Source organism: Enhydra lutris, unplaced genomic scaffold (genome assembly GCF_002288905.1).
Source record: "Enhydra lutris kenyoni isolate GAN:26980312 unplaced genomic scaffold, ASM228890v2 scaffoldscaffold32, whole genome shotgun sequence".
Lineage (NCBI taxonomy): Eukaryota > Metazoa > Chordata > Mammalia > Carnivora > Mustelidae > Enhydra > Enhydra lutris.
Window position 1 is genome coordinate 8086100 of NW_019154116.1, and position 143263 is coordinate 8229362.

The 143263-nt window shown below is 44.8% G+C and overlaps 2 protein-coding genes across 3 annotated transcripts; both read left to right on the top strand.

Annotated features, from left to right (window-relative positions):
* Positions 1-15966: 15966 nt before the first annotated feature.
* LOC111153457 (membrane associated ring-CH-type finger 6) lies at positions 15967-96687 on the top strand. Of its 2 annotated transcripts, XM_022512481.1 has the most exons (26): positions 15967-16197; positions 39819-39915; positions 40691-40764; positions 44484-44627; positions 49903-49975; positions 53971-54139; positions 56539-56728; positions 58356-58417; positions 58962-58994; positions 60114-60165; positions 63979-64037; positions 65213-65293; positions 65540-65608; positions 65689-65763; positions 67479-67613; positions 68822-68941; positions 69701-69801; positions 72944-73081; positions 74090-74294; positions 76073-76142; positions 79307-79488; positions 81094-81228; positions 87108-87197; positions 89416-89548; positions 90582-90717; positions 93476-96687. In XM_022512481.1, exons 1-26 carry the CDS (start codon positions 16179-16181, stop codon positions 93564-93566), a joined length of 2733 nt encoding a protein of 910 aa, XP_022368189.1. In that variant the 5' UTR covers positions 15967-16178; the 3' UTR covers positions 93567-96687. The 2 variants fall into 2 exon arrangements, with proteins under 2 accessions (XP_022368189.1, XP_022368191.1); XM_022512483.1 differs by lacking the exon at positions 44484-44627 and having other exon boundaries at positions 16149-16197.
* Positions 96688-102808: 6121 nt separating this feature from the next.
* Positions 102809-116115, top strand: LOC111153429 (rhophilin associated tail protein 1 like). Its single transcript, XM_022512441.1, has 6 exons — positions 102809-102845; positions 103055-103209; positions 106996-107119; positions 108618-108779; positions 114247-114422; positions 115936-116115. Exons 2-6 carry the CDS (start codon positions 103079-103081, stop codon positions 115997-115999), a joined length of 657 nt encoding a protein of 218 aa, XP_022368149.1. The 5' UTR covers positions 102809-102845; positions 103055-103078; the 3' UTR covers positions 116000-116115.
* The last annotated feature ends 27148 nt before the right edge of the window (positions 116116-143263 follow it).

A 143263-nucleotide genomic window follows, 5' to 3' on the forward strand; every position in this document is an offset into this window, starting at 1 on the left:
GAAGTAGTGGGTGAAAGTTTAGTGAGAAATGGGATCTGTGTACGGTCTTACTCTCTTCTCACAGGATACGAACCGTAAAAGGAAAAGTAACAACTTTCCAGTGGAGAAACCTGGCAGCCCCCTTGGCCAAGGGATCAAAATTAGTGTCACCGGTAATGGAACAAATGGACAACGTGAGCCTCTGATACAACCACTGAGGGTCCCTGTCATTTTGGTGCTGCTCCTGCCAAAAATTCATAACCTCAGTTTGTGAGGGGCTAGCAAACAAATCATATTGAAAAGTATTTCTACAAAATAACTGGCCTATATCCTATAAAAATGCCCATGTCATGAATAACAAAGAAAGATTAAGAAATCATTCCTTATTAGAAGGGACTAAAGAGGCATGACACCTAGCTGCCCTGTAGATTTGACGCTGGATCCTGGACTGGGAAAAATGGTATCTTCCCCCCTTTCTTTTCAAAGGACATTAGTCAGGCTACAACGTGGATGAATCTTGAGGATCTTAACCTTATGCCAAATGAAATAATCAGTCAAAAGGGACAAATATTGGGGGATTCCACTTTTGTGAAGTACTCAGAGTTGTCAAATTCAGAAATAGAAGAGATGGTGGTTTCCAGGGGCTGAGGAGGTGGGAGGGGGGTTACTGTTCAGTGAGTACAAGGTTGAGATGATGTGATAGATGGTGTGCAAGTCGATGGTGTTTCCTATAGACTGAATGTTTGCAGCTCCCCCAAATTCATAAAGTGAAACGTCATCCCCAATGTGATGGTGTTTGGAGGTAGAGCCTTTGAGAGGAGAGTAGGTCATGAGGGCAGAGCCTTTGCAAACGAGATTAGTATTCTTCTAAGAGAGACCCCAGAGAGCTCCCTTGCCCCTTCTGCCATGTGAGGACACGATGAGAGACCGCCATCTATGAACCAGGAAGCATCCTCGCCAGGCACCTGACTTGTCGGCACCTTGATCTTGGACTTGCAGCCTCTAGACCTGTGAGAAGTAAATATCTGTGTTTGTAGGCCACCTGGTCTACCGTATTTTTATCACGGCAGCTCACATGGATGAAGACAGTGGTAATGGCTGCACAACACTGTGAATGAGTTTAATGCCACGGATTGTATACTTAAAAATCGTGATAATGGACAACAGGTGTTGGCGAGGAGGTGGAGGAAAAGGAACACTTGTACGCTGTTGGTGGGAATGCAAACTGGTACAGGCATTGTGGAAACAGTATGGAGGTTAAAAATAGAACTACCTTACCATCCAGTAATCACACTACTGGGTATTTACCCAAAGAATACAAAAACACTGGGGCACCTGGGTGGCTCAGTGGGTTAAAGCCACTGCCTTCGGCTCAGGTCATGATCTCAGGGTCCTGGGATCGAGCCCCGCATCGGGCTCTCTGCTCAGCAGGGAGCCTGCTTCCTCCTCTCTCTCTGCCTGCCTCTCTGCCTACTTGTGTTCTGTCAAATAAATAAATAAAATTAAAAAAAAAAAGAATACAAAAACACTAATTCAAAGGGAATTCCTATGTTTACAGCATAGGAATTAAACATAATTCCTATTTTTACAGCAGCATTATTTACAATAGCCAAGATATGGAAGCAGCCCAGACATCCATCAGTTGACGAATGGCTAAAGATGTGGAGATTATATATATATAAAATTCAGCCATAAGAAAGAGTGAAATCCTGCCATTAGTAACCACATGGATGGAGCTAGTGAGTATAATGGTATAATGCTAGGCAAAATAAGTCAGTCAGAGAAAGACAAATATGGTATGATTTCACTCATATGTGGAATTTAAGAAACAAAACAAATGAGCAAAGGGGAAAAAAAGAGAAAGAAGAAAACCAAGAAACAGACTCTTAGCTAAGGAGAACAAACCGATGGTTACCAGAGGGGAAAGGTTGGGGAAGTGGGGGAAAAGGTGACGGGGATGAAGGAGGGCACTTGTCGTGATGAGCACTGGGTGACGTATGGAAGTGTCACTTTATCGCACACCTGAAACTAGTATAATGCTGCATGTTAACTAACTGGAATGAAAATAAAAACTTTAAAAATTATAGAGAATATTTTTAAGTTAAGGTTAAAATGCTAAATCTCATGCAATATGTATTTTACCATAATAAAGAATAATTTGAAAAATCCTGCGCCTTTCATGCACACACCCATCAGTAGCTGACTGGCAGAATTTTCATAAGGTTTGTAGTTATATAATACGGGTATGCCAATGTTAATTTCCTCATTTTTTAAAAAAGATTTTATTTATTTATTTGTTTGTAAAAAGTTTTTAAAAGTTTTTTTTAATTTATTTATTTGTCAGAGAGAGAGAGAGAGCACACAGACAGGGGGAGGAGTGGGCAGAGGGAGAAGCTGTTTCCCCATTGAGCAAGGAGTCCGATGTGGGACTTGATCCCCGGACCCTGGGATCATGACTTCAGCCGAAGGCAGACACTTAACCGACTGAGCCACCCTTGGTGTCCCAAGATTTTTTTATCTAGAAAGAGAGTGTGTGCGGGCATGCAAGGGGCAGAAGAAGAGAGAGAATCCCAAGGAGACCCCCCCTACAAAGCGTGGAGCCGGACATGGGGCTCAATCTCACGACCCTGAGTTCATGACCTGAGCTGAAATCAAGAGTCAAGGCTTAACTGACTGAACCATCCGGGGGCTGCTTTCCTCATTTTGATAAATGTACCATGGATATGTATGAAAATGTCCTTAAAAAAAATAGAAACATATAGTGAAGTATTTAGGGGCAAAGAGGCACAATGTCTACAATATCTTCTCCAGCAGTTTAGAAAAATTAATGTACACAAATTATTCGTATATGGATGATGTGGGAAACAAAGACAGGAGAAAAACGTAAATTTCCCTACTCCCTGCAGCCCACTGACAAGTCCTTGAAATAGGCAGAGTGACATTCCTCTAGGGACTCAACTGCCTCAATGTTGATACTCTGCTAAGGGCAAAAGGTAACCCCAGCCCGACCCCCAGGATCCTGTGAGTCTAATTTAACATATAAAAATTCCTTTAGAAATTTCTTTATATCTAAACCCCCCAAGATACATGTTGGCAATCATCTCCCAAGCATATGACCCACCGATATACATCTGAAGGGTCTCATGACTAAGGTTTTATTAGACGGCAATAAATGACCTTTTCCAGATAGCTAACTCCCTCAAGGGTCTGGAAACCTTGTTTCCAAAATTCCTGAGAGACTTACCCTAACCTCTTTCCTACTTGAAAGTCTATAAGGGGCCACTCCTCATGACCTCAGGGCAGCTCTTTCTGCCCACGGGTCCTGTACCTGTGCTTTAATAAAATCCTTTTTGCACCAAAGACGTCTCAAGGATTCTTTCTTGGCTGTTGGCTTTGAACCCTAACATCTTTCCTACATCATGGAGAGAAAGAATGGTAAAGCAAATGCGCAAAATATTAACATTTGGGAATTTTGGGTGAAATGTAGAGAAGAATCCGTACCATCATTGCAACTTTTCTGTAAATGTACTTCAAAATAAGCAGTGTAAAAAATTAGAATAACTTGAACTAACTGGAAAGGAATGAAATGGTCTGGAGGGAACAAGATTCTCATGCCTACGGCTGTCTTGGCCACCTGGGCTCTGTGACACCCTAATTCAGGTGGCACCAGAAAAAGGGATGTAAGGTCTTAGCCACACGGACCAATGGGGAAAAAACAGGCCAGGAGTCCTTGGAACAGAGGCTAGGGCAGCCCCAGCCACTTGCGGAGATGAGCCAATATGTAAAGACCCTTGGGGAGCTTCGGCTGGGCTCGAATGGATATCCATCAGGAGCTCCAGTGGCAAAGGTGAGGCAGAGAAACCAGGAGGCAGAAGTTTAAAGCCCTAACAGTTCTGTTGCTGGGAACAGAGGGAATCTGAGTCCTCCAGCTACATACAACGGGGAACTCTCACTGACACCATGATGAACGGAACAAGTCGGAGTCCAATGGTCCACCCTGTCTCATCCCATCCATCTGAAGTCCAAAAGCGTAGCAAACTGTCGGTGATGGAAGTCCCATTCCTGTCCCTGGGGGGCGAGTACTGAGCGGGAAGGGCAAGGGAATACTGCGCAGTCCTGGAAGTACTCTACAGCCTGTTCTGGGTGTTGGACACAAGTTATCAAGATGTACACTTAGGCTTTGCCCACTTTTTACTCTATGTGTTAATTCTATCTTTAAAAATGTCTAGCCCCACCCCCGCCTTGGCGCTGCAGCCCTGACGACGCGTCTCCTTGAACGAGGCTTTCACGCAGATTCAGTGGAGGTTCGATTTACCTTGTTTGTTATTTCGTTGCTAAGCAACACAGTCCGAGCTGCACAACCAAGTGACGCCAGGGACGGAGAGCCAATGTGGGGGATGTGCTAGACAGGGATCGGAGAGTGACCGACAGCGACAATCCCCACACCCGCTCCGCGTTTGCTCTGGGAGGTGGCGGAGGGGAGGAGGTGGGGGGAGAGGAGGAGGAGGGGGGTTGCCGAGCAGGGCCACCTAGCCGCCGCCCGCCCCCCCTGGGCTGCCCGGAGCGGCTCTCCCCGCCTGCGCGCGCCTCCTTCGCTATGACACCCGCTTCCCAGCAGGGGGCTGGAAGGAGGCCCTGCGGGTGTCGGGCAGGGACTGGAGGTCTCACCTGCCACGGATGGAGGAGCCTGACGAAGAAACTGATGAGTCGCCGCAAGGAAAGGCTGATGCTTAGGGTCACTGCTGTCAAAACGGGCAGATTGGAGGCTGGGGGTCAGGTCGGAGAGCGTGGGGGAGGGTTTCTCAAGGGCAGGGGTGGGCGGGGCACCGAGGGAAAGACTGAACCCGGGTAAAACCCAGATGATGTGGAAATGCACAACGGCCACCCGAACCGGAAAAGGCAAAGGCTCTTCATCCAGAGCTTACTACGCACACGGAGCCAGCCACCCTCCCGCGTTCGGCAGACACCCGCAGGCCGCAGAGGAGCGGGGAAGCTTTCTCACGGAGAAAGGAAGACCGCGGATACGCTCCGTGTGGACGCTGCTGGCCGGGAACCCAGCGGCCTCCTGCGCGATCAGTTACAGACGCGCGGGTGGCTTTCTCTGGCTGGTCCGAAAGTGGAGGTGGGACCTAAAGTTAGAGACGCTGACAGGGATCAAGCGCTGACCCTTCCAGGCCAATCGCTGCAGGGGTTGAACTTTGGCTTCCTGGGCTGGCTTTGCAGCTTGTGGGTTAGAGTTCTCTGGTCCTATATGGTCAGGCCATCGTCCGTGTGGGCGGTCTCTCAGGGAATACCCAGAAGTTAGAGGTTGAGAGTGGCCCCTGTGGTCTTATTCACAAGGAGGTGAGAGCCCCAGCTGGGTGGGGGGGCAGGAGACGTGGGATATGGAGCATCCCAGGGAGGACAGTAGTGGGCGACATTAAAGCCCCATGTGAAGTCTGCAGTACGGGGATCAGGGGGCACCTCTGATGGGAGTCGGAGTCCCCTGAGAGCCCGGGATGTGTTTCTGGCACAGGCCCTGGACCCAGACGCTGAGTGCGCCCCTTCCGACGTGTCAGACCTGGTAACTCGCTGAAGCTGAGCGCTCTCTTCCTCAACGCCTACCTCCTAGGAGTGCTGAGACTGGGACGGAAAATTTTGCCCAAGTTCGTTGGACAGGGCCTGGCGTTCAGCAAGGGCTCAGTCAAGTTAGATGTTATTTAGTGCTTCCAAATGATTGGTCAGAAATTTAAATTCAGAGTATTGTGGGGATGAAAACCCAAACTCTGGATTAATTGTAAACTAAAGTGTCAGAGACCTGGACTCAGAGTGGGGCCTGAGGGTGGCTGGTGAGTGGATAGAAGGGGCTGGAAGGAGAGACACAGTGGGGACAGTGGGCACCAGAGGAGGCATTTGTCCAGCCTAGACCAGGTGCCCTTCCCGGGGCGGAGGAGGAAGAGAGGGGGCTGTGCCAGTGGTGAGACTGCCAGGTCCCCTAGAACTCTGTTTGGAGTGAGGCAGGAATAGTTCTGTAGAAGGCAGGCGGGTCAGGGAATGCCCAGCTGGCTCCGGGAGTAGAGCATGCGACTCTCGATCTCCCAGTTGTCTGTTCAAGCCCCACACTGGGCGTAGAGCTTACTTAAAAGAGGGAGAGAGAGAGAGAGACAGAGAGCAAGGAAAATCTTGTTGCCAGGAGACAAGAAAGAAGGAGAATTTCACAAACAAAAATACCATGTATGTCACACGCTTTGACAGTTTGTGCTCAAAAAGATTTAGGGACACCTGGGTGGCTCAGTCAGTTAAGTGTCTGCCTTCAGCTCAGAACATGATTTCAGGGTCCTGGGATTGAGTCCCCACATTGGGCTCCCTGCTCAGTGGGGTGTCTGCTTGTCCCCCTCTCTCTGCCCTGTCCCTGCTCTTGCTCTCTCTCTCTCTCAAATAAATAAAATCTAAAAGAAGAAGAAGAAGATTTAAACGTAAAAAATCCTAGTTAGACTTCAGAATTATTTCTAAGCAGTCAGAAAGGAAATCATTACATGGGAGCCCCAAGTGTGGTTGTGATGCTTTCCCGGTAAACCTAGAAAGTTTTTGAATTCAATGGCAACTTCTTCAGGGACAGGAAGTAAGTCTTTGATCTGCCTGATCCTCCTGACCTGCTTATCTCCAGGATCTAACAAAGCAGATTCTACAGAAAAACCACTCCGTGAATGTTTGATGGTAACGGAGACACATGAGACGATAGAAGAAACTCAACGGGGGAGCTGAATGTTTTCCATAAATGAGGAGGGTGAGGTGCTAGTCGATCCCTAAGGATTCCTCTGGGTTCCGTAGGGCTAGGATAAAATCTCTAAGGGAGAGCCTTGGTTTTGGGCAATGACATAATTTCAGGGTAGAAGCCAATCAGACTGAAATGTATGTTTCAAGGGACACCCCAGAGAAAGACTCCCCTGGGGACCCGGGAGCTGCCCCAGAATGCTGGGCAGAGGGGGTGTGGCAGAGGGACTTGAAACTGGGCACAGGTTGCAACCAGCCGGTCAGTGCTGAAGCGGACCCTCGTGCTGGAGCTCGAATATTCCCTGACCACCGTGTCAGTTTTCTGCGGTTGCCGCAACCAATTACCACAAACACAATAGCTTAAGACAACAGTTACTATTTCACATCACAGTTCTGGGAGCCAAAAGGCTGAAATCGAGGTGTTGGGAGGGTCACGTTTCCTGCAGAAGCTCCAAGAACCCGTTCCTCGCCTCTTCCAGTTTCTGGTGACTCCAGTCGTTCCTGGCTGTGGCTGCACTGTTCCAACCTCTGTCTCATCTTCACGGGGCCTCCTCTCTGTGTCTCAAAGATCTCTCTACCTCACTCTTTTTTGCTCTCTCTTCTTTTTTAAGATTCCACTCATTTATTTGAGAGAATGAAAGAGAGAGAGAGAGCACGAGCAGGGGCAGGGGCAGAGGGAGAAGCAGGCTCCCCGCTGAGCAGGGAGCCCAATGCGATATGGGGCTTGATCCTGGGACTTGGACTTAACTTACTGAGACACCCAGGCGCCCCTCTTTGCCCCACTCTTTTTTTTATTATTATTTTTATTAATATATAATGTATTATGTGCTTCAGGGGTACAGGACTATGAATCATCAGGCTTACACATTTCACAGCACTCACCATAGCACATGCCCTCCCCAATGTCCGTCACCCAGCCACCCTATCCCTACCCCCCCACCTCCCAGCAACCGTCAGTTTGTTTTGTGAGATTAAGAGTCTTTCATGGTTTGTCCCCCCCATGATCCCACCTTGTTTCATTTTTTTCCCTCCCTACCCCCCAAATCCCCTGCCCTGCCTCTCAAATTCCTCATATCAGGGAGATCATATGATAATTGTATTTCTCTGATTGACTTATTTTGCTCAGCATAATACCCTCTAGTTCCATCCACGTTGTCGCAAATGGCAAGATTTCATTTCTTTTGATGGCTGCATAGTATTCCATTGTATATATGTACCACATCTTCTTTATCCATTCATCTGTTGATGGGCATCTAGGTTCTTTCCATAGTTTAGCTATTGTGGACATTGCTGCTATAAACATTAGGGGGCATGTGCCCCTTTGGATCACTGCATTTGTATCGTTAGGGTAAATACCCAGTAGTGTGATTGTGGGGTCGTAGGTAGCTCTATTTCCAACTTTTTGGGGGACCTCCACACTGTTTTCCAGAGTTCTCTGCCCCACTCTTATGAAGACATCTGTCATTGCATTTTTAGTCCACCTGGGTAATGCAAAATGATCTTCTCATTTTAAGAGCCTTGACTTAATCACCCTGCAAAGACTGTTTTTCCAAATAAGGTAACATCCACAGGGGCTGGGGATTAGGGCATGGACATATCTTGTAGCCTTCTATCCCACATCCCAAAGGTCAGAACATGACGTTCATAGTTCATTCCTGAAAATGCTTGTGGACTGCCACAGAGCTCCTGTGATACTCCGGAGCTGACTCTGCAGTTTACACCAGGCAACCCAGCATCCAGAGATGGGATGGGGTTTATTACCAGCCTGGGGTGTCTGTCTTAGTGTGGGAAATCCAACACAGTTTTGAGGAATTCCTGGGCTATGGGATCCTCTGGATGTGGAAGATCTTATGGCCAGTTGAGGAGCTTTTCTACTCTTAAGGGTGGGCCTCTTGGTTCATTTATCCTTTGGGTCCCATGGATGGGTCAACATTTTGCAGAGTGCATGCTTGGACATTTCAGTTGCATGAGATGGCCTTTTAGGGAAGGGTTCAATGGCCAGATACTTGTGGACACCGCTGGTGACATTCCCTTTTTGCAAATCCTCAACACATTTTGAGAGATTAAAGGCACCCAGAAATCTTACAGTAGAGAAGAGCTAGTATTTTCCAACTTGCTTGGAACAGTTGACAACTCATACCTTGCTCTGGAAGGGAGACCTAGTAAAGAGGAAATGTACGAGTATGGGTTTGGCCTGTGTGTCCTCTGGGTTGGCAGCATGAGTGAATGCCAGATTATTCCTCATTTCTGACCCTCTTTGCCATCCCAGGGCTGGTGCCAGCTGCTGACTCTAATGGGCTCAGGTCCCCATTAGGTACCTGCTCACCGGCTGACGTTTCACTTCGTCCCAGGATTCCGCCGTGCTTGCCCGGGACTTATTGATCCTGCTTTGATGTTGCAGCACAGAAGGCACAGTCCTTGGTTGTGCTGAGTCCTCCTGGCCCTTCCCACATTCTGCCCTTTCACCACAGCTGGGGACCTTGCCTTGTTTGTGGGTGAACTTTTGCATACATGGCATTAAAAGGCCTCTTTAATCAGGCTTCATTGAGTAGTAAGGTCGGAAACGTGGCAGTTCAATCTGAATTTGTATGTGGCTCAGAAGGGGTGAAGGGGTTCCTAACTTCTCCTTTCCCTTCTTTGGTCTCTCTAGGAGGAACTCTCAAGGCCTGGCCTACATCACATGGAGAAGCACTCAGGGCCCGTCACTCAGGAAGACCAGCGGGAGTCAACTTTAGATTGACTTCCTTCCTTCTTTCCTTCCTTTCAAGATTTTATTTATTTATTTGGGAGAGTGGGGAAGAGGTAGAGGGAGAAGCAGACTCCCTGCTGAGCAGAGAGCCCTGTGTGGGACTTGATCCCAGGACCCTAGGATCATGACCTGAGACAAAGGCAGATGTTAACCGACTGAGCCACCCAGGCGCCCTTTCCTTTTATTTCCTTCCTTCTTCCCTTCCTTCCTTTCTTCCACCCTCCCTCCCTCCTTCCTTCCCTTCCGCTTGCTTGCTTGCTTTCTACAATTAGGAGATTAATACAAATTAGAACAAGGCTGGGACGACTGGGTGGCTCAGTGGGTTAAGCCGCTGCCTTCGGCTCAGGTCATGATCCCAGCGTCCTGGGATCGAGTCCCACATCGGACTCCTTGCTCAGCAGGGAGCCTGCTTCTCCCTCTGCCTCTGCCTGCCACTCTATCTGCTTGTGCTCACTCTCGCGCTCTCTCTCTCTCTGACAAATAAATAAATAAAATCTTTAAAAAAAATTAGAACAAGGCTTTATTTCACTGGAAAAATTAAGGGAGAATTTCATTATAAAGAGTGCAGAAGATCTTGTCAATTATACTTGTTATTAGGAATATCAAGAATGTTTTTAATGATAACATGCAATTTCAAATATAAGAATAATTTTAAAACCTAGCTGTTCTCCTTAATGAGGGAGATATGAATAAAAGGATATGAAGGACTGTGGCTTTTTCAATCTGTTATTCAACAGATTGTTAATAAACGGTGAGACTTGTAACCGTCACTTTAACTGAGGGATAGAACTCAGTCGCATTAGAAGCAGCTCAACCTGACTTTTTGGCCTCCCCGTGTGCTGTTGTAAGAAAGATATGACACCACCTATGAGATATTCTTTCTAAAGAAATGTTTACTATGGTGAGCGCTGTGAAATGTGTAAGGCTGATGGTTCACCTGTACCCCTGGGACTAATAATACATTATATGTTAATAAAAATAATTAAAAGAATATTTAACCCTAATCAAATCAAGCCTCTAGGCCAACTTCCAGTTTACAGGAAACAGGGGTTAAAGTAACCAGTTCAATGACAACAGGAAGAAGCAATCAGACAAATCTAGAATGAGAGATATTGTATGAACAGCTGTCCTGTGATCTGCCAACAGACATGTCATCAGAAAACAAAAGGTACAGGGACTGTTTCATTTTCATTTTTTCTTATTTTATCTTATTTTTATTGTTTATTTTATTTTATTTTTTTAGAGAGATTGAAAGCATGAGCATGTTTTGGGGGGTGGCAAAGGGAGAGGGAGAACCTCAAGGAGACTCCATGTCCACCAGGGAGCCTGATGTTGGGCTCAGTCCCATGACCCGAGATCACGACCTGAGCTAAAATCAAGAGCTGGACGCCTAACCTCTTGAGTCACCCAGGCGCCCCCTTGGGACTGTTTTACAATAAGGGTTGAGACCATATAGACTTACACCAGTGGCGATGCACGAAGCTAGATTGGGAGGATCCTTGTGTTACAATGTTTTTTTCCAGGGACGCTTGGGTGGCTCAGTCCTTTAAGGGTCTGCTTTCGGCTCAGGTTCTGACCCCAGGGTCCTGGGGTCAAACTCAGCATGGGGCTCCCTGCTCAGCGGGAAGCCTGCTTCTCCTTCTCCTTCTGCCCCTCCCCCACCGCTCCTGCTCTAGCTCTCTCTCAAATAAATAAGTAAAATCTTAAAAAAAAATTTTTTTTTTTTTTTCAAAACAAAACCGTAAAAGGCCCTCTTGGGACAATTACAGAAACTTGAGATTCTAGATATTATTATGGGGTGCTAAGGATTTTAAAGGAGATTATTCTAACTCTGGGAGATACACCTTAACCTGTTCAGGGGCAGGATTGTTCAGCAGACACATACTACCAAATGCTATGGAAAAGAAAAACTATAGTTAAAATACATATGGCTACATGTTAATAATTGCTGAATCTAGGTTGAGGACGGATAGCTGCTCATTGTACCATTTCTTTACCTTTTCAGTATGTTTGAAAATGTTCAGAATAGACATCTGAGAAAAAAAGGAACTGTGATCTTGAAGGCCTTTGTCTCAGCAACATTGTGGCTTAAATTGTGAAGGATTTTTATGTGAATTTCATACCCAGATAATGTCAGCAATACGAAACTCCTGGGCCTCTTCTTGATGGTTTGATTTGGCTCACTGTACATCCTTGTTGAGAACATCTGCGTGAAATATTGAAATTGAACTTATTACAACCAAGAAGTGCAGCTGTAAAAGAACAGACCCACTAAGGTAATAATGTATGAGTGTTATTCAAGGTGAGCTATGATATGAATTCATCTCTTCCTAAAAAAGGCCTTTATATACCTATTGTCATTCCAGCTCAGAAAGCATCTCCTGAAAAAGTATACTTAATTTATTCAGCCAATGTTTATTGACATGCTACTACATGTTAAGGCTTATGTTGGCCTCGAGGATCCATTGGTGAATGAAAAGTGACCAGTGAAGGACCACAGGCTACAGACCTCCGTAGGCACTAGGACAAGAGCAGCCTCATTCATGCTAACGTGCAGAGTTCTCTCAAGATTTTGCTTGCATACTCCCTCAAAAATTATGTATACCTTTAATTCTTGATCAATGAAAAAATGTTCAGTTTTTGGTTAAATGGTGGCAAAAGATGTTATTATGTTATAAAATTACCATTTTAAAATAAAATTGTTTCATCACCTATTAAAAAATATCCTAAGTGTAGTTTCTTTATCATCTGTGTCTAGGAATTTCCGTATCTGTAGTTTTTGTAGGGTGGTTTTGCTGTTATGTGAGTTCTTGCTCAAGGCATCTTGTGACATATATACAACACATATATAAACATACACACACACATACATTTGTTTAAGTTTATTGTGTGTAGCCCATGGTCCTTGTAAACTTATTCAGGGAGGTTCTTTGAGGGCTGGTGTTATGGACTGAACTGTGTCCTCCTAAAATTAATTTTTGAAGCCCTCAGTCCTGATAGGACCATATTAGCAGATAGAGCCGTCAGGGAAGTAATTAAGATTAAATGAGGTCATGTGGGTAGGGCCCTAATCCAGGAGGACAGCAGTCCTTGCAGGAGGAAGAAGAGATACCGGGGACATGCACACACAGAAGAAAGACCATGTGAGGACATGCAGCAAGAAGGCAGCCATCTGGGGCGCCTGCGTGGCTCAGTGGGTTAAAGCCTCTGCCTTCAGCTCGGGTCATGATCTCGGGGTCCTGGGATCGAGCCCCGCATCGGGCTCTCTGCTCTGCGAGGAGCCTGCTTCCCTCTCTCTCTGCTTTCCTCTCTGCCTGCTTGTGATCTCTCTCTGTCAAATAAATAAATAAAATCTTTAAAAAAAAAAAAAAAAAGAAAAGAAGGCAGCCATCTGCAAGCCAAGGGGAGAGGCCTTGGGAGAAACAGCCTTGACGGCATCTTGACCTTGTACTCCCAGCCTCTAGGACCGTGACAAAATAAATTCCTGTAGTTTAAGCTACCCAGTCTGTGCATTCTTTTATGGCAGCCCCAGCAGAGCAAGACAGCTAGGAAACAGTGCATTCCTCTAGAGGAAATCCACATCTGCTTCTACCAGGTGCTTGGGTCTCCCAGTGATCCAAGATCATTTTGAACTGAATTCACTGTCAGAGATTATTTGGTCACTGGGGTGATAGAAGTTTGGGGTACAATCCGTGCCAGGCCTGGTTCATGGGCATCATCAGCAGACAACTTTTTCTAGATGTCTTGGAGGGGGTCAGATTTACTTCTGGCTCACCATTCCCCAGAGATAACAGGCCTATAGGCCTTGGGAAGAATCCTGGTGGAAGGTCCCTTAACACAGTCTCGTGCTGGGCAGGTTCTGGGCTTCCATGATTTTTCTTGCTTCTGGAAGCTGTCAAAACACAAGCTCAAGTTTGCCTTGCTCAGCAGAGCATAAGTAACTTCCACGTTCCATTTATCTCTTGTCCTTAGATTTTGGCCCAATAATTTCCTTACCGTTTTTCTAAACGTGTAACAATATATTTTTTATATTTCACCTTTTTAAAAAAAATTATTTATTTGACAGAGAGACACAACGAGAGAGGGAACACAAGCAGGGGGAGTAGGAGAGGGAGAAGCAGGCTTCCCGCTGAGCAGGGAGCCGGATGCGGGGCTCCATCCCAGAACCGTGGGATCATGACCTGAGGCAAAGGCAGAGGCTTTAACCCACTGAGACACCCAAGCGCCCCCCCCCCCAAAATATTTTTATATAATGTTGGTGTTCTCATTTAAAAAAGGTGATTCTAACATAATGAGCATCTATTATTTTGTCCTCTCCTTTCTCAGGGGAAATGTTCCTTTTCCTTTCTCCACCTCAGTAATGTAGTTCAATGACAGTGTTCATGTTCTCACAGATCTTAGCTCTTTAGCACAATCATTTGGTTCAGGGATGGGCACCTACCTGGACCAATTACCTGTCCTTCCCTGGGACAAGTTAAAACACTTGGCACTAGAGATCATTACCCCCTGCCCATCCGATGGTGAGGTTGAAGATATAACCTTGAAAGCTACCGGTGGCCTTTTCTCCAGCCATGTGGAGGAAGCTGGCCTGACAGCATGAAACTCACATGCAGAGAGAAGCAGAATTTAGGGGTGGAGGCCGAGAGAGGGACTCTGGTTCTAGTAGTCCTTCAGGCCCCCCGGACCACTACCCCATTACAATTTGCTCAGATCAACAGTACATTCCTCCAACATTGCCTGCAAGTTTAACTGGGTTCCTGTGAATGGCAACCAACAGAAGTGTGACTGATTTATGTATCCTAAAAGGCTGTTGTGAGGACCAGTGCTTGGCACAGAGCAGGACTCAACAAATGTTGGTTCCTTACTCTTATTTTTAACTTCCAAATGCTTAACGAAAAAACGCTGGGGCAATTCTCAATTCTACAAGTAATGTTTTTGAGCATCACTAAGTAGGACACTTAGAGATGAGAGGGAGCCCTCTACCCTACCACATACACACATTTCCCTCCAGTCCTACCTCAGCTCTGCTGTCCTGAGGTTCAGATACCTGCCCTGAAATATTACCAGTACTTCTCAGCCTGTCTCACACAATCCCTCCCCCCCTGTGCATACAACATGAGACTGGGTTTGGTGTTCCTGAACTGTGCCCCTGGTCTGAGCTCAGGGAGAAGTGTTCCACCATAGGGCCTTACAGGGGTGAGAGCTCATGTTGGGGTTGGGTGGGAGGGATGCGGGTTGGGGAAAGAGCCTCCTTCAAATTCAATTTCTCGGGAGAGAGCATCAACATTTTTAAGTAAAAGCTTAAATGTGATCAATTCTTAAGTTCAGCCCTTGGAATCAGTGGGTCTCCATTATCGTGTCAAGAAGAATTTACCTTCCTACGTTGGGTAACGAGTGAAATCAGTCAAATCAGTGGCATTAGTTTTCAAGGGCTGCTCTGTTTTTGGACTACGTTTCATTATTTGTATTCTAAATCTCATTCTGATTTAGGAGGCTTGGAGGAGGGATCTTTCCAACTCCTTTAGTCACACAGATGGAAATGGGATTGCTAGCATTCTGGAACCTATTTCTGCATATCATCTGCATATTGTTTAAAATATTTGGGGGCGGAGTTGAGATACATCTTTGCTTCTATTCAGGCGATTCTATGGTGGCCTTTCTAAACCGTGTTTTCTAAACAGATCTTCATTTAAAGAAAGAGTCAAGCTACGGTGAGGAAAGATGGACTATTGACGGAGGCAGAGGTCAGCCTCTCCTAAGGCCGAAGCAGGTCAGCTCCGGCCAGGCAGGCGTCCATAATTCAATACACCAAATCCTGTTCGCCTCCGAACCGACAAGTAGAGGTGGATGTTTCAATCTTCGGCCCAAGTGGTTTACTGAAGTCCTTCAACCAAATACGGAAGTCTCCCCGGGAGGCATTTTGGCAACGTTAACGCGCGTCGTCTTACATTTCAGGGCTGCTTCAGTACTTCTCGAAACGCGCACCGGAACTACCCGGGTGCCAAACAAAAACGCGTATTCCGGGGCCCACTCCAGGCACGCGGGACTTAAGCGTCTCGTGGCAGGAACAGGGGGCGCAGAGCCCGTATTTTCGCCCAGGAAATCCCTAAGCCTCCCAGGGACCGGCCTCTGTCGTGCACGGCGACCGGGACCCTCGCTGCGCTCGCGGCCAGGCGCCTGCTCACGCTGCTCTTCACCGCCCCCCACCCCGCCCCCGGTGTGCGCCTCCTTTGTCGCGGTCCTCGGTGCCACCAGAGCTCGGCTCCTGCTCAGGTTTCCGCCCCGCCTCCCACAACAGCGAGGTGGCCCAGAGCCCGGTGTCTCGAAACCCCACCCGCGCTCAGTGAGCTCAGCCCGCCCCGCCCGCGCGCCCGCCAGCGGCGGAAGTGACGGCACGCGTCGTTGGGGCGCTCCCGCCCCTTCCGCCCGGCGCCCCGCCCAGGCCTGTCGGCTCCGCTCTCCCCGCCCCTCCCCCTCCCCTCTCACGTCCGCTTTCTGTCAGCCGGTCTCCCTTTCCCTGTCCCCCTCTCTCCTTACTCTCGCTTCCTCTTTCGCACCTGAGCACAAGCACCTGCCCGGGCCCGGCTCCGCTCCCTCCTCCCTCCTTCCCCTCCCTCTTTCCCCGCCCCGGCCGGAAGGCTCCGGCCCCGGCCGCGGGAGCCTCGCGGCTGCGTCACCGCCGCCCCCCCCAGACAAGATGGACACCGCCGAGGAAGGTAAGCGGCGGCGCCCGCGCCCTTGCACCGGCGCCTGGGTTCGGGCCAGGCCCGCGCCCCGGTCGCGGAGCTCGAGGCAGGCGGCGGCCCCCCCTCCCCCGGGAGGCGCGGCGGGGGGGGGCCCCTCGCCTCGGGGCGGGGGCGCGCGGTGACAGCCGCGGGGCCGGCGCCTGAGGCCGTTTGCCCGCCGCGCTGGGCGCGAGGGGCGGCGGGCCGACGGGCCGCAGCGGGGAGCGAAAGGTGACCCCTCGGCGCCCCCCGCCGTTTCCCGCCGGTGCGCTCGGAGGGCGGGGATCCGCCGGGGTCGGGGGCTTCGGGCGGTGGGGATCGGGGCCGGCCTGGCCTCCCCGCCCCCTCTGTCCCCCCCAGTGCCCGGGGGACACGCTGTGGTCGCTGCTCCAAGTATGGGGGCGTATTCCACGCCCTTCCCCCACCCGGTTTTGTCTTTCTTACTGTCGTTTCGCCTATTGCTGCTGTACGGGCCCTACCCCCCGACAACAAAACTTCTTTGTTGACTCTGAAACTTCGCGGAAAATGCCCCGCCAGGTGACGGCTGAATGCAGTGGACTGCGCGCAGTTGAAGAACTTCGCTCTCGGCGTCCCTGCTCCCAAATAACTTGCTCACTGAACGAGGAAGAGTAAGGTCCAACGAGGGTATTAGGAGGAGGGAGGTTGTTGAGAATTCTTTTGTTTCGGTAGTTTATTTTGCGTTGAGTCCCTGACACCAGTAGGCAGGGTTTTCTGTGCTTTGTTTTGTGAGCGCATGTGTTTCGGAACTAGCTAAGCCTCGTAAACTGAGTAGGTAGGTACAGACCTCAGTTGAGTATTTACATGCAGTTGCTCGTCCACGGAAGGCGGGCTGTTTTAACCCGCTTTTATCTTTGTAGGATCTATCCAGTCATTTCGTGAGTCTGTAGAGGAAATTAGTAAATTGTCCTGTTTCTTGCCGGTTTGGTTATCAGTGAAGATACATTTATGCATCGGGTGTACTCATGTGGGGGTATGTCTTTCGATCTTAATGGATTTTGATTTGGGTGGTTTTAGATGAAAATCGTCGAATACTGCCATGGTGTGCAATAGGGAGTAATACAAGTCTGATACTGTCTGTGTACGGAATGGATTGGTAGATCTCAATTTCTTGTGTTTTAAAGAAGTCTGTCTTGAGTAGGAACTTCAGCTGTAATGACGTTTGTGTGCGACGGTTTACAGAGCACAGTCACACGCGTGTACGCTTGGTCTTTCAGAGCCGCCCCAGCCAGTGGGTAGGTGGTAATATCTTTTACAGATGTGGAAATTCAGGCTCAGTTATTTTAACAGCTTGTTCAGGTGTCACACACTAGTAAGAGATTTGAACCTAGTTATTCTGATTATAAACAGAGTTTTCCTCTCATTATGCTCCAGTTGTGTTTATTGTACACAGTGAGTGAAAGCTAGTCGCTGCCGGAGACTCCCTTGGTAGAAATAGCAAAGTGAAACTGCTGAGGGGTTAGGAATTACTTTGTTTTTGACAGTTGGTCCGTGTGTCGATTTCTATCTGCATAGATTTCAGGTCATTTTGGATTCACATTTTAATGACTCAGTCTGGTAAGGCAAGTACTTATTTATCACAGTGTGTGCAGGCGTATTCCATTAAATTCTGTTCTTTGAGCCTGGGTACTCATAGTACTTGCATACACACTTATGGTGCTGTAGTTAGTGGAAACTCAGGAATTGCAGGATCTCAGAGTTTATATGGACTCATGAAAAAAAGATTTTCAATGTACTTCTAATGCTTAAACATTTTTTTCCTTGTAACATTATAATCAGGGTAAGATACAAATGATTTTTCTTTAGTGGCTTGAACCCCGTTTCCTATTGAAGTAACTGTGAGCACGTGTGTATGGCATTTATTTTGCTAAAACACTTTATACACATCTTATTCAGTTCTCTCAACATTTTAAGGTAGGCAGTATCCACTCTTTATGGAGAGGAGATGGCGGGTTGGTATTATTAGTGACTTGCCTAACTTACAGGGAACAAGGTCAAAGGTAAGATTCAGACTTGGGTCTGTCAGACCCTGTTGTTAAAATAGATAAAATAACTTATTTTTGTTGCTCCCTTTATAAGATGAATCATTTACAAAATTCTGACAGAACCTTTTTTTTTGGCATTTGTTTTATGAAACAGTCATGAAATGAAAGTGAATTTTAATACTTCTCATGCCCACTTTTGCTAAATTCCAAATCAGAAGACTTCTGAAATTTTCAAAATTAAATTTAAACTTAACTTGAAAAACCATTACAGAGGATTTCATGATAAAGTGCAGAACAGCTTGGAAACAACTGCTCTGTTTGCTGAATTGGTTATTACAGATTATTTCTTTCTTTTTTTTTTTTTTTTTTTTTTTGCTTCTATTAGTAGAATTACTGGCTTTTATTAAACAGGAAATTTTTTTTTCCATTAGTTTTCACCAATTTTCTTTTCTCAGCAATGTATGAGAGCTATCCCACTGTATCTTTATTAACAATGATGTTTAGCATTTATTATTTTGGCATTTTGAAAGAATTGTTTTAATTTACATTTTTTGGTTACCACCAAGAATGTACATTTTTTTTTTTATTTTATTTTTTATAAACATATAATATATTTTTATCCCCAGGGGACAGATTATTTCTTAAATTGAAAAAATACAGTTGGGTTTTTTATGTGATTACAAAAGAAGCGTTTTTTGTTTTTGTTTTTGTAGGAGACTTAGTAAAAATGGAAGAAAATTATAAAAATATGTATAGAAAATTAAATTTAAAAATTGTTACCTATTAAAATAGCTGATAATGTTTATTTTTCTATTTTTAAATATGCTAATCTGAACCAACAGACTAAGAATGTTATTAAAATACCAACCATACAAGTAGAATGTAACTCTTCCCACTCTTAAAAATAGCATCTTGCTTTTCTCTAGAGGACTATATATGATATTATAATGCTGAGAATGTTTCGTGTTTGTAGTAAACAGTATAAAAATCAGTTAGAAAATTATTTGCCAGGTGGATTTTGGCCCTTCGTATTAAGTGTTTGCTAGATTTTAAAGGTCTCTAAAAGGTGCTTGGTGTGTTACATTTTATTTTTGTAAAATCAACAGGCTTATAATCCATTCTCATTACACAGGATATATGAATCATTCATATTGTTTGTATGTAGTTTGTATGGGTGTAGATAGTTTATATAAACAGTTGTCATCAAATCTTTAAACTTCAGAGGATACCTTAGATATGCAGCTTCTTCATTTTATGGATTAGGAGTCTGATCCTGCAATGCGCTGAGATTTTTCAGCTTCATGGAAAAAAATATGTCTTTTGCTCAAGGATATTCATTTTTTAGAAGGAAAGCACCACACTATTGGAATAGATGTTGGAAGCAAGTGTTGGTGTATGAAACCCTCATGAAGATATTAAATACATTTTGCATAGTAGAGTGTTCTCATTTCAGTCCAGTGATACAGACCTGACTTTTTAAAAAAAATTTGCTAAATCACTCCTTACTGTAGCAAAACGTAATACAAAATCTCATCAGTAATTTTTTTATGGGGTACCAGAAGACTTCTTTCTGCTTTATGAGATGTCCTGGGGAGGTACGGGGTTGAAGTGTCGTGCAGTTGATCATGTTCTGTGTTTACCGTGGTAGAACCTCAGGTGGCATAGATTCGGAAGAGATGAGTTAAAGGGATGGGAAGTTGTCAGAACCAGACAGCTAGTTATCATCTTTCTAGAACCACTTTCATCTCTGCTTTCAGACTTGTCTGCTTCATTCTTCTCACCACGGATCACCTTTCACTGCTTTGGCATGCTTATGACCACAGGCAGACATGCACTTATTTGACAAATGCTTATTGAGCACCTGTTACAGGCCAGGCACTATTTTATGCTTTTGGGCTAGGCAGGGAACAGAATAGACAAAATCCCTTATTTCGTTGAGTTTACATTCTTTTTTGTTTTGTTTTGTTTTTGTTTTTTGTCTTTTGTTTTTGCTTTTTTGAGTTTACATTATTTTGGCTTGGTAGGGGAGAAAGGGAAGACAAAAAATAAGTTCTATAGCATAACTGGAAGGTTATAAATGCTGTGGAGAACAGTAAATCTGTAGGGATTAGGAGTGCCAGGATAGGAGGATGGTGGTGCAGTTTAAATAAGACAGTAAATGAAGGCCTCACGGAGAAGGAGCAAAGTAAGACAGGGAGTTAGACATACTCTGTGGGCAGAGCATTCTAGGTAGAGGCAATAGCCAGTGTGAAATATTTAAGATGGGAGTATGCCGGGAATGTTTAAGTAATAACCAGGAGACCAGTGTGAATGGAGCGAGTTAGTTGGGTAAAGAATAAGTAAAATATGAGGTCTGAGAGATCATGGGGCCAGGGGGAGTGTAGAAGGGGAGCAAGTATGTAAGACTTATCTTCACTTTTACTTTTCTGAGGTAGGGTTTTGAGCAGAGGTGAGGCATTAATTGTCTTGCCATTCTGTTACTGGCTGTTTCCTTGAATATATCTCTTTCCTGACCAACTTAATCTTAAATCCAAATTTCTGGTAGCTAGAATCTGATTGGCCCATGTTGGGTCAGGTGCCTGCCCATGATCCAGGTAGCTAGGTGGTGGTGGGGAAGATAGTGGAAGAATAAAAATCATGTCAAAAGGCACAAACTGGGGCGTCTGGGTGGCTCAGTGGGTTAAAGCCTCTGCCTTCGGCTCGGGTCATGGTCCCAGGGTCCTGGGATCGAGCCCCGCATCGGGCTCTCTGCTCGGCAGGGAGCCTGCTCCCCCCACCCCTTCCTGCCTCTCTGCCTACTTGTGATCTCTTTCTGTCAAATAAATAAATAAAATCTTAAAAAAAAAAAAAAGGCACAAACTAACAGTTATAAGGCCTGGAGATAATAGTATACAGCATGGTAACTATAGTTAATACTATCTTATATATTTGAAAGTTACTAAGAGAATAGATCTTAAAAGTTCTTACCACAAGAAAAAATTGCATGTGTGATATATTTAACTAGACTCATTGTGGTGATCATTTCACAATATATACATATGTTGAATCTGTGTCATATACTTGAAACTAATGTCATATGTCAGTTACATCTCAATAAAAAGAAAATGAATAAAAGTCATGAATGGCTACCTCCGTTCTTGGTCAGGGCAGACATCCCAAAAGGTGTCTCTTCCATTGTTGAACTAAATACCTTCTAGGCTGGAATGCTATGAGTGATTAATATGGGGCTTCCTGGGTATTATCTTCCAGACCAGGCTTATTTTTGTTGGGCTTTACCTCTCTCCTGTACTGACATGAAGATCACTTATTTTTAGTGTAATACAGGTAAAATGGAAAGAGTTCTTAAAAAGAGAACAGGAAGTAAAACCGCAAGGGAAAACTTTACTAATTCAGATTATATTTTAGAATGCTTTCACACTGGGCAAGGCAAGATGTAAATATTACAGGAGTTTAAGTTCAGGCAATGGAAATGGAAAGAACGAGAAAGAAACATCAGGTTAGAATTAATAGAATATAGTGATCGATGAGATGATAAAGGGAGGAGGATTTGAAAATGATTTCTCCTGCAGTTTCATTAGCTCTGAATGGGAAGAGAAATTCAGTTTTGGATATTGTATTTGTAATGGGTGCCATAACAAAGTAGCATAGACTGGGTGGCTTCCACAATAGAAAGTTACTTTCTCACAGTTCTTGAGGCCAGAAGTTTGAGAACAAGATGTCTGCAGGGCTGGTTTCTTCTGAGGTTTCTCTCCTGGGATCACAGATCTTCCTGTGTCTCTATATGATTTTCTCTCTCTGCATATCTGTGTCCTAATCTCTTTATACAGAGGCACCTCATGTTGAATTAGGGCCCACCCTAATGACCTTATCTTTAACTTAATTATGTTTTTCAAGATCTTGTCTACAAATACAGTCATTCTGAGGTTCTTGGGATTAAGACATCAATGTATGAGTTTTGGTGGGGCGTTTGGGTGGCTTAGTTAAGGGTCTGCCTCTGGCTCAAGTCATGATCCCAGGGTCTCAGGGATCCTGGGATTGAGCCTGGGGTCATTGGGCTCCCTGCTTAGCTGCGTGTCTGCTTTTGCCTCTCCCTTTGCTCCTTCCCCCCACTTAAGCTTGAGTGCTTTCTTTCTGTAATAAGTTTTAAAAAAAATACATATACACACATATATATGGGTATATATGTGAATTTTGGTGGAGCTGGTGGAAACAACACAATTCAGTACATAAGAGACATGGTGAGTTCTTGAAGGCTTGGAAGACATTGAAACATTTTCTGTATGCTCATTTCTTGTAACAAGTTCATTATAATCTTTTCTCTCTCTCTTCCCTACCCCACTTGAGTATTCTTTGATGATAGGTTAGTGAGGTATAATTTACATGCAATCAGATTTAGCATTTTCACTGTAAAGTTCTATTATAGCACTTCTGAGATAAAAGATTTGTTGGAGATTCCTTTTTTTTTTTTCTTCTCCATTTATCAAATATTGAATACTTGCTCTGTACTTAGGCCCTGTGTCAACTGTGTTTCTTGCGTGAATTTCATTTCCCCCATTCCTAGCCATTTCAAAGTTCCTTAGAGGCACTTTTTTCTTTTAAGATTTTATTCATTTGACAGACAGAGATCACAAGTAGGCAGAGAGAGAGGAGGAAGCAGACTCCCCGCCGAGTAGAGAGCCCCATGCAGGGCTCGACCCCAGGACCCCGGGACCATGACCCGAGCTGAGGAGGCAGAGGCTTTAACCCACTGAGACACCCAGGCGCCCCCTTAGAGGCACTTCTATTAAAAGGACCAGTTTGAAGACCATTGCTCTTGGGATTCCTTTATACTTTTAAATACTCAAGACCCATAGGACTTTTGTTTATGTGGAGGATATCTTTTTAGTATATTAGAAATGAAAACAGGACTTTAAAAAATTTATTTTATTTTATTTATTTATTTTTAAAATATTTTGTTTATTTATTTGACAGAGAGAGAGATCACAAGCAGACAGAGAGAGGGGGGGAAGCAGGCTCCCTGCTGAGCAGAGAGCCCAATGCTGGGCTCGATCCCAGGACCCGGAGATCATGACCTGAGCTGAAGGTAGAGGCTTAACCCACTGAGCCACCCAGGTGCCCCAGAACTATTTTTTTTTTAAAGATTTTATTTATTCATAAGAGAAAGAGAGAGAGGGAGGCAGAGGGAGAAGCAGACTCCCTGCAGAGCAGGGAGCATGATGCAGGACTTGATGCCAGGACCGTGGGATCATGACCTGAGCTGAAAGCAGACACTTAACCGACAGCCACCCAGGCGCCCGAAAAGAACTTTAAATGCAATACATGTTAAGAAAAATTACTTTATGATAAACGTATTTTTCAAGATGAAAACTTTAGGGACAAAAGTAGCATTGTTTCAGTTTTTTGCAAATCTTTATGTCTGACTTGTTAGAAGACATTTGGATTCCCATCTCTGCCCCTGCAGTTACTCTTGTGATATGTTTTGGTTAAAATGTATGAAGAAGATTGGGCTTCACACAGATAATTTGAAAATGGGAGTTGTATTTTTAGGTAATTTTTGATGTCCTCTGATACTATGCCAAAATTTGACAAGTGGTCGTTTCTTTTTTTTCTTCTTCTTTTTCTTTTTCTTTCCTTTTTTTTTTTAAAGTGGTAGTTTCTTTAAGTGCTATTAATCTGAAAGCATACACCTTTTAAAAATTAAATCAACTGGGGCGCCTGGGTGGCTCAGTGGGTTAAAGCCTCTGCCTTCGGCTTGGGTCATGATCTCCGGGTCCTGGGATCAAGCCCAGCATCGGGCTTTCTGCTCAGCAGGGAGCCTGCTTCCCCCCCCCCCTCTCTGCCTGCCTCTCTGCCTACTTGTGATCTGTCTGTCAAATAAATAAATAAAATCTTTAAAAAAAATTAAATCAACTTAAAATTCATTGGTTTGATGGGTCAGAATAGTCCAGAAATAGACTCATATATATGTGGACAATTGATTTTTGATTAAGATACAAAAGCAGTTTGGTGGAGAAAGCATAGTTTTAGAGCAAATGGTGCTGGGATAATTAGCTGTTCATAGACAAAAAATTAACTTTGAGGCATACCTTTCACCACATACCAAAATTAACTCAGAGAGATGTTAGACCTAAATGAAAAACCTAACTGTGAAACTTTTAGAAGAAAATACAGGAGAAAACCTTTGTGATTTTGGGTTAGGCTAAGATTTCTTAGATAAAACACTAAAAGCATGATCTGTAAAGGAAGAAATTGATAAATTGGATGGCATCAAAATTCACAAGTTCTGCTCTTTGAAAGACACTGTTAGTAGAATAAAGACAGGCCACGGAATATGTTTGCAAAATGTCTGTCTGATAAAGGACTTACTGGACTATATAAAAAATTTTCAAAACTTAAAAAGAAAATGAATGACACAGTTTAAGAGAGGCTCAAAGATTTGGACACCTCACCAGAGGTGCATGTATATATATGTATGTATATATATATATATATATGTATATATGAACATACATATATAAATATGTATATATAAACCATATATACATATGGTTTATAAGCATAGGAAAAATTGCTGAGCACCACCGGGTCGTTAGGTACATGCACATTAAAACCACAGTGAAATGATTCACACCCACTAGGATGACTATAATCAAGAAGAACGTACAGAGGAGAGTGAGAGGGTGAAGCAGAGACCTTGCTGAGCAGGGAACCCTGTGTGGGGCTCGATCCCAGGATCCTGAAATCATGACCTGAGCCACCGAGGCGCTCCCCCAGTGAAGCTGTTTTTAAAAATACATTGGTTTGTTTTTCAGTCATGCGTGGTTTTGTAACATCATGTGTTGGTCTTTTGGTAGATAATCAGTCATTGAGTTATGCAGGTCTTCCAAATGTTGACAGGTTTCATGTGTATTATAAAAGCTTACATTCCTTAACATCACTACCTGTCTCGAAAAGCCTTTTAGCAGTTGGGGAAGTGATCATGCTCATTGTGGTGGATATAAGTTTTCGAAAATCCTAATTTTTGCTTGAAAGATTGATTTTTATTACTGGCAGCAAATACCATCGGTTTCCTTGGCTCCTAGGCTCACTTCATTCTTTTGTGATAAAATGTTTGCGGAATACCCAGATCTGTCTGAATAACTTGTTGTTTTTGTTTTTCTTTTCAGTTTTTTTTTTTAGCCATGGTAAAAATGATGTTTCAAAAACAAACATGATGTTTCTTGGGAGGAAAAAATAGTTCAACTGGTAACTCCAAAGAATTGTACAAAGTACTTTTTTTTGAGGCAAACATTGGTGTTGAGCTCAAGTCAGGAGTGATCCCACACTCCCTGTATTTTCTAGTTCAAAACTTTCAGTTGGTTCTTCTTTAAGTATGTTTTTTTGCGGTCTTGATCTAGTGAAGAGATAGATGACACACAGTAAGTTAAGCAGAGGAAGTTGAATTACTAAGCTATGGGAAGAAGGTAGCTGTAGAGATGTAAACAATACAGTAAAGGGTACCTGGGCAAGAAGGGAAGTATCCAAGTAGAGACAGACTCGGAAGAGGTAGAGCCACTCCTCACAGTTGTGGTTTAGATACCAGTGGAGGAGTGTGGAGTTGTCCAGAGCTAGTTTGCAGTTTCTGGTCTAGCAGGAGGCAACCCTCCAGGGTGCAGGAGAGTCAGAGGTGGTGGATGGGCATGTGGGGGGAGTTGGATACCACTGTTGGGTACAAGACCTGGTGTGTCTTATATTCTTGGTGTCTTGGATTCTTACCAGTAGGGTTGTGAAAGGTGGTCATTATAACAAACCTACTGACAGTGCAGCAGGAGCCAGAAAATCACTTCCTCCTGTGTTGTCCCTCGAGTATCTTCTGGTGACAAATTTTTTTTTAAAAGATTTATTTATTTATTTATTTGACAGAGAGATAAAGAGAGCACAAATAGGCAGAGTGGCAGGCAGAGGGAGAGGGAGAAGCAGGCTCTCCACTGAGCAGGGATCCCGATGCAGGGCTCCATCCCAGGATCCTGGGATCATGACCTGAGCCAAAGGCAACCACTTAACCAGCTGAGCCACCCAGGTGCCCCACAGATTTGTTTTTAAAAAAAATGTTTTGAGTTCAGTACCTGATGAGGTGCTGAAGGAGAGATTTGGAACTGAGGTGAAATAAGTTGATATCTGGCACACTGTTGCTGTAACTGTTGGGAGCCACTGCCTGTGCTGCAGAACTCAGGGATGCCCACTGCTCCTAGCCGAGTCACCACAAGAGGCGCCTGGCTGGCTCAGATGGAAGAGCATGTGACTCTTGATCTCAGGTATGTGAGTTCAAGCCCCATGTTGGGTGTAGAAATTACTAAATAAATAAAACTTGAAAAAAAGAATCACCACCAGGATCTCTGTAACTACTGCAGGAGTTCAAAGCATTTGCAGTTAGCTGCCACTGCTGTTTTTGGAGCCAGAAATAGAAAATGGCTTTACCTTTTCCCACAAAAGTACTCCCTTTGATTCAGTGCAGCTCACGCCTAGTCAGCAAAGAGGCCAAAAAAATGTAGGTTTCAGGCTTCTAGGAGCAACAGTACAGGTGAATGTTAAGTTTGTAATTACCAGTAATCCGGAGAGAGAAGAAAATAACTAAACTTTGGGATACATGTAGATTTGGGACTTTATGTTTGCAAGGCCTAATTAGCACATGCATATTTTTTTAATAGGTAGTATTTTCTTGTAGTTGTGAAAGTAGCGATGAAGCACTAGAAACTTGGGGAGAGAAGGCAAGAAAATCACCCATGTTCTCATCTGACCAATTATAATGGCTGTTTTTTTCATATTTTCTCTTTTAAGCTATTTTGATGTTTTTACCTAGTAGGAAGTACAGTGTGTATTCTGTTCATTCTTTATTTTTGCTTTGCTTATTTAGCATGGATTTTTTTCATGTTCTGTGTAGTCAGTGTACCACAATTTAGATCCCCACTCACCTGGTTTGGGATATGTAGGTTATTTACAGACATTTTGAATAGTAGTTTTCAATCATAGATTCTTAATATTTACTTACTGTGATCAGTAAGTAAATACTGATCAGTAAATGTGATCAGCTACTAACTGTAAAAACTTTTGTTGGTAATCAGATACTAGAAACCCTTGTGACTTCAGACAAATGAATCAAAGCCAGCAGTAGCCATCATGATTCATGTTAATGGTTTACCCTTGATATGATGTGATGAAAATGGCACTTTGCCTCTGTCCTTTACTTCCCTCAAAGCCATAGCCCTGTTCTAGTCATGAGCGAAACATAAGACCGGTTCTGTTAAGGGGGCATCTTACAAGGTGCCTGACCAGTACTCCTTGAAATGACCAAAGTCATCAAAAACAAGGAAAGCCTGATAAACTGCCAGAGCCAAGAGAAACTGTCTTAGTCAAACCAGGAAGACATGACAACTAAATGTCAGGTGGATTTTGAAACAACAAAAAAAGGACATTAGGTGAAGACTAAGGAAATCTGAATCAACTGGATTTTAGTTAATGATACGTGAGCATTGGCTCATTAAGTTTAACAAAAATACCATGCTAGTGTGGATGTTAATAATAGGGGGTACTGGGCACTGTGTGTATGGGAATACTGCACTGTCTTTTCACATTTTCTGTAAATATAAAATTGTTCTGAAAAATAAAGTCTACTGCTAATAATTTAACAGTCCTTTGTTTATTGAATTATCACCAGAAGGATAATTACAGGAAGGAATTTGCATACACTTTGAAATCTAATGTGGAAAAACTTTCATGGTAGATAATGACCTAAAAATTATGACATATACCTAAAGTTTTTAGGTTTTTTTTCTTCTTTTTTTCACAGTTGGTACTTAGGACATATTTAGTGAGCTGAATTGTTGGCTAGAAAAACTGATAGCATGAGCCAAACCAGCGTGGGTGTGGACTTCCAACAGCTGGTTCCAACTTGAGAACCTACTCTTGCTGATTGTTCTTTTCTCCTCCCTCTCATTTCCCGGGCAGTCTCCATACTCAGTCACTAAGGATTTGAGATTTTTCATTAAAACATACAAATGAACAAAAAAACCTTTATATTTATTGAGCTCTAGGCACTGTGCTAGGAACTTATAAAAGGTATGCCTTGCGAAGATATTAGGTATTCAGATAAAGCAACAAAAGTTCCCACAGGATTAAACAGAAGAAATTTGCTTTCGAAAAACAGGAGGAGCCTGGAGAACTGGAGGGGGAAAAAGCAAAGCAAAGCGGGAAGAGTTGCTTTACTGTTTCTAAGTTGATTTGCATTAATAACAAGTGCAGTGCTTTTATTTTGACCTGAGAGAGATTTGTAATTTTACTGCATGTAAATCTAGCAGGAACCTTATCCTACCTCAAAACTTCATTATTTCGGTTTTAGTAAAGGGCCTCAGACTGCGCCTTTTGTAGATAGTCTTCTTTTATAACCTTGGTGGTGTTACTCTGTTGAAGTTTTGGGTGGCGGGATTGGTCTTCATATACAAAATCGGTTTATTCTCTCATTGACTTTCTGTGTTGGTAGTAGTTGTGCTTGTTTTAGTCCCCCCTGCCCACCCCCAAGCTGGAGACCCTTTGTGAAACATGATAGGCTAATTAATGTCTTTGTTACAAACCGACCCCAAACCTCAGCAGCTTAAAGCAACAAAAGGTTCCTTTCTCACCGAATATTATGTCTACTGCAGGCTAGGGGGAGATGCTGCTAACTGTAGTCACTTACAGACCTAGATTGGTGGAGGCTCCATCTTAGGGTGTGTTTTCTTCCACAATCATTGAGGCAGGAAAATGTAGTGTGATGTGTTGTGTTCACTGGCTCCCAGAGTTTTCTACCCAGGAGTGATATACGTTACCGTAGCTTGTATTTCATTGACCGAAGCAAGTTGCCTGTCCGTATCTAATTTCCAAAGTGGCAGGGAAGTGCAGTCCTGCTATTAATCCAGAAAATGGAATGCCAGAAATACTTGATGTCCAGTGCTAATGATTTCCTCCGCAGTCCCTAACAGCATTAATTCTTATCTGGCTGGATGAAATTAATGTGCTTATTGGGATACATTTCAGTATACAACTTCATTAGTGAGGAGAACAATAGTTTCTTTTCATGTCATTATCCTTTCTCATTTGTTCTTATATATGTCTATTTAGACAGTCTTTAGAAGTGTTTTTAAAATTAAACTGTAATGGGTGCCTGGGTGGCTCAGTGGGTTCGGCTGCTGCCTTCAGCTCAGGTCGTGGTCTCAGGGTCCTGGGATCGAGTCCCGCATCGGGCTCTCTGCAAAGCAGGGAGCCTGCTTCCCTCTCTCTCTCTCTCTGCCTGCCTACTTGTGATCTCTCTCTGTCAAATAAATAAAAATCTTTAAAAGAAAAAAAAATTAAACTGTAATGTAAATATAGTAAAACTTACCTTATTTAATGTTCATGAGGTTTTTGTTGTTATTTTGGTCTGGGATAGTTTGATTTTTTATTTGAATTCCAGTGCAGTTAACATACAGTGTTACGTTAGTTTCAGGTGCACAATATAATGATTCAGCAGTTCCATATATTATTACTCAGTGCTCATCAGGGGAAGTGGATTTTTAATCCCCTTCACCTGTTTCACCTGTTCCCCTGCCCACCTCCCCTCTGGTAACCATCTGTTTGTTCTCCTGTAGTTAAGAGTTTTTTTGGTTTCTCTCTTTTTTTCCCCTTTATTCATTTCTTTTGTTTCTTAAATTCACATATGAATGAAATCATACAATATTTGTCTTTCTCTGACTGACTTATTTTGTTTAGCATTATACTCTGTAGCTCTATCCATGTGGTTGCAAATGGCAAGATTTCATTCTTTTTTATGGCTGAATAATACTCCATTGTATATATGTGTCTTACACACATCTTATATTTTTACATAAAAATATTTTTATATATACACACATCACATATATATGTATATATATCCTTTATCCATCTGTTGATGGTAGTGTCCATGAGTTTTTGACAAATGCATACAGTAATGTAGCCAGCACATTCAAGAGGTGGACTAGTTCATCCACCTCTCAAATATCCCTCTTCCCTTTTGTGATCACTCCCACCCCCAGACCCTAGCAGCCACTGATGTATTTCTGTCTTTGTAGTTTTACCTTTTCCAGACGTCATAAATGGAATCATCTAGTATGTAGTTTTTTAAGTCTGGCTTCTTTTGCTTAACATATAATGCATTTGAGATTTATTCACCTTGTTGTATGTACAGTATTTCATTCCTTTTTGTTGCTTAATAGTATTCTTTTGTAGAAAAGAATATTGAATGTACCACAGTTTATTCTCCAGTTGTGGAATGCTTTGATTGGTTGTTTCCATTTTGAGGAAATTATGATTGAAGCCATTATACAAATTTATGTGGGTTTTTGTATGAGCATTAAGTTTTCATTTGACTAAGTTAAATACCTAGGAATATGATTGCTGCAGCATATGATGAGTGATTTTTTTCTTTTTATCATTTTAATCAGTATGTAGTGGTATCAAACTGTGACTTAAAATTTTTATGGCAAAATATACATAACAAAATTTGCCATTCTAACCAATTTTTAAGTGTACAATTCACTGGCATTAAATATAGTTACACTTTTGTGCAACCGTCACCATCCTATTGTGATTTTAATTTGCACTTTGCTAATGACCTCAGCATTTTTTCATTTGTATACTTTTCTTTGGTGAAGTATCTGTTCAAATCTTTGGCTGATTTTTTAATTTTTTTGAGTGTTTTCTTATTGTTAAGACCCCAATTAGTAAGCTGGACAAAGGACTTAGAAAATTCACATAGAAAGAAAATTTGTGGTAAGATTAAAAAAAAAAAAATGTTGACTTCACTCATCATTAGCTGCTGTACTATCTAGTTATTTTACCTTTATATTTCAGTGGTGTAATGTGTTTTGCCAGAGGGAGCAGCCTACTATCCAAATGGAAGAATATAACAAAGTTGGAAGAGTAGATAGAAAATTTGTATAGAATATTGACATTAAATTGTGAAAAAAATAAAACATTCAAACAAAGATCATACAACCAAGTTGGAAGAATGAGCAAGTTAGAGGGAATATTCTTTTGTAATTGACGGTTATATTTTAATCGTTTCCTCATTAACTTCTTTGATAATGTAGTTGGGCCTCAGTAACTAAAATAGAGTCAGCTAATCTAGGTTTGCTCCCCTCCTGGCCTTGGCCAGGAGATGATGTTGATGATGTTGAGATGATGTCTTGGCTAGAGATGATGTTGGGGCCTCATTTTTTTTTTCCTGTCGTATTTGGCTGGGGTACAGAGGCATTTATTGTCTAAAAATTTCCAGTCTTGCTAAGTTGCCTCTTTCCTGGTCTTTGGCTTTTTTGGGATAAGTTTATCTGTTCCATTGGTGTTTTCAGGTTGTCAGCTTCTCCATTTCTACCACCAGTCCCCAGGACACCGGAAGAAAAAAAGCCCAGAGAACTCACTGGATATGATTCCTTGGGTCACCAGTTCCCTTGCTGCTCTGCCTTTTCTTCACTTTTTAGAATCTTCTTCTGTTTATGTATAATGTCCTGGGCTTTTGGCTGTACTTGGCAGGAAGTATAGGGAGAAGTGTGTCGATTTCATCTGGGCCATTCTCTTCAGTCCTCTTGTAGTCTCTACTGCCTCTTTCCTCTAGAGATAACTACAATGCTGACTTCTAATAAGTGTTAGTTTTTTCTGTTTGTGAACATTTATTTATTTATTTTAAAGATTTTATTTATTCATTAGAGAGAGAGAGAGCACAAGCAGAGGGAGAGGGAGAAGCAGACTCCCTGCTGAGCTGGGAGCCTGATGCTGGGCTCAATCCCAGGACCCTGAGATCATGACCTGAGCTGAAGGCAGACTCTTAACCAATTGAGCCACCCGGGCTCCCCAGCCTTTTTGAAGTTTTTCAAGTGGAATAGGTATTCTTTGTGTCTGAGTTCTTTGTGTGTGTGTGTGTGTGTGTGTGTGTGAGTGAGAGAGTTCTTTATCACTGAATATCATTATGCAATAAATACATTGTGGTTGTAGTTTTAGTTGGTTTATTCTCAGTGTGATGTTGTATTCAGTTGTTTGAATATACCAAAATTTATCCATTCTACTGTTGATAGACAGTAGTTTCCATTTTGGAGGTGGAGCTTAACACAGGTCCTAAACCCACAACCCTGAGATCAGGACCTGAGCTGAGATCAAGAGTCGGATGGTCAACCGACTGAGCCACTCAGGTAGCCCCCATTTTGGAGGTATTTTTATGAAATAGTGCTGCTATGAACGTTCTTGTACGTGTCTTTGAATGTAAGTTTATAAGGAAACTATTAATTTTTTTTTAAAAGATTTTATTTATTTATTTGAGAGAGAATGAGTAAGAGAGAGCATGAGAGAGGAGAAGGTCAGAGGGAGAAGCAGACTCCCCAAGGAGCTGGGAGCCCGATGCGGGACTCGATCCTGGAAGTCCGGGATCATGACCTGAGCCGAAGGCAGTCGCTCAACCAACTGAGCCACCCAGGCGCCCCAGGAAACTATTAATTTTAATAGTAGAGTATGAGCAAAATAATACACAGGTATATGCTGTGGACATCATACACATATAAAATGTGTATTTCCCCCAAAACTGATCCACAAAGTCAGCAACTTAACATAAAGTTAACTTAACATAAAGTTAATAGCTTATGTATCCTTCCAGGAAAAATGCTTAGCTCTGTGTACCTATGACTTGTTCCAGATTTTTCCACTGGAACATGGATTGGCAGGGAAGAAGCTTCCGTTCCTTCCTAATCCACAGAGAGACTAGCTAAGGAAATTTAGTTGAGGATATGGAGTGAAGGCAGGTGCAGTCTTTCACTTTGGCCACTTTTCCCAGGTTCCAGTTTCCTAATAAGGTATGACTCTGCCCCTGGCACAGTCTAAGCTGGGGTTGGGGCCTGCTAAACAGCCAGATGTTTGCCTTACAAGTATTTTATAGCTAGGGCTTATCGCCATTCTAGTTTGTTTATATCAACAATCTTCACCTTTCCATTTAGGGTGATATTTATATTTGAGGTGCTTTTGAACAACACTTAGATCTTCATGATGTGGGAAAAAACAGGGTCAGTACTGCAGAAGAGATTAATGATATTTTTTGGACCAAATTTCGTTTTAAAGTCATTTAGATTAAATGGTTTAGATTAAAGGCATTTAGATTAGGGGCACCTGGGTGGATCAGTGGGTTAAAGGCATTTAGATTAAATGATTTAAATTAGAATTGGGCTGTTGGTTGCACAAAATGAGGCTTTTAGGAATGTTGAGACCTATTATTTAAATCTTACTCTGCTTTCCCCTAATGAAGATGTAGCCAATGAAAGCTTTATCACATTTTAAAAATTGTGATTAGTGAAATAAAATCTAACATGAGTTTTTAGGTTTGTGTGTGTGTACAAGTGTGCACATATGAAACACATCACATGCTGGGCGCTTGGGTGGCTCAGTAGCTAAGTGTTTGCCTTCGGCTCAGGTTATGATCCCCGGGTCCTGTAATTGAGCCCCACATCAGGCTCCTTGCTCAGCGGGAAGCCTGCTCTCCATCTCCCACTCCCCCTGCTTGTATTCCCTCTCTCACTGTCTCTCTCTGTCAAATAAATTAAATTAAATTAAATAAAAAAACCCCACATGCTAATAAGCCTTCTTGTTGAAGAACTTCATTGTTAAAATTGGACTTGGTAGTGTCAGTACAATGAAAGTTCAACTGTGATATTTGTAAATTGCATGGTTAACCATTGCTTATTTTTAAAAAGTTTTATTATGTAAAATTTTACTTTTAAGATCTTATTTATTTACATATTTAGAGAAAGAGAGCACGCACGTGTGAGCCGGGAAGTAGGGCAGATGGAGAGGAAGAGGGAGAGAGACAGTTTTAAACAGGTTCCATGCTCAGTGTGGAGCTGGATGCAGGGCTTGATCTCATGACCCTGAGATCATGACCTGAGCTGAAATCAAGAGTTGGACGATTAACCTACTTAGTCACCCAGGCGCCCCTAGAGATTTGATTTGACTGATTGATTGATTTTCAGAGGTAGAATTTCGTGATTCATCAGTTGCATATTACACCCACTGCTCCTTACATCAAGTGCCCTCCTTAATGCCCATCACCCAGTTACCCCATTGCCCCACTCACTTTCCTTCCAGTAACCCTTAGTTTGATCCCTATAGTTAAGAGTCTCAAATAGTCTGTCTCCCTCTCTGATTTCATTTTATCTTTTCCTTCCCTTCCCCTGTGTTCAGCTGTTCTATTTCTTAAATTCCACATGAATGAAATCTTATGGTATTTGTCTTTCTCTGACTGACGTATTTTGCTTAGCATAATACCTTCTGGTTCCATCCATGTCGTTGCAAATGGCAAGATTTCATTCTTTTTGATGGCTGAGTAATTTTCTGTCATGCATATACTCCACATCTTCTTTATCCATTCATCTGCCAGTGGACATCTGGGCTGTTTCTGTATTTTGGCTTTTGTGGACATTGTTGCTATAAACTTTTCAGTGCAAATGCCCCTTCAAATCACTATGTTTGTATCCTTTGGATAAATACCCAGTAGTGCAATTGCTGTGTCATAGGGTAGCTCTATTTTTAACTTTTTGAGGAACCTCCATACTGTTTTCCAAAGTGGCTGTCACCAGTTTGCATTCCCACCAGTAGTGTAAGAGGGTTCCCCTTTCTCCACATCCTCGCCAACATTTGTTGTGTCCTGAGTTGTTAATTTTTGCCATTCTGACTGGTGTGACATGATACCTCATTGTGGTCTTAATTTGTATTTCCCTGATGTCTAGTGATGTTGATCATTTTTTCATGTCTGTTGGTTATTTTTATGTCTTCTTTGGAGAAATGTCTGCTCATGTCTTCTGTCCATTTCTTGACTGGATTTTTTATTTTTTGGGTGTTAAATCTGACAAGTTTTCTTTGTAGGTTTTGGATACCAGCCCTTCATCTAATAAGGCATTTGCAAATATCTTCTTTTATTTGATAGATTGTCTTTTAGTTTTGTTGACTGTTTTCTTTGCTGTGCAAAGCCTTTTTATCTTGATGAAGTCCCCATAGTTCATTTTTGCTTTTGTGTCCCTTGCTTTTGGAGACATGTCTAGCAAGAAGTTGCTGTGGCTGAGGTCAAAGAGTTTGCTGGATTTTGACGAATTCCTGTCTCACATTTAGGTCTTTCATCCATTTCAAGTTTATTTTTCTGTATGGCTTAAGAAAAAAATGATCCAGTTTCATTCTTTTGCTTGTGACTGTCCAATTTTCCCAACACCATCTCTCTTTTTTTTTTTTTTTAAAGATTTTATTTATTTATTTGACAGGGAGAAACACAGCGAGAGAGAGGGAACAAGCAGACAGTGGGAGAGGGAAAAGCAGGCTTCCTGGCAAGCAGGGAGCCTGATGTGGGGCTCGACCCCAGGACCCTGGGATCATGACGTGAGCGGAAGGCAGACGCTTAACTGACTGTGCCACCCAGGCGCCCTTCCAACACCATTTCTTGAAGAGACTTTCTTCTGTTGGGTATTTCCTGCTTTGTCAAAGATTGGTGGACCATAGAGTTGAGGGTCTTTTTCTGGGTTATCTGTTCTCTTCCATTGATCTGTGTGTCTGTTTTTGTGCCAGTACCACAGTCTTTTGATGTACAGCTTTGTAATACAGCCTGAAGTCCAGAATTGTGATGCCTTCAGCTTTGGTTTTGTTTTTCAGGATTGCTTTGGCTATTTGGGGTCTTTTGTGGTTCCATACAAATTTTATTGTTTGTTCATATTACTGTTTTAAAGTTTCTAAAGTAATTCTTTTCTGTGGTTAAACTTGAGATATATTTATTATACACACACACACACACACACACACACACACACACACACACGTCTGGTTCATTTGTTGTAATTTGTTTTTGGTTTAGGGGTTGCTTATTTTCCATTTTGTTATAATTTTGTTTTGTAATTATGTAAAAAATCTCCATGGTTCTAAAATGAGGCAGTTAAGAGGTCTAATGTTCTCTTCCCATTTTTTTTTTTTTTTTTAAGAATCAGTGGAGGCTTGTGAAATGCCTTACAAAATAATGAAAATTTTGTCTATTTGTGTATTTTGAGAGAACCATAGTTATTCTGATTTTTTCCAAAATTTCACAAGCACACACAAAAAACATTCTTGAAGGTTTTGGCCTCAGGATCCCTTAACACTCCTAAAAACATATCGACATATCATAAGAGCCTTCATTTGCCATTAGAAAATGAAACAAAATTTGGAAATACTAATTCACTTAACACACCTGTTATATGTTAATATCTTTTTTTTTTTTTTAAAGAAATAACTATATACTTCAGACCTAAAATATTGGTGCGAAGAGTGGATTTGTTTTATATTTGCAAATGTAAATGTCAGATTTAATGGGAGGCTGGTGGGTTTTTTTCATCCTGGCTGCATTCAGTCAGTTGTGTTAGGTAGCATGTTGAAAACTCCACTGTACCCTGGCAAGACAATGAGGATAAAAGGCAAAGCCTTAGTGTTACCTTGAAAATGGTTTTAGCCTTATAGAGGTGGGTGGGTCCAGTACTCTGTACTGTGTTAAGCAGAGCCCTGCAGTAAATGTAGATTGTTGTGCTTGCTGAGTTTTGTGTTTGTTGGTTTGTCGTTGAATGTGGTCTTCTGGAGATCACTGTCTTGTGCACGTGTTCCCCCGTCTCCCCCCCAACCCCCGCACTGTGCCTTCTGCAGCCCCCCACCCCCAGTCTGGCCAATGCGTGGGCCTCCCCATAGCTCTCCTGTGCCACCTGGGGCTGGGCCACCCTTGTGAGGCGGGGCCCCTCACAGGATGAGCCGCGGGCATCAGCCATTCGCACTCGTGGATCTTCTCCATTGTCCTTGCATCTTGTTGGCAGCTGTGTGCTAACAAGGAGAGTCCTTGCCCAGTCACCTTGTTTCTGGAGGGCAGCATAGCAACCCGCATTTGTGTGAGCGCAGCATTGTCTCTGCTGCTTTCCTCTACACTGTGTCCCAATGCAGGACACACCTTGCCACAGTTTCGCTGCTGTGCCTTACTTCTGCAACCGCCTGAGCACTGGCTGCGGAGACAGGACAGTGTGGGACTGCTTCACCCTAAGTCTGCACTGGCTCACCCATATTTGCCCCCAAACCACCCTACCTGGATAACCCCTCACTAGCACCTGCCTGTCTTTTAAAGTTAATCTGTAGGCATCCTGGCCCTTGGGCCGGTGTGGTCATGTTCCAGATGGCTTTAAGTGCTTGTTCTGCTCCTAACTGGGTAACTATGGTAATTGTGGAACTAATGGATGCCCCGGGCACCGGCAGCTCCGGTGAGTCTAGATAATCAAGATCAGTTACATGTTCCATGGGCCTGTCAGCTGTTTTAGGTAGAAGTCGTAGTGTCTACAGTGGCAGCCATGGCGACCGGAAATCCAGGTTCGGTACCATAAAGGGAGCTTGATGATCAACTTCCCCATCCAAGAAAGGCAGCAATGTGCAGATTACCCACTTCAGACCTGGGAGAGCAGTGATGAAAAATGACACTGGACTCTTTTTGAATGAGTGCATTTTGAGTGCTTTAAGGAGGATCTGTGCAGGGCAAGCCTGGTTGCTGGCCGCTGTGGTCATCTCCGCTCCAGGGCCGGTATTGAACCCGGCGCGGTTAAAATGCTAGCTTGACGCTGGATCTCCCGTGCGGGCAGCGGCAGATCCACCACAGGGGATGGTCCTTCCAGGTCTTACCCACCCCCTTGGGTGAGCTCCTGGCTCTTAGTCCAGTTTCCCTAGGCTGAAGTGTACACTTGGAGAAAATTCGAGTGTTCAAAGCAGACTCAAGCTTCCAGGATACGGCCCTGAGAATCATGGAATTCTAGTGTGGTTCTGTTTCGTTTGTGTAGAACTCTGCAGAGGCTGGTTAGGCAGGATCGTTGGGACATTCATACTGTGTTGCTAGAGCCCAGAGTCTTAGACTGGTGCAAGACGGACCAGAGTGAAAGCTTTTGCCAAAGATGTTTTCATTAATCAAGGACGAAGGTGAAAGTGGGCGGTTGGAAGAGGCTTGGATCCCATGTATCCTGTGTAGCTCTGACCGTAAATGAGGCGGACAGCTGGCATTGTTCTCTTGACCCACAGATTGCTTCCAGGAAGCCGGTTCCTTGGCTGGTGGTAGTAGGGGTGGGGGGGTAAGGTTCTAAAGCTCACTGAGAGACACAGCCCTGGAGTGTGCTTGATTTGACTCAACCTGGACAACCCTTCCTGGCTCTCGTGTAGGTAGAACCGGCACAGCAAAAGCTCTTCTGTGGGTGGTGGTGTGTGGCCTCTCCATGTCGGCAGTGATTCGCCTGGCTTATGGATAACTCTTGGGATGAGGGCGCTCACCAGTTAGGCAGCCCGGGTAGTCATTATCCCTCAACTTTGATAAGTGGTGCTCAGCCTTCCTAGGTTGAGGAACACACTGCTTTTTAACATTGGGGGCCGAGTGCCACACTGCTCAGTGTATGTGCACCCCAGTCCCACCGGGTGCGGGGGTTGGTTAAACCCATTAACAGTGGGCTTGGGTTGCAGTTATTCCCCACGAACGAGGAGCTCCCTTGAGAGAGTAGATCAGAAGTTTTCCTTAAGTCCCTGTCTCTAGTACATGGCTTCTTGCCCCTCACATTGCCCACTGGGGTGGGCACTTCGCCCTGCAGATCACAGAGAAGGTCTAAATAAAAGTTGTGACCAGTTGCCATAGGTTGTCCTGCAGAGGGAGCATTACGGAACCTGTGAGTGGGATGGTTCTTGGCATTTTAAGCTTTTCCTCAACATATCATGGGCCACCCCAGGCAAGATGGGCAGATGTGCTCAGAACCATGTGGGGCAGAGTGCAGGGTGCACTCTTGACTCTGGCCTCTGACCAGGTAGTCCTGGGCTCCGGTAGCTTCTGCTTAAGGTGACCTCTGGCTCACCTCTCTCTGACCTGGCACCTTTGTAGTTTTGGGGTGCAGAACTCACCCTATTAGTGTGTGTCTCTGTATCTGTGGTGGAGTGAGGGGAGGCTACAGGGGTGTCTCCAGTGCTGCCCACTGCCATTAAGTCCTTGGTTGTGTTTTGTGGAGTTTAAACTGTGAGGACTGGACTTAGGATTTTAAACTGTTAGGATTGGAGTTTAAAACTATTAGGATACGAGTGGTGACCTGATTTTGTGTTTTTCTATTTAGCATTAGTTATGGAAGAGTACAGTTAATGAGTAGAGTTTTCACTGAAAGGAACAACTGGCCTTTTTATATACTAGGAAATTTTTCGATTTTGGAATATATATTTTTGAAATATGCTATTTATTTATTTGACAGAGAGAGAGATCACAAGTAGGCAAGAGGCAGGCAGAGAAAGAGGGGGAAGCAGACTGCCCGTTGAGCAGAGAGCCGGATGCAGGGCTCGATCCTAGGACGCTGAGATCATGACCTGAGCTGAAGGCAGAGGCTTAACCTGCTGAGCCACCCAGGTGCCCCTAGTTTTGGAATATACTTGCTTATTATCATAACACTTTCATTTCTCTGCTGCTGATGGATTCTTTCTTTAACACATTATTTTTGTTTTGGGTTTTTTTTTTTTAAAGTTTAATCAATTTATCTTTTTCATTCACAGACATATGTAGAGTGTGTCGGTCAGAAGGAACACCTGAGAAACCTCTTTATCATCCTTGTGTATGTACTGGCAGTATTAAGTTTATCCATCAAGAATGGTGAGTCATCCTTTTAGAAAATTTTATGTCTGAGCTTTGGTTTTGTCATTTATATAGTAAGGGAATTGTTTCAATGAAATTTTTCTACAGTAGTTTTTTTTTTTTTTTTTTTAATTTCTCTTGTGAAAATTTGGAAATTACCCATATTCCTTCTTACCATTCCCTGTCATTTTGGTGTTACTGTTTTCCAGGTGCATTTGAGTACCTGTTTGTTCGTTTCTACTGTGGAGAGCTTATTTTGTTCATTGGAAGTGTTAAAAGTTTTCTGATTCTGCTTGACATGACAATACCTTACGTTTGTATAATGCTTTGTGCCAGGTGGTGCTCATGCTTTTATAGATCTTAAATCATTTAATCCTTAGAACCATGAGGTGGAATGTTTTTATTATTATGCTAATAAGAAAACAAGCATTAAGTAACTTGTTCTGGGTACACAGCCAACAGGATTCAGACCGAGCTACCCATGGTAGCAGTGTCATGAGACCAGCGTTAGAACTGATGTGACGCTCGGAGATTCTTTCATAGTTGATGTTAGCCTTGAGGACATACAATTTAGTTAATAGAACTTTTTAAATAGTAGAAACATATCTGTTACAGTTCTGTACTTTCAGAAGGCATTGAGTTATAAAAAGTAAAAAAGAATATTATAAATACGAAACTGTTGAAATTGTAAAAGCTCCATAAACCTTAAATTTTAATAGAACATTGGTTTTCAGTGAAACCTTAAAATATCTTCATTGTAACACTATACTTATGAATGTGTTTGTGATTGCAGCTTAGTTCAGTGGCTGAAACACAGTCGAAAAGAATACTGTGAATTATGCAAGCACAGATTTGCTTTCACACCAAGTAAGTTCTTTAGAAGTTTACATTGCATTTTTGGGTTATAACTGGATGCAAAAAAGGTTTTTAAGCAGTTTTAAAGTAACTGTTTTTAACTTTGTCATTGATAATAACAAAGTATTGCTGTAACATTTGGAAAATATTTTTAAAAAACTATATGTCAGTTTTTAATACACAGACACATATGTATGTGAGAAAGACAGTCATTTAATTTGTAGAGTTTTTTTTTGTTTGTTTTTTTGAGAGAGAGCATGTGTGCCACTAGTGGGGGAGGAAGGGGCAGAGGGAGAGGGAGAATCTTAAGCAGACTCCATGCTCAGCACAAGCCCCACTCAGGATTTGATCTCAGGATCCTGAGATCATGACCTAAGCCAAAATGAAGAGTTGGATGCTTGATGGACTGAGCCACCCAGGTGCCCCTCTTTTTAAATTTTTTATTATGGGCAAGATCAAATGTATAAAAAAGGTGTAATGAGCCCCCATGTTCATATCTTTTAGTTTGACTCCTTTTTAGCTCATTGCCTTTACATGGTATTCCTTACCTATGTTCTTGTTCCCCACCTCTCTATCCATTTTAAAGCAAATGCCATCATTTATAATTTCATCTGTACATATTTTAGTATGTATCTCAGTCAGTAAGGATTCTTTTTAAAAACAGTAACTATGATACCACCATTTACTCAGAAAAATTAGTAACGATGCCTTGATTTTTATCAAATATCTCCTCACTGTTCAAACTTGGGGTATCTTTTGAGTTAAAATTGTGTAGATTGAAAAATAATAATAAAGAGAAGGTTCAGCAGTCACATGTTCTACTTACTGAGCCAGGCGGATGCCCCCCTTAATTCACTTTTTAAAAATGAGACTTTCTAAGCTTAATATTTTTGTAAGCCAATGCATATACTTTGTAGGTCTTTAAAATTCCATTTATATTTTATGATTCCCGTGCCTACTGCTTGATGTTTAATGTTATTCATCTTAAGTAGAGGACTAAACTGGCAGCTTGTCAAGAATTTGAAGTATACTTTTCATTCTGGGATTATAGTACATTGCCCTCTTCTTCCAAAGGTTTTTTGTGTTTTTGTTTTTAAATAGTATCTTGAGCTGCTGAGTATAAATGCTCTAACTCAGTTAACTGAGTCTAAATGTTCTAACTTAGTTTTACTTTGTTTTTATGTGAGGGATTATAAATGATTAAAGTCATTACGGTTTTATTTTTGGAACTTTATTACCATCTAAGAAAGGTCAAGTCATTTATTTTGTATTCTTTAATTTTCTATAGGGCGTAAAAACTCTACAACTTAAGGTTTATAGCAAACTAATTCTAAGTAATTGAGTATTTTCATGACGTTTCCTAGGAAATACTTTTGTGAGTTTTTTTGAGACCAATAAAAGCTTGTATTGGTACATTTTAGTTAGCATTTGACATAGGCCATTCTCTTTATCTTTCTCAAAAACTTTATTTACTGGTTTAATGACTTGTGTATCAAGTATCCTCTTAAAGTAGGTGATCTTTGTGAGTATATTGCAAAATTGCTTATTCCTTAATGTTTGCAGCTGTGAATAGTTTTTATAATAGTTCATTAATTAGTTTTAGATCATTGATTTTAAAGCTTTACACATCATAATTCCTTATGTTGGCCTCACTGGAGAAATGTGTTTGTTCCTCCCATGTGTTCTTTCTGAGACCTGTGGTAGAGCAGTGGTTTTTTTTCATTGGAACCATTTAAAAAGAAAGTCTTTCTCAAACATGGCAAAACCTTTCTCTGGGTGTGTTGAACCACATCTTACAGAGAGATGGGAAGATCTGAATTTACTGGTTGGAATATTAATTACTGTTTGAAAATTGGGCGAGGGGGGATGATTGGCCAACAAATGTCAGTAGATGATTTGCTTCCACATGAAATGACTTCGCTACAGATTGTACTTTTTGAGTGCTGGGTCTAAGGCTTGTATTTGGGAGGAGGACTTGCTCTTTTTTTTTTTTTTTTTTAAATTGAAGTATAGTTGAGACACAATGTTAACGTTAGTTTCAGATGTACAGCATAGTGTCCTTGATGTTGTGCTCGCCACAAGTATGGCTCCCATTTTTCACCATACAGTCCTTGTATAGTTTCTCTCTGCTCTACCTTTCATCCCTGTGACTTATTCCCTTGTACCCATTTTGCCCACCCCCCTTTCCCTTTTGCATCTGCCAGTTTGTTTTCTGTATTTGTATGTCTGTTACTGCTTTTCTGTTTGTTCTTCTCTTTTGTTTCTTAGATTCCATATGTAAGTAAAATAATATGTTCTTTGTCTTTCACTTACTGACTTAATTTCCTTAGCACAGTACCCGCTAGGTCCATCCACGTTGTCACAAATGGCAGGAGTCTTAATATTTTTCATGGCTGAGCAATATTCCATTGTGTGTATATACACACACTATTCTTTCTTTATTCATTTATCAGTGGATGCTTGGATTACTTCCATACCTCGGCTGTTATAAGTAATGCTGCAATAAACATAGTGCATATGTCTTTTCGAGTTAGTGTTTTTGTTTTCCTTGGGTAAATACCCAGAAGTGGAATTACTGGATTGTATGATGCTATGTATTTTTAACTTTTTGAGGAACCTCCATACTCCTTTCCACAGTGGCTGCACCTGTTTACATTCTCACAACTAACAGTGCACAAGGTTCCTTTTTCTCTACCTCCTTGCCAACACTTATTATTTCTTTCTTTCTTTTTTTAAATTAAAATATTTTATTTGTTTGGCAGAGAGAGACATAGCAAGAGAGGGAACACAGGCAGGGGTCGTAGGAGAGGGAGAAGCAGGCTTCCCACTGAGCAGGGAGCCCAATGTGGGGCTAGAACCCAGGGCCCTGGAATCACGACCTGAGTTGAAAGACGTTTAACCCCTGAGTCACCCAAGCACCCCTATTAACTTTTTGATACTAGCCATTTGGCAGGTATATGGTGATGTCTTACTGTGGTCTTTACTAAGGAGGGTTCTTTCTTGGTAACATGTCAACAGCTTTACCTTTTGCTCCTGTTGGCTTTAATCTGATACTTTATAATTTGGGAAGCCAGATAATTGCATTGTTTAAATGCTAAAATATGTATAAGTTAGCTTTGCATGAAGTTCATGATGATGACTGAGGGTTGTGAACTGTCCTTGAACCTTTTTTCCTGCACAGAGGCCTTTTTTGTTGGTTTCTACATTTCACGTGTGATTTGCTTTCGGATGACTTTTGGGTAAATGTGGCATTGTTTAAGTATTTGATTCACTTTTTTCTTTAAATTTCTAAAAAGATTTATTTATTTATTTATTTGACACAGAGAAAGAGAGAGATAGAGGGATAGATCACAAGTAAGCAGAGAGGCAGGCAGAGAGAGGGGGGGAAGCAGGCTCCCTGCTGAGCAGGGAGCCTGATGTGGGGCCCGATCCCAGGACCCTGAGATCATAACCTGAGCCGAAGGCAGAGGCTTTAACCCACTGAGCCACCCAGGCACCCCGATTCACTTTTTTAATAGGAAAAGATATTCAAGTGAAATAGAAAGATTGAGAGTTAAGCTAGCTATACATGCCTATTTTTATATTTATGAATTAAACTATTATTGAATGTTTATGATTCAATATGTCAACTATATGTATTATGTTTTATATGTATTTATATTTATATTATATTATGTATTGTATGTATATGTCAATTCAAATTATATGTACTTTTTTTTTTTCTCTTCTAGTTTATTCTCCAGATATGCCTTCACGGCTTCCAATCCAAGACATATTTGCTGGACTCGTTACAAGTATTGGCACTGCAATACGATATTGGTTTCATTATACACTTGTGGCCTTTGCATGGTTGGGAGTTGTTCCTCTTACAGCATGTGAGTATTCATTTCTCTGTGATTGGATTTATACAACTTAAAAAGTTGTATAAGTATTCGATTTTGTAATATTACATCATATTTTTGTTTGATATTTATTTGATGCTACAATTTCATGTATTAGGAAAGCCTCACTTAGAAAACATTGTCCACCTAAATTAAGAACTGTTTTTAACAGATCATTTTCTTGAATGAAAGTGGGAATGAAAAACAGTATACAGAGGCTAATAATGAAAGTTCATGAAAGAATTGAAAAAGCAAAACCAAATTATAATTAGAAGGATCTTGATTGGGGCGCCTGGGTGGCTCAGTCGTTAAGCGTCTGCCTTCGGCTCAGGTCGTGATCCCAGGGTCCTGGGATAGAGCCCCACATCAGGCTCTCTGCTCAGCGGGGAGCCTGCTTCCTCCTCTCTCTCTGCCTGCCTCTCTGCCTGCTTGTGATCTCTGTCTGTCAAGTAAATAAATAAAATCTTTAAAAAAAAAAAAAAAAAGGATCTTGATTTTTATTCTTTGAAGTGTATTAGAACTTTCAAGGATTGCAGAAGTTGGATTATTTTTGAGAATTTTTTTCCCTCCCTTTTAAAAGACAACTCCTGTATCTGTAATAGTTCTGAATAATTGGGAGGCTTATCTTTCAAGATACAGGAAGTTTTCTGGGAGGTTGGTATACTATCCCTTAGTTGATCCCTTTTGGGTTTTTGTTTTTAGAGACATGCAGAAGGGTAGATAGTAAATGGTGCCGGAGTATGTAGCTATGATTCTTTGGAGTTAAATGCAAGTGAGATTTAAGTAAGTATAATTAATATCCTTGAGTCCCTTTAAAATAAATAAAATTGATCATTTATGAAGATGAAAATCTTTGGGGATACGTTGAATAGCAGAATAGGTATTGTTGAAAAGTGAAGTAGTGAACTAGGAGATTGAGCAAGGGGTTCTCTTGGACAGAACTCAGAGACAAGAAGTTGCAAGTGTGAGGAGGAAAAAACCAGGAGGTGAAGGCTGCATCCAGTTGTTTCAGCACCTGTCTAGGAAGTACCTTCACAAGGTGAAGGATCGTGGACATGAGGAAATGACAGGCATCTTTTTGATTGAAAGAGAGAGAGCTCACCATGATGAAGGACGGCGCCTCACAAACCTAGACAAATTCTAAAGTTTTCCAGGACAAAATAAAATGGTAGATGTTCTACTTGCACATTATCCTACAAAGTAAAAATCACATTGGTGTCAGACTTAAAATCAGCAGCTCTGAATGCTAGAGGACAGCAAAAACTTTAGACTTTGACGTTTCTGAATCTGAAATCTACCCGTAAATTATCAGATGGAGGGACAAAATAAAGACATGTCAGTAGATGCAAGGGCATGGAAAGTCTGCCACCTCAAACTATTTATGAAAAAGAAACTGTTTGAGAATATACTTTCCCGAAATAAGTGAGGAATCAGAGAGAAAGGCATGAACTGCAAAGAAAGAGAGACAGGTGCTTCCCCAGCTAACTAGTAGTTGTTTTAGTCTACAATGACTGGTAATTTTTAGGTAGCCTGGAACTAAAATTGGGAGAAACTGAGGAGAGGGTAGAAATGAGAGCTTTTCAAGTTGCTTATCTTATTTGTGAGGAGACTGTAGATGCTCTAGACAGAGATAGGAAAACACTGTGTGACTCTACATTAAAAATTATGGGGTAATCAACTAGAGTTCAGAACTAGACCCACATCTGCATCATCACCTGATTCATAACAAAGGTGCCACTGCTGTTCAGTGGAGGAAGGATGATCCTTTCAGTAAATGGTGTAGTGTCAACTGGATGGATGGCCATACGAAGGAAAACGAATCATGTCATTATCTCACACCTGACACAAAAATTACTTTGAGATGTATCATAAGCCTGAATGTAATTTTTTTCTTTTAGAATTAGAACTGTTTTATTTTTTATATAAAAATTTTTAGGATTTTATTTATTTATTTGACAGAGAGAGACACAGCGAGAGAGGGAACACAAGCAGGAGGAGGAGGAGAGGGAGAAGCAGGGACCCTGTTGAGTAGGGAGCCCTACGTGGGGCTCGATCCGAGGACCCCGGGATCATGACCTGAGCTGAAGGCAGACGCTTCACAGACCAAGCCACCCAGGCACCCCTGAATGTAAATGTTAAAACCAAGAGATTTCTAAAAATAATGGGAGAATGGGGTACCTGGATGGCTCAGTCAGTTAAACGTCTGTTTCTTGATTTTGGCTCAGGTCATGATCTTAGGGTTGTGGTATAGAGCCCTTCATCAGGCTCCAGCTCAGCACATCCTATTTGCTTGAAATGCTTTCTCTCCCTCTCTTTCTGCCCCTCCCCTTATTCATGCACGTGGGCGTGCTCTCTCTGAATAAATAAATAAAATCTTTTTTTTTTTTTAAAGATTTTTACTTACTTGAGTGAGACAAAGGTAGTGAGAGAGAGCACGAGCAGGAAGGAGAGGGAGAAGCAGGCTCCCCATTGAGCAGGGAGCCTGATATGGGCCTTGATCCCATGACCCTGCAATCATGACCTGAGCCAAAGGCAGACGCTTAACCAACCGAGCCACGTAGGCATGCAAAATAAATAAAAATTTCAAAAAAAAAATACATATATATATATATGTATACTTGTATGTATATATATAACCATAAAAGAAAATACTGAATAAATTGGACCTAATTAAAATTCAGAACTTTTATTCATGCTTTGATACCTTTAAGAGAGAAAGGCAAGCCCCCCGAGTGAGAGAAGATATTTGCAATACACACATCAAACGAAGGACTTGTATCTAGAGTATGTAGGGAACTCCTAAAAATCAGTAAGGAAAAAGTAAACAACCCAAATAAAAAGACAAAAGTTTTGAGTAGGTGTTTCTGGAAAGCTCTAAATAGCCAGTAACACAAAAAACTGCTCAGCCTCATTAGTCATGAGGGAAATGCATAAGAAGGTACTGCTACATACTCAGCAGAATGACTAAAATTAAAAAACAAGACAATACCAAATGTTTCTTAGGATGTGGAGCATTTGGAACACGCTTACATTGATGGTGGGAGCATATATGGTATAACTACTTCGGAAAACTGGCAGTATCTACCAGTGGTAAATATTATAAACACCTTATGATTGAACAGTTCCGTTTCTAGGAATATAGCTGATGGAAACCAGAGCATTGTGTCCACTAGAAGATGTTTAAGAATGACCACAGCGGCTTTGCTACTAGTAGGTAAAGACTGGAACCAACCAAATACCTATCAGCAATAGGAGAGCAGGTGCATTGTGGTTTTTCGGTATAGCGGAGTAATACTTAGTGCGTAAAGAGCTTATTATCGGGACATGGAATAACGTGGATGAGTTTTACTCTGAGAAAAAGGAACGGGCACAGAAGAGTATAGATGTGTATGATTGCATTTATATGAAATTTTGAAGTAGGCCAAATTGATCTGTGGTGATAGAGATTGAATGGCGGTTACCTTTTTGCTGGAGATACTGACTACGAAGGGGGTTGAGGAGCCTTCCAGGAAGCTAGAAATCCTGAATATCTTGATCTAGGTGGCAGTGTCCTGGATATGTTCACATATAAAAATTCACCCAGACATACACTTAAGATTCATATAAATTTTACCTTAATAAGTAACAAAACTTAAAGCTAAGTGCTGGAAGAATAGAAATGGGATTATGAGTTTTTGTCTTGAGAAGTCAGAGTATGAAACAGTAAATATTGGAAAGTCCATCAAAAGACAGGAAAGACAGGGTCGGAGGGCAGAGGAAGGGATGTAAGAGAGGAAAGGGTAAGGCTCAAGTTCTGTGATCATAAGAGTTTACACAGTTGTGTACAAAGGAACGTGGTTTACTATGAGAGATAAGTACAGAGCAGCCCAGGTTAATACTAGAGAGATGTTAGCAAATGCTGACAGAACACAGGAACAGCAATCATCAGCCAGATATATTCAAGATGAAAAACTTTAAATGGAGCAGAGCATTGTATTTCATACTAGTAAAGGCCATAGTCATAAGAAAGTAAAACTAAAGAACTTTTATGTATCAGAGTACGGGACTTCAAAATACATAAAGCATTCACAGTCAGATGGAAGACTAATACCTCTCCAAAGTCACAGCAAATAATCACAAGTTAAGTAGAGACTCAGAGGATGTAAGTAATGCAGTTAACAAGCTGGCTCTCTGTTCTGACTTGTTTACATGCGCTTATACACAGACTTGTAATTAAAATTTAAGTTCTATCACAAAATATGTAGTCTGTAGCTTTTTAAAGTTAGCAGTGTACCCTGGTATCTTCTGTATGAGAACGTGTTGAGCTACTGTACTATTTTTTTTTTGAGTTACCTTATATTTTTAATGGATGCACAGCACTCTGTAGGAAGGAGGCCTGTAATTTCTGAATCCATTTTCTGATTTACAGACATTTGGTTTGTTGTTAGTTTTACTTTGTTACAGGCATACTTGCTTTGACTATTTTATAAACATATGTAATTTCTGTTACAGAAGTTTTTTCTTACCTTTTCATTTTGATTGGACTTTTTGAAAACAGCCATTGAAGCCACTGAAAATTTCGGATACTAGGCTATAGGGGATGCTTAAACTAATATACAAGTTTTGGTTAGAAAGAAAATCAGCTGTTTCCTCTTGGGCCCTATTTCTGTTCTTGCCTTTCTGATTAAGGATGAGGGGATGGCTGTGCTTTATCTTTCTTCCCCTTCATGGCCAAATTTAAGAATCTTTTTTTGAGGACCCTTGAATCTGTGTTTTTAAAAAATTGGTTTTTAGTTTGCCATTCATGTTATTGGACCATTATTCTTCTGAAAAGTCCTCTTAATTTCAAATTGTGTAATCCCAGAACTGAAACCCCTTATTTTCATGAGCAGACTCAATGAATTTTAGAGTTCTCGGTTAAAAAAAATTCTCCATATTGTAATTTAGAGATCTTTACTTTTTTTTTTTTTTTTTAAGATTTTATTTGATAGAGATCACAAGTATTCAGAGAGGCAGGCAGAGAGAGAGGAGGAAGCAGGCTCCCTGCTGAGCAGAGAGCCCGATGTGGGGCTCGATCCCAGGACCCTGAGACCATGACCTGAGGCGAAGGCAGAGGCTTAACCCACTGAGCCAGCCAGGTGCCCCAGGGTTTTCTTTCAATGTCATATTTTAGGACAGCCTTGCGAAGACTAAATATTTCTAGGGGCTTACACTTCACTTGTTTAGTTGAGTACCTGTCTCAGTTCATGCTGTATGTCGTAACCGAACGCCATCTTGCCCTTCTCGGCAGGCCGTATCTACAAGTGCTTGTTTACTGGCTCCGTGAGCTCACTACTGACACTGCCGCTGGACATGCTGTCCACGTGAGTACTTGTGAAGCTGGAAAGCTGCACAGAAGAGCTAGTGCTGGGTTTTCCTGCACGCTTTTATTTGTTATAATTTGAAAAGTCCTTTTGTTTCGAGGGTAATAAAGAGTAATTTATGTTTCTTACTCTGACAGTTACAGCTACAGTAGGAGTGGCTGACATATGTACGCGTTTGTTCTAAAACATACCTGTTTTAAAGACTGTTTTGTGCGGTGGGACGATCTGTTAAACAGGCTGCTGTGCAGTGTGAGACGCGCTATCACGTTCATGTGCCGAGAGTCATTTGAACATGTATTTTTTTAACAGCATAGTCATTTGAATTCAAAGTTAGTTTTTAAATGTTTCTTGTGATTATTAGAATATGTACTAAAAACTTGTTCACTGTCATTATTTTACTGTATCTTAATTTGACGTTAAGCATTGTTACCCGTTTTCTTGGGAAAGATGTGTTTTTATTACCGATGTCAGAATTAGAAATGCTGTAAATGATTAACTCTATCAAGATCATTAAATATTAAGCCTGCCAATGGTTGCACCTGTATTTGCTAAATCTTTTTTATCCAGCTGACCTTCAGTTTCTGATTGCTGTGTCAGTAAAGACAGAGAGTAATACAAAACCATCCCATGGAACAGAAGTATTCAGAGTATGTCACCATTAAAATAAGCCACAAGGCAAAAGAAGAGAGCAGGAGGGCATACTGTATTTCTGATAGAAAAGGAAATGAGGAGGAGTTCTTTTAAGTCTCTTGCATCTGCATCATTATTTTTAATCATGTTTCTAAATATTTAGAAACATTAGATGTATCTGTGACTTGGTTTTTCTGCTTGCTGGTAATACATTTTTGGGACAGGTCAGGTATTTCATTTCTGTCTGTCTTTAGGAGTGTAGGGAATAATAGATAAAAGGTTTTCACCTTGAACTTATTTACATTAGAATTATTATTATTTTTTTTTAATAAAGAACAGCTTTGATAAAGTAATGTTTAGATGTAGACAGGGGCCTTGAAAGAGGGTGCTCTTAGCTGTGGCCGTGACAAAAAAGAGAAGCAGTAATTTAATACATTTGAAAGTTTGGAGCTAGTGTAAGAAGATAACCCTTTGTGTAAAAATACAGGCCTTTTGTGAAGTGATGCAGTAGAAACAAATAGGACGGCATTCCCATTTCTGGACATCAGGTTTTTATCTCAGCCATCCAGAACATGGTCTCAGTATAGAAGTGTAGGAAGTTTGTCTTGAATGGCTCAGCTGCCATTCGTTATTATGTCTTTGGTATATGACATCGTTCACCTCTGGCTGGCATTTAGGAATCATGTACATCACAGAGATGCGTATTGGAAGTAGCGAGAGAAGTCCGATGGAAGCAAGGGTGACTGCTAAGAATGGTGGATGTTTTATTTTAATATGTATAAGCTAATAAAAGAACCATTTCACATAGGGTGTTCTTGTTCCGTTTAGTTCAGGCTAAAATTTTCTAAACCACGGTAGTTAACGAGTGTGTATGGTAGCGGCCAGTCAGTATCTCAGTTGTTTAGAAAAGGAGACTTGAGTTCCGATCTTTGCAGTTTAATGAAGCAGAAATGCATTATTTTTCTAATGATTTCTGTTTTGATTGGCTATGTTTATTTTTTTATTTACCAGAGCCTAAATATGAAAAACAGGTGTTTATGGAAGGCATGTCAGTGAAATGCCAGACAAACAAGGTGTAGGATCCTGCTTCCCTACTCTCTTTACTACTTGTGGGTGCAGCTGTTACCGTCTGGTTGTTGAGCAGATGTGATCACTTGGGCGATAGAATGAGGTAGTTGGTTGTAACAGAAGGAACCCTAGCATTCGAACACGGTTTTTGTATCTGCAGGTTATTTGGTGACTTTGGGCAAATCATTGGCCCTTTCTGAACCCATTTCCTCCTCTGTAAAGTGAGGAAGATCATGCCTCAGGGCTTTGAGTGGGCTGTTTAAAAATTAAATTCACATATATACATCAAGACTATATATGAATTTTGAGTATTAGGTTAATGTATAGCAGAATTTTCACTAAAGCTCAGAGCTGTTGCTTGTCTTACGTTGGCAGGCTCCCCCTCTGTTTCTAACCTGATTGGTTAGTGGGCCACCGGAACCGCCTCCAGGAGACTGCTGGTTGGCACAAGAGGAACACCAGAGGCATGGCTGGGGATAGTGACAAGAAATTATAAACGTGGTTTGGTTTTGTAATCCCATGCTGCATTTTACAGTTTGAAGACTTGAGCCAGTTTAAAAAAACTACTTTAAAAGTACTTTAAAAGTAGTTTAAAAACCTAAGTAGTACCCTCACAAAAAACCCAAGTAGTTTAACTAAACTACTTTTTTTAATGAGCAGTGTTTCATTTGCTCAGTAGTATTCATTTTATTTATGAAATTTTACTTTAAATTTTCTTAATATTATAGCAGCTGCTTACATATCCTATAGCTCAGTTCTTTAGATCATCTCTAGGCACAACATATCAATTAATTTTGCTTCAGAGCATACTGTCCCCAAAATTTACTGGCTTAAAACAATAGAAATTTTATTGGCTCATAATTCAGGGCTCAGCAGTTTGGGCTGGGCTCAGCTGACAAGTCCATCTGTTGGGCTTTCCTCAGTTACTCAGGTATTTCCCTGTAGTTGGGTGGTCTGAGATGGCTCCGGCTGTGCGCCTCAGTTCTCTTCCGTGTGGCGTGTGCCCTCTCACGTCTCGGCGGGCCAGCAGGGCTTCTGTACGTGTGCTCGCAGGGCAGCATTCCAGAAGGGTGACAGTTGAAGTTCACCAGCTCTCTTCTAGTCCCTAAACTCAGGCTGCCTCACGTTGGTCCAGGCAAGTCACAGAACCAATCCAGATTCTAAGTGTGAGGGAAAAGATCTCTACAAAGGGCTTGTCACTGTTTAAAATCGTCATCAAACAGTTGTTATTGCTGATGACGAGTACGGAGTAGAAGTAGTGGGTATTTTAGTCTGAGGTTAACAAAGTTTTAATAATCTGGAGGGTTTCTTAGCATGGGAATGGTTAGATTCCTCTTTTGATTAGGATACATTTCAGGTCATATCTGTGGGCCACATTAATTCATTAAGTTTGGAACCAGTAGGCTGAGGTCTTTCAAATGGACCCCTCTCAGATTTTCTGTGGTGGAAGAAGTCCTTCTGTTACAATAAAGGATTTTCTGAAGGCCACCAAGATTCTTGAGTTATCCTTGAATTATTCTGAAATCAGACATAGACTGGAGAAGGACAAGCCCCTTCCTCATTGAGAGGAAAAGAACATGAGGTCTTTGGTGTTAGGATATTACAAGTATCATAACATAATTTGTCTATCTGAATTTGTTGAGGAACTAATAACATACTTAGGATATATTTGCAGTTAGCATCAAAATTTAATCTGCTTTCCAAGTGATATTACAGACTTCTTTGTCTTGCACGTTGCGCACTGAGTATCTCTCAGCTTGCTTGCTTTACATTGTCATTAGGTCTCTGGAGGTTCTTCTTTTCTGATTTGCTGAGTATCTTTATTTGTGTGGGTTATCAGCTAACCAAGTTTATTAAACTTGTGTGTAAAATAAGGATAAGGAAATTATTAGGGTGGGTTGGACAGTCCTTCACCTTTCATAAATTACATACATACTTGGCCTTTGTCAGTGTTTGGCTGCTTTTGGGTTTTGCCTTTTGCCTGCCTGTTTCTAAGCCACGTTCAAAGAATGGCTAGGTAGCTAATTTCTGTGTAGTTCTGATGTTATTCTTCACTTATTAAAATATAAATACATATAATACAGTATATAAATAAATATATTTGGCCAGCTTATAAGATAGATAGAATTTCCCCAGTCTCAGAAATGATTCTGAGAAACTGATTTTTACCCGGAGAATTATGACTCATTTTCTGGCTCTTCTTTCTGACATTTTAGTTTAAGATGAAATGTTGTTACCTTTGGTTTCTTAATTTTAAGTATTCTTTGGAGTAATTCTATATAATTTTTTTTTAATAGGGACAATTTATTGGCAGATTGTTTGCAGGGTTGTTTTGTGGTGACATGCACGCTATGTGCATTCATCAGCCTCGTGTGGCTGCGAGAGCAGATCGTCCACGGGGGAGCTCCGATTTGGTTGGAACATGCTGCTCCGCCCTTCAACGCAGCAGGGCACCACCAAAATGAGGTAACCCCCTCCGTCCCTGAACCAGTTCTGTTTGTGTAGGATATGGGAATTGCTGTCATTCTCTTGCGCCTCCTTGCAAAGCAGGATAGTGAAACGTTTCGGAGAAGATTAAGGGAGATGCAAAAAAACCGGAAGAAGGCACTTCTACTTTGCTTCTTAATTTTGGAGCGAGATTGGGAGCAGTGTTGGGGGTGTACTGAAGTGCTCTTTCAGCCCCTTTGCCAGATTGACGGCTTCGTGCCGTCCTATAAGCGAACATACAGACTCCCCGGTGAAGATACCGACGTGCTGCGGGCCGCTGAGGAGGTGCCCTGCTTTCTGGGCTCATCACTTTCTTCTTACGCAAAATGCCTTGTGTTTGCTGCTCCCAGTAGCAACGGTACTAAAAGTAGAGTCAGTGGAACACTGTTACACAATCTGGTGCAGTTTCACTTTTTCTTTATGAGAGATGCGTGCTTAATGTTAGATGCAGGAGCATTTGCTAGATGTGTTAAGAGAAAGAGGATTAGATAAATGACTTTTAGTGTCTTGCTTGCTGAGAAATTACTGGGCTGAAAATGTTAAGATTTAGCTATGTACAAAAACTATGCTTTGTAAAATTTTATTACAAAAAAATGACTCTAAGATACTCAAGATGATAATTAAGAACTTAATTTTTCATTTAAGGACCTTTTGCTGTGTCAGTGTGTAGTTCGATTTCCATCAGATTCTGCCATACTTTTTTCTTTACAGGGTTGAGTGTAACTTCTTAGCAAATCACACATACGAGAAGTGAGACTAGAAAGAAAAGACACTTCTTAACCTAGTATTAATACTTTTATCATTGTATCTCATATTTTGAAGCATTAGTGCGTATTTTGAAATATTTAATGTTGCTCTTTTAGAATCTTCATTGACTCCAGGGCATTCACCGTTTTCCTTAACTATGTCTTTGCATTGGGTAGGTAGCCAAACTCCGTAAAAGCCTGAGGAACTGACAAAGTCCATATGGACAGGTTTACCTACTAAGCAGGAATTAGAAATTGTTTCCTTAAGTGTTTAAGGGATAACAGAGAATTAAGTTACAGATCTGTATGGGTATAAACAAATAGGTATGTAGGTAAATACGTCTTCATCCCTGAAGCAGTTGGTAAAGGCAGGAGATGCCTTATGAAGAAGGATTATGGTCCAGAGTTGGTCGTGGGGTTTGAGTCTCATCATGAGCTGGCCCCCATCCCTGTGGCCCCTGCCCTCCAATGTGGCACATGTGCTAGAGTCTGAGTTCTGTTTCCCCAAAGTTAAAGAATGGAGACTGAACAGTACCAAAGACACAAAGAAACAGAGAAGCCCAAAATGATCAAATAAGGTCACCACCAAGTGAGATGATGGCTGACGAGCCAGAGGTCATCCTAAGAATGGCTGTCCAGGTCCAGGTTCCACGAGAGCTTCCTGGGGTTCCACCAGATAGCCTTGATGAAGACTATGTTGAAGACCTTGAGACCATTCCATGAAGGAATCCTTCCAACCCTATAGACATAGGTTGCAGCTGGGCCCAGGGATGTCCTCAGACCTTTACAGGAGCTTGCTATACAGTGGCTGAGACCTAGTGTTCACGGAGAGGATCAGATTGTGGAGATGCTGGTGCAGAAGTAATTCTGGGTTGTCTTGCCTAAGCAGAGACGTCAGCCTGGGGTCAGAATCACCGGCTGAATCTCATTGCTCCCTTCTTGCTCAACCTACTTTTGGTGAAAAGTAACCAAAGTTCTCTTTGTTGCAAGATCCAGCTGTGGTCATGGGAAATCTGAACCTGGGGTTTCTTTGAGTTTGTTCTTGACTAGTTGTAATAAGATTAAGTCAGAACTTCTATCTGGACCTCTTTTTGGCTGAGGCAGCTCTAGTTCCAGAAGCTGAACTCCAGAAGGAGTTCCTCTGCCCTGTTGTTAAACAGACAGCCTGCTGCTTGTTTTTACTCTGTTGAATGCCTTCTTTTTTGCACTTTGTGACATGTTTTAATGTATTGTTTTTATGTATCCAGGGAGGTAGTGGCTTTAACTTCCTGAATTCTTGATTCTTGCTCTGCTGGCCTGAGTAGAAACTTCTGTAACTCTACCAGTAACTAGTTTGGGATGTGCCTGAAGTGTTAAAGTTAGCCACATTTGTTGACCCGTTTTCTGTAATACTTTGTAAAATCCCTAAATTATACTGAATGAATATATACACTGTGAAGTGAGTTTATGTTCTCATATGCCGAGTAGATCCAAAATCAGATACTTGTAGAAAAGATAATTTTGAGAGTTTTTTTTTAAATAGTTTGTGTTTATTTGCTAGTTTTGTTTTTTTTTAACGGGAAGAGTGCAATTTGGAAATAGAACAGAATTGAGACAAGTCAGCTACATTTCTGGGCTCTTCTATCATTTTAGGCTCCAGCAGGAGGAAATGGTGCTGAAAATGTTGCCCCTGACCAGCCTGCTAACCCACCAGCTGAGAATGCGGTGGTGGGAGAAAACCCCGATGCCCAGGATGATCAGGCAGAAGAGGAGGAGGAGGACAACGAGGAGGAAGATGACGCGGGTGGGGAGGATGCAGCCGATGCCAACAACGGGGCTCAGGGTAATGGCTGCTGGCCCACGCTTACCCTTCCTTCGTGACCATGAGTCCATTTACAGCTTTCCTTGAGAAGGACTGGAGATTTCAAAATTTTGTGGGTTTGGAGTTCTATTTCTAACCTGTTTTTACTTTATTTTGCAGATGTGCATTTATGGATATACATATGTGTAAATTTTTTTGTGTGTGAAGCAGGGAGCATTTTGTGTGTTATTTTTTAAAAGATTTTATTTATGTATTTGAGAGAAAGAGAGGACGAGAGCAGAGGAGAGTAGGCAGAGGGAGAAGGAGAAGTGGACTGACTCCTCGCCGAGTAGGGTGCTGGAGGCAGGGCTCGATCCCAGGACTCTGGGATGGTGACCTGAGCTGAAGGCAGATGCTTAACTGACTGGGCCACCCAGGCACCCCACATTTTGTATTTTAAAATCCTGCTCTACACAGGACATTTATAGGGTGGATAGGAAGAAGTTATTTGTAAGTTGTACTGGACTTGAATATTTTTAAAGGAATTTGATACAGATTTCTTTATTCCCTTTCATTTGTCTTGAAAAGCACAACTTTTAATATCAAAGAATTCTTGAAGTGTACACTGCAGGTCAGATGTCATTATGAAAACCATTTTCTCATTTTCTAGCAGTCTAACTCCAGAATGCAAAAGATGATCCAGGACTGTGCCTGCCAGTCAGCTGGCAGTAACTCTCCACTTCTGCTTGTCTCCTCCTGCCCCAGACTTTTCCTCTCCAGCATTGCCCTGTCTCCGTCCACTGGAGATCGCTGGTGGCTGAGTGTCTTCTGGGATCCAGGCACTCAAACAGGTTCCTGCCTTCATGGAGCTCCTGGTCTAGTGAGGAAGCAGGAGTGCCCAAGTGCACAAACACCTCGTTACACGTTGTGATAAATGTGCAGGTTGCTCTGAGGATGCTGTTGGGAGAGTCTGTTTTAAACAAAATTCTCCAGGTAGCTCAGAGTAGGTGATATTTGAGGTGAGCCTGAAGGATCAGAACAAGCAAGTTGTGTGCTGGGAGCAAGGGGCCTTTGTAAGGAGCAGAGAATCTATGATCAGACGCTCCAGGAAGGCAGCCTGCTGCCACTGGTGCGGCCATCCTTTCCTTCTCTTCGTCTAACGCAGTAGCTCCCGATTGCGTAGCTTCTGTCTTCCACTTGTGCTCCACATAGCGCTCCCAGTGCTCTCCTGCTTTTAAAATCCGATCATGGTTTTTCTGTTACACTAAAGAAACAAAATCCACGTTTAACCTCCACCCCCCTACCACCCATGATCTGATCCCTGTCTGCCTTTCATATTGCATCTTTTACCTTTCCCTCCCCACCCCCAGAGAATTCTTGTTCCTTGGCTTCCTTGTTTTTCTTAAAATTGCCAGATTTGTTCCTCACTCAGAGCAGTTAAGTTTCCGCTTTCACATAATCCTATTTATTTCCTTTCTGGCACTTAACCACAATCTAGAATCACGTTATGTGTGTTGTATTTATATATTTGGGTTCTTATTACCTAACAAGCAAAGAATGTAGTTCAGCTTCTCATCAGCAGCTTACAAAACACCAAATTAAAAGCGTATGTTTTATTACTTATGGTTCAGGTTCCATCAGTAATCTTCAACTACAATTCTGTTTCCAGATGACATGAACTGGAATGCTTTGGAGTGGGACCGAGCTGCAGAAGAGCTTACGTGGGAAAGAGTAAGATTCTTTCTATCGTGCATTCTGGTGTTTTAACCTTAAACTGTGTGGAAGTTGGGCATGTTAGATGCATACACCAGTTTCATAGCTACATTCAGTGGAAGCTGTAGTAGAACTTTAGTTTTTAGAGAAAAGTGATGTGTTGTTGTGAAAATATTAAAAATATAATGTTGACTATTTTTCTATTTTCTGGCCTTTAATACAAACAAATTGTGGACTTCTGTAAAATGAAGTAACAATTTAAATTGAAATATTCTGATAGTGCAGTTGATATACCATGAAATCTTGGCTGGCTCCTTATTCAGTGTGAAAATTAAACCCATAATAGAACTGTTTTTACTTTATAATTGTATGATTTGGAATAAAAGGTGGCCCAAGTATAAAATTCTAATAAACAAGCTTTTTACTCTCTGAAAATGATATGCTGTATTGGAAAGTAGTGGGTAAGGGTTATGTTTAAATATAATTAAAAGTAGCCTTTTTTTTAGATAGAATAAAAAATCCTGTTGCATCTTGAACTTGTGCATATTGTTATTTATTTCAGATGCTAGGACTTGATGGATCGCTAGTTTTCCTAGTAAGTAAAGCTGATATTTTTTAATAGAGTTGTGACTTATTTATCTTAATGATTTAGCGATTTCAAATTTATAGTATGTCCACACTTTTTATAGTAAAGGTCAGCATACCCTTTGATTTTTGATTACTGAAGAAAGTCTGTTTTGTGTATTGAAAATACTGGCAAAGAACAAATGTAATAGTATTTAAAAAGGTCATTATTAAGTACTTGATTTTTAAAAAAGAAAATGAAATACAGATTTAATAGTAGTTAAGAACTTGATCTTCTTTTAACCTTGCAGTGTTTAATGCTTTGCAGTGCTCACAGTGAGACCCAGTTTCACGTTAGGTTTCTACTGTTACCCAAACCTCACCTATCTTTACCTTATTAGCAAAGAGTACAAACTCAAAGGGAAGGAATAATTCTGTAAAGAACCTGTTCTTTAGGAGAAATGATGCTGTTTCCAGGTTCTGTATTATAAAATCACTTGGGATTTTTAAGTGGCTTTGGGTGTCACGATAACTTAGCTACTGGTCGAAGAACCCCCCGCTGACTGAAACAGTAACTAAGGTAGCAGTCGTCTTTGAGGTGATAACACATAACTGGGGGTGGTGGAGGAAAGGCCGAGAGAGAATGAGTATTCTAAGACCTCTACTGAAAAAACCAGGGTACCATAGGCAGAAAAGGGACCAAGGAAGAGAAGTGACCATGCAGAAGCTGTGAGAACAAAATGGACACTGGAAAGAAGCACTGTGTGGTTTATATTGATGTGGAGTTCTAGAATTAATGCAATTTTCAAATTTTCCTCCATTTAGAATTTTTATTTTCCTCCATTTGGAATTTTTCAGCATCATTTGATTTAAATGAAATCTGGCTGTTATTTCTGAGAATCTATGTAGTTTGTAGTGGCATACTAATTTCTGAAGAGGAAATGTTTATGGATTGATTTTTTTTCTTGCATGTAACATTATGAACTCGAATTTTACTAGGTTTAGTTTTATGAGCTATCTAATGAAAAATGAGAAGTTGCATGTAATGAAATCACAACATTATTGAGTGAAGATTTCAGTCTTAATTAAGTGGAGTAGTCCAGTTAGACATGGAAGAAGAATATGTTTTATTAATGCTCTTTTCCTTTAGGAACATGTCTTCTGGGTGGTGTCTCTAAACACATTATTCATTCTTGTTTTTGGTAAGTGGTGTTTATGATGCTGTTATTTATGGTAGTATGATAGAAATTCAGTTTTCAGGGAGCCTTGTTACAGGTTTTGTTTTTGTTCTTATGAAATGGTTGCAGATAGTCATCCTGTATAGGAAGGCCCCAGGTACACAGATACATTTCTTTCCCAAGCAACGTTGACTACAGTTACCTACCATCTCTGCTTCTTTTGGGCATCTCCGTCTCTTTTTATAGAAATTGACTTTAGGGGTGTCTGAGTGGCTTAGTTGGTTGAGCGTCTGCCTTCCGCTCAGGTCATGATTCTGGGATCTTAGGACAGAGCCCCTGCCTGGGGGCTTCCCTGCTCAGTGGGAAGTCTGCTTCTCCCTATCCCTCTGCCACTCCCCCTGCTTGTGCTCTCTCTCTCTCTCAAATAAATAAAATCTTAAAAAAAAAAAAAAAAAAGTTGATCTTAGACTGACTTGAGATTATGCAACATCCTTTCCCTGGAACTAATTTTGTGCTGATTATCTATTTTCCCTTTGGCAGAAGATCTTGTTTCTTCTCTCAGAATCTTGACCAAGGCTTTACCAGAGACCCTGTCTTAGGAGCCGTCACTAGGGATAGATATAAGCTTGAGGAGAGTGAACCTTTCCAAAGTGTGAAATCCCTGTAGAGCCAAACTCCAGTAAACTCAGAGTCACTTCCAAACACTTTTCCCAATTGTGGCTGTGAGGATTCTTATGACCACACAGGAGTCCCTGACATTGGGACTAATCAGGGAAAGGAAGAGAGGGGTGGCAGGTTTTTCCGCTTTGAGAAAGATAAAAGAAACTGAATCAAGCAAAACAATGCCTTAGGGGGCACCTGGGTGGCTCAGTGGGTTAAGCCGCTGCCTTCGGCTCGGGTCATGATCTCAGAGTCCTGGGATCGAGCCCCGCATCGGGCTCTCTGCTCTCTAGGGGAGCCTGCTTCCTCCTCTCTCTCTGCCTGCCTCTCTGCCTGCTTGTGATCTCTCTGTCAAATAAATAAATAAAATCTTTAAAAAAAAAAAAAAACAATGCCTTAGAATTCAGTTCCTGCATCTCTCAAGGGAAAGAAAGTGGAAGTGTGATAGAATCAGGCTCTTGTTAGATTGTACTACAAATTGTGTCTCTTAAAGACACCTCAGGCTACAGATAACTCTGTAGGAATGAACTTTGATAAATTCCTTTTTTATGCATATGAGTTAACCCTCATTCCTGCTGAGGAAGAGAAATAAAGATTTTCCAAGGTTTTTCCACTGGATTCCAAGTTACTTGCTTTGGGTTGGGGACCACATTGTGCCTTAAAAAGCAGTTGTTTTCAACAGGAAACCATGTAGTCAAAAACTGAATTATGTAAATGAGAATAAGACAAAAAATTAATTTCTGAATATTATCTATAAAAGAACAAAATAAATTTATAGGTGTCTTGTTTAAACAAAATTATCTTGAAAAAGTTCCATTAATTCTTAATTTTTAGTAGCTATTTAAGATGGTGCAAGTTAATAGGAAACTCTTTTCTTTTGCATAGGGGGTGGAAACAAAAATGCAGATTATTCTGCCTACTTTTTCATTATGTAAAATAATTGATCAATATAGAGTGTGCATCTGTTTTTGATTCTTGACCAAATTTTGAGAGGAAAAAATGATCTATAGATTTAGTCTTTATTCTTGAAAGAAAAGCTTAATGCTAAATTAATGTTTGGAGGAAAAAGTCACCTTTAACACGTGAATTGTAGTGGGGCACCTGGCTGGCTCAGTCAGAGAAGCATGCGACTGTTGATCTTGGAGTTAAGAGTTCAAGCCCCACGTTGGGTGTAGAGATTATAAAAAAAAAAAAAAAAAGAACTTTAAAAAAAAAGGAAAAAACCCCACATGAATTATAGAAAAGATAATTAACATTTATGTAAAGCACATCACATCTTAAGTAAATTTTTTTCCTTATCCAGCCTCCTAAGCTTATATACTATGAAGAAATAATCTTTGTAAATCTGTATTATACTTAGGATCTTTTGAAATGAACCAAGTTGTTTTCCTCTTTTTAGGAGTATATTTTCCCTTAAAGGTGAATGGTCATTGGGATTAAGCACACTCCTGTTTCTTTCCTACTTGGGTTGCTGTGTTGGAATTTTCCACTTGCATATTTGGAGTCTTGTGGTCATGTACTTTGCAGAATTATAAACTTAAAATGTGGCTATCTCCTAATAGAAGGGAATGTTACTGAGAAAGTGACCTTAATTTCAGGAAACTTAATCTGATGGTTGCTGTGTAATGGGATAGAAAGGGATTGTTAAAAATTGGTGCTCAGGTTAATATTTCCCTATGTAAATAGAGTTGGAACTTGAAAATTTGCCTTTCCCGGGGGCCAATTTGAGTCATCCTCAGAGTTGGGTGAGACAACAAAATAGGAAAATTCTGCAAATAGTTTTTTCTTACTCATTAAGAATTTCTTGTGTTTTATAATACACATAATATATTAGTAAAATGTGTGTATGATTTATAAATTTCAGTATGTTGGGAATACTTGTTCAGAAAAATTTGTACCCATGGAATACTTGATTAAAAAGGTTTGGTGGCCAGATCCCTATGGATTCACTCTGACTTTTGTCTTAATGATTGAATCCCCCTCCTTGCTTTCCTTATAATCTATGCTGTCCAATTAATTTTGCCATAAGGAAAACACAATTAAATTTTATTTTAAAAAAGTAAAATTTTATTAACATGACACAAAGACTTAAAGAAAAGAGACTATAAAATTTTTACTATGAAAATGTTAAGGATATTTTTTTCATTTAACCGTAGTAGTATTATTACACCATACTAAATTAGCAGAATTTAGTGTTTCCTAACAACTCTTCATATTAAAAATTCCTAGATTATCTCAAATGTCATTTTACAGTTGGTTTGAAAGAGGATCCAGATCTGCATGTTACTTTCGGTTAAGTTTAAGTTCCTTTTGATCTAGAATAGTCTTCTCTTTGCTCCCTTCATCTACTCCTACCCTATTTTGCCATTGATTTGTTGAAGTGACAAGTCAGCTGTCTTGCATTCTCCATTTGTCTGAATTGCTTCCTGTACGATGTCCACTACCTCGCTCTTTTGTCTCCATATTTCCTTTAAACTGGAGGGTCTAAGTAACATCTTAGTTACCCTGAACCTGTTTGTTCAGAAGAAGCGAGATACGTATGCAGTCCTTTACCCCAGTTACCAGTTTTCAGGGTAAACAATTGATGTGCTATTTCCAGGGGTGAGGAAAGTGTTATTCCTTATGTTTTCTTTTTTCCCTTCGTGTTTTTTGTTTTTGGCTTTCCCCTTTTTGAGTATTATGAACTCATGGATTTTTTTTTTTTAGGATTTTATTTATTTATTTGACTGACAGATCACAAGTAGGCAGAGAGAGAAGCAGGCTTCCCGGCAAGCAGAGAGCCTGATGCGGGGCTCGATCCCAGGACCCTGAGATCATGACCTGACCCAAAGGCAGAGGCTTAACCCACTGAGCCACCCAGCCGCCCGAACTCATGGATTTTTAAAGCATTCTGTGTGTTTCCATCCATTTTGGTCATTCTTTGAGGCTCATATCATTCTTTCCTTGGCCAGTAAGATGCTCTTCATGATGGTTCTGGTCCTTTTGTCATGAGCGTATTAGACCTTGATATCTTTGTTCTCTGGTTATAGAGGATGTCCTAGGCAGTGTATTTTTGGCCCCAGTTCTGGAATCTTCCATTTCTCCAAAAAGCCCTGGTTTCTTTTACTGTGGATTGGTACTGGGAGTGTTCATTGTTTTGATTTTGAAGTTTTCATTTAACTTTTCTCCCCCTTTTAGCATTTTGCCCTTACCACATTGGTCATTTCTCCCTTGTTGGTTTGGGATTTGAAGAACACGTGAGTATAATACTTTTACAAACTTACTTTCATTACTTGCCCTCAAACTTGATATTTGTTGAGTAAATGATAGTGTTGTAAAGAGTTACGTCATCTCTCAGTTTGCCTTATGCAAAGCAATAGTTACCCAACACGAGCTCATTCTTTTTTTTTCAAACTAACAGTCACTCAAGACATAGTAGGTCATGTTGCCAGCTAAGAAAAATGTGTTCTGAATCCTATGGTACACTGCCTTCCTGTTGGGCAGGCCAAAGGCATGCTACTGGCAAGTTCTCTTATAGGCTGATTTTTGACCCATTCCGTTAACTTGCTCCCTTTTCTCCCTTTTCCTCAGCTTTCCCATAGTGATTTAGAAAAGTAATAGTATATCAGTCAAGTTAAAAAAAAAAGGGTCTGTTTCGGAATGATGGGCTACAGTGTTTTCTAAAGAATTTAATTTTGACATTTTGTTCTTGTTTTTAGATAGATAAATATTTGAATGGTCAAACCTACAACTGTTTTACAGGGGCTCCAGAAAGAACAGTCTTTTAAGGAAATCTGACATTTCTGGAATGTTCTGTTCAGTTTGTGTACGTGAATCCTGAAAGATCACATTCTGAAGTGTTCTGAAAGAGCAGAGATGTGTTCCAGTATTTAATGTAGCTCTCAGTTTTCATTGAACATAAGAACTTGGAAAGTTCAGATACATGCTTTGATAAATTTGAATTTCCAAACTATCAACCCTTGCTGTCAGAAATTTAGGAACCTAAAAGATTTGTCACTGTCCAGATTTGTACTTTCTGTAAGCTGAAAATGGAATGGATTTGGAGAACAAGGGAAACTTAAAGTCATTCCTGGGGTAGGAGGTGAGGGGGCTGAGACTTACCTGCAGGTGGGACGGTGTGCTGCTGCTTTCATTGCTGAGCCTGCCGTCCCCCGCAGGATGGAGTAAGTGCAGACGAGTGTAGTGCAGCTTTTGTTTGCGTAAAATTTAAATCACTCTGTTTTGCCTGCTTGAGTAGATTGCTAACAGTGGGAGAGTCTGGTTTGCAGAGATGTCGTTCAAAGGGACTTCATAGTTGTCTAGTTGTAAGTTGCTGGGACAGTTCACTTTGAGTCTGCTCGGATTGTTTAATACATTAAGCTGAGAGGGAGGCCGTATGGTAAAATTAAATTCTATTTATTTTTATTTCTAGGTCCAAGCATCTCATTTTGAAGGTCTAATCACAACCATTGTTGGGTATATACTTTTAGCAATAACACTGATAATTTGCCACGTATCCTTTAATGAACTAATAACATGGATGTTTGGTGGTATTATTATTCACACCAAAGAGTTGTTCCCGATAGGGACAAAACTGTTTCTCTTCTGTCCTCTCAGTGAAAGTCGTAGCTATTTGTAGTGAGGATGAGGGCAGATGAAGTATGAAATTAATTCTGTCAGATAATATGTGTTGCCTAAATAAGTACCTGTTTCTTTGTACCTTTAAATGCTCGATTTTTTCCTTGACTAGATGCTATAGGGCTTGGCAACTCTTGTTAAATTTCATAGGTCCCGTCGTTTGCTGGGAGTCTGCTATATTGTTGTTAAGGTAATTCCTGTTAGAAGTTAAAACTGGAAATGATTTCTCCCCATTTGGATGGTATTTGACGGTTTTTGTTTTTACTTAAGGTTTCTTTGTTAGTGGTGGTAGAGATTGGAGTGTTCCCTCTCATTTGTGGCTGGTGGCTGGATATCTGTTCCCTGGTAAGTTTATTTTTCGTTAAGATATAGTCAAATAAGGGACACCTGGGTGGCTCAGTTGGTTAAGCAGCTGCCTTCGGCTCAGGTCATGATCCCAGCGTCCTGGGATCGAGTCCCACATCGGGCTCCTTGCTCGTCAGGTAGCCTGCTTCTCCCTCTGCCTCTGCCTGCCATTCTGTCTGCCTGTGCTCGCTCTCTCTCTCTCCCTCTCTCTCTCTGACAAATAAATAAATAAAATCTTAAAAAAAAAAAAAAAAAAAGATATAGTCAAATAATGTAAAGGTGTCGAAAAGGGAGGTCCTTAGAATGAATTTCTTTTAAAGGAAACTCTGTGTGATAATAATTTGCTTTGTTTCCCCCCTGAGAATGGATCATTGTGAAGTCTTAATGTTACTAATTTTTTTTTTTTTTTTAAGATTTTATTTCTTTGACACAGAGAGAGAGATCACAAGAAGGCAGAGAGGCAGGCAGAGAGAGAGGGAGAAGCAGGCTCCCTGCTGAGCAGAGAGCCCGATGTGGGGCTCGATCCCAGGACCCCGAGATCATGACCTGAGCTGAAGGCAGAGGCTTAAACCACTGAGCCACCCAGGCACCCCATTAATGTTACTAATTTTTGAGTACCTGATATTTTTTGAGGCTTTGTGAAAATTTTTGATGTTAGAATATTTTGACTAGAACCTCTAGTAACCAGTGAAAATTTTCTTACTCATTTTACTCTTCTTAATTTTACAGTAATTTCAAGACATTATACACATAAGGAGAACAATCTGATAAGAACAGTCTTTGTAATAATAAGTAAATTCAACTCTAACCATTTCTTTTAACTAAGATGATCAGTCCTGATTATAATTTTTAGTTGCTGTCAGTGGTAATCAGGTTTTGACTTTTCAAAAATATTTTGTATGTAGAAAAGCTGCCTTTGGTTCTGAGATAACATTTTCACCTGTACCTTACTATTAAAACTTGTCGGGGGGGTGGGGTGCCTGGATGGCGCTGTCTTTTACGCATCTGACTCTTGGTTTTGGCTCAGGTCTGGATCTCAGGGTCTAGAGATCAAACCCAGTGTGGGGCTCCATGCTCAGTGAGGAGACCGCTTTAAGATTCTCTCTCTCGCTTTGTCCTTCCCTCCTGTGCTCTCTCTTTCTCTGTCTTTAAAAGAAAAAGAAAAAATTTTGTCATGAATGCAGACGTGTAATCATGGAAAGACGATACTTTTTTTCCCTAAGATATGTTTGTTTATTAGAGTGCACACAGCAGGGAGGGGCTGAAGGAGAGGGAGAGAGAAACCCAAGCAGACTTGGCGACAAGTGCGAAGTGCAACGTGGAGTCCAATGCGGGCTTGATCTCATGAGATCAGACCTGAGCCAAAACTAAGAGTCAGATGCCCAACCAACTGTGCCACTCAGGCACACCTGAAAGAAGTTATTGTTAACCAAAAATGGCTCTTCACAGTAGCAGCAGTATTAAAGTTCTTATTTACCAATTGCTTCATCAGTCTTCTTATAGTTAAAATGTCAAATTGTCATTATACATTTTTGACATAGTATCCAGCCTTACTTATATTTCTTTGACACCATGAAATGGCATTGAAAGAACTGGAGTCCTAGAACATCATAACCCACGCACATGGTGATTTATTCACTTCCTGGAAGATGGAGATGTTAATTTGGCAAATGTGAGCGGTACACATCTCTCTCACCTGTTCTGTCTTGATTTAGGAAATGTTTGATGCTACTCTGAAAGATCGAGAACTGAGCTTTCAGTCAGCTCCGGGTACTACCATGTTTCTGCATTGGCTAGTGGGAATGGTGTATGTGTTCTACTTTGCCTCCTTCATCCTGTTGCTGAGAGAGGTAAGTTCTGCAGGGAAATGCCAACATGTAAAGTTATGGAAAGTACTTTTGTTTTAACTGCAAGTCATACATCAAAGGCTAATGATGATTTCCTGACTAATTTTCTCTGTTATTTTAGTCTAAGAGATAGATAGTTTGATAGATGAGTCTGGCTTTTTAAGATTTTATTTATTTGTTTGACAGAGAGAGACATAGTGAGAGGGGGAACACAAGCAGAGGGAGTGGGAGAGAGAGAAGCAGGCTTCCCACTGAGCAGGGATCCCGATCCCGGACTTGATCCTAGGACTCTGGGGTCATGACGCGAGCTGAAGGCAGACACTTAATGACTAAGCCACCCAGGCGCCCTGAGTTTGACTTTATTTCTTTAACTTCTTTTTAGTTATTTGTCTCGAAAATGGACAAGTTTTAATATTTCTGTATATAATTAGTTACGGTTTGAAAGATGAGTAGATTAAGGGAAAAAAACTAAAAGTACTTGCTTTACTTGATAGTTATTGTGACCATCCTCGCATATAAGTTCTTGGAATTTTATGTGATGTGAGTCTGTCTTGGACTCCATTTAAGGAAATACAGTACTGGAAATACCCAAAGTGGGGAATATGGTTTTGCAGGATCAAAACGCAAAGTACGTAGTCAAACACCTTAAGCATGGAATTACAGTGAGGGGCCTTTATGATTCCAGTTCGCTTGCCTGATGGGTACCAGTTCTCATCCTGTTTTTAGAATATAGTCCTTACTGAGGTGCCTGGGTGGCTCAGTGGGTTAAAGCCTCGGCCTTTGGCTCAGGTCATGATCTCCGGGTCCTAAGATTGAGTCAGCGTCTGGCTCTCTGCTCAGCAGGGAGCCTGCTTCCCCAACCCCTCTCTCTCTGCCTGCCTCTCTGCCTACTTGTGATCTCTATCAAATAAATAAATAAAATCTTAAAAAAAAATACTACTCACCTCAGAGACTTAGATTTCTTGACAAATTGCACTTACTAAATTTTTTTTCATTGAATGATTAAAAGCACCAAAGACATCAAACACAAGATGGTTTCTGTACATGTTCTGATTTAGGAACTTGTTTTCATAGGAAAACCCTGTGAATTTCCTGGGGCCCATTTTATTAAGAAGCTAAAATTTTAAGAATCTATTTTTATGTTAATATTTTAGCTCATATTACAGAGTCTGAAGATATTGGTATTTATAGCATTTAAAATACATTTGCAGGTACTTCGACCTGGTGTCTTATGGTTTCTAAGGAATTTGAATGATCCAGATTTTAATCCAGTACAAGAAATGATCCATTTGCCCATTTATAGGCATCTCCGAAGATTTATTTTGTCAGTGGTAAGCATACCTTTTTATTGTTTTTTAAGTAAAGTGTGCTACCCTTTTTTTTGTTGGGGGTGTTTTGGTCAGGGACTGGTAAAGTAGATCTATTGAATAAATTTATGTTTATCAAAGCTTGTAGAGCTTTGTTGTCAAATAGTTGTTTTATTTGTTACTTTGATAAAGTAAATAAAATGTTTACTAAGACAAAAATGTCCTCCAGTTCTTAAGTAGTGTAATTGCCAAATTATGGGTTTTAGAATTCCATTTCATTTGCATTGGAGAAGTGGAGATTTGTTAATAGCTTTTACATTAAACTCTTTAACAGAACTATGTCAAAGCTTATTCCCTGCCTGGAAGAAAAAATTACCTAGTTAAAACTAAGTTTTTCCAAAATAAAATTTAAAAAGCAATCTTATGCCCTTTGGAAAATTTGTAGCCATTAATATGGGTCACATCTGACAATACTTACAGGTGATTTAAGTTGCAGACAGTTCTGGTGCTTCGTTATAAGTTTCTGACTCTCTCCTCACATACCATGCAGTGATTATCCTTTGTGGCTCCTGTTTGAGCCCTGGTGTTCTAGAGAGGGAGGAGCAGCCTCCCTAGGAATGCATTCTGTCCTCACAGTGACCCAAGTTTAGTGTGTGGAGTGAGAACACTCTGGACCCGGGGTGGGTGTAGACTTGGATTGTGTGTTGGTTGGGTATGTTCAGAGTCTGCTTGTCTCTCGTGGGAGTGATTTATAGTGCCATCATGTCTTTTGTCTTACTGCAGATTGTCTTTGGCTCCATTGTCCTTCTGATGCTTTGGCTTCCTATACGTATAATTAAGAGTCTGCTGCCCAATTTTCTTCCATACAATGTCATGCTCTACAGGTGAGTTTTTGAAATTTGGAAGCTTTACTAACTTAGTTCTCTTGATACCCGTTCATTTCTTTCTTTCTTTTTTTTTTTTAATATTTTTTTATTTATTTTTTCGACAGAGAGAGATCACAAGTAGGCAGAGAGGCAGGCAGAGAGAGAGAGGAGGAAACAGGCTCCCCGCCACGGAGAGAGCCTGATGTGGGGCTTGATCCCAGGACCCTGGGATCATGACCCAAGCCGAAGGCAGAGGCTTTAACCCTCTGAGCCACCCAGGGGCCCTGATACCCGTTCATTTCTTAACAGATACTGGAAATCATTTGATAGTTGCATTTTGCCATTTTAGATTATATAAGCATTAGTTTAACATTTACATTTTCCAAAGGAAGACTTACTTTTCTGCAAATGAAGTGCGCATTTGTTCATCATTGAAATGTTTACCATACTTAACGAGAGCACGTTAGCCACAAACATCTTTATATGAAAAGCACATCATATACACCATAATTGTGTATTTAACTATAGATTAAAAATAAGTCATAAGGCTTACAGATGTAAAATTTTTGATTTAAAAGTTTAAGTCACCTAGAAACCTATGTTCTACCACTTCCCCTTTATTCCTTTTTTTAGTGACTTGCATTATCCTTTCAGTTACCTGAACAGAAATCTGCTGGGAAATTGGGTTTCTTCCTCAGATTTCTTTTCTTTTTTCAAGATTTTATTTATCTGAGAGACAGAGAACACAAGCAGGGGGAACAGCAGGGGGAGAAGGAAAAGTGGGGCTTAATCCCTAAGACCCTGGGATCATGATCTGACTGAAGGCAGATGCTTAACCAACTGAGCACCCAGGCACCCCAGTTTCTTCCTCAGATTTGTTTCTCATTGGGCTTTAAATCTTTTAAATCTCGTTTTTTAAAAAAGATTTATTTATTTTCGAGAGAGAGCAAGCGTGCTAGTGAGGGACGGGGCAGAGGAAGAGGGGGAGAGAGAACCTCAAGCACACGCCCTGCTAAGCGTGGAGTCCCACACGGGCTTGGCCCCAGGACCCTGAGATCGTGACCTGAGCTGAAGTCAGAAGTCGGACACTTAACCCAACTGTGCCACCCAAGCACCCCGAGTCTCATTTTTAAAGCTCTCTTATCTAATCCAACTTGGTATGCCACTTACTTCCTTAGTTTAGGCCTTTCTCTTTTTCTCCTTTTATAACCCATCCTTAACACCCTACCTTTTCCTCCGTAATCTCCGTGATAATGTCTGGGTCATTTAGAGAGACCTGCAAGCCTTGGTGTAATCTCACAATGACTTTCCAGCGTCTGGTCCCAGCATTGTCTAACTTGAACTCTGCTCTCCAGCCATACTCCCTTCCATTAAGTCTCCCTAAAAAACAATAGCTAAAATACTTAGCTATTTCTTATTTTTCCCTTTCTGTTTGTGGAGTAACCTTCCTCATGTTTGCCTGGCAAGCTTTTGTTATCTTTCCTCAAAATCCAAATTAAGGTTTTATTCTCTGAGTTTTTCCCTGAAATATATCATCACTCCCTCCTTATGTACTTGGATCTGGTCATGGAACCAGGGAAGCACAGGTTTTGGCTTTAGGTATTGTTAAGATAGACCCATTTTGGTAGTCAGTTATACCTAGAAGTTTAGCAACGTTTTTGAACTCCATGGTGGTTTTTACTCTATTCTTCCATTAAAAATAATTGAGGACCTATGATATGCCTGGTACTTTTCTGTGTACTAGGTATATAACAGTGAACAAAACAGAATCAAGAAAACTCCATTCTTGTGGAGCTTATGTGATGGGGAGACAGCCATAAAAATAGATAAAAGATAGTGAGGTGTATCAGGGGTCATAAATAATGTGGGGGGAAAATGAAGCAGACAAAGGGAATAGAGAGAATGGTCAGAATGGGGTTATAATTTAGAAGTGATTGATGACCTGAAGAGGGGACAGTTGAGGAAGCTGTGAAGGAGGTGATAAGAGAGTGAGCCATGTAGTTTCCTGGAGGTAGATTGTCCTTGCAGGGGGTTGGGCAAGTGCAGCGACATTGAGGTCTGTCGGAGGAGCAGCAGAAAGGCCATTTTGGCCGGAGTAGAAGAAGGAAAGCATGGTAGTTGGCTGTGAGGTCAGAAAGGTCATGGAAAGTCATATCCTAGAGAGGCTCATAAGCCGGTGTAAGCACTTTGGCTTTAACTTGAGTGATTTAGGGAGTTCTTGGAAAGGTTGGTATAGAAGAGTGATCTGATGTATGTTACCAAGTGTCACCGTGGCTGCTCTGATGAGAAGGGACTGGCTCAGGGTGGCCAGGGCAGGAGCAGGAAGCCAGCTGGGAGGATAGTGCAGCGATCCTGGTGAGAGGTAAGGGTAGTTGAGGTGAAGGAAGTAGCAGTGGGGGTCATGAGAAGTGAGATTTAGGGTAGTCTTAGGGTCCACTCAACAGGACTCTGGCTGTTTGAGTGTGGAGTGAAAAAAAGGCAGTCAGGGATCCACGTTTCTGTCCTGAGCACCTGGAAAGATGGAGTTGCCATTTACTGAGGTGCGGAAGGCTGTGGGGGAGCAGGATTAAAAGAGAAGAGGGGAAATTTGCTAATGATCAATTTAAGATGTCTCAAGTCTGTAGGAGACACTGAGTTGGCGCTTTGGATATGAAGTTGGGAGTTAGGGAAGATGTCTGAGTGGTATGTAGACGTTCACGGAAATGTGGTATTTTAAGCCACAGGAGTTTGTATTTGTCCAGAGAGCATGCGTAGATGAGAGGAGAGAGGACAGAACCTGGGGCCCTCCGTTGTCTCCAGCCCAGGGAACTGAAGGGCTGCTAACAGATCTAGAAAGGCATCTAGCGAGAAAGTGTTCTGAGGGGCATGGAGTGACCAGCTGTGCGACATGCCGCTTGCAGTACCGCAGGTGAGGTGGGCACGAGACGGATCACCAGACTTAACACCACCAGGGTCATTGGTGACCCTTGTGGGGAACAGTTTTGAGGAGTCGGAGGGGGAAGCTTTGCTGGCTTCAAGGGAGAGTGGGGGAGAGGTAATAACGGGTGAGTTTGTAAGGCGATCTTGAAGGAGTTTTGCCCATCAGATGTTTAACATTGATACAGTTATAATGGGAAAATAGATTCACAGTGTAAATTACAACTGTTTGTAATTGTCTTAGTGATGCTCCAGTGAGTGAACTGTCCCTTGAGCTACTTCTGCTTCAGGTGGTCTTGCCAGCGCTGCTCGAACAGGGACACACGCGGCAGTGGCTGAAGGGGCTTGTGCGAGCGTGGACCGTTACCGCTGGATACTTGCTGTAAGTAGGCCGGTGGTAGCCCTTCTGACGGAGTGTGTTCCATGCCCCACTCCGGAAATAGTAGTTTTAAGAAGAGACCATTGGTGGTATCTGCAGGTTGTATATAATACTTCTTTTAATTAATTCTCAATTTTTCTTATTTTTCTAATTATTGTCTGTTCTTTTATGGAGAATGTGTGCATGTTTTTACCCTCTTACAGAGGTTTGGTTCTGGCCCAGGTTCTTTGATTTCATTACACAGGGTGTAAGTAAACATTTTTTTCAGTGCATTAAAAGCAAACCAACTTAATCCTGGTTTTTTATTTTACTTTAAGATTTTATTTATTTAAAAGAGAGCGGTGGGGGGGGCGGTGAAGGAGGGGGAGAAGCAGACTCTCTGCCAAGCAGGGAGTCCCAACGGGGGCTGCATCCCAGGGCCCCCGGGATCATGACCTGAGCTAAAGGCAGATGCTTAACTAACTGAGCCACCCAGGTGCCTCATCCCTGATTATCTTAGAAGCCTTATCCTGGCAGGAGGTTTCTCGGGCATTCAGTCAACATGTTGCCTTTATTTTTTTCAAGTTTCCATGTTACATACTTATTTTTAAAGTTGAATCTTTGTAATTTAAATGTTTCTTTCATAAAATTTGTGGCATTCTGCAGAGACCTTACTGTGAAATGTGCATCTGGTTGTATTGGATTAAGCAGGTGCCCTTCTTTGCCTGCCCCAAGCTGCTTCCTCCGCCCCTACATGTTTGCCATGACTGACGTGCGCTCTGGAGGTTGTAGCTGAGCTCACGCCGCAGCGGACGCAGTAGCTCAGCTGAATTGTGGGGAATTGTGGACATTAACATTTAATTAGGAAAGGTTTGCTTTAAAGCAGGTACCAACATTTAGACCACAATGAGGTATTTAATACTGCTGTGTACAGATACTACTTGTACATTTTCTGCTGTAAGTGATAATAAGAAAGTTAAGTCTCTTTCTGCTGTTTTATTCTGATCAAGTGAGAATGTACTTTTTACACAGGGATCTTCATTCCTATTTATTGGGAGACCAGGAAGAAAATGAGAACAGTGCAAATCAACAAGTTAACAATAATCAGCATGCTCGAAATAACAACGCTATTCCCGTGGTGGGCGAAGGCCTGCACGCAGCCCACCAAGCCATACTCCAGCAGGGAGGGCCTGTTGGCTTTCAGCCTTATCGCCGGCCTTTAAATTTTCCACTCAGGGTAGGTACTGTAAGAGTTAAGCAGAAGTCAAGTTTTTTCAAATTCCCTTTGAGAAATTGGTGCTGTTATTAGTGCTGTTAGCATGTAGTCCTCTATATAGACATATCTTCCACTCTCCTGACAAGAACCCTTAGTCCTCCCATTAGCAGGAGAATATATGTAAATGTCAGAGAACTTCATCAGATTTTGGAGATGGATCATAGGGGTTGAGATTCTGTGTGCTTTTGCTCCCTGTTTGAAAGTAGCAGTGTTGAAGACCCTAGTGAAAATAAGAAATTAACGTTACTGATCTATGTCAGCTATGTGTCCGGAGCCGGAATGGGCATTCTAATGTTTTTCCCATTTACTGTCCATCCCACTACTGCAAGGGAATAGTCATCTCATGTTTACATCTGATGTAACTGAAGACAAGACTGGTTAACGAAGCAACTGCCCCCAGACTCCCACCAAAACTGTTCCTGACAAGGATCGTGGTGGGGGCTTTTATGTTGTTAAATTTGATCGTTAGGTCCTGGTCCTCACCTCACTTGCGATATGGTAACTTGTTGCACAGTTAGTCCTTACTCCACAGAATGCTTTCTCCAAGGGGATCCAGGAATCTTTGTGTAGGAGGTGATGCTTTTAAGTTTCTGAAGTTAGGCCAGACAGAGAATAAAATGGAAAAATGGAAGGGCACTCCAGGCTTGTGCCAAACCAAGAGGCAGGCTGGTAGGTTTGGGAATTAAGTGTATCTAGAGGGTTGGGTGTGTGCAGGTGAGCACGAGAGATGGGAGGAGTCCTGGGAGATCAGGCTCTTAGATGGGCAGAAGGTACTTCCTGGCCCAGGTCAGAGAGAATTGATAGGAGGTTTCTCAAGCAGGGAAAGCCAGCAGCCTTAAAGGCTCCCCTCAGAGTGTGACTGTAGGTCCTTCTCCGTCTTCCCCCTAGATATCTGCCCTCTGGGCAGGGGAAGTGGGGGTGCTGGTAAGGTAGAAGGCGAGCAGCAATTGCTCCTTTTCTGCCCACGGCCGCTGCTTTCCTCTTAGTGTGCTCCCTTTTATCTGCACTTCTCAGTACAGGAAGCACCAGCTACATGTGGCTGTTTATGTTTAAACTTAATTAAAAGTGAATACAACTGGTAAGGATGTGGTATGGTGATGTGTTAATTACTTTAATGGTGGGAATCCCTTTATAAGGTGTACTTGTAGTAAATCCTATTGCACAATTTAAATATAATTTTGTGAGTTATAACTCAATAAAGTAAAAAAAAAAAAAAGGGAAAAAAGTACTTTTCTAGTAGGATTATACACCAAATAAATACAGTGTAAAATTTCCTGACTCGTTCCCACTGACCCTGTGTCAGGTGCTCAGTGGCCACTTGTGCCAGGGGCTGCTGTGTCGGGCAGCGCAGATCCCATCGGCACAGAAAGTTGTAATTGGACAGCATTTTCCTTTCATGAAAACTTGTTTTTGAGAATTTGATTAAAAAGTGAATGTTTTTAGTTTTAATTAATAGGTAAAATTAAAGATGATTTTATTTTTATGCATTCTGATTAAAAAATATATCTACTTGTTACTTGCTGATGTATCAGATTATATGAAAATAGACACTTATCTTGGCTGAAATTATAGGTAATTTTACCTAAAATAAAAATTCCCTTTTATGTGAAATGGAAGAAAACCTAGAAATACAGGCAATTTCTTTCTGTTGGGGGAATTGTGCTGATTTTTTGAGGGGTGTCATGAAATACGTTGAGCACATATGAACCATTTATGTAGTCTTATGTTTTGCTTTGCAGATTTTTTTGTTGATTGTCTTCATGTGTATAACCTTACTGATTGCCAGCCTCATCTGCCTTACTCTGCCAGGTACGAGCTAATGATGTCAGATGCTTTGTATCTCTTTCATTGAGTATAAACTTGAAATAGTTTGCCCTTTAATTTTGATTGAATATGGAATATGATCTTTCTAGGGTTCTCCCTCTCCTTGGAATCATTTGTATTGGAACAGAGGGGAGAATAATATCAAGACAAAATTACTGATTGATTTTTAGAAGTAAAGTACGTGTGGTGACTCAGTTTTTTTGGAGATAGTCTCTCTATAGTGTGGGTTTTCAAAAAGTTACCTGTGTGGCTTTAATAATTTTTTTCAAGCCAGTCTTTTGATGTTAATTATGTTTGCCCTCATTGTATCTTTCCGGTCCACTCTGTGGTGTTACTAGATACTTTATGAAGCCATACTGTTTCCCTTTATCATCTGGTATTCACAAATAATAATCTTTAAGTTTCAGCTAGACACTGTTTCCTTCTCTAACAAGTAAGACACTGTGGGTGAATATAATAGTTTATCATGTTCTGCAAAGGTCACAGGTAAATGGGGTTGAGTCTAAAGCCAGTGACAAAGTCTCAGGAACAGCTTGTCACCCCCACCCTCCCAATTAGTGTGCATAGTAAGCCAGAACATTTTAAATCATCCTGATACATGTTAGCTGCTTAAATAATCATTAAGTGGAAGATACTTTTCATCTCTTACAAGCACATAAATGTATACTGAGTTGTTATCTTGATTATCGCACTACCTCTACACTTTTATAAATTAAATTTGTATTAAATACTTGAGTTTTCCCATGAGGGCTAATAAGGTTAGGAAAGAGCAAGTAGGAAATACAGTTTCAAGTGAGGTTTCTAAAAATAATGAGAATATTCTCTAATCTGTAGGAATTGTGATTTAACTTAAAGTGGTGGCAAAAAATAAATTTTTTTACATGTTTCTGAATAAAGACTTTAATCTTTAGACCTATACTATTAAGAGCTCACTATTCCCCGTAATCACTGCTCTTGAGATGACAAAGTGTGATTAATGGTTAGGTGCAGTGTAGTAAACATACTGCTCAGAAAACTTCGTTTTTGAATTTTGGACTGCTTTTATTTGTGGTTTTTATGTTCCATGTTCATGTTTTTATCAGAAATATTAAGAAAAATTTAAAAGAAGAGGGCGCCTGGGTGGCTCAGTGGGTTAAGCTGCAGCCTTCGGCTCAGGTCATGATCTCAGGGTCCTGGGATCAAGTCCTGCATCGGGCTCTCTGCTCGGCAGGGAGCCTACTTCCCTCTCTCTCTGTCTGCCTGCCTCTCTGTCTCCTTGTGATGTCTCTCTGTCAAATAAATAAAGGAAATCTTTAAAAGAAAAAATAAAAAGAAAGAAAAATTTAAAAGAAGAAAACATAGTAGTACCTGAATTTGGCAGTGAAAGTACAGCCCAGTCCCACCATCTAATGGGAAGAACAGAGTCATATTTAACCCTAGAAACGTTTGGTGTCATAGCCTGCATTTAAGGTAGCGAGGAGGCTGCTTTCCCCGTAGTTTACTTTTCTGAGGATATTACTATAAATAAAAACCATAACCCTGTTCTCTCAAAAACACTTTATTAGAAGTATGTGAGATTATGTCTGTCTATGCATCAGTCTATCCTAATCTATCCATCCATGTGTTTATTTCACATAACATTTATGTGTATTTGTCTTTAAAAATAACTTATCTGGGGGCACCTGGGTGGCTCAGTGCTTAAGCCTCTGCCTTCGGCTCGGGTCATGATCGCAGGGTCCTGGGATCGAGTCCCACATCGGGCTCTCTGCTCTGCAGGGAGCCTGCTTCCTCCTCTCTCTCTCTCTCTCTCTCTCTCTGCCTGCCTCTCTGCCCACTTGTGATCTCTCTCTGTCAAATAAATAAAATCTTTAAAAAAAAAAATAAATAACTTATCTTCACACCCAAACCCTTTTGTGAGGTTGCAAAGAAGTCTGGTTGCCAGCATGGCAACTTGTAAGACTTAACTATTGAGCTGGTTTGATTCACTTGGAGGCAGTGTGGTGCAGTGTGGTTCATTGGTCAGGAGCGTGAGCTTTGTCACATAGGCATGAGTTCAGATCCAGCCTTCACCCTCATGTGACCTTGGATAGTGGCTACTTGGGGGATTTGCGGAGGATTAATGGTATGATATATGGAAAATGCTCAGCATAGCCACTGGCGCCTTTTAGGTATTTGAAAATGATAAATAATACTGTATTAAGAGGAAATCAATCCGTAGAAAGATACACAGGACATTCGGACCTTTGCTGTTCTTTCTAGCCTTATGGAGGAGTAACCATGTGAAGAAAGTTACTTTACGAATGATCTTGCCTGAGGCAGATTTTTATCCGTACATTGTAGAGTTTATTTGTATTAACTTTATCTGAAGCTGTTCTTTAGACACTTCTCAAATCTGTTAGAAGTTTTGGCATATTTGGATCTTCTCTCTAAGAAAATTAATATGATGTTCTTTGATTATTGTGCTTTAAAATGTTATTATGCCCACTTATTAAAATAAGCTTAGTTTTGTCTTTTTTTTTTTTTTTTTTAAGATTTTATTATTTATTTGACAGAGATCACAAGTAGGCAGAGGCAGGCAGGGAGAGAGGGGGAAGCAGGCTCCCTGCTGAGCAGAGAGTTTGATACAGGGCTCCATCTCAGGACCCTGGGATCATGACCCAAACTGAAGGCAGAGGCTTTAACCCCACTGAGCCACCCAGGCACCCCTAGTTTTCTGTGTTGATGAATGAGTTAATTGAAAGTTAATCTAAATTATTTGTAATTTCCTAAATGAAAGTATTGACAGCAAAATAATAAATAAATTCCCCACTTTTGTCATATTATGTGTATAATGATTTTATTTGGTGATAAAAACAGTAAGAACAACCTCCTCAGTCTTTGTCATTTTGAAAGAACAGGTGATTGGCATGGCCAGTCAGAATAGATGTCACAGGAGAGCTTGTCCCCAGTGACTTCCTGTGCTTTGGTTGTGCCTTAATCAAATAATTGCATTCTTTAGAGTTTGTGGGGGTTTTTCTTGTTTGTTTTTAATGAAGATATGTTATATCCAAATGATCTTTTTGTTAATGACATAAAATGATGGAAATAAATTGAAAATACTAAACATCAATATTATAGTTCTTTTTACATAGATCGCTGTATATCTCATTTATCAGCCTTTCTGTTTTCAGTATTTGCTGGCCGTTGGTTAATGTCATTTTGGACGGGGACTGCCAAAATTCATGAGCTCTACACAGCTGCTTGTGGTCTCTATGTTTGCTGGCTCACCATAAGGGCAGTGACGGTGCTGGTGGCATGGATGCCACAGGGACGCAGAGTGATCTTCCAGAAGGTTAAAGAGTGGTCCCTCATGGTAGGTTTTTCTAATAAAGAACTGATCATCTTTGACAGGACTAGTGGAAATTTTCTTTTTTTTAAATCTTTTCTTTAAATCTTTTCACTTTCGTTTTTTCATTATGCTGGTAGTGTCAAGAGAATTGATTTTTTTGAGTTAGAAGGAATATTCCTTTAAGACGATAGTAGCTTTCTGGTTAATTCTGAGAATCATGGTCAGATGTAGTCAGTGTCCAAAGAAAATCATCCTATTAAGTGATCCAGTTAGACCCGTAAGTAGTGCAATTAGCAAAGTTGTTTTGGAAATTTTTAAGGAATAAGATATTCTGTAGAATTTAAAATCAGTTTAAGTGGAAATTTCCCTTTAAGATTTTTTTTCTAAAATTTGATTTTTTGATCTTCAGGATTAAGTTTTGCATGTTTTTCATATAAATGGGATTCCTTAAATTTCACGTTCTATTACTAATTCAAGAATGTCTTGGCTAATGTGAACGTGTAGTAAGTAATGGAAATTATTATTCAATAAAGTATTTAGTTGCACGAAGGTGGGGAAAAATGTCAGTGTGGGATCATTGTCCAGGTGTGACTTATTGATTGATTGTGATGTTGGATAGTTCACTGCTTATGCCACTTCTTTCGTATAGCTCGTTTTGTATCTTAATTTAGATTTTCATTTCACTGAAAGGTTAGTATTAGTGTTGAAAGAAAATCACGAGATTTATTGCATACTGTGAACAAAGGGCTTTAATTACTATTTAATTCCACAAGATAATGGGACACGTAACTATATTTAAAATACAGAAGCCAGCTAATACCAGTTTCCCTTTGATATTCTTCTTTATCTGTAGTATGCCATATAAAAAAATCAAGTACTGTGTTTTCACCCTCATCATATCAGTCTCTTGTTGAAACAGACCTATGCACTGAGGCTACCTTAAGAAAAAGGGAGGTCCCCAGACATCAGAGCCACTCTAAAGAATCCTTTCTTCACCAGGATTCTGTAGTGATGCTTTCATAGTTTCTCTTTTTTTCTCTTTGTTTTGACTTTATTTTTATTTTGTGTTGCTTTGTTCAAATTCTAGAGCTCTGGCTCTAGCCATGTGGCTAATGGCTACCATAACACAGATAGAGGACATTTCTGTCATCATAGTGAGTTCTTTTGGACCATAGAGGGTTCTGGAGGGAGCCAGTTTGATCAAACTGATTAATTACCTTCTCTGGGATTATGCACAGCCTTCTATGCCAGTCCACCTCAGGGGTCACAAATTGGAATAGGAGCTTGGGATAATCAGTAGCTCTTCTTGGACAAATAAAAGCCTGCCCCTGTGAATGAGACTGAGAAAAACAGCACAGCCACCGGATTAATATATGTAATCAAGTGAATTTTGTAGAGTTTTATAGCAAAAATGCATAATAATTTCATGCTTCCATTATAGCTTGAGCTTGTATATACATATTCAAATTTCATTTAATGGTGTAACGTAAAATGTATGTGTGGTAATAATCTATTTGTTCTGCTAGGCATCGGGTTAAAGAAGAAAAATAAATTTCCAAATGGAATAAAGAGTTTAGCTAAATAAAAGTCAGAAAGACTCCCTAGTGACATGGCCTCGTTTCCCAATAGATCATGAAGACTTTGATAGTTGCTGTGCTGCTGGCGGGGGTTGTCCCGCTCCTGCTGGGGCTCCTGTTTGAACTGGTTATTGTCGCTCCCCTGAGGGTTCCCTTGGATCAGACTCCTCTTTTTTACCCGTGGCAGGTAAGTGCATGACTTTTGCTCATAATTTTTCTTTGTGGACTTGGAATCAGAAAAATCCTTGTTTTGTTTTGTTTTGTTTTTAAATGATTATAGTTGGTTTGTGTAGAAAAACTCCTTAATTTTTTCTATTGTAGGAACCTTATAAAATCGATTAAGTAATGCATTTTAATCTATTGTCTTCAAAATATGCAGGTCATATAATTCCTTTAAAAGGTCTTTATAGGTTAAAATGTCACTGTTGATTTAGGGCTCACCTGATATTTAAAGATACAGACTAACATGCATTGATCTTTCCACTTTTTAGTTAAGGTGAGAGCTCTTGCTTCGTTTAGGTTTGAGACTTTAAGTAGTAACTTAGAGTTTTTAAGTAATTATAGCATGTTTTCCCCAGAGTAATAGACTTATTGAAAAGAGCGTTCTGACGGAACCTATGTAGATCACAACAAAGATCTTAAAGCTAGTAGGGAAGAAAAATACTACTTTTCATTAGTATTTAGAGCCGGAAATTAGCATCACAGACTTCAGGTTCTTAAGAGATCCTAGGGGGAAGAGCTAGGCACCAACTTCAGTCATTCAGAGGCTTTTCAGCCTTCTTTGTTTCCTCACATATATGATAGTGAATTTACTAGAAATGAAAATTATGTGGGGTGTGTTTCCCTTCCTCTACTCTCCAGATGAAGAGCCGCCACAAAAACTTCATTTAACAGCACATATTTACGTTAGTGCTCGAATGTGTGCTACAACCCTGTCTTCTGTAACTCCCTCAGACGGAAATGAGGCCAGTGCAGGTACTTCTTTTCCGCCTCACAGGCTGGTGGCTGCTCTGTGACTGGGGCAAGCACAGGTTGCTGTGGCATCATGTGGGAGAGGTGTTTATCCTGCTTTGGGGAGCTGGGATTTGGTTCTCTGTAGGAGACAGTGTCTCGGACAACCTGGTAGAGTACAGAGGAGTGGGTAAGAAAGGAAGACGATATTCCAGGGAGGAGCGAGGGGGCCCACCATGCAGTGAGACAGGGCGTATGTGTGGAACTGCCTCAAACCCCTGTGTTGTGTTGTCTGGATCAGACTCGGGGAGGAAAGTGGGAAATAAAGGGAGGTAATGAAGCCCATGTGATGTCTTCGTGTAAGAGCCACATCGCAGTAAAGTCAGGTAGCGTCAGGGGTTGAAGGAAAGCTGTTTTTTACAGAATAAGGCCAGCTGACAAAAGAAAATCACTACTTTGCAATAGTTAACAAAATAAACGATTCCAGCACGGATGGCTGATCAGTGGATACGGAACCCATCAGGGGAAAGTTGATGGGTCTTCAGTTACTATTGCTGTCTAGCAAGTTACGTCAGGACTGTGTGGCTTAAAACAGCCATTTATCGTGTCCAAAGCATCTGCAGGCTAGAAATCAAGACAGGCCATATTGTCTTGTCTCTGCTTCATGTTACCTGGGGCCTCAGCTGCGAACACTCAGTAGCCCAGTGTGATTTGAGAGCTGCGCCAGGAATCCTTCAGAAGCATCCTCGCTCACCTGTGTTGTTGACATTGGTTGTTGGTTTCCCACCAGCTGGGTTGTTAGCTGTAGCTCCTGGATGTCCCTGGCCTTCCTCACAGCTTGGTAGTGTCAGGGTATTGGGATTCTTACACTGCACTTGAGAGAAATGAATACCTCAGCTAACAAGGTAGGAGCTGCGCCACCTTTCATGACCTCATTTCAGAATTGCCACGGTACTGCTTTTTACTGCATTCTGTTGGCCACAAGCAAGGCACGGCGGTTGGCCCGGAGTCAAGGGAAGGGGCTGTGGACCCCAACCACTTGATGGAGAAGAATTTGCAGGCATGCTTCAACACCACTACAGTGCAGAAGTAGTTAGTAGTTATTTGGATGGTGGCAAAGTGGCATCTTCAGGTTACTTGATATCCCAAAGGAAAACACAACTTTACTTTGGAAGCAAGTCAGGCAGATGCTGCCTTAACCCAGTGGTCACTGCACATGCAGCAGATAGGTACTGTTTGCGTCTCGGTGTTACGCGGTATGCCGCGCTGAAGAAGAGCAGGTAGTCCCCGATACCCAGGAGCTGGCCTGGCATCATCAGCTGGGCCTTGGTGTTCTTCTGGCTGGCAGGAACAATTTCACAGAACATCAGCATCATACAAGACCACTCTGTGACTGCGATGGAGCCAGACAGAAGCAAGACTCTTTCATAATCATGTCTGAACACAGGCAAACATGAGCATTGTCCAAACCACAAAAACGAGAAACCCCATCATTGGCTGCTGTTTCATGCCCAGCTCCTGTTTTGGCCTCAGTCATTCCCTGCTTCTGGATAGATTTAATAAGAGACCCAATACCGATTACCTCGCTTTCTAAAGGATTGGACATAGAGCAAAGCCCTGCTTCCATAAATTTCTCTCTCTTCACCTCAAGCAAACTGAACTACTATGCTATATACTATAATAAGCTCTCTCTCTGTCTTACTGAGCACCCCGACTTCCCCACACCGTGTGTTCTTCCTCACTGCAGTGGGTAGTGACTGCAGCTGGCATGGTTACCTGTGTGTCCTTGGTGGTCTTGACAGTACCCAACATTGTCATTTTGCAGAGTAACTGGAAGCTGTCCGGTTTTAAGAATATTTATTCTGACCTAGCAGTTTTACTTTTTCAGATCTCTGCTGCAAAGGAACATTTACATGTGTATTATGACCTAGCAGTTTCACTTTTTCAGATCTCTGCTGCAAAGGAACATTTACATGTGTGCAGGAAGCACAGCCAAGGCTGTTTCCACCATGTCATTTTTTTTTTATATTGTCCAAAATTATAAGCAACCCAGATGTCCATCCGCAGAGAATGACTAAAGAAAGGTGATACATTTTTACTTTGGCCCTTAGTGCAGCAGTTAAAAGGAGTGCAGTGGAGCTGTGTGTTTTGCTGTAGGTAGCTCTCAGACATGTTTTTAAGTAGGAGAAATATTCTGGTTGTAGATGGATATGAAAAGCATGGTATCCTTAAAATTCTGGATAAAACTCTAACATTTGAAAGAACAGTTTGCTTTTTCTCCATTCCTGACTCTTAGTTACTTGCCTTCCCTGTGTCAAGCAGTTGTAGCATTATGGAGACTAGACTCTCGGAATTCTAGCAGAGGAACTAGTGTTGTGTGTCCTATCCTGTCAGAAAGGATTGGATATATCAGTGGATCTTGAAAGAGCTTGAACCTGAGCAGACTGTGGACTTCCTCAGGTGAACATGAACCTCACCTGGGTGTATTCTAGACTCCCAAAGGCCAAAGGAAGGCTGAATTTGTGGGTCGAATCTTCCCTACCTGGGAGCCTGGGACAGTACAGAAGCCTCAGAGAGGATCTCACCATGTTCTCTGCAGGGGATTGGCACCTGCTCTCCCAAAGGTCTAAAGGGCTCAGAGGTCCTTTTGCAGCCCTTTAAGTTATACTTGGTCTGACCTGAGCCTCATCGAACCTCATAGAAAAACAGCAAATGCTTTATCTAGGGGGCTGCGCAGCAGCGACAGAAAGGCCAGGCAGAGCAGTCAGACCATGTCCCCTGTGACATGGAGCCGCTCCCCGAGCCATGAGTGTCCAGGTGGAAGAATGAGAACACAGGTGATCAAGGGGAGTATGTGTTCGTGTGCACACGGTGGCAGTAAAACAGCGAAACTGTGATGCTGTATAGCGTGGGTCTTCAGACATTCAATAGCTGAACTGAAGATGTGGGTAGTCACCACTGAAGTTCAGATTGGGCTCCCGGAAGACCACTGCCGAGCACAGAGCAAAACTGAACAAGTTAGGACGTTACAGGAAAGGGTAAGGGTCTTGGAGAATACATCCAGGGGATTTAACATCCCCTTATAAGAGCTCCAGAGTGCAGAAATGAGGCAGCATGGAATGAAATAGAAAAACTGAATTGAAAGTCCTGATTCTGTAGGTTAAAGGACTCATCGGATTTGGTGAAGTGGACATTGAGATGAAACTGATAAGAAAAACACATATTTGAGAATATCTTGGTGAGATTTCTGAATTCTAAAGGTAAGGAGAAGTCAAACTTCAAAAAAGAAGATCATACTGGTAATGGACTTTTTTCTGTAGCATCACAAGCCATCTAGCAGAAGAGCATCTATAGACCATTGAGTGGAAAGGGACAAAAACCAAGCTTCCTATAGCCAGGCAAAATGTCATTCAGCCATTGGTCTGTAGAGTGAAGAGCCACTTTTAGGATGTGCAGGAATTCAGAGCATGCGTCACCTTTGAGCCCGTTTGAAGAAGATGCTCAGAATCCTGGCCTGCCGGATCAGTAGATCAGAACATTAGCCTCGAGATGGCGGACAGCGGGAAGGAAAACCAGTGTGAGCAGAATCCGTATAAAAATGATACGATGTCTTTTCTATGGGATGTATATGTGTAGATACAGGTAAATGCTTAGGGGGGAAATGTGGAGGGTACGTACCACTATTAGTAGTGGTCATTGCTGGGGAGGAATCAGGATTTAGGCTGGTGGTAGTCACAGAGGACTTCAGCCTTTACAAATGGTTTTGGTTTTGTATAAGAATAGTTCAAGGGGTGCCAGGGTGGCTCAGTTGATTAAGCGTCTGCCTTCAGCTCAGGTCATGATCCCAGGGTCTTGGGATCGAGCCCCGCTTTGGGTTCCCTGCTCAGCGGGAAGCCTGCTTCTCCCTCTGTCACTCCTCCTACTTATGTTCCGTCTCTCGCTGTCTCTCTCTGTCAAATAAATAAACAAAATCTTAAAAAAATATATATATATCTAAATATTACATGTTACTTTTTAAAAAAAAATACATTAAGGGGCACCTGGGTGGCCCAGTCATTAAGTGGCCCAGGGTCCTGCACGTCAAAATCAGGGATCGAGCTCCGCATTGGGCTCTCTGCTCAGCAGAGAGCCTGCTTCTCCTCCTCCCTCTGCCTGCTGCTTCCCCTACTTGTGCATGCTCTCTCTGTCAAATAAATACAACCTTTAAAAAATAATTAAATTAAAAAAAAAAACAAAACCAGACTCCAGGCTATGCAGGACTTTGTGTGCCATGCTGAGGACTTTGGGGTTGTAAGCAGGGAATTGTCCTCGTGTGGTCTGATTTGTGCTTTAAGATGTCACATTGGGGGTGGGGGGTGGAGGTGGCGATTGCGCTGGCTTCCTGGCGGAGCTCTGGCGTGGGCAGGCCAGAGGCACAGTGGGGAGCCCGGTGTGGCCATGGAGGTTCTAGTAACAGTTCAGCAGTACTAGAGCTAGAAGCTCTCTGTGAGCCTTTGGGATAGTTCTTTAGGCCAAACATGGCTCCACAGGCTTCTGACATAGTTAGCTTGGCTAAAACCAACACGGCAGTCCAGGATGGTTGACAAAATAAAAATAATGGCGCTGTGTTATTTATTTGCTTGTCGAGATCTCCGTTAACATTGACACAAATACCGTAAGTTTCTGAAAGATACTAGAATTTGTTTTGTTGGAAACACTGAAATTGAGCTTTGGAGGGGGGTGGTGTGCAATTTCCCTGGATTTTCTAGTGTATGTTAGTCTTCTGTAAAATTGTTACTGATCCCACAGAACTGCTGTTTTGAAGTGAAATATGCAAGAAAATTGTATAGCCTCGATACTGGGTTTATTGCTGAAAATGAAAATCTGTTAAATGGTTTTTTTCCCCAGGGTGCCTAGGTAGCTCTGTCAGTTAAATTAGACTCTTGATTTCAGCTCAGGTCACCATCTCAGGGTGCTGGGTTTGAGCCCCACAGGGTATCACAATATCAGGCTCCCTTCTCATTGGGGAGTCTGCTTGTCTACCTCCCCCTCCGCCTCTCCCTCTCTGCCCCTCCCCCTGCCCTCTCTCTTGCTCTCAAATAAATAAATAAATCTTAAATGGTTTTATTTCCCTAGGACTGGGCCCTTGGAGTCCTGCACGCCAAAATCATTGCAGCTATAACGCTGATGGGTCCGCAGTGGTGGTTGAAAACAGTAATAGAGCAGGTGAGCAGAGTCGGCTTTCAGGAGAGACTGGGAATGGCGGAGGGTTGTGCTTGGCCATTGAGTGTTTATGTTCCATATTTCCACCTTCCTGAGTTTTCCTGCACATTTTCTCTAAGAAGCATATATAACTTTTTTTTTTTTTAAAGAAGATAGTTTGCTGTTTTATTGCCATGAATTTTCATCAACCACTCTTTTAAAATGTCCCTTGTCTGAAGTTTAACCAGTGGCTTAAAGTACCTAAAACCCTGTCTAAAGTAAGGCAAAAATTAGCCCATGTGGTTTCTTTTCAGGGCAGGAGTTGCGATGTAGACCAGGTACTCAGTTTTCTTAGTGCGTAGTCGAGTGAAGAGGTCCCTGCCCACGACTGCAAGTGGACGGCAGGGGCGCCTGGGGGGTGTAGTCGGCTGAGCGTCCGGCTCTCGGTTTCGTCTCAGTCGTGACCTCAGTGTTGAGAGACCAAGCTCTGTGTCTACCTCCACACTCAGTGCGGAGTCTCCTTGAGATTCTTTCTCCCTCTCCTCTGCCCTCTCGCGTGTGCACACGCCCTCTCCCTCTCAAATAAATAAAGAAGTCTTCTTAAAAATAAGTAAAGGGCAGAAAAAAATAGATTGAAAAAGCAAAGCTGATACTGTATACCTGAAACTGATAAAACACTATGTTGTTGACTAGAATTAAAATAAAAACTTAGAAAGTATGTATCCCAGAGCCTTAAAAAATAGTAAAAATAAAAAATAAAAACACCGATATTTAAAAAAAAAAAAAGGCAGCTCTCTTTGGGAATATTCTAGCTGCCTAGCACCTAAGACTGTTGTATTATGGACCTGTCAGACAGCGTGATCATTGTGGTGATAACCTTGAAAAAAGTAGATGGTGCTTCTGCACTCTTATAATAAGGCTGGAAAGTATGATAATTCACTTCAGGAAGATTTCTGTCTAACATAATTAACGTAACAGATTTTAGTATGTATTACTTTAAATTTTAATTGCCTAGAAAATATATTTGCGGACAATCCTCTTATCTTTAGGTTAGTGCCAAATGAACTAGGTGTTGCAGTTCTGTAGCAGTAAAGGTACACTTCCTTTTAATGTATAGAAAATAAAGACAGTAGTTTTCAGCTCAGTATGCACAAGAAATTGTCAAAAAAATTCCTGACCCAGAGATTTCTGGAGATAGGGTGAGCCAGGGAGTTACTGTATGTTTACATGCATCTCTCCACTTTGGGGTCTCCAGGTGAGACTCTGACCCTTGCAGAGGAGATAGAATAAAGGTTTAATCACAGTTGGAGGCTGTGAAGCATTGTTGACCTTTGTCATATTTTGCTGTCTGATGCCTTCTTTTCTCCTGCATATGTGTAAGTTTGAGTAAAGGGATTGAGAAACACTGGGGTGCCTTGTTGCACCGATTTAAATGCATTTGGGGTAAGTAGGTTTCTTTGGGTTGGAAGCATGCCTTTGGAGGGTTAAGCTTGTTGTCATGCACATCTGAGTGCTCTGGCCCCTTCTTGAGGGATTGGGTTGAGTTGCAGGGTCCTGTGACCGTGTCCAGGAGAAGTTCAGGTGCTGAGGAGAAAACAGGAACAGTACTCTTCTGTTTTGTCCCCCTCTGCATACCATCTTTATTTTCCGTTGTTCCCAGAGTTTCCCCACTTCCATTTGTTCTTTACTCTGAATTTCTATTCATTAGAGCTTTCTGGATAAGATGATGAAAATATTGTAGAAATTCTTGGAATTAAAAAAGAAGTTCACTGTAGAATTCTTTCACAAATCAAAAATATCTTTGATTGTCAAAATTTCATTTATACAGGCTTTTCAGAAATGTGTTTCTGATAAAATGAATGAATTTTTCAGAAAAAATGAACAATTAATACAGATCACTCTTACACAAGATATGTGTGAAGTTGTTTCAGATTATGTGGTCTTCATCTAATGTTATTGGATATCCTGGTATTGTGTGGTGCAGGGCTCGTGTAGTTAGGATTCTAGATTGGAGTCTTATTTCATCCCTTAGCAGAGTTAACTACAAAGTCTAAGGAAGTAAATGCATTTCTGTAAAAACTTGTGAGCACCGTACTTATGTTTGTGTTCAAAATATGTCTTGAGTTTGGGAAAAATAACCAACAGATTAAACTTGCTGTGCCTTGGACTCAGTAGAGATTGCTCTGTTAATTGGAGGAATTTGTCCTGTATCCTTGTTCTGATTTTCTTCCTCATGTTTCAGGTTTATGCAAATGGTATCCGGAACATTGACCTTCACTATATCATTCGTAAACTGGCAGCGCCCGTGATCTCTGTGCTCTTGCTTTCCCTGTGTGTACCTTACGTCATAGCGTCTGGCATCGTTCCTTTATTAGGTGGGTAATGCTGGCTGGGGAGCTCGAGAGAGCACCTTTATGACACCATTGTATTATTGTCACTTCCTGTCTCATAGGCTGTCTGGCTCCATCCCATTGATTTGTAAATATAAATCCAGCTAAAACAGTGATTTCAGAAGGCTGTTTTTCTTAGACTTGATAACTTAGGGCAAGATTTAGAGAATCATAAAGCTCTTTGGTATCGTTTTTTTTTTTCTCTAGGCAGGTGAGGTGGTATTAACATTTACACTGTCCCCAAAATAGGAACAGATTTCCTTCAGGTTGTCTCCTGACTAGAAGTGCTATGGTCCCATACTTGTAAAATCAAGGGAAAATGTTGTTATATTTAATTTTCAGAATGTTCTTTATCATAAAAGGAAAAGCAAAGAGGGGATGGTATTTAGCAATACCTCAGCAACTAGATATTATCAGTTGTGTGCAGAAGAGTCTCACAGGATCTTAAACACAGCATGTGTTGTGAGTGAGAAGCACAGAGTTTCCCCCTCCAGACCTTTCTCTTCTGAGTTCCCTATCTCAGTGACTAGTGTTAACATCCAACAGTCTGCATGAGTCTGAAACCTTGTAGGTCATCTGTGTCACCTCAGTCTCTGCCTTCCCTACTCAGGTGGTCCCGGGGTCCCACTGACCCAGCCTCCAGAACCCATTCTTGAAGCCGGCACCTTCCCCAGGGTTCTCACCTTAACCACAGTGGCCTCCTACCTGGTTTCCCTAATTGGAAGCCACCAGCACTAATTCACTCTCCACAATGACCTTTCTCTTGAATGGGTCCCACTGTTCCTCTTCAGTGAACATCCTCTCATGGGTTCCCGCGTGGCCTTGAAGGCACCATCTTGCTCCTTGGCGTGTTCACGAGGCCCCTCGGGCTGCGACTGCTGCACTCTGGCCTTGTGCCATTCATACAACGAGCTTGTGTTGCAGTTGGGCACCACCAGCCCCTTTTTCCTGGGAGAGGAACATGCTTTCATTTCACTGTCCTTCCACTGATGCCTGAGTTTATCTTTTGGTTTTACAGGTGTTACTGCGGAAATGCAAAACTTGGTCCACCGGCGAATTTATCCGTTCTTACTGATGGTTGTGGTGCTGATGGGGATCCTGTCCTTCCAGGTCCGCCAGTTCAAGCGCCTTTATGAACACATTAAAAATGACAAGTGAGTCTAGACTTCATTCATCTAGCTTAAGATGTCTCCTCTATTACTTGTTATTTCTAATGTGATAAATAATAGTTGGGAAGAGTGCTCAGATTCTGGATATATTTTGAGGTAGAATTAACAGGATTCGCTAACAGATCGTGTGTAGGATGTGAAAGGGAATGTTATCAAGGACTCGGTTAGGCCAAGCAGCTGGCAATACAGAGTCGTCGTTCATGGAGGTGAAGACTGGGAGAAACTAGGAAGGTGAGGAAGACTTTTTAAATGCCTGGTCCGAATAGTTTGTCTGCTTCCAAATGTTTTGGTCTGACAATCTGTTAAATAGTTGTGGATAAAAATAAGGAGCATGAGGACTCGGCGCCTCAGCCTGCCTGCAGCCGGGCCCCGGGGCGCTCTGGCCGTTGCTGAGGGGCTGTGAGGCCCCTGCAGGAGCATCTTGGGCCTGTCCTTGGGGGATGGGGTGCTCTGTGACCTGACCTTAGTGAGAGACGGACGGCGGCTGAGGGAAACGCCTTCCGGGGATAACGGTCCTCTGACCTTCCGTGTCCTGACGGAAAGCTGAATCCTCTTCTGCTTTCATGGTGTCCAGCAGGGAAAGGAGCTTTGTAACTCTCCATCCAGGTTTGCCTGCAAAGTCCAAGTGTACACGTGCCGTCTCGTGTCACTCTTAACAACACCTCCGTTTTTTTGTGAGTTTGTCCCAGTTTCGACAGCACATTCTGTGGTCAACTTCTTTACTCTGAGGATTCTTAAGAGTTTTTAAGAATGAGATTGAGGGTGTTAAGGCTTTTCCAAAGCATTTACTGGCAGTGAAAATACAAGTACACTTAGGCGGTCAGGGTATAAAATTCTGTCCACCACAAAAGAACAGAGGGTGGGGGGTGTAGGTGATGAATGTCAGTTTGTGTCACTTCCCTTGTTTAGGCTGACGAGTGAGTTCTGCGGGCAGAAAGCAAACACGACACAGCCTCGGCTTCTGATGCTTCTTCAGGGCTTGTCCCTCGCCCTGCTCGGCTGCCCCCATGTCCTTTCCCACCACCCTCCCAACCTTTCTTGTTATTTTCTGCAGCCCAGTGTACTGTTTCCTCTCTCCCCATTTGTTCCTTCATGTAGAAAACTTGGAGTTTAGGCTCGCTGGAGGCCATGTTGTGGGGTGTGCATGGGGCCGGCTGGGGCAAGAGCGGGTGCTGAGCATCAGGGAAAGTAGGGGATGGGCTCAGAGTCTCCTTTTGCTGCCACTGAGTTACCTTTTGGTCTTGGGCAAGTTAATTGATACCACGTCTCTCATACCAATGGATATTGCTTATTCATTGCCATCATGCTAACCCCATTCTTTACATGACTTGGTATGTTTTGTGATGACGTGTATGTCAGGTAGAGCCATGTGTGTTACGTTAGTGTCTGTTCAGTTGTCATTGTTTAAAACATACGTAATATCCACACAGTTTAAAACTCCACTGGTTGGTTGGGGAGCAGTGTGGAAAGGAGTAGTTAACTTCTGGAGAAGAATTGGTAAGACAGAAAAAGTATTAAACAGTAGGATCATGGATGAAGCTGCAGTAGGATTAGCGAAATGTTTGAAAAAGTGACATGTTAAGCTACTTGGCATAAACTGCAAAAAGATCTCATTAGGCTCATTTTTGCTGTCTGGAAAGTGGGATGTGACAGTCAAGGTGGGAAAGGTAATGGTGAAGAGTGAAAGTTACTACCCTGGGTCTTTAGCACATGCCAGGTCTTTGTGGCCATGGTTTTTGTATGCTTCCTGCTTCTTACAATGAGCACGGGACACGGTACTGTTGTTCTTACTTTACTGATGAGTAAACTAGGTCTCAAAGACCCAGCTCCGGGCCACCCTGTCACAGGCGGGCTGCACTCTCGCACTCTCGCACTCTTGCACACTGGCTGAGGACTAACGGGGCACTCTGGAGTCTGCAGTGCTGACCCCAGATGCGCACCTGTTAGCCCAGCCTCCTGGAGCTCGTTGACACTGTCTGCTTGGTCACCCACTGTCCTTCGAGGGTCAGCCAGGCTGCAGGCCGTTCCCATTTAGTGAAGCACGCCACTGCTTCTCCGCAACTGCCACTGTCGTCCTGGGGCTGTGGTGTGTTGTCATTTCAGCCATGGTCACTCTGTCTCTAGTTCTGCAGCCCTGCACCTTCTGTTCTGTCCTCCCTCTCATCCCAGCACGTGAGTTCTGGCGCCACAGCCTCCTGCCTTCCGTCCCTTGCGTATGCTCACCTCTCCGCCATCTCCCCTCCGACCTCCTTGAAAACTTTGCCCTTTGATTTCTCCTTTCTCTAGAGTTAGAGCTTTTCTGGTCTGCTTGCCTCCCTACCCAGCTTTCCGAAGGTCATATTTCTAGTCTGTTTCTTCAGATCTGTCCACTGAGCTGTTTTATAAAATGTCTGTAACAGGTAACTCCCCTGAACAAGCTTACTGTGCCTTACCTCCAAGTGTGCTAGTTTGTGAGAAGCCCCTGACGTACGGACCAGAGCCTGTGTCCAGTGCCCAGCATCCGAAACCTTCTGAAGTTTGCCGTTCTCCTGCTTTTCCCACCAGCCGACGCCTCACCATGAGGTCCCTGCTGGTGTACCATCTGCCAGGTGTTCATTCTAGAGTCCTCTTCCACCCAGCTGACCACGGAAGGGTTTTAAGTGAGAGTGATCTGATTTGCATTTAAAAACTGGCTGGTCTTAGGAAGGATGTTTAAATATGTAAGATCATATAAGAGAGTAACCACCCTGTTTTTACAACCTAGATACCTTGTGGGCCAACGCCTCGTGAATTATGAACGGAAATCTGGCAAACAAGGCACATCTCCGCCACCTCCACAGTCGTCCCAAGAATAAAGTGGTTGTCTCAACTACCTTGACCTTCCCCTTGCCTTTACGTGTCCTTTTTTGTGGACTTCTCTCTTTGGAGATTTTTCCCAGTGATCTCTCAGCATTGTTTTTAAGTTAACTGTATTTGACTTGCGTTCTCAGCATTCAGAGAGTGGCAGTGCAAGGCTCTGCTGCCCTTCCTGCATCTTCCGACATCATAGCTGTCTGAGATCTGTACATGTGTAAATAGAAGTTCCTGGATACCCTAAAACCTTGGATTAAACAGAATGTGCATTGTACATCTTTAAACAAAATGTATATTAATTTATTAAATCTAGTTGTCACTTTATTTTGGACCTGCTGTGATCTTGACAGGAAACATGCCACAGAGCCGTAGTGCAGAGGCAAGACATTTTCATGACGTCTCTTGGAGCGCAGTACCATGGTGTTCCTAGCAGTTCTTATTAAGTAAACTGTACATTCTGTCTTTCTTGGCTGTTCAGACCTTACCAAGAACTTGAAAGGAAACAAGTAGAAATCAGCAGTGGAGTGTCTGTGGTAAGAGAACATGAACTCTGCTTCACTGTCAATCGTTTTTTGGAAGTTATTTTGTATAACACCAAAGCTGTTGTACATTTTCTACTGCCTGATTTTTTTTCATGTGTCTGTGTTATAATATTGTATAGTATCTTGTGCTAGGTGAGGAAATTATTTTTAATTTTGATAATTTAATATTCCTAGTGATCAGCATTAGGGGGTTGGGTTTTTGTGCTTGTTAGGGGCATGTCTATATTTAGAGAAAACAAGTCTACGAGAACATTTTCATTAGTTCCCTCCAACCCCCCTTTTCCATGCACAGCTGTCTTCTCTTCCTTTTTGGAAACAATGGCCAAAAGTCATGCAGGATCACAAGTCTTATAAAATAACATCACCAACAATGCATCATACTGGAATTAGAACACACTGAGATGTTTCTTCAATGTAGATGTGGTTTGTGGCCTTCGACCAGCAGCATTAGAGAAGACTGGTTAAAACACCTGGTCCTGCTGGTTAGTGCACCATTGGGGGAGGGTGAGGAAGTACATTTTTCCTCGTTTCCATGAGTACATCCCAAAGTTTCTAGAACTTTGTGTTTACAGACTAGAACTACAAATGAAACCAACTTGATTTTGCTTGTCCAGAATTAAGCTGGCTTGAGCTGGCCTTTTAACATAGGAGTAAAGAATGTCTTTCATTGGGTATGTGCTATAAAATCTCAGAAAACTGGACACTTATAAATCTGGTTTCCCCTTATAACCAAAGCTTCAAGTAAGCAGTTTAGAGAAATGGAACAGTTGGGCAATGATCCAAGTATTTAATGGGAATGGTAGAGTGTAAGGATGGTGTTTGTTTGCTTTTGAATGATAACCAAAAGTTCTCAGAGAAAATGGATAGCATAGGTCTTCAGGAACTCTTAAAGAGTTTCCATATAGTATTAAAATGTCTATATACTCTAATCTGAAGATTTTTTAAATATTGAAGTCTGCTAAGCATAAGCTACCAAAAAAGCAAACGTGTTCTGGTTGTTTTACATTTCAACAGTTTTTCCTGAAGTGGTGATTACTTTACTTTAAAAATACATTTTAAAACATCAGTATCAAAAAAAAAAAAAAAAAAAAAAAAAAAAGCTTGACATAGGGTTCAGTGTTACACTTTTTGGCACTTTGTAGCAGTCCTTTCTCTTATATTTGAAATAAGGTCTTTGCTAGCCCTACCTTTACTTAGAAATTTAGTCCTACTTTAAAAAATTAGGAGCATTTTAAAATGTAATGCCACCTGTTGTGGTATGTCTATATAAATTGTTCTCTTTGGGAGAAAAATATCAATTGGGCATATAATTTGATTATATTTAGTTTCTTTTTTAATTTTTTAGTGAATTTGTAGATCTTGATATAAAGTCATTGAAACATTTATCTGTTTTACTGGGGGGAGATCTAGGCCGATACCATAAAGGATGAAAAATTGTTATGCTACAGAATTTTAAATGAATCTTACCAGGTATTTTGTAAAAAAATCAAAACAAAAGAAAAAAAAGCAAAAAACAACAAACCAAACTTACATATATGAATGTGTATGAATGGTGAAAAGTTGCCCTCCATTTCACTGGCGATAATTTTATCTTGTTGTACTTAAGGATTTCCTCTTGGTTTTCAGTTGTGCTCTGTCCTTTTTTCGATCAGATGAATACTTCGTAATGAAAGCATTTGCTGGCATAATATTTACATGGGTGGCATCAGGATTTTATTATTAACCAGTAGTCTTACAAACATTTTAAACCTCTAGTTCAGAAGGGGCTAATATTGCTGCCCTTCTTCCTGTAGATTTTTTTTTTTTTTTAAATAATAGCATAGTTTTGCTTCATTTTACATTGGGCTAAAACAGTCTTTAAGAAAGTTAATTAGGAAAGACCTTTCTGCTTTATTTTTAACTGTTTATAAATTGGAGATAAATCAACATTTGGGAGTTAGTTCCACATGACCAGTTATCAAATGGTCATAGTATGAAGTGTGCATTTGTTCCTTATCAGCAAATTATGTTTGATTTTTAAACTATTAATACTAATAGTTGAGCCGAAAACTGAAGAAAAATCCCAGTGTGATGTTTATGTATAGCTAGCCTTTAAAAGTTCCAGGTTTTAGGGGATTTTTTTCCCTGTTTGCTGGGAAAACAGTGGAAATTGGACATCTCAATTCCAGATGTAAACAAAAAGCAGTTTTTATTTCAACATCTAATATAGCTGTTATTACTGTGGATTCTTGTCTGTATTTTTTCTTTCCCTTATTCAGGTAATAGAGAATAACTTTCTTAAATGATCTGGTCTTAGAGATGTCATTTCTGTATTGGCAAATGCTATTATTAAAGTGCAACTCTTAAATTGAGGTTGAATTTATGACTTTTTAAAACAGAGTGGACATTTCTCCACTCTATTGTGAGCAGTCCCCACCCCCGTACACATGCGCGCACAAGAGTGTAGCGTGAGTCTAAGAACACTGGCACTTTTTTCACCTTCACAAGTTAGCTCCTTATTGTCACTTTCAGGATTGAGTATTTTAAGTTCTCTCCTTACTGTGATTTTAATTGTAAAATTAAATGATTATGTTTAAAAGACTCCTTTAGAATGTTGCCTGCTCAGTTCCCATGGAGAAGAGACAAAAGTAAAATGTCTTACCACCAAAGTATTATTAAAAACCTTGTGTGTGGAGGTCCTCTGAATCCCTCAGTTGGGCTGTCTGTATCTCATTAATTTACCCTTGGGCCCCCCTTTTCCCTCTCACCCTCCTAACTGCCCTGTGTCATTTTTAAAAGCAGCCATTTTGAGTAAGGGTTTCATTCAAGTCTCCAGCGATATGCTCGGCATGAATACAACGAAGTTAGGACAGTGTGTGTCGGTTTTCAGTCCCATCTGTTCTGTATGAGTGCCTCATTCTGTCATGAGAGTAGAGTAGTACCGTAAATGGAAATGTAGTGACTGTAAGGCCTAGGAATGACTGTCTTCGAGGATAAATAGAACACTTAGTTATTTGGGACTTAAGTTTTCTATTAAAGCAAAAACCTTAGATACTCAGACCAATTTTATGTGTATATATTCTTTAAAATGCTCCCTTTTTTATGTGGTTGTTTGTTGCCTTCTAAGTCAAGAGAACAAAATTGAATAAAGTGAATGTTAGTTGTAGCCTAGATTTTTGGTTTGTTTTTGCTTTGTTGCAAGATTGCTTCAGAGTTACAGAAATGTGCATTATTAATCAGCATATATAGATGATCTAGGTATTTTTTAATATAATAGTTACATGAGAAAAAGAACTAAGTTACCTGTATTCCTCTATTCTGTTCTGAGTTTTAAAGTGTATTTGCAGAGAACACATCCCTTCTGCCTTGTCCTCTCACCGTACCAGCAGACCATCATCACTAGGAATAGTGAAAGCCCTCTTCCCAGCTGCTGGCAAGATGCTACCCATTTCCGCACCTGTTTACAAGATCCATGTGCCAAAGCCTCACCAGGTTTTCTCTTTAAGTGGATACTTGGAATGGAAGAAAATCAAGTCCATTTTATGTAGTTGATCGTGAATCTCAGAGAAAAATGAAAGTATTGCATCAGGCTTTTTTTGCTTCCTGTGTGCCCCATGTGAACAGATCCTTTCGTTTCTAGGTTCCAAACTTTCTTTTTTATCAAGTGCATTTGTATTTTCAGTGCAGCAGTGGTAGGTGAAATGCTATTTGAACCACAGGGCATCTATAATCTGTGATTTTGAAGTTTCACAGCAAAGGAAATGGCATGGTGAATCTCAGAAAGTGGCCAGTAATTCCCCCTCGCACCCCGCAGTGTATAGCCACTCTTTTTGCAAACAGAGCACTGATAGCACGAGTGGGTTAAGGGTCTGAGGGAGCTGACCTCTCCCTCCTCCTCCCACAGTGTTCGGTTTGGGGGTCTGCTTTCTTTCCCATACTTTTCTGAGCACTGTAGTTGAATCGAGGTACGGTGTCTGCCTTCAAGGAACCCCTTAGAGTGGAAAGGCCAGAAAAACAAGCAGAAGGTTCTAGTCCAGGTATGACTAGAATGTCCTGAGGAATGCAGAGCCGGGACCCCCTGGACACTCTGTACTGTGCCCTGCCATACCCAGGCCCCGCTCCAGCCTCCTGTGGTGTACGTCACTCCACAACAGCCAGGAGCCTGGGGAGAGGAGGTCCCCTTTCCAGTGCTTTATACGGTTCAATCTTCTTTTTGAAATTTCTCTTTTCACATGAGTAACAGTACGGTGTCTGTTTCTGTGCTGTTCAGTAACTCTTTCAGGCCAAGAAACTTCACAATGCCGGGAACCCCGTGCAGTCACTCCTCTGTTCTTTGCTCAGTTGTAGCAGTTTCCTGGCGGGTTTACAGACCCACAGAACCGATGGAGCGGCACAGAGTCCGGAAGTAGACCCACGTGTACGTGGACGGTTGATGCTTGAAGGTGTGGAAGTCGAACAGGGGTGCTGGAGTAATTGGACATCCACATGTGAAATAAAAACTGATCCATATCTCAGTATATGCAAAAATTACCTCAGAATGGATTGTATTCCTAAGCAAGAAACCTCCAGCCAAGTAACTTCTGGAAGCAAAAGGGGAAAACGTTCAGCCTTGGGTAAGGCAAAGATTTAGATTAGATATGAGCAAAAGCACAGTCCAGAGGAGAACAAGTTGATAAGTTGGACTTGTCCAAGACTGAAAGTGTCTGCTCTGTGATACATGCTATTTAGGGGACAGCAACCACAAACCAGCCATGGACTGGCAGGAATTACTCGCGAAACATTTCAGATAATAGACATGCATTCAGAATAGACATGTCTCAAAACTCAGTAGTTTTAAGAAGATCCATTTGCCCATTTTTTTAAAATGGGCAAAATATTTAAACACGTCATTAAAGAGGATACACAGATGGCAAAGAGGCACAGGAGAAGCTAGCTGTTAACATAACCAGCCGCTAGGAAGATGCAAATTAAAACCACAAGTTACCACCACATATCTGTTAGAACGACTAAAATTAAAAATACTCTTCTGTGTGTTGGTGAGGATGTGAGGAACTGGAACTCTTACCCTCTCCTGGAGGGAAAGTGAAGTGGTATAAACTCCTTTGGGAAATAGCTGGGCAGTTTTGAAACCATTACAGTGAGTCCTTAGCACTCCTCATTACTGACCAAGCAAGGAGTCAGTCCGTACGATGACTCATACATGAACGTTCCTCGTAGCTCTGTCTGTAATAGCTCAAGGCTGGAAACAGTCCTCACGCCCATCGGCAGGTGAATAAACAAATGATCCTGCAGTGAGATACTGTTCAGCAATAGTAAAAATAAATAAATAACTTGATACACGCAGCATGGACAAGTCTCAGTGCTAAGGGAAAGCAGACCTACCAATCGGTGGGAAGGGGCTCGGAGGGATTTCAAAGGGGCATAAAGACATGGATTGATGTATTCATTATCTCGATGTGCTTCTGGTTTGACATGCACACATAGGTTAAATTGTACATTTTAAAGTTGTGCAGTTCATTGCATGTCAGTTACATCCCAGTTTCAAAAAGGAATACCAGCGTATTACATGCTCTTTAAAGGATCATTTCATACTTTATCTTTCTTCAGAGTGCCCCCTTCTCTCTCACTTTGGGCTGCTGAGTTCATTTCCGTCTCACCAAGAAGACAAAGCAATCAGAACAAGTCTTCACAGGTTCACTTTGTCGTATTTGCCGTCTTACCTGCACCTGTGCCCACGCGCTCACCAGGCTGTGCAGGCTGCGCGCATCGCCTCCAGCAAGCACGCTCTGTATGCACACTGCCCCCGGGCCCATGTGCGATCCCTGGGTCCCCCACCCTGCGCACGCTCACTAGGCCACAGTACTCAGCTGCCCCGAAGCACTGCTCTGCACTTCTCCCTCTCCCTCACAGTGCTGTAGGGTCGTTCCCATCATTTCAGATGTTGCGTCATTTGGGAAAATCTCCACCCCACTAATTCCTTCAACTGTTCCATTTCACGTTCCTTTCCAACAAAGCCCTTCAAACAGTTCTCTGTACTCACTCTTTCCAGTTTTTCCTCTCCTTTTCCAGGCCTGCTACAATCAGGTGTTTGCTCCACTGTGCTCTGGAACTGCTCCCGTAAGTCACAAATTGGCCACCACTAATTGACATGGTTCCCTCTCAGCTCTCACCTGAAATGGGTGGTTCCTCTCTTCAGTGAAACCATTTTCCTGGTTGTCAGGACACAGCGTTCCCCTCATTTCCTTCCTGCCTGTCTGGATTCTCCTTTCCAGACTCCGTCGCTGACCCTCCTATCCTGTCAGCCCAGCCCAGCGGGGACCTCTGTTCTACCGACACCCATTAACTTGGTGATCTGACTCTCTCTCATGGTCTTAAAGGCCATCTGTATGCTGATCACTCACGTATTTATTTACTCCAGGCATGTCTGCACGCCTATCCGTGTAGACTCTTCCAGACATCCCAAACTTAGCAGGCCCAAAACAACTCATGATGCTCTTACCCCAAATCTATTTTCTCGAACGTCCCCATTTCAGTTGGTAAGCAATTGGATGGATTCAAGTTGCTAGATTAAAAATGTTGCTAATACCTTTGGCACTTGTTTTTCTCCCACACTTCTCATAAAATTGGACAGCAAGTCTTCAAAAATGAATCCGATTCTGGCTATGTTGCACCCTCTACTGCTACCTTCCTGGCGCAAAGCACCATCGTCTCTCTCCTGTCCAGGCCACTTGCAGTTTCTCCTGAGCTCCCGGCCTCTGCCCACGCTCTCTTGTCTTTATTCCAGTTATTTTCAACATGGGATGCAGAGTGATCATGTTCGGATCTAAGATCACTATAGTCCTCTACTCAGCTAACCATCACACTCGAGAGTCCCAAGTTCACAATCACCTTCCTGTGCTCCAGGCAAGCCTCCTTGCTTCCAGAACAGGTCAAACCTCAGGGCCTTTGCACTTGCTGCGCCTTAATATTCTTCATCTAGGCTCTTCATTTTGTACTGAAGTGTCGTTCTTGGGCTTATCTAAAATTGCAGGAACTGGGGCATTCCTGACTCTTCTGCTGTGTCTTATCTCTCATATGTTTTAAGATATCATGGTTTTCCTGTCCTCCTTATATTTGTATCTTTTCCCCCACTTAAATGTAAGTGATTTTTTTTTTTTAACTATTTGGGAATTACTACTATATTTCAGAACAGTTCTTGGGACATAACTTAACATTCAATACTGTTGAATAAATAAATGGATGAATCAGAATCAAAATAATGTATATATGGTTAAAATAAAACCTGAAAGTCATGTGCCATTCTCCAGAAGTAACCACTGTCAGGAGTTTAGTGTTTGCTTCCAGAATGTGCTATGGGCAAACATACATTCACAGACTCTGCTCTGTGGGGTGCTTTTTTTTGCTTTATATTTCATGAACATCTTGTAATGTCAATACTTAGGTAGCTACCTCATTTATAAAATTCTGGCTGAATTCTGTTGTGTGGATAAGATTATGGTTTAAGTTTTCTGAAAGAATTTACCCATTTTGCTATATGCTTTAGTAAACATTTTTGTCCACATTATATATACTCAGGCTAGTATTTCTGTAGCATGTATCTGTTGGTTGCTAAGTCATCAAAATGTAGTGCCAAATGGTCCCCAAAATGTGCTAATTAATACTCTTCTCTCATCACTGTATGAGATTCCTTGTTTTCCCATATTGTATCAGCATTAAATAGTGACTGCTTTCAGGTTTTGCTAGTGCTGTTAATTTGGAAATGCTGTTAATTTGGAGTCATGGTTGGGGGTGATGCCTCTGGGGAGGAGGAGGGCTTGTCCTTGACTCCTTCTGGCAGTAGCTCGTTCTAGTTCTCCATCTTCTGGCTGGAGGTGAGCAGGGGAAGGCGGGCTTCAGGGCTTCATTCATTCAGAGTGGGTTCGAGGGTAGCCACAGCCATGATCGACACTTCGTATGCTGCCCTGGTCAGGATTCACCAGAACCGAGCAGTTCTCTACCATTCGACCCAAAGCTATTGTAGCAGAATACGCGGCTTATGTCCTTCGAGACCCAGTCAGGCTCAACCATTCTGTCTTACTTCGGAGAACAAGTGAAACAGAATCTTCCTCGAGCTGAAAATCGCCACAGTCCGAACTCTTCAGTGGCTCTTACATCGAAGAACGGGCGGGTACTGAGAACGCGGGTGAAGGTCTGGGCACCGGGACGCTTTGCTTCACCGGCAGGGGCTCGAGCAGGACGAGCGAGGCCGCGGAGTAAGGAGAGCCGGTTCCTTCTTGGGGAGGGAGGGGCCTCGTGCCAACTGCACCGACCGGCCCCATGATTATAACGGCTTCCTTCCTAGGACGACCGTCATTTCGTCCTTAAGCTTAACGTAGCCAGAGCAAGGGGAAGCGGGGGGGGGGGCCCTTGTGAATTCGCCCCTCACAGTTGGCAGTGGGAAATCGTTCAAAAGGTCCTTTTCTAAGTGAAACGTTCAGCTCCTGCAGCCCTTTACTACCAGGTAGTGGCGGGAAAAAAAAAAAAAGGCGCGGGCGGAGGGCGGGAGGCACACTGCGCAAGCGCATTGCCTCCCAGGCCCGTGCCGGCCATAGCCGGGCCTCGGCCCGAGGCGGGTGCGCCTGCGCGGAGCCAAGGGGCGGGGCCCTCAGGCGTCCCGGTTGCCTGGATACGCTGTGCAACAATTGCTGCCGCGGGCGCTTCCCGGCTGTAGCTAGAAGGGGCAGTTGGCCCTCACTTTCCGAGGAGCCCGAGGAGGAGCGGGTGAGAGCCCCGGCCGGCCGCCCGGACCGCGCGAAGCCGGCCTCTTGGCCCGCCCCCAAACCCAGGGGCCGGGCCCCGCCACCAACCCGGGTTCCCCCTCCGGGCTCCAAATCCGGGGGAGGCAGGGCGGCCCCGCCCCCGAGCGCCCGCGCCCTGAGGCTCACGGGCCCGTCCTCCCCCTCCACGCAGCACACCCTGATTCTTCCCAGCCTGGTCCAGGTCTGCGGAGAGCGATGCCGCTTCCCGACACCATGTTCTGCGCGCAGCAGATCCACATCCCCCCGGAGCTGCCGGACATCCTGAAGCAGTTCACGAAGGCCGCGATCCGCACCCAGCCCGCCGACGTGCTGCAGTGGTCCGCGGGGTAAGCGCCTCGGGGGCCTCCTGCCCTCCCCCTGCAGCGCTGCTCCGCGCTCCGCTGGCGTCAGCCCCTGAGTATCCGTCTAGCAAGCACCGCGGTCGGCTGCCCTTGCCCGGAATGACCACAACCCCGTGGCCGGAGAGCGGTGCTTACTCAGACTGAGGCCTTAAAGCAACTGCGTGGGGTAGAAAGTGTCTGCCTTGTGTGACAAAATCAACCCACTCCAGTCCCTTGACTTTATTTCTAAAATGATTTTTGTAAGAAGGAATCTTGTAAGGCTAAGTTCCTCACCCCAGAAAATCCTCCCGGGGTTGGGTACCTGGTTGAGTTTGCTAGAACCAAGACGACTGAGGTCACTTCGGGATAATTATCCCGAGACCGCTGTAAGGTTAAACGTCGCCCAGCTTAAGAAGGCGAAGGAGGCTTCCCTGTTTCTTGTAACAAACATCCTAACTATTTTCAGGAACAGACATTCATAATTTTAAGGTTACAAAGTCAACAGACCTTAGAACCATTAAAATAAACTCATTTAGTTTTGAAAGGAGAGCTCTTTGCCCCTTTTGAGTAGACAGACTTAGAAACTCAATTTTATGATCTCATGAACCAGTATAAAATTAAATGTTTTGGGGCGCCTGGGTGGTTGGTGAAGCATCTGCCTTCAGCTCAGGTCATGATCCCTGGGTCTGGGAATCGAGCCCCGCATCCCCGCACCGGGCATGCCCCGCCCTGGGCTCTGTGCTCAGCGGGGAGCCTGCTTCTCCCTCCGCCTGCCGCTGCCGGCTGCTCGCACACTCTCTCTGTCAAATAAATAAAATTAAAAAAAAGTGTTAGTAACTAGCAAGTTAGATTTCACCGACCTTCTCTAAACTGTATATCCAAGGTGCATTGGTGTCCTGTGGCGACTGTAACAACCAAAGAAGCTAAAGGATTAAAACAACAGGCGCGCGTTCTCTTTACGGCTGGCGAGGCCAAACGTCCAAAATCAGTTTCACCCGGCTGAAGTCGCGTTGTCAGGGCTTCTCTCCGGAGGCTCTAGGGCGAATCCAATCCCTTGCTTGCCTTTTCCAGCTTCCAGAGCAGCATTCCTTGTATTCTTTGGGTCCTGGCCCCTTCCTCCATCTTTAAGGCCAGTGGTGCGGCATCTTCAAGTCTCTCTCTGCCTCCCTCGTCCAAGGATACTGATGAGTGCACTTAGGACTCATCAAAATAATCCAGGATCATTTTTGCATCTCCAAATCCTCTCTCCCATCTACAAAGTCCCTGTCACTGTGCAAAATAAGATCCACAGTCTCCAGGATTAGGGCCTGGATGTCTTTGGGGCCCTTCTTGAGCCCCCCACATAAGGCTACTCATCAATCCAGTGTTGTTCTATGACAAACACTTCTGTCAGTTGCTTCTGATTCTCTCAAGGTTCTTGCCAAAAAAATGATGGCCTCCGGTTTTAACCACCATCCAAATGTCGGTAAAGATGGGTCAGATGAAAGTTTGTAGTCGACGGGACATTCCCAGATTGAAGCATTTTTTTCCCCCTCTTGGGACATAAATTATTTTACCTTAAGCTTCACTTTAATTTAAAAGGCTTAATTGAGAACTTTCTGGATGTTCCATGCACTGAATTTCTCCGTGCACCTAATTTCTCTCAAGAGCAATTTTGGAGTTTAGGAGAAAAGCATTATTCACTATGCGGTGTGTGTGACATGGACTCAGATGCCACAAAAGAGAATCTTTTAGAGAGGGATGTGGCTCAGAAGAGGGTGAATTGGTCTTTGAGACAAGGCAAGGGCATTCCAGGAAGAAGAACATTCCAACAAAGGGGAGGTGACAAGAAGAAGGAAAAAAAAAAAAACCAAACTCAAAACAAAGCAGAGAACCGGGAATCACAGGAAGGTACCTGCTGCGGGAAACTCCAGGAGGCATGTAGGTTAACCTCTTCGCGCCGCCCTGCCTGTGTCCTCTGCTGCGACGCCCCAGCTAGGTGGCTGTACTATGTTCTGTCCCAGGTGCCTCCTGCAGTGTGACTGGAGTGAAAACTGGTCCAGTGTAAAGGCTGCTTCTTGCTCCCTTGGGCCCCAGGGAATTAGCACGGGATGGGGCGGGGGTGGGGGGCTCACCCCTAATGCAGGCTTCCTCAGCCTTGACACTGTTGGCACTTTGGACAAGATAATTGCTTGGGGGGGAGGGCGTGTGTGGGGGGAAGATGGTGGTGTCTGGGCATAATAGGACTGTTAGCATCCTGACCTGTCCCACAAGAGGCCAGTAGCACCGTGACAACCAAAAATGTCTCCAGAAATTGCCAGCGCCTTCCTGGGGAGGGGATGAGAGAATTATTGAGAACCACTGCTTTAGACGCTGTGGTTTGATCGGTGAGGAGGAGGAATAAAGTCCCCGGAAGAGGTGAAAACCCTAATTAGGAACAATATGGTAACACTAAGCCCCCGTGAACCCTCCCTGCCCCTGTCACCTCGGATCTTCCTGTTCCCCATCTCCCACACTGCTGCCTTTGTTCTGACTTTCCCTCAACCTGTTAAGTCAACAAAATATGGATGGAGAGAGAAAAGGCGATGAGGTGTAACATTTCATTTTGCCCCTCAAATATCTATCAACAGCTACCTTTGTTACATAACCAGAGATGCTTCTAATTATTCATGTCTTTCACATTATGGCCTGTGGCCCCGGGGTTGTGTTAGTCATTAGAGTGGCCAATGATGCGGCTGCATCAGCCGGCCCCCTCCGGCACGCCTGGCGCCCTCTCCCTGTCCCCACCAACCAGAAGCTGCTGGGTGCCCCCTCCTGACTTGTTGCCCTGTACTCTTTCCATGCCCGCCCCCAGCCCCCAACATCAGCACCAATATCTGCATCCCAGAAGGGAACACTTAAGGGGAAAAAATACTAAATAAAATTACTAAAAATACAGGAAAAGTGAAGCATGGGGGAGGGGTGGTGTCTGATGTCGTGGAGTGGGCAGTTGGTCCCCCGCAGGGCAGACAGGTGACTTCCCTTCCCCCGGGCCCCCGTAGGGTTAAACAGAGATGGTTGAAGTCATTCCCCTTGGAAAGCAGCAAGGCCAAGAGCAGGGAAGACCAAACACTAATTGTCAAAGTAGAATGACTAGGCCATGACCTTGCCCTTGGGTCATTGCCATCCTGAGTCTCCTGTCTCCTTTCCCAGCCTTCCAGGACCCCTCCTAGCGTGGGCTTGATAAGAATAGCATGTGTTGGGGCACCTGGGTGGCTCAGTGGGTTAAGCCGCTGCCTTCGGCTCAGGTCATGATCTCGGGGTCCTGGGATCGAGTCCCGCGTCGGGCTCTCTGCTCAGCAGGGAGCCTGCTTCCCTCTCTCTCTCTCTCTCTCTCTCTCTCTCTGCCTGCCTCTCTGTCTACTTGTGATCTCTCTCTGTCAAATAAATAAATAAAATCTTTAAAAAAAAAAAAAAGAAATGGCCCGTGTTCGGGGACCCCCCCCCCCCCCCACCCCCCCCCCCCGCCATGGCTCGTGGCCGTTGTGGCGTGTCCAGCCCGTTGGCAGCTTGAGCTCACTGCTCCTCGGAACCCTATGACAGGGGCCGCCATTGTTGGCTTTGCAGACAGAGAAACTGAGGCACGCAGAGAAGGTTAAGTTGGAGAGCTGAGCGGAGGAGCCAGAACCGCAGCCTGGCCTTCGGACTCTGGTGTCCCTGGAGTCACGCTCGTAGCTGCGGGCACTGTCATGCTCACAGCTCCTTTAGGAAACCACGCGATTTCCCATGCTTTCTGGGTACTGACGTGCCCTCAGACGTGTCTGTTGCTCTTAGGTATTTTTCAGCTTTGTCCAGAGGAGATCCGCTTCCCGTCAAGGACAGAATCGAGATGCCTGTGGCCACTCAGAAAACAGACACAGGCCTGACTCAAGGACTCCTGAAAGTTTTGCACAAGCAGGTAGGAGGGGAGTGTCTCTGTTCTCCGTCAGCTTCACCAGATACAGCGCGGCCGCCGCAGGGACAGGGGACAGGCGCGCCAGCTCCCCTTGGCAAGGCCTCTCTCCCCGGGGCACACCTGCTGGATTTCTTCAGAGCAGGAATCTGCTGCTTCAGTGCCTCTCTCTAGTTTGAAGAACCCAAAAGACCTATTCGTGATTAGATTGTCAGCAAGTGACATGTAATTGCTTTTAAATACCCAGTTAAAACCCTAGAGGCTGCGTGACTGAAAGTCTGGAAATCCGACTCCCAAAATGGGGGCTGCGAGTCTCTTCTGGAAATAGGCTTACAAACATTGTGTACGCGCTAAAGAAACGATCTGCTGTCACCTTCTTCCGAACGACAGACTGCTCTTTGGCGTCTGGTACGCAGTGGGGTCCCAAGTGCCTGGGCGCGGGCGAGATCCTTGCCCGCAGGGCCTTGCCCCAGAGCCCAGACCGCCCTCACCCGCCCCTCCACCTTGCGTGTGGAGAAACAAGTAAATTGGGGACTGGATCACCCGGGCTTGGCCTTCCCAGTGACTGGGTTGGTTGCTGAAACTGACATCAGTGCTCTAACCGTGAGCTTTAAAGTGGTTTGTCCCCATTATACATTTCGACTGACCGTGCTTCTGTGATGCATTGACTTCTGACAATGGGATTATTCCACAGTTTTCTCTAAAGGGAAAACGAATAACCATCGGAAGGGGTAGCTTGGGGAAAAAAACACACTAAAATTGCTCCAAGCTTTTCACATAGAATGCTATTAGCAGATCACCATCGTGACCAATTTTCACAGGTTATTTAAAATAATGGAAGGGGCGCCTGGGTGGCTCAGTGGTTAAAGCCTCTGCCTTCGGCTCAGGTCATGATCTCAGGGTCCTGGGATCGAGCCCCGCATCGGGCTCTCTGCTCAGTGGGGAGCCTGCTTCCCCCTCTCTCTCTGCCTCCTTGTGATTTCTGTCAAATAAGTAATAAATAAAATTTAAAAAATAAATAAATAAAATAAAATAATGGAAGAAGTGAATTTATTTTCAATTTTAAGATTTCTCCCACTTAACTGTGAGCACTTTCAGCAGATCGGATTTTAAATGTTTTTATTTCTTGATGCTTACTTTTTGTTGTGAAGTGTTTCGCACAGACAGCCCAGAATCCTATATCCAATCTGTGGGCCCGGCTCGCTCAGCCGTAACATCAGGCCCTATTTGCTTTTTCCTTTTGAGAAGTGAAACAGGCCAAGGTCAGCTTGCGGCCGCCTCCCTGCCCTGCGCCCCTCCCGCCGCACACCTTCCTGCCCTGGTTTCCTGGGGCCGTCTGTGTTGTGAATCCAGAGTCTGTCTTTTCCCTGCGTGTGGTCGGGCGCTGGGGTATGTTGAACTATTCATAAGCATTATATTATTTCCCAGGTTTCTAAAACTTAAAAAAAAATATTTATAGACTGAAAAACTTCCAAATGTTGTCATCACTGTGTTTTCGCTCTAGTGCAGCCACAAGCAGTATGTGGAACTAGCGGATCTCGAGGAGAAATGGAAGAATTTGTGCCTGCCGGTAGAGAACTTCAGAGCGCTGTTGCAGCTGGATCCTTGCGAAGACAAAATCGAGTGGATAAAATTTTTAGCGCTTGGATGCAGCATGCTTGGCGGGGTACGTACCTTCCAGTCGCGTCTGAGTAATTCTGTGTGATCGTGGCCTGGCTTAAATGTGCTGTAGGTGGGGGCCCCTGGGTGGCTCAGTGGGTTAAAGCCTCTGCCTTTGGCTCCGGTCACAATCTCAGGGTCCTGGGATCGAGCCCCGCATCGAGCCCCGCATCGAGCCCCGCATCGAGCCCCGCATCGAGCCCTGCATCGAGCCCACATCGGGCTCTCTGCTCAGCGGGGAGCCTGCTTCCCCCTCCAACTCTCTGCCTGCTTTTCTGCCCACTTGTGATCTCTCTGTCTCTGTCAAATTAATAAATAAGATCTTATTAAAAAAAAAAAAGTACTGTGGGTGTTTCAGTAACTGAAGGAAACACTTTCATTACTTTAGTAACTTTGTCAGAGAGAAGCAATTCTTTTTCAGGTGTCTGTTGTATTTCTAGGCTTACATTTTTTTTTTTTTTTAAGATTTTATTTATGGGGCACCTGGTTGGCTCAGATGGTTAAGTGTCTACCTTTGGTCCAGGTCATGATCTCAGGGTCCTGGGATGGAGCTCTGCATTGCGGGGGGGTGGGGGGGGGTGTCCTAGCTCAGCGAGGAGTCTGCTTCTCCCTCTCCCTCTGCCTCTGCCTCTCCTGCTTGTGCTGTCTCTATCAAAGGAATAAATAAAATCTTTAAAATTTATTTATTTGTTTGGGATAGAGAGAGAGCAAGAAAGCTGCAGAAGGAGAAGCAGACTTGCTGCTGAGCAAGGAGCCCAACATGGGGCTCGATCCCAGGACCCTGGGATTGTGACCTTAGCCAAAGGCAGGTGCTTAACCAGTTGAGCCACCCAGGTGCCCCATAGGCTTATAGTTATTTTAATTTGCAGAAGTTAAATACTTAGGAATGCTTCAATTTTAAAATTGTTAACAGTGGATAAAATACAGAGATGCTATGACAATGCATTTAGGTGTTAGAAGAGAACGCATTGGTGACTTTTTATTGAACTACACATCATTTGGGAAACAGTTACTCTGTTTTCCTCATCTATGGGAAGAGGCGTAACATTGTTTTATATTTGACTTAAAATATATGATTGGTAGCTAACAGATATAGTGCAGCTTTGACGATGTTGAAGGTTGACCCTTGGGAATGAAGACAGAGATAACCTTCCAGTTCCCAAGGTGAGGAGTCTCTGAACCAAGGAGGGGTGGGGAGGGAAGGGCTGGAGTGTGATGATTCGGCAGGACTTCTTCTTCTCCTCTTCCTCCTCCTCCTCCTCCTCCCCTACCCCTCCTTCTTTTTGATGTTCAGTTAGCCACAGTATAGCACATCTTTAGTTTTTGATGTGTTCAGTGATTCATTAGTTACGTATAACACCCAGTGTTCATCAGATCACGTGCCCTCCTTAATACCCATCACCCTGTTACCCCCTCTCCCCACTCCCCCTTCCCTCTGTGACCCTCAGTTCATTTCCTGGGGTCCATAGTGTCTCATGGTTCCTCTCCCTCTCTGATTTCTCCCCCTTCAGATTTACCTCCCTTCCCCCGTGGTCCTCCGTGCTATTCCTTATGTTCCACAGATGAGTGAAACCATGTGATAATTGTCTTTCTCTGCTGGACTTACTTCACTCAGCATCATCCCTCCAGTCCCATCCATGACAGTGCAAGTGGCGGGTGTTCATCCTTTCTGATGGCTGAGTGCTGTTCCATTGTATGTGTGGACCACATCTCTCTCCATTCATCTGCTGAAGGAGATCCTATTGTGGACATTGGTGCTATGAACATTGGGGTGCAGGTGCCCTTTCTTTTCACTACATCTGTATCTTTGAAGTAAATACCCAGTAGTGCAATTGCTGGGTCGTAGGGAAGCTCTATTTTCAACTTTTTGAGGACCCTCCATCCTGTTCTCCAGAGTGGCTGCCCCAGTTTGCATTCCCACCAACAGTGCAAGAGGCTCCCCTTTCTCCACATCCTCACCAACGTCTGTTGTGTCCCATCTTGTTAAATTGTTTGGCAGGACTTCTTTGGGAATCTGGAAGCTCTCTTTAGCTCCGGTGTCCGAGTCTCTGTGAGAGACACCGGGATGTAGGGAAGGAAGCGTTACTGCTTTTCACTTGCAAAGAAGGGGTTTTAGAGGTGGCCCCCTTCGCTGCAGAGCCAGAAGGGGTTTTAGAGGTGGCCCCCTTCGCTGCAGAGCCAGGCGCCGTTTTCACCCCTCCCTCCTGTCTTTGGACCACAGAGAACGGAGCTGGAAAATTCACAGTCCTCGCTTCCTGGTGCACACTCAGCTCCCATTTTAGTTTTTAGAAGTCACTTTGTGTAGGAAACCCCAATGGACACCACATGATCACGGACACAAGGACATGACTGCGCACTCTTCCTCCGTCCCACCCCCCACCCCCTGCCATCTCCCCGGCCCGAAGCAAACGCCTTCCCAAATCTCCTGCTTCCCATGGGCCGCATACGTACCCCAAGAAGTACAGTATTTAATTTTCATGGGTTTTAACTTCACGCAAAGAGAAGTCTGTGGTTCATAATCTTCTGGAATTTGTATTCATTCCCAGTTAGATTTCCATCTCCCTCTGCATCATCGCAGACAGCAGTAGGTCGTTCATTGCCTCCGCTGTCTAATAGCCACTCCGAGAAGAGACCACCTTTTACTGGTTCTATTAATAGCCCCCGTGAGAGCCACTGAAGCCCCAGGAAAGCCAGGTGCTGGCTCCTTGCTGCGTAGGGAGTCACGCAAGTGCCCAAAGGTGGGGTTTGCGTCAGCGGCAGAGAGGACCGGCACCCTGGGCTGGTTTGTGCCAGGGACCGTCCTGCGGCAAAGCGGGGATCACATGTTAACCGGGGGAGTGGGGTGTTGGGGTGGGAAGGACAAAGACAGATGTGCCTACGGAAGATAATGTCGCATCGCTTTGTTCATCGGGAGCTCTGTGAAAGCAAGATTTTTAATACTGTGAAATGAGTAGCTAAGATTAGAACAGACGTTTATGGTTTATGCCTTTAAACTTAGCTGTGAAATTTAGATTTTAGCAGTGGTGAGAAAGGATATTTCATATTTTGGGGATCCGTCTTCGTAACATTTACTTCCCCAATCGTGAAAGTAAGCGCTGGATTTAAGACCAAGCCAGAGCAAGAGAGAGGGTTTCTTGTCCATGTGTCGTGTAGGACACTAGGTGGAGACATTCGGTCACCTTCTGGACTGAACGCTGGGGAAGGGACAGGAACGCAGCATCCATGCCCCTACTTTCCTCTACTATTTCTCATCCTCCCTGGTCGGTGTGGGTTCCTAGCCTATCCCCTAGCTGGGCCACCTCGACAGTCGTGTCAGCTGTGGGCTGTGGGCTCTACAGCCGGGCCGTCCGGGAAGGTCTTCTCTGGTTCACTGACCATGTCTGTGTTGGGGGTAGGGTTGGGGGAAGGGTGAGCAGGGAGGTGTCAGAAGTGGGGGTGTTGGCTCTGCCCTGACCTGCCCCCCACTCCTGCCCTTAGTGCAAACAGCCCTGGGGCGGCCAGGCCGGAATGGGGAGAAGCCACTGTGTGCCCACGTTGGCTGGGGTAGCTTGGAGGTACACCGGCACAAAGCTGTGACTTGGAGGTGACCAGGTGGCAATTTTGGAGTAACTTGGCAACTTAGCGTCCATCTTTATGCTGTGGTTGTGTTTTAGAGGGGCGGGGAGGGGTTGCGGAGGGAGAGAGTGTCTCAAGCCGACTCTTCACTGAGTGTGGAACACAGTGCGGGGCTCCATCTCCCGACCCTGAGATCAGGACCTGAGCCAAATCAAGAGTCGGATAATGAACCGACCGAGTCACTCAGGCACCCGGATCTTTATGCTTAAAAAAAAAAAAAAAAAAAACCTTCAAAAAAAGGAGGAGACAGAGAAGCAAAGTGCAGGAGGGGTAACTTACAGGGACTCACTTCCTGCTCCCTTCTCCACGCGGGATTTCTGTTACGTTGGAATCTAGTCGATCTGTCAACACAACAGCCACCGTTTCTGCCTCCTTCATCCCCGGCCTCTGCGTGGCTGGTGGCAGACGCATCCTCCGAGCTCTTCAATTTTTCTTCATGGTCTCTGGTCAGATGAACCGAGTGTAAGGTCCCTGCAAAGACTAGAACCCCTTGCATTTCAGAGTTGTCCATTTCCTTCCTTCCTTCCCTCCCTCCCTCCCTCCTTTTCCTTCTTTCCTCCCCAAATATTTGCTGAGTGCTGCTTTGTGCCGGCGCCTCTCCTGAGAGCGGAGGATTCGGCCGTGAACACAACAGGCAGGCGGCCCAACCCCCCGGAGTCGGAGCCTGCCGTCCCTCCGTCCCTCCGTGTCCTGCCCCTGCGTGTGGTGTGGGGAGCTGGGAATGGGGCTGCCCGGGCCGGTGGACTTCCTGGGGAAGCCCCCTGCCACGCGTCTGGCATCTGCCAGCAAATTCGGTGAGGGCGGGAGCAGGTCCGTCTCCAGTCAAGCCTCTGGAGGAGGCCCAAACCCTGGCCACCACCCCGACGGGAGCCTTGGATGACCCAGCTAAGCAGCACCCGGACTCCCGTCCCGCAGGCACGTCGGGATAGGAACTGTGGCTCCAGCCATTTACGCGTCCCTAAGGATGTCGGGTTCGTTCCCCTCCCGACAGTCAAGGTCAAGCAGGTCTGCGTGTGACTCTCCCCATGTGGGAAGCTCTCCTCTGTGCCTGTCCCACCTGTGCTTTCCTCGCTCGTCCCTCTAAGAGCCGCCCCCTAAGTCTCCACAGCCTGCTCTCTGCAGGGGCAAAGGGCCCTGACTTGCAACGGGAGCCCCTGAATGAAGATGTGCATGCCTCTGCCTGGCTGGCCCGCAGGCTCTTGTGAGATCTCCAGGGACTGGACACAGTCCCCGTGCCCTCCTGGCCTGGAGGGAGTGTCCTCGCTCTCTGAGCCTGTGCCTTGTGGGAGTGCGATGGCTTCTCCAGGGACCAGCTTTCAGGCTGAAGGTCAAGGTGTCAGCCCGGGTGGGTGGGGTGACTGAACCGGACAGAGAGAAGGGGCAGGGGAACAAGTACTTTTGGGAACCAAGACCCGGCCCAGAGCAGGGCCAGCCCCGTGTGGAGCCTGCACAGAGCCTGATCGCAGGTGGGCGTCAGGATGGCTCATGGGCCATCTGTCCTAGAGCCCACCTACCCCGGCCCCCTCACCGTGGCCCCAGGTACGTCCCAGCACTGAAGGGGCTGGAGGCTTCTGGGCTGGCTCCGGGCTCATCGTTAAGGAGACTGATGCTTCCTCATTCCCATTTTAACATAAAACAAAATCTGTGGATTAAAATTATTTTGAGGCCACAGGCATCTTGATGAAAACCTCAATTTCTTTGCTTACAGCAAGTGTACGTAAACCTAGTTCACGTCGATTGAGAGCATACCTGATGGAGAATTTCTGTGAAACATACCCAAGGGCTGATTCTGCTGGTGTCTTACGCTCTCGCTGTGGTGATTCTAGGTGGTAACTGTCCCTGGTTTGTGGTCTTTCCAGTCGTTGAACAGTTCGATGAAGCACCTGTGTGAGATCCTCACCGCCGACCCCGAGGGCGGGCCGGCGCGCATCCCTTTTGAGACGTTCTCCTACGTCTACCGTTACTTGTCCAAGTTGGACTCGGACATCCTCCAAGGGGACACGGAAACCTATCTCGCCACTCTAAAGGACACTCTGTAAGTACGAGCCCGCCCTGGGGTTCCTGTGCGGGGACCACTGGAGAAGGTCCTTTCTCTCCTCCCAGATGGCTTTGCTGCAAGTAATCCAGCCTTGTCGGGGAGGGAGAGCCACACACACTGCGCCCCAGGTGTCCCCAAGATGTCGCCAAGCTGTGCTAAAGAAAGCTGAGTGGCAGGAGGCAGCTTTTCTTCACGAGTGATGCAGGGCAGTGCCGGACGGGAGTCTGGTTCTTTTTACCCCATCTTTGAGAAAAGTTTATCCGGAATTGATCTTGATTCTTAAGTCCACTGTGTGCAGTGGTTTAAACTTGCAGCCTGTTAAAGAGTAAGCTCGAAGGCACATCTCAACAGCCCCGCAGGTGGAGGGTGCGGCTTCACGCCTTTGTTCCCTGAGTGTTCGCGCGGTGTGGGCTCCTGCACGCCCTTCTGCTCCTCTGGGGGTGGACAGACACTGGACGCACAGAGGTCCCACAGGGTCCGACGCCTGCCCTGCTGCGGTCTCACTCCTCTGCCTAGCACTGCACAGGTCCCCGGCTCCCTGCACCCCAACCGCACGGGTCTGGGGGTTTCAAGCCAGCCGAGCTCCCTGCCCCCCCAACACACTTCAGGCACCGCACGTGTGCTTTCAGAACACCCCGCCCCCTTGGCCCTGCTGCCTGATGTCCCCTGCTCCTGGTCAATGGCTCTTCCTTAACGGGGGAAATACACTCGCGCTGGGCCGTTGGCACAGCTGACACTGCGAGCCCACTGTCCCTCACAGCCCGAGGAGAGCTGTAGGGCCCGCCGCGGCGAGAAGTCCTCCCGCCCAGGACAGCGAGGGGTCGGCGGACAGGCAGACTTCTCCAGCATCCTGTTCTTCCCCTCTAAGCGGCCACAGCGGGAGACTGTTGGACACCTGCGATTTCCCTGGGGCTGTGAGATGTGGTTGCTGTTTATGGCAAAATATGGGTTAGAACTTCGAATGATCATTTTACCTTGAAAGGATGAGCCCTCGAGATGGCTCTCGTTTTCCCCGCCGACCTAGAGAATGAATATTGTTCGAGTTCAGTATTTTTACATCCGCGGATGTTGGCAGTAGAGATATACTAATGCTCACCAACTCTCAGGAAGTAGAAGTATCTGCAGATAAAAAAAGAAAAATCGAGAGACGTGCTGTTGGCAACGCCAAAGTTTCAGAGACTCAAGACAGTCCTTTGAGTTTTGCTGGACCGAATTTTCCAATAGAAGACTTTTGTTTCAGTAGTGACTAAAATTTGAGTGGTCAGTGAGGAAGAACCTATAGATATATCCCAGTTTTTTCACCTAGAAATAAATGCCCGTTTTTCACCTAGAAATAAATGCCCATAAGAAAACAGAATGCTTGATTTTTTGGAGGTAAGAATTACTAATTAAAGATTGAAAATCATCAATTTTTCTAGGTAAAACCTTTAAATTATGTTGCATTTCATAAAAATTGCATTGTTTTGCTGTAAGAAATGACTAAAAGGGCCTTCATCTGTTTCCATTCTAGAGAATCTAGAAAGAATGGCATGATAGGACTTGCAGATTTCTTCATTCTGAAGAGGAAAGTTTAGAAAGCCTCGAGAAGAACCCTTAGAAGACAGAGGCCATTATTACAGAGAAGAACACTTTTTAATGTCAAATAGTGCTTTTTAAAACCTTCGCACCAAATACAGCTTGTCTTACAGCACATGGGTGTGCTCTGTGAGTTTTTCTCATAGCGGGAGCTCAGTATGGTTCGTGTGTTCTGGGGTCTGCTCTTTGCCATGTTTCCTGGAAGACCCTGGAAAGGATTCGGAGCAGGAAAACAGTCTTTTTGAGTAAAACCATCTACTTGGATGCACAGAGTGGGGGTGGGCAGTGTAAGACTGGCTGTTCTTTTTCCGCACTGGGGACCCCCTATGAGCAGAAACGCTGATGTTTGCTCCCCAGACAACCACCCCAAGACCCCCTGGACAGAGTGTCTTCTGCTGAAGCTGGATCTATTCTGGGAGGGGTGGGCCTGGGGAGCACCAGCAAGCTGGAGGAGCATCATGGCCCCAGGAAAGAAAGTAGACTATGTATTTATTTATTTATTTAAGACTTTATTTATTTATTTGAGAGAGAGAGTGAGCAGGGGGAAGGCCAAAGGGAGAGGGAGAGAGAGAATCTCAAGCAGGCTCCATGCTCAATGCAGAGCCTGATGTGCTCGACCTCACAACCTTGAGATCATGACCTCTGCCAAAGTCAAGAGTTGGACGCTCAACTGACTCAGCCACCCAGGTGCCCCCAAAGCAGACAAGTTAGACCGGCACGTGATCCACAGAACAGAAATGAGAATCCCAGTTCCTTTATTTGCTATCTTTATATTAAGTCTTCAAAATGGTGATTAATACACCTTAGATCATTTTTTGGAGAACTTAAAAATGGCTTGGCTTGTGGGCTCTCTGTAGACTGGCCACCCTGATAATAAAAGTTATCCATGTTCAAAGGCTTGTGGGAACCTGAAGTTATGAGAAAGAATTTGCTTCAGGGAGGAGAGAGCCCCCTCCTGTGTAATCGCTACCTGAGAGCCAGGAACCCTGCCTTGTCCTGGCTCTTTCCCAGGGGACCCTGTGCCTGGCCCAGCTGGAAGGCCAGCCATCGATGTCACTGAGTCAGCCCTGGAGAGAGCGTATCATGCAACGTGTCCATCCGGGGGACCGAGGACCTGATGACTTTGGGGCCTGCTTGCTAACAAGGATCTGTCCATTTGGTAGAATGTGGGGTGGGACACGCTCTCATTCAGTGAGGTGGTAGGGGAGGGACATAGCACCCCTGTGTCCTGTCATCCCTGGAGGCCATCGACATCTACCAAAAGAACTCCATGACCAGTCACACTGGCTTATGTCAAGAAGGTAAATTTGATGGAGTTTAACGAGACAGAGAATAGATAAATACGATCATGAATAAACTTGCTAACGCGGATGTCTGAACTAACAAATGGAAGTCGGGACACCTTTTCACTCTACCAGAAAATCACAAGGTGTTAAGGGAATGAAAGGGAATGAAGCCAGTGACGGGATAAGCTCGGGTGCGTCCGGACACTGGGCTGTCCTCGGCTCTGAAAGAAACGAACTGTCAGGCGGGGAGAAGACGCGCGGGGAGTGTAAGTGCACGTTTTCAGGCGAGAGAAGCCGGTCTGAGGGACGATTCCAACGGCACGACGCTCTGGAAAAGGCGAACTATGGAGCCCGTACAAAGACGGCGGCCAGGGTGAGTGGGGGTGATGCAGAGGCGGAGCCCGGGGGGCTGTTGGGGCCGTGGAAATGCTGTGTGTGATCCCGCGATGGATGCACGTCCTGATGCCGTGTCCAAACCCGCAGAGCGCACAGCGCCGGGAGTGAGCTCCCAGGCAGGCTCTGAGGTTCATCGGCTGTCCCGAGGCGTCCCTCTGGCGCTGGACATTGCCGTGGGGGAGGCTGGGCGTGTATCTGTGCAGGGGTGTATGGAACGAGCTACTGACACCTGCTACAGTGTGGGTGGGGGTAAACAGCCCCTGTGGGTGAACGGGCTCTGTGTTTGACCTTTGTCTTAAAATGTGGGTCTTTTTTTTTTTTTTAAGAGTTTATTAGAAGAGAGCATGTGAGAGTGAGCAGGGAAGGAGCGGAGGGAGAGGGAGAAGGAGAGTCCGAGCAGACGTCACGCTGAGGTCAGAGTCTGACACGGGGCTCGATCCCATGGCCATGAGGTGACGCCCTGAGTTGAAACCCAGAGCCAGACGCTTAACCGACGGTGCCACCGAGATGCCCCACAAAAGGCAGGTCTTCAGAATGACCTTTTTAGAACTGGAAATCGCATTCCCTTAAACGAAATTTCCAGCGCCTCAAAATGGTTTTGGTCTCATGGGATGCCCCGCGAGTGCCCTGACGTTCAAACAAAGAGAACCGGGCACAGAAGGCTGAGCCCAGGATGACCAGAATGCAGCTTCTGTTTCTGGGAGTAACAGAACAGTCAGATTCAAGCCGGGTTTCCAGAATATTCTTTAGGGTGGCCCCTGAGTCAGCAGCGCGGGAGTCCTCTCCCCTTCATGCTGGCCTGCTGGCCGTCCCAGTAAGGACTTCAAAGGGAGCCGGTTAGACTGACCCCAGCCTGCGATCTGGGGCCTCTGTCCCTGTCCCTCCCACGCCATGGTGGGGGGAGGGGTGTTCCTCTGGTCACTCTCAGCTTAGCCTCAGCCCCAGAAGCTGTCCCTCTGTGTTGACAACCACCGGCGGGCTCCCAAGTGCCCAGACAGAAGGTGGAAAATGAACTAATTTTATAACTAGCAAAGCATACAAAGGGAGGCACTTTCTGTTTTTGCCCGAGAGCCTCCAGCAGCACCTAATTAAGCAAGCATGCCGTGTGCCAAAACCAGATCTTCGCTTCTCGACAGCCAGATTCCGACCATGCGGCCAGCGGGCCTCGTCTCATTAAAGAGAGCACTTTTCCTATTCCCTTGCTGGTCTGGACTCTTCCTGTCCCATCGCTGAACCGCCTTTCTTCTTCGTCATATCCCGTACTTGTTTCTTTTTGAAACAGCCATAGGAGGTTTGGCTTTCAGTCAGACTGTTAAGTGTCCTTGGGGGGCTCACTCAAATGGTTTAATTAATACCTACCAGCTCGTTGCAAGCGTCATTAATTACCCTGTTGGATGAAGTAAGTCGTTCAAGTGACTGGAGTGTTTGAACAAAGGCACTCCGGAGGGAGACCCACAAAAATGCAGGGAGAAGGGTGGGGTTCCTGGGGACCCCAATAGGTTCGTTGGGGGTTTGGGACCAGGCTCTGCACACACGCTGAGAGGAGGCAGATGGCCTCATCTGGATTCAGCACCTCGGGAGCCAAAAAAGATGATTCCAATTAAAGTCACTTAAAAACCAGACTTCACAGTGACAGAGAGTGAGCATTGAAAAAAAAAAATCCCTGGCATTGGTGAGGTGTGGGTTTGGAAAGTATCTGCTTTCCCTTCATCGTAGGAGAGTGAGTGGGTTGGGGGAAAAACAGGATTGGAAAAGCCACAAGGCGCACGTGATGGCAGCTTTGACCTTCTGACTCAGGAGCTCTCCGTCCTGCGGAGATGCACGTCCAAAGCCAGTGTCCCCGCACCTGCAACCAGAATCGTCTGGTCTTCAACCTAGCTCTCTTTGTCGGCTTCTGCATTTTGCATCTTTAGAGAAAGCAGGTTTTGTTGATTGGTATTCGTGATGCGTGAGAAAGAGAGAAGGCGGAAGAAGAGACGGTTCTGGAATGGGCGATCACCTGGCATGATGAGGTCTGAGGGAGATGCGCAGGGCCATAATCGTGTTTGGAAAATGATTTGGCCGAAAGTCCCTCGTTTAGCTTACAATCAGCTGTTCCTTGCTGGCAGTCCCGTGGCCTACTTACAAATTCCTGTAACATGAGAAAGTCTAGCTTTATAAATGGTTTTCAAATGTAGGGAGATTTGTATGTATACTCAGTGCCACAATTAATGAAGAAGGAATAGATAAAGTACTCACTGTTGAGTTCCGTATTGCTATTTCCATATTTTATATTTTATTTTATAATTATATATAATTTATAATTCTATAATTTTATTCCAGTCCTAAACCTTTCCAAAGGTCCTTGAAACACTCGTAGGCCTGAGGCTCCTTGTCTTGGTCTCTAAAGAATGAAAGGCATCAGGGGCGCCTGGGTGGCTCGGTTAGTTAAACGACTGCCTTCGGCTCGGGTCATGATCCTGGAGTCCAGGGATCGAGTCCGGATCGGGGGTCCCTGCTCAGCGGGGAGTCAGGTTTTCCCTCTGACCCTCCCCACTCTTATGCTCTCTCTCTCTCCCCCTCATTCTGTCTCTCAAATAAATAAATAAAATCATTAAAAAAAAAAAAAGAATGAAAGGGGTCAGACCCTCCCCAGGGAAGATTCTAACTCTCACGCAGAATTAGTTCTCCCTGGTTATCAAAGCACACTCTCCCTGGAACCCTCCGAGGTGGGAGGAGAAGTGTAATTAACCCCCTTTTCTTGGAGAATGAACCACAGCTAAGAAGCCAAGGGCAGCCTCGATACCCTGACCTCACACTTCTGTCCCCCTGCCTCCCGCCTTGTATCCGCCCCATATCCCTGGTGCCGGCTCTCGGTGAGGTCACAAGAGCCAACAGGGAAAGGAGACCAAGTGGGCGTTGATGCCACAAAGCTCCATCTTTCCCGGCTGGCTCCTTCCCAGGAGCAGCGTGGCTGGCTGGTGTGTAGCCCACCAGAGTGGAGGAGGTCGCAAACTCTCCCCCGACTGGATGGAGCCAGCGTAGATCTGGGATAGAGAATGGCTCCCTTCTGGGCACAGGGGCCACTCGGTCACCCCCCTACCCCTGCCAAACCCGTGTCATGCTCGGATCCAACGTGAAGCGGAGCGAACGGGTGTGACCAGAAGTTGGACAGCTGGTACCAAGTGCCCCGGCAAACGCCGTCCAGTGAGGCCTCCGGGGCTCTTGGGTTGGTTTAACACCTGCCCGAGATGCAAGTGCATTGACCCAGCAGCACCTGGTAAGATCTGGACCTGTGCTGAGGGTTTTCTGGCTCAAGGACCCGCACGGCAACCACAGGAGGCAGGCGCTGGCGTTTCTGGCACATGAGGACGGTGCGGAGTGGGCCAGCTGTGGGGGCACCGTTTCACAGAAGACCATTCACCAGCCCCAGGGACCTCATCCTCGAGCCCACCACCCCACTCCTGAGGGGCAGGGGCTGCTTCTGGTGAGATCTGCTCTTCGATTACTCTCCAGCGTTCTCTGCCTCTCATCAGCCAATTCCTCGTACCTCTGTCCTGTCAGTGACCGATTCTTACATGTGGTTTCTCTCTCCTGATTAGAGCCACACTGGGGTCCAATGGGGAACCCACAGACTCAGAACCCGGGGAGCTCCGTGGGCTGAGTGCCAGGTGGATTCTTTCAGAGACCTGAGGGGACGCAGGCCTGTTGCCAAAAAGAAAACATCGAGTCCATGTTGAGTAAGTGGCAGAGCTCGGGGCTATGAGGTCAGAGGATGGTTCTAGACCATGTTCTGCAGCTGAGTATGGGATTTGGGCTGGGGTTGGGGATTGCCCAATCAGTCTCCTCACTTATAACCCAAAGCAAGTGGACTGTAGGGCTTTGTGTCTGTTAAGGGTAAAAGCTAAGCTCCTGTGATAGTGACTTAAGACTGATGTTGACTCTCAAAGAAAAACCCCTCCGTGAAGGGTCCAAGGTGACAGGCTGCTTTGCTCCACATGGTCACTCAGGGACCCAGGCTCTGTCCATCTTTTTGTTCGGCCATCACTTAGTGTTGCTGTCATCTGTATGGTTCTCGGGAAGGCGGAAGGCACGGCGGGGCACCGGCTTAATGCCTTAAGGCCCATGAGCCACGGTGGTGCCTGTTACCTCCTTCCTAGCGGGGTGCATTTAGTCACATGACCACGCCCACCTGCCCAGTGCGTCTCCAGCAGAGCGGTCAGGAGCCCACCCATGACTCAATCCCATGGAAGAAGCAGGAGGAGGTGGGGGATACCTTCGAAGCCCACTGTCCACGTGCCTGCTCTCCCAGACTCCTCCATGCACCAACCCCGCCACTCACAGTTAAGGAAGGAAAACATCCTTGTCCTCATGGGACATCCAGGCTTCATCATCCTGCTTTTGCTTTAGAGTCAAGATCCGCAGGGCTTCCAAAAGCATCCTTTAATGCTGGAGAATAAGGAGGTGGTGTTTGTCTGACAAAGCCACTCCGTGCACCTGCTGGGGAAGACAGACTTCTTTTACTCTGAGGTAACAAATCAGAACCCCTCTGGGATTTGGGAAGTCTGAGCTAAGGCTTTCTGGATCTGTTTGCATATGGAGCACTGAGGAAAAGCGAAGGAAATGCTATGTTTCAAGAGCCCTTGAGTGTCGAGTAGAAGGAAGGCTTAAGAATTCTTCTATATGGGAGTACCTGGGTGGCTCAGTGGGTTAAAGCCTCTTCCTTTGGCATGGGTCGTGATCTCAGGGTCCTGGGATCGAACCCCACATGGGGCTCTCTGCTCAGCAGGGAGCCTGCTTCCTCCTCTCTCTCTCTCTGCCTGCCTCTCTGCCTACTTGTGATCTCTGTCTGTCAAATAAATAAATAAAATCTTTAAAAAAACATACATTAAAAAAAGAAGAATTCTTCTATATGTTACTCTACTATGGGATGGTGATGTTTAAGAATCTGGGGAGACTGGAAATAAGTTCACTCATCCTTGGTATTTCTGTGCAGCAGGCACACACAATTCATTGAATCCTTACAGGGATACTTTGAAATGAGGACTATTGTGCCCATTTGAGAGATATGGAAATTCAGGGAGAGACAGAGCGAGAACTTTTCCCCAATCATGCAGTGGGTAAGCAGTGGATCTAGGGTTTGAAGTTAGACAATTTGGCCCCGGAGTCTGTGCCCACAACCTTTCTTGTAAGCATGGGCTAGTGCTTATTTTAGGCTCCATGGGTCATGGGTCTGTCACAGCTACTCTGGCTTGAGGCTGAAGGGCAAAAGCAGCTCCACCCACAATGGGGAAGCGAACAAGCATGGCCCTGTTCCAATCAGGCTTGACTTATAGACACTGAAATTTGAATTTCCTATCATTTTCTCATGTCATGAAATACTCTTCTCTTATTTATTTATTTATTTATTTAAATTATTTTAAATATAAATATAAATATATAAAATATAAAATATAAATAAATTATTTATTTATTTATTTTATTCAACTATTTAAAAACACAAAAACCCATTCTCGGCTTACAGGCCATTTCCCGGCCCCTGGTCTTTGAAATTGTCCCTGATGCTGCCCGGATCATTTCCTGAGCCCGGTTGTCCTGGGTGCCCTGCAGGAGCTTCCTGAGCCCCGCTCCCTGTTCTGTGTTCCCTGAAGACCTGCTGCTTCCACCGAGGAGGAAGGCACTCCAGTTGAACTTGGTGGATGGAGAAGGCCAGTGTCCCTGCGACAAGGCAGGACAGGCTCGTGTGGCTGATGGGGACTGGGGCTGAGATCTGCTGATGGACAGGCAGGAAGGATTTGGGTGGGCATTCAAGGCACTTACAGGAGCTTAGCAAAATGGGGAAATCAAGGAGTGAGAAAAAAGGGAGGGAATATGGTGCAGAAAGGAAGACAGGAGGCAAAGGCTCGGGGCTCTTCATCTCTGTAATTCCCCAGGGAGAGAACCCACAGCTGGGCAGGCTTCCCGGCAGGGAGCACTCAGAGCTCAGAGAACACACACCACAGTGTTTCCTCGCCTGCCCGGCCACTGGTCTGGTCGGAGGGTGCTTCTCGGCCACTGGTCTGGTCGGAGGGTGCTTCTCCTTCCGCACGTGCAAGCAGACAGGCGGGGAGCCAGCCTGCCCGATGGGGGCAGGGGGCAGAGAGCGCAGAGGCGCGCGGGCTTCATGACTATCCCTGGCTGCTTCCTGCCCTGGGTCAGATGGGACCAGCAGAGGGACCAGAGGGACCAGAGCCTTCTCCAGGTGCCCTGCTTCTGCTGCTGAGTGTTCTCGAAGCCCTTGGGAGCTCCCTTTGGGGCCCCCTCTGTCCCAGGTCCTGGGTCCCCTCTGTTTTGGTTTCAAAGTGTCACACTGGGGGAGTGGGGCCTTCCCCCAACAGAAGGGTATTGTCACAGCTCTGGGGACAGGAAGTGCCAACTGAGGTGTCTTCAGGGCTGCGCTCCCAGCCAAGGCTCCAGGGAACACTCTCTTCATCTCTTCTGGGGTCTGCTGGCCGCCAGCGATCCTAGGCTCTCGGTGGCACCGCCCCAGCCTGCCTGGAGCTTCTGATTGCAAAGATCGATGATCGATGGTCTCACTCGCATCAGTCCTCACTCCTCTCAGCCATCTCCTGTCCCCACGAGGCACTGAGAGGATGAATGCCCTGGAAGTCTGCTCTCTTCCTGTCCTACATCACCACTGCTCCCTGCTCTCACTGCCACTCCCCGGCCTGGATTTGGAGAGGCTGCATTAATCATGACTCCTCATGTGGATTCTCGCTAGAGACGTCACGAATGTTGAGTGACGGAATGGTCGAGCCCTGCACTCACCACCCAGAGCCTGGGAAGCGCTTTCCAGCTCCAGGACTCCACTGGGGGCGGGAGTCTCCGGTAGGTATTCCCATGTCACTCTCGGAGAAACGGAGACCCGCAGAATTCAGCCTTGCCCAAGCTCTTCCAGCGAGCCAGAGCTAGAAAACTCTCCAGCCCAGAACCCCGGGTGTGACAACACTCCTCTGGCAACCATTTTTACAAGGGGGTTCATGCTGGGCTCCCACACCCCCCACTTTTTAGGGAGCAGCTTAGAAATGATTGTTTGGTGAGTTTGCCTTGGTGGCCCCACACCCTGGGAGCAGAAAGAGAACAGGGTGGGCAGAGGTGGGGCCTGGGATCCTGTTCCTTGGAAGCCCCGTGAGACAGGGGTTCAGCCAAGGTCAAAAAGCAGGGCCTTCTGCAGGGAGGCTGCCTCAGGGACAGCCCTGTGGACTCTCCAGGCCCCTCTTTCTGCCATGAGCTGCTGAGGGCCGTGGGAGAGGAGGCCTCTTCCCCGAGTGGCTGCCTCTGTCCCCTGGCCCTGCACACTCCCCATCTCCTCCTGTTGAATGCATGACTTTGCAGTTTATAAGCTGGGAATTGTCAACTTTTTAAGAGAGCTTGAAGGGGAGAAAAAAAAAAAAAAAATCCATGCCTGAGCATGGGAGGTGCTAAAAATAGGGGTTCCTTGGTTTCCAGAAGAGCAGATAAATGAACAAACAGGCCATAAGCAAATGTGGTTATTTCTTCTGGGAGGTTTCTTTCTTTCAGGGGTCCCCTGGAGCTATAAAATACACAAATACAGGTTGATAGATTTTTCTCATTCATCCAGAAGCCATTTATTTCTTGGACCCCCATCCATGAGTAAGGCGATGGGCACAGCAGCCCGGTTTCTGAGAGACTGGAGGTCCTCCAGGAGACGTTAGGAGGGGAAAAGAGCTTGAGACCCTTCTTTGTTTGTTTTTTTTAAGATTTTTTATTTATTTAAGAGAGTGAGAGTGAGAGAGAGCTGGAGAGAGAGCACAAGCTGGGGGGGGAGGGGCACAGGGAGAGGGAGAAGCAGACTTGTCACTAAACAGGGAGCCCAGCACATGGGGCCTCGATCCCAGGACCCTGAGATCATGACATGAGCCCAAGGCAGATTATTAATCTACTGAGCCACCCAGGCACCCTGAAAGAGATCAGAACCATTCTGAGAACCCCAACTTTTGTTCCAGAAATTTCCTAAGGTCCCTGGCAATCATTGCCACGAATCACCCATTTTGGTTGCTGATTTATTGCATACTTTGGAATGCGGACTGTGTGATTTGAGGTGGGGATGGGACTATGGGATTCAAGATGAGATGGGGTGGTGCCGGCTGGGCACAAGACAGTCTCTGTCCCATCCTCCAGGCTCACAGCTAAGGGTAAGCCTTGTGCTGAGTGTGTCCTTCAGCCCCTGCTCCAAGCGCAGGCCAAGGTCAGCAGCCTCAGGCATCCCCCTGGGAGCTTGCACACCTCCTGAATCTGGCTGCCTTTTCACGAGCTCCCTGGGGGATGGGGTCATGTGAGAATTAAAACCTCCAGAGACTCCTCTGGACTCTACAGGCCTGGTGCTCCCTTCTGACCTCACACTCCTTCCCCCTTTTGGAAAAGCCAGAAAGCGGGGCTCCCCAGCCTCAGCTCTTCCAAGAGGATCTGCTTCCTCTCATGCCCAAACTGACCAGGGCTTGGGCGTGGGGGTGGGGTGTCCTTCCTGCTTCTAGACCTTCCATTGCTTTCTTCTGACCAGACTGTGAGCACTCTGAAGTTTTGCCTGCTTCCACGGGTGGCCTGTCCTTGGGTGTCCTGGACACTGCCAGGGGACACACAGCTCCTGGGGCACAGACAGAGGGGGCTTTGTTACTCACAGCAGAACAAGCAGCCCAAGGTTAGCTTTAAAATACAGCGTGTTAGTAGAAGACCGGAGATACAGTGAGGCCGACAGATGGGAAATGTAGGCTGCTCCCCACATTTACCAGCAGCAGGGGGCCTGCCCCCAATGGGGGCCACATGGGGAAGCATCAGTGATTGGGGGGGTCACAGGCAAGAGACAAGAACCTTTGTTGTGGTTTCCATGGGGAGGAGGAAGTCAGGCAGGTTAGAGCTGGCTGGTTTGGGTAACTTCCATGGGCTCTGGGCAGAAGGGCTACCCCTAGGAGTTTGGTACCCGGCCCCAAGAGGCTGAGGCTGTGGACTGCTGGCCAGGATGGGGGCGCGGGGCAGAGGAACGGGAAGGACTGTTGGGATCAGGACCATGTTGCAAGGTCAGGATTCCCAGCTCACCAGGTGTGCAGAAGAGGGAATTTAGGCGTCCCCCTACCCAAAACAGCCAGCGAGACTCTGCTTCAGAGTGGCTGGATCTGGTCATTCCAAAAAAGCTATCTAAAACCTTCCTTTCTCCATCTCTTGGCTCAGCCTGAGACATTGGTGCACTCAGGAGCCTCAGAGTGGCCTGGCTTTGGGAACCTGCCTGTCCAGATGTGGACCATCTGAGCAGCGAGACCTCAGTCCCACTCACACCCTTGCACTGACACTGGGGGGGGGGGGTGTTTCTCCCGAAGGAAAAGTGGGGATGTTGTGACTAAGAGAAGCAGACAGGGATCTGAACAGGCAGAAACAACACAGGAAGCACTCCACGTCTCCGCCTCTGCATCCCTCCCAACACCTTCACCCACAAGTGATAACACTAAGGGTCGTGTTGAACACTCAGTGTTTGTGGGACTTGGCAGAATGATCCAGCTGTGGTGAAGCACTATTCCAGATGTGCTGTCTGCCGCTGACCTTGGGGAGGGGGCAGTGAAGCTCCACTAGGCTGGCCTGTGCCCAGCCCAGTGCCCTGATCATGGGGTCAGGGCTGTCCCAGTGGATGACATTTACTCAGAGAGTAAATCCAGACGGTCAGCACTGACTAGCCGCATGTTAAAATTTCCCAGGTGAATCTGAATGGGGAGGATATAGTAATCAGAGAGGAAAGATGTTGTACAGGAGAAAATGCATCCTTTTACCTTTTGAAGACTCTTAGGGACCCGGGAGCTTCCGGGGGCTGTCCTGATTCCTTCTGATGCACAACCACCCAGCGTCTGCAGCGGGGGTCTTAGACCTGCCAATCCTGGGGATAAGCTGGGGATTATGTCTGGGGGATGAGGACATCTGTGTCCTCCGTCACCTGGCTGGAAAGAGGCTCTAAATTGGGGGCAGTGGGGTGGGGATGGAAAAATGGAGGGGGAGGGGTACTTTTTTCCTACTTAAGGGGCATCTCAGCACATGTCAATGACCAAACAGCCGCCCTGGAGCATTCCCCTGGGGTGGGGCAGGTGCCGGGGTAGCCATTCCCCGCCCCCCCCCCCCCCCCCCCCCCCCCCCGGGGGGGAGGAGAGAGGGGGGGGGGGAAAAAACCGCGAGAGAAAACCGGGGGGGGGGGGAAGGGAGAAAAAGGGGGGGGGGGGGGGGGGTTGGAGAAGATGGACAACACACAAGCGAGTAGTCGGTGATGTTTCCTGGACCCCAGACGTGGTCCTAAGAGCTCCAGCAGCATGGCTCCTGACAAGCCCTCGAGGCGGGAGCTGTGATTCCCCCCTTGTAAGGCTGCAGAGACGGAGGCAGTTTACGGCCTGACAGTCACCGAGCGTTCCCTGAAACACAACGTGGTCACGAACCCGGCGTTGAAAAGCCACGCGTGGAATCTGGACGTTCCCGTCACAGTATTTGCTGAACTGTTCTAGGATTGTGAAATCCACTGGCCCCCAGGCTGAGCGTCCCTCCGGGATGCTCACAGTCTAAGGAGGAGACACACAGAGCCGCAGGACTGCGGGGCGGCTCGAAGATGCTCTTGCTGGACGCAGCCCCGGAACACCGGCAGGAAACAGAGGGCCTGGAACTTCCCAGAGGGCGTCAGCACCTTCGGAGAGTTCCCAGTGCGGGAGTCAGGGCCAGCGGGGGGAACTGATGGAATGGAGTTAAATGGGGGTGGGGGTGTGTGTGTGTCTATGAATACTAGTGCGAGGGGAGGACCCTGCCCCCTGGCGTGGCAGACATTGACAGGTTTGAAGGTGGGAGGCTTTAGTCAGGACTTTTTCAGTTGCAAAGGACAGAAACCAAATCCAAACCAGTGGAGGCAGAAAAAGGAATGTGTCAGGACCACTCTGGGGCCAGTACGGCAATGACGGCAGGACTAGAGGGGGCGCTGGGGAGGAGCCAGGACTCCCTCTTTACTTCGACTCTGATCCCGGCTCCTCCGTGATCCTCAGAATTCCTCCCTCGGGGATGCGTACTGTCCACGGCGTGGGGAACCTCTGTGGGGCAGGGTACCACGAGGTCGGGGCATCCATGTGGCTGGGGGCCTCGGCACAGGCTCCTCTGTGTGGAGGCTGCCCTGACTATACCTTGGGGTGGTGACACTAACATCGTGCCGGTTCAGGAAACCCTGAACAGAGAGAACAGAGACCCGATTTCTCAGCTTCAGTAGGAAAAAACCCCACGGAAGAACTCTGATTGGTCTAGTTTCCGTCACGTGATCAGTGCTGGACCAATCACTGTGGGCAGGAAAACAGAGTATCCAGGCAGGCTCAGTCATGTGACTACCACGTAACTGGGTCCTGCGGGGGCGCAGGGCGGGGTGTAGAGGTGCGCATGCGCGGACTGGCCAGCCCCTCGCGGGAGGAGGCCTTTTCTGAAGGACAGGAGCAAAATGCTGGTGTTAGTAGCAGGGAGGCCCGACCGGCTTGGTTTCCGAGTTTACTGGGCAGGTGGCCACCGGGGCTCGGGTAGGCGGGTGGCCGGGCCTGCTGCTCCCGGATGTGGGCCGTCAAAGACAGCGTCTGTCAATGTCGTGAGCACAACCCACAACCCCTCCGAGGAATACCAGCCCAAGCCCCACTCTCGATTGGCCCCTGAAATTTGAAACAAAGTGTTGGGAAGATAAACTAAAGGAGCCGGGCTTTGCTTGCGAACGCATGCCCCGCCCGAGAGCCGGAGCCCGGCGGAGTCCCTAACCCTGACCCTGACCGTAACCCTGACCCTGACCCTAACCCTGCGGAGCCGGTCAAAGGGCAGATCCTGACTCAGGAGATCGGGCAGGGCCTGAGAGTCCGCTTCTCCGGGAGCTCCCCCGCGATGGCGACGCCATGGTCCCCACGCCCCTCTCCAGTCAGAGGACTCAGCGTGCGGAACCACTGGGACCGGTGAGCGCAGGACAAAGCTGCGAGCCGCCCGTCCTGGCAGCCACCAAGACGGCGCCGCCCCGTGTCCCCCTCCTCCCCCCAGCCCGGCGGAACTGGGAGGTGGCAGAGCCTGGCCGGTGGACGGGCCTTCTCCCAGCTGGCGCCAGTCCGGGTGCTCGGGGCCACTCAGCTGCCCCGTGGATGCACGGAGCATTTGAGGAGGGCAGAAGGGAAGGGGGCATCGGCTTTCGCCCTTGGATCGGAGCCTGAGGACCTCAGTGGGGTCCCCCTCCGGGCACCTCTGCGGGTTGAGAGACGGCGGGGCCCGCGAGGTCTTCCGGGCAACAAGGATGGGGGCCTCCCTCTGAACCTCGCTATCGTATGATGAATAATGACGCCCGAAGATACAGACTGTCTTCTCCGGAACCTGAAAGCGTTGCTTGATGTGGCAAAGTCCCTGCACATACAAGTGAATTAAGGAGCCAGAGGTGGGGAATCACCTGGCTTATCATTGGCCCTGGCCCTCATTAGGGGGCCCTAACAGCAATCCCGTGGCTCAGTATAGAAGGGAGGCAGACGGAGATTGCCACGGGAGAGGGACCCATGGGACCAGGGAGGCAGCGATGGACTGCCAGCCACAAGCCAAGGAATGCGGGCAGCCTCCGCCCCTGCTGCCCCACTCCCCCACCTCCCTGAAGCTGGAGGAAGGAGGCCAGGGGTTCTCCCCCAGAGCCTCTGGAGGGAGTGAAGCCTCTGACACCTTCATTTCAGATGAAGAAACGAGGGAGAGAATACACTTGTTGTTTGAAGCCACCAGGTGTGGGTCTCTGTTTCTGAAGCCGCGGGAACTGGGTGCTGGTGGAGACTGCCCCTCCTCCCCACCACCGGCTCTGCAGAGCCCAGGTTCGCCTTCAGGCTACAGACAGTGGGGGTTTCCCCACAGCAGAGAAGCCTCAGGGTGTGGAGAAGTTTCCCAGGATGAGCCGCAGGAGGCCTGGATAGCTGCAGGTGGAAAGAGCAGGGAAGGAATGCATGACCTCTTGACACCCACACCCACACAGGGAAGGGCTGTGCCGGCTCAGCTTCCCCTGGCTCCCACTCAGCCTTCCATTGTCAGGCTGTCCACACTCAGTCTTCTTCCCCTGACTCCCACGTTCCCTGACCCAGCAACACACACACCCCCATCCCTCCCACCCCATCGCCACTCTGCCCCAAGTCCCACCCCCATGACTTCTCCCAGGTGTCAGTGGGTGGGACCACGGCAGTCCCTTTGTTTTTATTAGGACTTAAACCTGCTCCAAAGCCCTCCTACCTTTCCTTCTGGGTCTCAAGAGCCTAGCGTATGGATTAAAAGCCCTACCTGTTAAAAGCTGTGTCTTTTGTGTTCCTGCGGTAAGGAGCCTGTTCCGTGTGTGGGCACCTGTCAGAGACAATGGGAAAGAAAAAAAAAAAACACAAGAATTTTATTTTGAGATCTTCTGGGGCACAACAGATTGGATCTCTGAAAAAGGACTTTTTGGAATGGTGTAGACATACAAATAGTACCTGAGGCCAGACGGGCCTCTTTAGCACCATCCTGGTCGTGACAAAGGTGGGGTTATGATTGAACTGTGCCCCCCCCCCAAAAAAACTGTGGTGAAGCCCTAACCCTTAGGACCTCTGAATGTGACCTGATTTGAAAACTGGGTCATTGCAGTTGTTGCTAGTTGAGATGAGGTCCTCCTGGAGTCAGGTGGGCCTGAATCCAGCAGGATCGGTGTCCTATAAGAAGAAGACCACATGAAGATGGGGACATACAGGGAAAATGCCTGTGATGTCAGAGGCAGAGATCAGAGACCTACATCCACAAGCCAAGGGATGCCGAAGATTGCTGGCCAGCCACCGGCAGGTAGGTGAGAAACAAGGGAGGATTCTAACCAGAATCTCAGGGACACTACTAACGCCTTGATCATGCACGTCTAGCGCCCAGAACTTTGACAATGAATTCCTGTTGCTTAAGCCACCTGGTCTGTGGTACATGGGAGAGGAACACAGGTAGTGTCGACCCTGTCCTTGATCACCCCTCTGCCACAGTTCCTGGCCAGCCCCCAAGGGTGGACCCTCTTTTCCTCCTTGTCTCCCACAACAACGCCCTTGTCCCATGTCTGAAAACGGCTGATGACCATTAGGGAGCCCAGCTGAGGGTGGGAGTCGGAGAAGTGGAGCATGACAATCAGGGATCTGTTTTTTTTTTTTTTTAGAGATCCGATTTTTGACAGAACCTCTTTAGCCCTTCAGAAGAAGTCCAAGACCAGCAGAAAGTCCAAGCTTCCCTTCTGCCTTTGTCCTTGCTCAAACTGCCTTGGGAATTTTGGAAGAAAATGCCTTTAGAACCAGATGACAACACACACGAAGAAACCATGAATGTCACGTTTGCAGCCGTATCTTGGATTTCCCTTCTAGCAGGGAACGCTAGTAGGGTTCCATCACCCGGCTCGCTCTCCTGACCTGATTCTGAATAACTTCTGGCCATTTCCAGAAATCACCTCCGGACTGGGAAGGTGAAGGGCACCCGTTGAGACATTGGAGTCCAATGTCCCCGGCAGCTCACGTTGGGGCCACGGACTATGACTGAACAGCTTTCTTCTGCACAACTTTTGTGGTCTCAGAAATAGAGGAAACAGCACTTCCTTTTGGTTAATGCCTTTCTCTTATTTCATTGTCTCACCTCAAGGCTGAAACCAGTCCATTCTGAGCGAGGAAAGGAAGTTGGTGCTCGTTTCCCTGGGCTGGGCTCAATTCCTGAATATTCTTCCAGCGGGAATGACCCAAAATTTTCCACTGAGCTTCCCTTCTGTGATTCTTGACGCACCAACGCATGCAGGCTCCCAGTTAACTGAGCTTTTTAAATCAAAGAACAGGTGAAACGCGCTTCTCGCTCCTGGCCTATTTTTATATCTTCCTTATCCTTGTTTCTGCTCTTCCCTTCCTACAGTTTTAAATTTTGTTTGCTGTTGGTGCCTGAATTGAACGTTCGTGCGATCTGTCTGTATTGTCGCGTGAGGATGGGGTGTATCCGTTTTATTTCGGAGTGGAACCCCACTGTTTGAGGAGCGCTTGGGTGGCTTAGTCAGTTAAGCGTCTGCCTTCGACTCAGGTAATGATCCCGGGGTCCTGGGATCGAGTCCTGCATCAGGCTCCCTGTCCAGCGGGGAACCTGCTTCTCCCTCTCCTCCTACTGTTCCCCTGCTCATGTGCTTTCTCTCTCAAATAAATAAATAAAATCTTTTAAAAAATAGGGTTATTAGAGATGTCATTAGATGATATGAGGCCATACTGGAACAAAGCCATCCTAATCCAGTATGATCGGTGTCTTATAAAAGGTGGAAATTTGGACAAAGATACAGACACCAGGAGGATGTCATATGAAGATTGGGGTAAGGTATCCACAAGCGAAAGATTGCCAGCAAACCTCCAGAAGCCAGAGGAGAGACCTGGGACACATTCTATCTCCCAGCCCTCCTGGCAAATGAACCCGGCTGACCCCTTGATCTCGGCCTTCCAGACTTGACAGCTGTAAGACATTTAGTTTTGGTTCTCTAAGCCACTGACTTGATGGCACTTTATTATGGTAGCCCTAACTGATGGTGTATGGAGTGATTATTCACTTTTAGAAAGATGTCTGTTCGGTAACGAATGCTCTCACCATGTTGGTGTCCCTTGAGGTAGCCTGACTAGCTATTGTGCTTACAATATATTTTGCCTTTTAATGGGGCATCCGGGTGGCTCAGTCAGTTGGGTGTCCGACTCCTGATTTCGTCTCTGATCGTATCTCAGGGCTGTGAGATCAAGCCCCACATCGGACTTGGCAATCAGCCCAGAGTCTGCTTGAAATTCTCTCTCCCTCTGTCTCTGCCCCTCCCCCCCAAAATAAGTAAATAAAATAAAAAAAGAATAAATAAAATTTATTTAGCACAGGCGTGTGGCGGGTCCCAGCATTCAGCCACCGCGCCTTCCCTGGTGTCCTGGTTTCCTTTATGGCTGGGATAGCCCTTGCAGCTCCCCCTTCCCCTAGGCTCCCTGGACGCCCTCTCCCTTCCCCCTCTCTGCATCTGGGCCTCGCACACTTTGTGGGCTTCACTCCATGCCAGTCTAACATTGAGTGTGGCCCCCTCTAGTCACCACCCGAAGCATCTTCAAGGAGGGTTACACATTGGTGGGTAGTCTGGAGGGTTCGTATTTTCCTTTGGCAGAGAGCTTGCCTGCCCTGGAAGCAAGTCTGGGCAACTCAACCCCTAGGGGATTTCTCTGGAAGGCTGAGAGGAGGAGGGGAGGTCTCTTCCCCAAGGTCTGCGCTCACATCCTCCAGCTGGAAGCCCAGATTTAGGATGCGCTCTTCCTCAGAACACATGACCCAGAATGGGGCTAAAAATAGCACAATTTCTTAAAATTCCACAAGGTTTTGATTACGGAGTATCCTAGCTTCCCCCGCCTGCCATAATGAGGCACCACAAACTGCAGGTAGGGGGCTTAAAGCAAGAAATCTATTCTGCAACCGTTCTGGGGGTGAGACCTCCCTTCCCGCTTCCCCCTGTGGTGGCCGCCGCCAGTCCTCTGGGTTCTCGGTTTAGAGCCGACTCACTCCTGTCTCTGCCTCTGCTTGCACGTGGCCTTGGCCTCTGTGTGTCGTGACTCCATGTCCAAATCTCTCTCTTCCTACAGACACCAGTCACGTTAGAGGCAGGGGCTGCCCAAGCCCAGGATGACCTCGTCTTGACTTAAGTGTGCAGAGACCCTACTTCCAAATAAGGTCCCATCCTGCGGCTCTAGGTGGGGGTGAATTTGGGGGATACACTGTTGAACCCGGTACACAGAATATCTCCTGTTTTGAAGTCAATGTTTTGCTTCGTTAAATGTGTTACGTTTGAGAATCTCTTGCCCCACTGGCTTGAACTTGGATGGTTTAGATATTCAGTGCACATCTGTGGGTGAGGATAATCTCTGTGTCTTAGTGGCTTTACATCATGTAAGTTTATGTCTTACTCTTGGGAAGTCGAGAAGGGGATTCTGATGAGCGGGTGGCGGCCAGCTGAGCCATGGTCTGGGGACCTGAGGTCTTTCTATAGGCTTCCCAGGTCTCCCTGCTCCGCCGCATCAAGCCTCGGCAGGAAAGGGCTTGGACAGGTTTTCCCGGGCTGGGCCTGGAAGTGTTGCCCATCACGTCCACGTGCGTTGTGCAGCACAGGCCATGCCGAAAGGCAAAGGTAGTGGGAACTGGAGGGGCAGGGCTGGGAGAAGAAGAGAGGGATGAGGGGAGCAGCTGGGGTTCGCAGATCCAGGGGGCGTGAGGACAGGCTCATCCCGGCAGGAATTTTCCTTTGGCTCCTTCTTCCTGTAGTTCTTCTGTCCTGCTAAGCGTGGGCTGGTCACCCCTCAGATGTCCCAGTCTCGATACCCCGCAGTCCCTTGGACACCAAAGGGACTGGCACTGGCCCTTTAAGGAGCCACTGGCCCTTTAAAAGGTGACCCTCACTGGATAAATCTTAAGTCCGTGTTCTTGGACATGGCCTAAGGGAATCTGGATGGCCTAGACCCGGAGGAACCTGTGGGTGGGGGGAGGGGAGCTGTGGCTGGAATTCATAAACTTCCGTCTACCCCTGCCTCCGGCTCTCACCAGGGACTTGGCAGTCCTACCGTCTGAGACTGGGGCCCTGGCGGGAGGTGCTGGTGCTGGGGGACCCGGGGCCCAGGTAACCGAAAGGGGCGTTGGGGACCACACCTGGGCACCTCTGCTCCAAAGATTAACCTCACTCTCCCGCTTACCTGGCTCGTGGTTTTCAAACCGCCACCCGAGGCCAGGCGGAAGCCAGTTCCTAAAAATGAAATAAAATAGTACCAAATAGAAAAATAGCAGGGTGCACAGAACAATAGAACATAGGAAGAGAAAATATGCTTCAGGAAACTTTGATTTCCCTTTATATAGATCTTCGTTCTGTGCGTTATGATGTAAAACATTCCTTCCCAGAGGCTGCAATCAAAATGAACTGAAAGCAACTGAAACTTGAAAGTAGACGACAAACAGACACCAGGGAGGTGATAATGATGGTCTGATTTTCACAAATGCTCGGTGCCTCCCGGCAGGAGAGACAGTGTGATGTGGAGGACCAGCCTGGGCTGGGCCTGGAGCCACTTCCCCCACCCAGGAAGGACTTGGGAGGGTTGCTTCATCCCCTACCCCCAGCCTGCACTTCCTCGTCTGTAAAATGGGTTACATAATTACCTTGATGAAGAGGAGGAAGAGGAAATCGCGATGCACATTTCTCAAGCGCTTTCCATCTTGGAGGTCGTTTTGAGCATCTTGTGTCCGTCTCTGTACCGTTCCTCTGATTAAGTCCCAGCACCAGCAGGTGCATCTGTACAGACCGGGAAGCCAGGGCATGGGGAGGTCAGGGAATGGGCCTGGGCGACCTGATGTGCGTGGAAATGCCTGACACAGTGCTTGGTCCCCAGAACTGAACAATTTTCAATTTCTTTGCCACGAATTTTGTTTTGAACGCTTTAAAGAATCCTTAAATATAAGCAGATGGGCACTGCGGGAAGGCCGTGGGAGAGGCTGGCTAGCAAGCTGCGGGAAAACCTGCTTGAAGAGGACTCTGGAGTCTGGAGGTGTCAAGTCAGCCCCCCCTCCCCACCTCCAGACGAGGGCTGCTGTCCTGAATTTTCAGCATCAGAGGAACCACGGGAATTGAGAGGACGGGACCCTCACATCTCACCCCAAGGGGAGGCCTCAGCTGTGGCTTCCAGAAGGAAAGATAATGATGGGGCTGCATGTCACCAAACTGGCTTATTGCGGTTTTTAAAGACTAGAGACCCAGGAACCCGCAGGCCTCCCTCCCTCCAGAGTCAACACTCCCTGGAAGTAAAAGCCCTGTGATTCAGACACAGCTCAGGGAAGGTGGGCGCCCGCCAGAGAACCTCGGGGCTGAGCTCCCTTTGAGGGCATCAGACAAGTCATTAGACCAAACTGCGAGCCGCAATTACATCTTCGTTTCACAGAAATCATAAACAGAAAGCAAAGAGAGGATTGCATCAGATCCTCCCAGGGGCAAGGGGACATTTGCTCTGAAAACAAAAGTCGAGCCCAGGGGAAGTGCGCCGGGGCGGTTCTGACCCATTCAGCTCAGAGGGAGGGATGCCCCCTCCAAGGGTGCTGCTTCCCCTCCAACAGGCGCCCCTCTGCCCTGTTCTGACTCCTTCCACATAGTCTTTCGGGATCATCTTAAAGGGTGTAAGGTGCTTTATGCCTTATGTTAATACACTTGGTTTTTTGTTTTTTGTTTTTTTGTTTTGTTTTGTTTTTTGTTTTGTTTTTTAGTTGAATCCATGATTTGTTTTGGCTTCATTAGCAAAACTCAACAGTTTATCTCACATGATGCTCAGCTAGGAGTGGGCATGAAATGAACGTGAAATAAAAAGGTGACGCTGCCTATCACGACGCACACAGTTACGTAATTAATATTAAAGCTCATCATGAAAGGACAGCTGACTCTCTGGAGCGCTTCCTCTGCCTCCAGTCCTGCCCGGGGAAGCCCCCCAGTGGGTGCTCCCCAGCTTGCAAGGGCTGCCCCTCCCCGCCTCCCCTGCAAATAGCATCCTTGCAAATGCTCACACCCTGGAAATGAGGGCAGGTGGGGGTGACGGTGGGGTCAGGGGACAAGAAATTAAGGTGTCTCCTATGTGAACCCAGAGCAGAGGCACCAGACCCAAGTTCCCGCATCCCTCTCCCCAGCCTACCTGGAGCAGAAACTTGTCCCCCAGACCCCGGAGTTCCCAGGTACATGCCAGCTACAGCACGAGCCCCAGCTCTAGAGCTTGTGCTGGGCTTGGGGCTCAGGGTCCCCAGGATGGGGATGGGGCGGTGTACACAGTCATCTGGGGGGATGGGGACAGGCTCCTTCCTCAGGGCAGGACAGAGGAGCCGGCCCAGGGTCATGGGGAAACAGGCTCTCCCTGTCTGCTCATTGGGGGGAAACATCGTCATCCTAGCTGGGACTGTCCCCCCCCCCCCCCCCCCCCAGCCTCATCGGGAGCCAAGAGCCAGAGCGGGAAGAGCTCTTCCCAGCTCTCCTCCAAGAGAAACTGCCTTCCTGGGTGACAAGAAGTTCTGCGCTGGGACGTAAGTGGCTGCAATGTCGCTTGCTATCGCCTACATTGCTGCAAAGCCATCTCAGGGAAGAGTCGAGCCAAGGGATTACCTGAAAACAGTCTCTCTCTCTCTCTCTCTCTCTCTCTCTCTCTCTCTCTCTTTAAAATCCTTTCCAGAGGTAGATTGGCTAGGGCTGGGCACGTGACCCCAGCCGGGCCAATCAGAACCCTTCCTTGGATTTCCGAGCTTGGGTGGGAGCAGTGGATGGTGGCTGTCCTCTGGTGGTGAACACCCAGGGTCCTGGCTGGTGGCCAAGCCTGGCAGGATTGGGGGGGTTGGGGAGGCTGTAAGGAGAAAGTGAACTCGGGCAAAAGCCAAGATAATCCCTGGAGAGAGTTTCTGCTTTGTCCCGGGTGTCTCTGAGGCCCCACCTACACCGTGTCCCCGTTTTCGGGTGCTCTGGGCCATCTGTCGGGTTTCACCCGGAAGCCCTCGCTGATACAAGGACCACCCTTCATCTTCCCTGCGTCTCCCGAGGGGTAGACAGCGGCGGAGCCCACACTCCATGTCACTCGACCATCGAGTGAATGAAATAGCAGAGTTTGAGGGACACGCTGTCAACATCACAGCGTTTGCCATCTCTGCCGTTCAGTTCCCACTTCTAGAACCTGGTAAATCAGAACCGAATCCCACTTTCTTCTTTGGGGGTCATTTCACACATGTTGAATAGCATTCGTTTTAACCAGCACCTGTGAGACACTGTCTAGGTGATTAGCAAAAACAATCTGCTGGCCTAATGAAATCACAACGGCCTTGTTTTCCATCCCGAACTTGGGGATTAAAGAGGAAAAGCCGGTGTAAGCCCGGCGCCCGGGTGAGCGCAGCTGTGGGATTGCGTGGCTCAGCACGGCCCAAGCCAGGGACAGTCAGCCAGCACACGACCTCAAATGACAAAAATGAGTTCATCAAAATAAAGGGAGTCCCGATTTGACTTCTCAAACAGCTCATCTTAAAAGAGAGAAATAACCCCAGACAATGAGTTGGTTGGACAAGCTGTTTCTACTTCATGGCTGTGGCCACACTAGGGACAGAAATAGGACCCCGGTGTGTATTTTGACAGAACGAGACCCTCGTTTGCTTGTTTAACATGAAGCTCTTTTCGGAGTGCCTGGGTGGCTCAGTCAGTTGAGCGTCTGATTCTTGATTTCAGCTCAGGTTGTGATCTCAGGGTTGTGGGGTCTCGGGCTCTGCCTCGGGTGTCAGCCTACTTGGGATTTTCCCTCCCTCTGCTCCTCCCTCCCCTCCTGTTAGAAGCCCCACTGCACCCTGTACTTCCCACCCACCCCCCGCACCCCTGCACAGCACTGACAATAATTCCAGTGACTAATGAACTGTGAAGTGTCTGCCTCTTGATAGGGTAACCAGCCATCAGTTAAACATGGCGGCCAACCTGTCTGGTTTGTCTGTGGTTTCCTCAATTTCAGCACTGAGTATGCTGCACCCCAGGGTCCCCTCCGCCACCCAGTCCTGGGCAAACCAGAATCCTTGGTCACCTTCCTTTGCAGACAGATGGAAATTTCCACGAGCAGGGCCCTGATGTCTGTTACCTGTGGCCTCTCCTGTACCCCCCTCGGACAGAGGGTGCATCCAATAAAATATTTGCCAAACGGGAAATCCACAGTAGAAATTTGCGGAATAAAAGTCCCCTTGCCAGTAAATGAATTGTTTTCCATATGATAATATATTAACACAAAATGGGACAGACTGGATTTCCAGATTTGTCTGAAAGGAAAGAGATTTTTGTGTTAAGTAGAAAGTGCCGAGGAGGATGAGTTTCTTGGAATAAATCCTCTGAAAACCACCAGCCCGTGGCGTCGAGGGGCGGGTGCGGATTTCGTGAATTGGTCTGTAAGCGGAGATTACGGACATCCGGATCCCCTCAGATACAGGAGCCAAAGCAGGAAAGACAGATGTTCAGTGAGTGTGACAGTCAGTCAGAGTAAGAACTTTCCTTGCGTGTCATTTGCCTTAGAAATGCCACAAACATTCCCTTGGGTGGGATGTGTCAGGCCCCAGCAGGCTTGGAGAGGTGACGTGATTTCCTCAAGGACACATACAGAGTAGAGATTTGAAAGCCAGGCCCTGTGTGCTCGTTCGTTGCCCAATTCTCCCGTTTCACGTTGGCCAGGGCCATGGCGATGACGTCCAGTGGCCAGTAGATGGTTTCCGGAGGCCACCTAAGCTGGACAGACGTGTCTGTAACCGTAGGCTGATGGCCACTTGGCCAATGTTAAAAATGTGCGGAAAAGAGCCAACACGGCAGGCCTGGTTGTTGGCTCCTTGCACGTTTCCAAGGAAACCTGGAACCATGATGAACCCTTGGGCAATCCTTGGGAAGGTGGCTCTCAGAAGGTTTATGATGTCAGCGATGGATGATTTTGTTGTGTTACACCTAGAGCAGTGGACCAGGACCCACCAGCTTGCTGGGTTGTTGTCACAGGTGCTGAGATTGATGATGTATTCCTGGTTTCACTGTGGGGAGTCCTGAGTTTGAGTGGCCTGGGGCGACTGCTAGCAGGATAAGTCTATCCTGCAACTCCCTACCCCTTTTTGGAATTTTTGGGACTCGTAGCCTCAGGTCAATGTACGTACCTTGAGCTAAATCCACAAGGGCTTCCCCAGACCTCTGTAACTCAAAGGATGCTCACAGACCTTTCCCCAAAGATGATATACGAAAGCCCGCGAGCAGAGGAGACTCAAACTTAAGTCAACATTACCAACAAACAGACAAAATTGCCATCAGGCACCTCCATGTGCGAGGAAACGAGAGGGATACCTCACTATATATTCTTACCAAAAACGCATAATCCGAATCTAGTGATGAAACCCAAATTTCAGAAAATCTGGGTGAAGAGTCTATGAGAGTTTTTATACTATTCTCTTATAACTCTTTGGTAGCCCCTCATGTGTCCCCTTCAAAAATATCATGGTCATGCAAGATTTTTTTAAAAAGGCAAAAAATAGCTAACAGAAGATGTCAGATTAAAGGAGACCGAAGAGAATTGGCACCCAGATGGGACCCTGGACTGGGAGAAAATTCTGTGGAGACATCATGGGTCGCTTGACAATCAGGTAGTAGTGCTGGATCAATGATGAACTTCCTGGCTGGGATACCGCACTGTGGCTTTGTGAGAGGACGTTCTTGCTCTTAGGAGATACACAAGGGAACATTTAGGGGTAATTGCATGATGTCTTCAGTGACTGGGGAAAAGTAATATGCACATTTATCTAGAAAAAGAGGGGTGATGTGGAAAATAGAGCAAAATGTTAACAACAGGTGTGTCTGGGTGAATTTTTCATATTATTTTTGCAACTCTTCCCCAAGTTAGCTATTTAAAAACAAAAGTTGTAAGATAAAATATATACAAATCTTATTTTATTTATTTAATTTTATTTTTAAAAAGACTTTTTATTTATTTATTTGACAGAGAGAGAGATCACAAGTAGGCAGAGAGGCAGACAGAGAGAGGGGGGAAGCAGGCTCCCTGCTAACAGAGAGCCCGATGCAGGGCTTGATCCCAGGACCCTGGGATCATGACCAGAGCTGAAGGCAGAGGCCTTAACCCACTGAGCCACCAGGTGCCCCACAAATCTTATTTTAAAAAGAAAATATTCATAACACAAAGTTAGAAAAACGGAAGGATCTCTGCCATACAGACTTTGGGGACAAAATCACCCCAGCCTCTAGGAGGCAGTGCAGTGCCCAGTGGCCAGGGTGGCTGAAAATGAAAGAAACAGTACGCTTGGCACTGACCCTGACTGAGAGTGCCCGAGGCCCGGAGCCTTACCTGGAAGAGAAGAGCATCATTTCCTGGCAGAAGATGAGGAAGATGAGAAAAATCACTTCTGGGACCAAGTGAGCTTCTAGAAGAATCCAAGGAGCTGGAAGCTCTGGCTGTGTCCTCAGAGGCCTCAGTGAAGGCAACTGTGACCTTTCTAAGCCTGTCCTTCCCGCCCCAGGCGATCAGAGCCACATTATCTCAAGCCAAGGTGCAAAGGTTGAGTGTCTCCTGGGTGTAGGATCCTGTGGGACCAAGGAGGCCACCAGGAGAGGCCTGTGTATGTGCGTGTGCATGTATGTTTGTGTACACACGCGTGTTTGAAGTGTGGAGGTGGGGGAAGCCCTCAAAGCATTGCAGTTACCACTACATTGGGGGCAGCGAACAACCTCACTCCCCGAGAAACCCACGTGGTGGCCATGACGATTTCAAGATGGCAGGGCGACAGCCAGCACTTCGTGGGGACTTACTCCGTGTCAGGGAACACTTGAAATATTTCACCCCCATGAACGCTTAACCCTCACAACAACCCCGGGGAGTCCCACTATTATCTCTTACCTTGCACGCGAGAGGTTGAAATGACTCGCCTGAGGAGATGGGAGGTTCTTGGCCAAAGTCAAGGTGGCCTCCCTAGCGCTTCTCACACACCCGTTCTCGATCTTGCCCTCCTGGAGCATTGGCTGAGTCGCCAGTAGGAAGCAGCTCTGAGGAACCGTCCCCGGTGTTCTCATCACTCCGGGAGACGAGCCAACGGTCTGACGCGATGGCGAGTTCATACACGGCCTCACGGCCTCACCCCTCCCTCGCGCCGTGCGCTGCGCTGGTCACGGTTCTATCCATCGCTCAGGTATGGGCCACGCGCTTCAGCTGGCATTCGTGCGTCTCACACCAAATTGGAAAAAAAGGACGGGTTCATCCAGTTGGCATTTTGGGAGTATCTTAAGATATTTAAGTGTACCAGCTCAAGCGTTGGTGCCTTCCCGTTAAGGAAAACCGAAAACCAAAAAACAAAAACCCCAGAGGGCTGCCAAACATACCCTGAGCATGATTTGTGCGCACTGCCAGAGCCTCCTTCTGTCTCTCTCTGGAGGGTCATTTCAAGGTGAGTAGTCCTTGGGGAAAATGCTCTTGGTCCCTTCCGAATTATTATAAAGGTTTATAGCCGGCCACGAGTCTGCGTTTTGGCTCGTCTATAGGCCACTGCAAAGAAACACAGTAGCTAAGCAGGTTGCCTCTGCTCCGTAATTTTTTTCTTGTCTTTTTAAAAAATTATTTCTATTAACATATAATGTATTATTTGCCCCAGGGGTGCTCTTTGAGTTTTCAGCATGAATAGCTGCTTAGCCTTGGCCAATGGACCAAATTCTTTAAATGCTTTAAAAAGAGTCTGTCGTATCTGGGAGCCAGTGAAAGCCACGCGCACCTGCTTGGCGTCAGGAGACGGAGGGGCTCTGACCCGACAGTCACAAGCTCTTCATCTAACACAGGTGTCCTCCAAAGCAAGTGTACAACGGCGTCACCTGGGGACCCTGCCCAGCCCCAGAGAAGTCGACCAGCCTCCGCGGACAGGCCCTGGAACCTACGTTCCCAAGCAACAAAATGGGCGAATGGGTTTAGGTCAGAAACGTACAGAGTCCATGGAAAGGCCCGCTCTTCTTGTCTTCCATCG

Excerpts from the sequence above, each read along its gene's own strand:
- LOC111153457 (XM_022512481.1), top strand. Across the intron at positions 39,916-40,690 it reads AAGTTTATCCATCAAGAATG|CTTAGTTCAGTGGCTGAAAC; the intron begins GTGAGTCATCCT and ends TTGTGATTGCAG. Across the intron at positions 60,166-63,978 it reads ATTATTCATTCTTGTTTTTG|CATTTTGCCCTTACCACATT; the intron begins GTAAGTGGTGTT and ends TCCCCCTTTTAG.
- LOC111153429 (XM_022512441.1), top strand. The coding sequence starts at position 103,079 with ATGCCGCTTCCCGACACCATGTTCTGCGCGCAGCAGATCCACATCCCC. Across the intron at positions 107,120-108,617 it reads TGAAAGTTTTGCACAAGCAG|TGCAGCCACAAGCAGTATGT; the intron begins GTAGGAGGGGAG and ends TTTTCGCTCTAG. Across the intron at positions 114,423-115,935 it reads GCCACTCTAAAGGACACTCT|AGAATCTAGAAAGAATGGCA; the intron begins GTAAGTACGAGC and ends TTTCCATTCTAG.